The sequence below is a fragment of the Gigantopelta aegis genome, chromosome 12 (genome assembly GCF_016097555.1).
Source record: "Gigantopelta aegis isolate Gae_Host chromosome 12, Gae_host_genome, whole genome shotgun sequence".
NCBI lineage: Eukaryota > Metazoa > Mollusca > Gastropoda > Neomphalida > Peltospiridae > Gigantopelta > Gigantopelta aegis.
In genome coordinates, this window is record NC_054710.1 from 47,115,657 (window position 1) to 47,259,835 (window position 144,179).

Genomic DNA, 144,179 nt, shown 5'->3' on the forward strand with positions numbered 1-144,179 from the left:
GCTTGGAATTGACTACTGCATTCTATGTGCTTTGACTGGCCTCGGTGGCGTCGTGGTTAGGCCATCGGTCTACAGGCTGGTAGGTACTGTGTTCAGATCCCAGTCGAGGCATGGGATTTTTAATCCAGATACCGACTCCAAACCCCGAGTGAGTGCTCCGCAAGGCTCAGTGGGTAGGTGTAAACTACTTGCACCGACCAGTGTTCCATAACTGGTTCAACAAAGGCCATGGTTTGTGCTATCCTGCCTGTGGGAAGCGCAAATAAAAGATCCCTTTGCTAATCGGAAAGAGTAGCCCATGTAGTGGCGACAGCAGGTTTCCTCTCAAACTCTGTGTGGTCCTTAACCATATGTCCGACGCCATATAACCGTAAATAAAATGTGTTGAGTGCATCGTTAAATAAAACATTTCTTTCTTGCTATGTGCTTTGACACATTTCAAACAGCAGTTCTCTTACTAGATCATTTATCTGAAAATTATAAAATATATATCCATTAACTTTTAAGATTTAAGGGTACATAATTTTACCCTCCATACCCTTTGGCAGAAACCCTGCGATTATCACACAGAATATCGGTCCCACTATAACTGAAAGAACTGATCGATGTCTCCTTTGGTGATTTAGGTATGCTTCAGCAAAAGTTCAAACTTCCCTCTTCGGATATGCACCCCTTTCATTTTGACATCCTCTCAGAAATCACAGTATATCGTGGAAATAACATTTTTTCTCATACAGAACAGCGTTTTGAAGTGGTTACATTTTCCCCTCTAGTGGTTGACAGTAAGAGAGATAAAATAATGTTGGAAAAGAGATAGATAGAGATAGAGAGAGAGAGAGAGAGAGAGAGAGAGAGAGAGAGAGAGAGAGAGAGAGAGAGAGAGAGAGAGAGAGAGAGAGAGAGAGAGAGAGAGAGAGAGAGAGAGAGAGAGAGACAGACAGACAGACAGACACACACAATCCCAGGCAGAGAAAGACAGGACAGACAGACACTGCAGGTTCCATGTACACAAGTGTTGGATGATAAGAAGACAACTCAACTGACAGCAAGCGTGGAGCACGGCCCTGGCAAGTAGTCTCATACCAATATGAAAATACTGCAGCTTCACCATTCTTCTCATCATCAATGTTTGCGATGTTGTGACAAATAATGTTTTTGTCCATGTGGTATAATAATGATAGATATACAGCAAAGTTAACAAGAGCCAATAACAACTTACTTTAATCTGAAGATAAAATTCACTAACTGCCAGTGCAAAGATTTTTTATCCCAAAGTTGCATAAAGGCAGCAATTTTTAAATTATATTTTTATTAACTTTATAACAAAAAGCATTATGCTGTACCTTCTTCCTTCCAATTTGTTATTTGTTTCAATATGACTGCTTTTATTTACAACCATTTTTGTGTAAACTGAAGTTAACTGAATGCTTAGTTTTATTATGGACACCCACAGTATCTCTCCCTAGGTTGGCAAGCTAAATAATAAAACATGCAATAAATAATAAACACTGTTATGGAGATGTTAAAATCACATTTTAATATACACATATATAAAAATGTACGATAAAATATTGATTAAAAATTATTCAATTAAAAAATAAAATAAAAACCCTAAGAATTAGTAATAGCAACATTCTAAGTTATAACAAGTTTCATTAAAATCATTTAACCCGTCAACAGGTCTGTCAGAGAGTATGTGAGAGGTGGGGGATAGCTATCACAATCTTCTTACTTATACATGTAGCTATCACAATCTTCTTACTTATAGCTATCACAATCTTCTTACTTATAGCTATTACAATCTTCTTACTTATAGCTATCACAATATTCTTACTTATAGCTATCACAATCTTCTTATAGCTATCACAATCTTCTTACTTATAGTTATCATAATCTTCTTACTTATAGCTATCACAACATGCTTACTTATAGCTATCACAATCTTCTTACTTATAGCTACCACAATATTCTTATTTATAGCTATCACAATACTTATGTTTTTAATAAATCTGGGTCAAAAAGATGACAAAGATGTATGAACTTGCAAACATGTCTTGGGAATGAAACCTACCGGAATTCTCTAGCATTTAAAATGTCAACGAAGTTATTATGTTATTATACAACATTTACTCAAAGCATAAATCAGTGTATTTTCATTACTTAACCAAACATTTTGGGTCTAATTTAAAAAACCTGTTTTTGTCATGTGTGTAACCAAATATATACTGAACAGCATTGAAAATACACCACCAGATGATGACAACAAATGTGAATGGGGTGTATATCAGCATTAAAAATATCAATGAATAAGTAAAGTACTACCGTATAGACCATGCATGATGACAAATAACTTACAAAAACAATTGCCTGAACACTCCATGAAACACAACACCAAAACACAACATATTGCATGCATAGTATGAAAAACGTAAATTTAATGTGCAAATCATGCTGACTGGGGCTATAAAAGATGGTCTCTGAAAAGCCACTTTCATTTATGAAGTAATATTTGAGGGAACGTTGACAAGTGATGGCAAGGTTGACAGCTGAGAAATGTGAACGTGCCTTAGGCATGCTTCAAGTCGGCATTTCGAGTAGTCATCGCACAGTGGTTTGGATGCCACCATTCAGCAATCACTAGACTCCACAGACCAGCAGACAGGAACTACCAGGGACTGTCCACGTCCAGGCTAATGCTGTGTTACGAAACCACGACAGGATCGCCATATTGTTCACCTCCATATTCGTGATCGAACGCTGCTAGCTGCCAGGACTGCACCAACTGTTCACGGTCAACAAGGAATTATCAGCGCAGACACTGTGTGTCGCCGTCATCGCTCTGCTGAGCTGCGTGCTCAACGACCATATGTTGGACCTATCTTGACTGATCGACATCAAAATGAGCGCCGATGTTTGGCAGGAAGGTATCGTCATTGGAGATTACAACGTTGGCATGGCGTGCTATTCTCTTACGAATCCCGTTTCCATTTAAGGAATACTGATGGTCGTTTGTGGGTGTGGCCTAAACGTGGAGAATGTTACCACAATGACTGCCTTGTCCAGACAGGTCGATGGGGTGGAGGAAGTGTCATGGTGTGGGGCGGGATCAGTTATTATCACTGAACAGCACTCCATGTTTGCCGTGGCAGAATGAATGCCATTTACTACCGGGATAACCTCTTGCAAAATCACATCATTCCCTTTCATCAGCATTGGGATATGCACACATTTCAGCGCGACAACGCCCACGCGCACACAAGAAAAACATTTATTGCTCAGGTATTCTTTTCGAACCCAAACATTTCTTGGTGGTGCGTTTTCAATGCTGTTCAGTATATTTACAATGCTTAAAAACCAGCATTTAAGAAAAACATTAGCTGAATTTCTGAAGCTTGTTTTTCTTAAATGAAGGTGTTTAAGCATTGAAAATGTCTGTAGATACACAAGTGTAAGAAAGAAAAAAACGGGATTTGTAAATTAGGCCCCTATTTTCTACATAATATTGTCTTTAAAATGAAATTTAAACATACTTTTCAACTAAAAGATATTTACGACGCTAGAGCTTGTAGATAAATCAATTTCTGGGGCCTAATTCACCAAACTCTCGCAATTTTGTGATCTCGCAGTGCAATGCTAAAAGACTTACAAAGAGGATGCTTTGTTGTCTAGCAGAGCCTAAGAGACCTTTGTGAATTAGGCCCCAGGTTAACTTATAGGTCACATAGTAATTGATTTAATAATATGTGATTTCTGTCGATAAAAATATCTGCCACTTGGAAACATCTAAACAAAGCCAGCTAACTGAAGACAGTCTCTTAAAGGTGTGAACATTTTGCACCGAGTATAAACACTGAAATGTTTAATGACATTCCAGCATAGTACAGGCCTAGAGGAAAGGACATTTTAAGTAGCTGAAGGAGGGATATTTAAGTCTTGGGGGCAAAACATTTAAGGGAGGATAGAGCAAGAGATATTTAGGTGGCAAGAAATATCATTTCCTAGTATCTAAAGAAGAAAACAGTAGCACTAAAGAAAACGTGTGTGTATGGGGGTGGGGATGGAGGTGAGAGCTGAGGGGTCTGTTGCACCTGTCACTCTAGTTCCTCCAGGCCTGTACTCTTTAATCAGCAGCTATAACATGAACAAATGCTAAATGTAATACATGATCCAGAGAAAGAAGAAAACAGTAGGACTAAAGAAAACGTGTGTGTATGGGAGGGGGGTGGAGGTGAGAGCTGAGGGGTCTGTTGCACCTGTCCCTCTAGTTCCTCTAGGCCTGTACTCTTTAATCAGCAGCTATAACATGAACAAATGCTAAATGTAATACATGATCCAGAGAAAAAAAAATGTAGGAAAATTAAAGAAAAAAGGTTACGGTTTGTTTTGTTTAATAACACCACTAGTGCATACTCATTTACTGATCACCGGCTATTGGACATCAAACATGAATTTTCAACTCGTAGTCTTTGTGGAAATCTTTGTGGTAAAGCACTATGCTTGATGCGCAGTCGGTCTAGGATCAATCCCTGTCATTCCTGCCAAAACATCACGACTGGTATATTAAAGGACATGGTATGTGCTATCCTGTCTGTGGGAGGGTTTATATAAAAGACCCCTTGCTCCTAATAGAAAAATGTAGCGGGTTTCCTCTCTAAGACAATATGTCAAAATTATCAAATGTTTGACATGCAACAGCCGATGATTAATAAATCAATCAATGTGCTCTAGTGATGTCGTTAAACAAAACAAACTTTAACTCTAAAGATTAAATGTCAGAATTACCAAATGACATCCAACAGCCGATGATTAATAAATCTATCAATGTGCTCTAGTGGTGTCGTTAAACAAAACAAACTTTAACTCTAAGACTAAATGTGAAAATTACAAAATGATTGACATCCAACAGCCGATGATTAATAAATCAATCAATGTGCTCTAGTGGTGTCGTTAAACAAAACAAACTTTAACTCTAAAGATTAAATGTCAGAATTACCAAATGACATCCAACAGCCGATGATTAATAAATCAATCAATGTGCTCTAGTGGTGTCGTTAAACAAAACAAACTTTAAGACTAAATGTGAAAATTACAAAATGATTGACATCCAACAGCCGATGATGAATAAATCAATGTGCTCTAGTGGTGTCATTAAACAAAACAAACTTTTAAATGAAACCCTTGAGAAGTTCGGGTACATGTATATTCTAACCACTCGTATAACGGAAATATTGTGGAAGGAAGACAGGAAGGAAGAAATGTTTTATTTAACGACGCACTCAACACATTTTATTTATGGTTATATAGCGTCAGACATATGGGTAAGGACCACACAGATATTGAGAGAGGAAACCAGGTGTTGCCACTTCATGGGCTACTCTGTTCGATTATCAGCAAGGGATCTTTCATATGCACCATCCCACAGACAGGATAGTACATACCACAGCCTTTGTGTTGCAGAAGGGTTCATTTGCAGAAAACCAGTCATTACAGATGATTATTGATGAAACTCCAATATTACAAGAAGGTTGCCAATTGTTCAGTTACCTGAATTCTGAGATCAAAGTGCAAAACATAAATACTCGATTATTCACATAATCATGCTTTGCTAATCTGTTAACCAAATTCTTAAACAAATTTACTTCAACAGAATTCTTCCAAATATAAATATGCATAAATTAGTTGCACATAAAAATAACGACATCACAGAATTCCTCCAAATATAAACATAAAATAATGATTTCACAGACAGGAATGATTTATGACATCAATCAAAAACAGTTTTGTTTTTCCTGTGCTATGACGGTCAAGAATCCACTTCCTGTATGTCCAAAAAGCAGACATCTTTGACCTGTTAAAGTTAAAGAAGAAATCATTTAAAGTTTCATGTTGCCAAACTTCAAACTATCATTTATTACTGCAAAATATAAACACAACAGTTATTACACTAGTAATAAACTAACAATCTTGTTTATGATATCATATATTAAGGTCTAAAAAGAGAAGAAAAAACCAGTATGTTTCCGGGGAACTGGCTGGAACAAAAAATAGCCCAGTGGGCCTTTTTGAACAGTTAACCTGCAATAGCTATCTCACTTTCCAATGACATCACTAGATTTGTGGGTGTTATTGTTGATTTGGTTCCCACAAAACAATGTTTATTAACCAATCACATTACAGAACATATTCACCATCAGTTTTTCAATTATAGTTATACTTTTACCCATAATTTGCAATTTATATGCATCAAGAACGATAAATTCAGACACATGTGCAGGACATTGTGCAGGGAAGGGGTGTTAACTGTGGTAAGCAAAGGTTTTAGAGGGGTCAGGTCATACTTCCCTGCAAAAAAGTATTAAAAAAAGAAAATTTGCTTGAAGTGTACATGTGTGTCTCTGTGTGTGTGTGTGTGTCCGTCTCCGTCTGTCTGTGTGTCTCTGTGGGCGTGTGTCTGTCTGTCTGTGTGTGTCTGTCTGAGTGTGTGTGCGTGCGCGCATGTGTGTGTTTCAACCCCAAAATCTTTCTCCGCACATGCACCTGAAATCAGCGATGATGACCCCTCTTCAACTTACCTGTCATGGAATACTGCCCTGGGTCCCAGCAGTTGTTACTGTTTAATGCGGAGAATAACAGCAGCTAGAAGCAGTAGACCAGCACTCCAGCCGATAGTTATCAGATAACCGCGCCACACTAGGAAGGCCGTGATGTCCCAACCTGGAACAAATCATTTAGAGGCTTACTTTATAATAAAGTCAACACCAGCAGTTGTTACTGTTTAATGCGGAGAATAACAGCAGCTAGAAGCAGTAGACCAGTACTCCAGCCGATAGTTATCAGATAACCGCGCCACACTAGGAAGGCCGTGATGTCCCAACCTGGAACAAATCATTTAGAGGATAACTTTATAATAAAGTCAACACCAGCAGTTGTTACTGTTTAATGCGGAGAATAACAGCAGCTAGAAGCAGTAGACCAGTACTCCAGCCGATAGTTATCAGATAGCCGCGCCACACTAGGAAGGCCGTGATGTCCCAACCTGGAATAAATCATTTAGAGGATAACTTTATAATAAAGTCAACACCAGCAGTTGTTACTGTTTAATGCGGAGAATAACAGCAGCTAGAAGCAGTAGACCAGCACTCCAGCCGATAGTTATCAGATAACCGCGCCACACTAGGAAGGCCGTGATGTCCCAACCTGGAACAAATCATTTAGAGGATAACTTTATAATAAAGTCAACACCAGCAGTTGTTACTGTTTAATGCGGAGAATAACAGCAGCTAGAAGCAGTAGACCAGTACTCCAGCCGATAGTTATCAGATAACCGCGCCACACTAGGAAGGCCGTGATGTCCCAACCTGGAACAAATCATTTAGAGGATAACTTTATAATAAAGTCAACACCAGCAGTTGTTACTGTTTAATGCGGAGAATAACAGCAGCTAGAAGCAGTAGACCAGTACTCCAGCCGATAGTTATCAGATAACCGCGCCACACTAGGAAGGCCGTGATGTCCCAATAATAAAGTCAACACCAGCAGTTGTTACCTGGAACAAATCATTTAGAGGATAACTTTATAATAAAGTCAACACCAGCAGTTGTTACTGTTTAATGCGGAGAATAACAGCAGCTAGAAGCAGTAGACCAGTACTCCAGCCGATAGTTATCAGATAACCGCGCCACACTAGGAAGGCCGTGATGTCCCAACCTGGAATAAATCATTTAGAGGATAACTTTATAATAACGAAAGGAAATGGTTTTATTTAACGATGCACTCAACACGTTTTATTTATGGATATATGGCATCAGACATATGGTTAAGGAAATAGTGTCATATCTAGACAAGTGGGTGGGGGTGGGATGTTGCTCAGTAGGTAGAAAGAAATGTTTTACTTAATGACACACTCAACACATTTTATTTACGGATATATGGCATCAGACATATGGTTAAGTACCACACAGATATTGAGAGAGGAAACGCGCTGTCGCCACTTCATGGGCTACTCTTTTCGATTAGCAGCAAGGAACCTTTTATGCACCATCCCATAGACAACATAGCACATACCACGGCCTTTGATGTACCAGTTGTGGTGCACTGGCTGGTGCAAGAAATAGCCCAATGGGCCCACTGACGGGGATCGATCCCAAACCGACTGCGCATCAATTGAGCACTTTACCACTGGGCTACGTCTCACCCCCTAACTTGATAATAAAGTCAAATCAAAACAAGACACAAATCTTATTTTGTCAAGTTAAAGTCAAATATCAGGATTACGTATGATTTTATGAAGGTTCAAGCAAGCACGCCCCAGTGACTAAGTCTGGAACAAGAGTATTGCCAATAAAGGTTCAAGCACGCCCACCCCAGTGACTAAGTCTGGAACGAGAGTATTGCCAATAAAGGTTCAAGCACGCCCACCCCAGTGACTAAGTCTGGAACGAGAGTATTGCCAATAAAGGTTCAAGCACGCCCACCCCAGTGACTAAGTCTGGAACAAGAGTATTGCCAATAAAGGTTCAAGCACGCCCCAGTGACTAAGTCTGAAACAAGAGTATTGCCAATAAAGGTTCAAGCACGCCCACCCCAGTGACTAAGTCTGGAACAAGAGTATTGCCAATAAAGGTTCAAGCACGCACGCCCACCCCAGTGACTAAGTCTGGAACAAGAGTATTGCCAATAAAGGTTCAAGCACGCCCCAGTGACTAAGTCTGAAACAAGAGTATTGCCAATAAAGGTTCAAGCACGCCCACCCCAGTGACTAAGTCTGGAACGAGAGTATTGCCAATAAAGGTTCAAGCACGCCCACCCCAGTGACTAAGTCTGAAACAAGAGTATTGCCAATAAAGGTTCAAGCACGCCCACCCCAGTGACTAAGTCTGGAACAAGAGTATTGCCAATAAAGGTTCAAGCACGCACGCCCCAGTGACTAAGTCTGCAACAAGAGTATTGCCAATAAAGGTTCAAGCACGCCCACTAAGTCTGGAACAAGAGTATTGCCAATAAAGGTTCAAGCCGCCCACCCCAGTGACTAAGTCTGGAACAAGAGTATTGCCAATAAAGGTTCAAGCACGCCCACCCCAGTGACTAAGTCTGGAACAAGAGTATTGCCAATAAAGGTTCAAGCACGCACACCCCAGTGACTAAGTCTGGAACAAGAGTATTGCCAATAAAGGTTCAAGCACGCCCACCCCAGTGACTAAGTCTGGAACGAGAGTATTGCCAATAAAGGTTCAAGCACGCACGCCCCAGTGACTAAGTCTGGAACGAGAGTATTGCCAATAAAGGTTCAAGCACGCCCCAGTGACTAAGTCTGAAACAAGAGTATTGCCAATAAAGGTTCAAGCACGCCCACCCCAGTGACTAAGTCTGGAACAAGAGTATTGCCAATAAAGGTTCAAGCACGCCCACCCCAGTGACTAAGTCTGGAACGAGAGTATTGCCAATAAAGGTTCAAGCACGCACGCCCCAGTGACTAAGTCTGGAACGAGAGTATTGCCAATAAAGGTTCAAGCACGCCCGCCCCAGTGACTAAGTCTGAAACAAGAGTATTGCCAATAGAGGTTCAAGCACGCCCACCCCAGTGACTACGTCTGGAACAAGAGTATTGCCAATAAAGGTTCAAGCACGCCCACCCCAGTGACTAAGTCTGAAACAAGAGTATTGCCAATAAAGGTTCAAGCACGCCCGCCCCAGTGACTAAGTCTGGAACAAGAGTATTGCCAATAAAGGTTCAAGCACGCCCACCCCAGTGACTAAGTCTGGAACAAGAGTATTGCCAATAAAGGTTCAAGCACGCACGCCCCAGTGACTAAGTCTGGAACAAGAGTATTGCCAATAAAGGTTCAAGTACGCCCACCCCAGTGACTAAGTCTGGAACAAGAGTATTGCCAATAAAGGTTCAAGCACGCACGCCCCAGTGACTAAGTCTGGAACAAGAGTATTGCCAATAAAGGTTCAAGCATGCCCACCCCAGTGACTAAGTCTGGAACAAGAGTATTGCCAATAAAGGTTCAAGCACGCACGCCCCAGTGACTAAGTCTGGAACAAGAGTATTGCCAATAGAGGTTCAAGCACGCCCACCCCAGTGACTAAGTCTGGAACAAGAGTATTGCCAATAAAGGTTCAAGCACGCACGCCCCAGTGACTAAGTCTGGAACAAGAGTATTGCCAATAAAGGTTCAAGGACGCACGCCCCAGTGACTAAGTCTGGAACAAGAATATTGCCAATAAAGGTTCAAGCACGCCCACCCCAGTGACTAAGTCTGAAACAAGAGTATTGCCAATAAAGGTTCAAGCACGCACGCCCCAGTGACTAAGTCTGCAACAAGAGTATTGCTAATAAAGGTTCAAGCACGCACGCCCACCCCAGTGACTAAGTCTGGAACAAGAGTATTGCCAATAAAGGTTCAAGCACGCACGCCCCAGTGACTAAGTCTGGAACAAGAGTATTGCCAATAAAGGTTCAAGCACGGCCACCCCAGTGACTAAGTCTGGAACAAGAGTATTGCCAATAAAGGTTCAAGCACGCACGCCCCAGTGACTAAGTCTGGAACGAGAGTATTGCCAATAAAGGTTCAAGCACGCACGCCCCAGTGACTAAGTCTGGAACAAGAGTATTGCCAATAAAGGTTCAAGCACGGCCACCCCAGTGACTAAGTCTGGAACAAGAGTATTGCCAATAAAGGTTCAAGCACGCCCACCCCAGTGACTAAGTCTGGAACGAGAGTATTGCCAATAAAGGTTCAAGCACGCACGCCCCAGTGACTAAGTCTGGAACAAGAGTATTGCCAATAAAGGTTCAAGCACGCCCGCCCCAGTGACTAAGTCTGGAACAAGAGTATTGCCAATAAAGGTTCAAGCATGCCCACCCCAGTGACTAAGTCTGGAACAAGAGTATTGCCAATAAAGGTTCAAGCACGCCCGCCCCAGTGAATAAGTCTGGAACAAGAGTATTGCCAATAAAGGTTCAAGCACGCCCACCCCAGTGACTAAGTCTGGAACAAGAGTATTGCCAATAAAGGTTCAAGAACGCCCACCCCAGTGACTAAGTCTGGAACAAGAGTATTGCCAATAAAGGGTATTTCAATTTCATAAAAACTATTGAAAGATCCTGCATTAAAAATCATCTTTGGCTCAAAGGAATTTTTATATTTGCTTTACAATGAGTTACATTATGTAGCTCCCTTGAATAGTGACATAATTTGTGTGCAGCTGTGTAATGTACACAGAAAATGTGTTTTTCCCCTACTCGATATATATAAATTGAGAATCTGTCTAAAGTCCCTGCCCACTATAGACTATACCCTCCCCCACCCCCATCGCCACTTTAAACCTTATTCGTATAGGCATGCTTCTTGTTAATATTTCGAGAAATTCATGCTTAGTGAACAGTATTCTCGGGCTTTGAAATAAAAACCAACAAGAGACCTTACCTCTACCGGGGGGGGGGGGGGGGGGGAGAGAGAGATGATCTACACACACACACACCCATTTCAGACCTTGTTCCTATGGGCATGCTTTTAGGTAATATTTCAAGGAATTAATGTTTCGCGAGTAGTATTCTTGGGCTTTGAAACAAAAATCAACAAGAGACCTGACCTCTACTTGTGGGAAAGAAAGAAATGTTTTATTTAACGACACACTCAACACATTTTATTTACAGTTATATGGCGTCAGACATATGGTTAAGGACCACACAGATTTTGAGAGGAAACCCGCTGTCACCACTACATGGGCTACTCTTTCCTATTAGCAGCAAGGGATAGCACAAGCTATGGCCTTTGTTGAACCAGTTATGGATCACTGGTCGGTGCAAGTGGTTTACACCTACCCATTGAGCCTTGCGGAACACTCACTCAGGGTTTGGAGTCGGTATGTGGATTAAAAATCCCATGCCTTGACTGGGATCCGAACCCAGTACCTACCAGCCTGTAGACCGATGGCCTAACCACTACGCCAACAAGAGACCTGACCTCTACTTGTGTGTGTGTGTGTGTGTGTGGGGGGGGGGGGGAAGAAGAGAGATGATCTAGCTCAGTCGGTAGAGCACTCGCCTGACATGCTTGCATCGTGGGATCAAACCACCTCAGTGGGTGGACCCTTTCTTTAATTGTTTTTTTCCCATCCCAACCAGTGCGACACAACTGGTATATTAAAGTCTGTGGAATGTGCTGTCCTGTCTGTGGGATGATGCATATAATAGACCCCTTGATGCTAATGGAAAAATGTAGCAAGTTTCCTCTGAAGACTACGAGTCGAAATTACCAAATGTTTGACATACAACAGCTGATGATTAATAAATCAGTGTGCTCTAGTGGTGTCGTTAAACAAAGCAAACTGCAACTTTACCTCTACTGAGCACGGATCTCATGGCCTCGGAAGCGTAGGTCATCGGTAAACAAACACTGATATATCGCAGCCATTCGGGGATGGCCTCTATAGGCCAGATGACGCCTGCAAAATAAAACCATAAACGCTATAAATCTACGATCCAATAAACAGTGATTTTCATGTCACAAATAGAAAAACAAATCTTACCATATGTTTGACATCCAATAAACAGTGATTTTCATGTCACAAACAGTAAAACAAATCTTACCATATGTTTGACATCCAATAAACAGTGATTTTCAAGTCACAAATAGAAAAACAAATCTTACCATAAGTTTGACATCCAATAGCAGATGATTAATAAATCAATGTGGTCTAATGTGTTGTTAAAACAAACTTACTGTATTCAATCAATATTTAAAAAGACCCATATAATACTACAATCCAGAGCAAAAGAAACAACAGAAAGAGAAAAGAAACAAATAAAAGAATCCATGTGTGACTATTGTATTTGAAATTGCAGACACCAATCAGACTGATGCAATGCGTTACAAGTCACCAAGTTCTTAGCAGTAGTGAGAAGTCAAAGTGACCATAATATAATATTTACTTTCATTGTAATACAAAAAAAAATGTGGGTTAAATTTTATCACTGAAAGTAGTATTTAACAAGCATTCTGAGAGTTGCTTAGCTACCTGTCCCCCCCCCCCCCCCCAAGTCAAGGGCTGTAACTATGTCAAACATGGTCAAGTTCCATTTTTCATTATTATGGTGCTTGAATAAATTGTCATGAAAATCAAATTTGATCTGGCTATAACTCAAGTGAAAATAGGGTAAATCCCCATGCAAGTCAAACTTGATCTACATGTATAAATATGTTCATGATAAAACTACACATGATATTTCACATCATTAGTTTGAGACATTATGTTTCATTTCAACTTATTTCGTGCTTATATCCAATTAAGGTTCAAGCAAACTGTCCTGGGCACACACCTCAGCTATCTGAGCTGTCTGTCCAGGACAGTGGGTTAGTTGTTAGTGGTTAGTGAGAGAGAAGATGGTGTAGTGGTCTTACACCTACCCACTGAGTCGTTAAAACTCGCACTGGGTGGGAGCCGGTACCGGGCAGTGAACCACTGTACCTACCATCCTTATGTCCGATGGCTTAAACCACGACACCACTGAGGCCAGTGAGACATTACAACACAAAAGTCCACAAAGCTATACGTGCAAAGTGCATATGAAAGATACCGTACTGCTAAATTAAATGTAATAATGTGCAGAATTATTAAATGTTTGACATTCAAGAGCCACTGATTTATTATAATAAAACTTTTCTAGTAGTGTCGTTAAACAAAACAATCTTTTATTCATCAGCAACGTCTATATATGTTCATGAAAATATTTTTAAAATGTCTTTGTCTCTATGTTACATTTTTTTAACTCTGCATGAACAGTAAAGTACACTTAGAATGAACACGCTTACTACTAACTACTGCATACAACAAACTTGTTGTAATGTCCTGTTTTCTCATGCTATATATCATTAATAAATTTTAATATATATAGAACGAATTATGTATAATGAATTAACTTTTCTTTTAAAATGAACAAAATATTTGGTCCCAAATTGTGAATTTCAGTGTAAATTAGTGTTTATACAATGAACCAAACATAAATAAAATGTTACTTAAGGCAAAAACTGCAGTGCAGCAAACATGACCATACTGAACATATTAAAGTGTTTATTGTTGACAATAAATTGTGTTAAAATTTGTGTAAGCTATATTAAGATGTTTTAAATGAGAAAAAATCCAATATGGATGACTTTGGAAATAAAAACGGCCAACGTTTTCAAATGTGTACAGCAAACTACTGCTATAACGAACTAATTATCATTGTTCCTTGCAGTTCGTTATAAGAGTACTTTGCTGTACTTGAATACTTCCTGGACCTACCACTGAGTAGCAACATCGGGTAAACCGAGCCGAGAGCTAGCTGAATGGCCGATTCTTCCTTGTCACACACAACGGAAAACACCATCCCTGTCATGTATAGAAATAACCACTTATTAAAAACACCATCCCTGTCAGGTATAGAAATAATCACTTATTAAAAACACCATCCCTGTCCAGACCTGTCAACCCTCCCGGATTCCGCAGGAGTCTCCCGGTATTTGATCAAATCTCCTTTCACCTGTGCGGGAGACAGTTTCTCCTGTTAAATGACATTTTTGTAAGCATAAAAAAAAAAATCGATCCTCTTTTGTCAAAATAACAGAAGGGAAGTAACTCTGCCTTTTTTTTCTCATTCGGAAAATGTCGACTACTTTCGGTTTCCGAGAATGTAACAGGCCGAATTGTCCCGACTGTTTAACCTTTGCCGAAGTGAGAATTGTGGGATAGCCTATTTATATTGTTAAAAAAGCACATAAGTTTATAAAATGACGTGTTATTATAATGTTTGTTGTCATCGTAATGGCTACGAAGCGTGTGTCGCTAATTCAACAGGCTGTGTATTGACATTCAGTGTTGCCATATAATAAAAAAAACCTATCCAATTTAGTTCTAATAACACCTCTGAATTGTAAAATGTCTTCCCACTGGATTACATAATGATAATGCAACTATGACGAATCTGAACTGCCAGACTCCCGAGTTGACAGCGATACACATGTATGTTAAAATCACGTCACAGCAAGACAACGAAAAGACCAATTAGCTGTATAAACCAACTTGTGTCAGTTAATTTTGTATGTTTGTGCGGTAAAATGTTGGTTATAAGGGTACACTTCAAGAAATAATTTTTGTACAATTAAAAAATGTTGTATTTGACTTTGACATAAAGTTACTCACGGAAATGGGTATAATTCCGGTATATTTCACATGATGTCCGTAATGAGGTTTTACTTATGATTAATGAAAATACAATGTTTATTGCATCATTATAATGATTTTAAATAAGTACCACGCCACCATTCCTCATTATAGTAAAAACTGAATATTAATTTATAAGATTTATATAAATTTGTCTTTGGTACTTAGGTACACTAACCACAAATGATAATGTAACGCAACCTGTAAGGCTGTAAGTGTAATACCGTAAATGTACTAATTAAATGTTTTATTTCTTGTTCATGTTCTTAACATTTTTGGATAATTTTTTTTAAAATATGTATTAAATCATAATAATATTTAAATCTCCTGCTTTTTCAACACACACCTCCTGCTTTCTCTTCACTAAAGGTTGACAGGTCTGTCCCTGTCATGTATAGAAATAACCACTTATTAAAAAACCCATCCCTGTCATGTATAGAAATAACCACTTATTAAAAACACCATCCCTGTCATGTATAGAAATAACCACTTATTAAAAACACCATCCCTGTCATGTACAGAAATAACCACTTGTTAAAAACACAATCCCTGTCATGTACAAAATTAACCACTTATTAAAAACACCATCCCTGTCATGTATAGAAATAACCACTTGTTAAAAACACCATCCCTGTCATGTATAGAAATAACCACTTGTTAAAAACACAATCCCTGTCATGTACAAAATTAACCACTTATTAAAAACACCATCTCTGTCATGTACAAAAATAACCAAAAATAATTTGAGGGTACCTAGTTAAAAAGAAAACAGATCATAAGTCCGGTACTTCTACTTGGTGGTTATGGGTCTGAAACGTTTTCAAATTTAACACTGCATTTCATGTTCTTTGACAGATTTTAAACAGCAGTTCTCTTGCTACAATGTATCTAAAAATTATAAATATATATCCATTGATTTCCACGATTTTAGGGCACATAATTTTACGCTCCATACCCTGATTATACAAGATTAAAAAGATGATGACATCCCTGAAATGTATAGAAATAAACATTTATTCTACAAGATTATACCTACCAGCCTTAAGTCTGATGGCTTAACCACTGTGCCACCAGGACCGGTAGACAGAACAGCACATACCATGGCATTTATTTTACCAGTTTATTTACACTAGTTGGGATAGGAAAAAGACCAGTCACAGAATGGGTCCACCAAGGTGGTTTGATCCTTTGACTAAAGCGCCTCAGGTGAACGCTCTATCGATTGAGCTAAATCCCAGTGATTAAATGTTAAAATAATAACACTACAGCCGAGACTCAAGATTTAAACAGTTTGAAAATGTCACCTAATGTCATCCCACAGAATCCTTGTAAAAGAGCCAGGATGATCACCCATATTAGAGGACCAAGGTACGGAACCTAAAAGACAGAAACACAAAAAAACTCATGAACTAGCAAGGAGAGAGAGAGAGAGAGAGAGAGAGAGAGAGAGAGAGAGAGAGAGAGAGAGAGAGAGAGAGAGAGAGAGAGAGAGAGAGAGAGAGAGAGAGAGAGAGAGAGAGAGGTTTGTTGGTTTCTTTTTTTCTAATTGAAGACTGTCAGAATTACTAAATGTTTGACATCCAACAGTCGATGATTAATGAATCAAATGTATTCTAGTGGTGTCATTAAAAACAAACTTTAACTGATGATTGTGTCAGAATTACCAATTTGGAATGTTTAACTTTAAGGATATCTGAAGTGGGGGAGGGGCAAATCTATAGTGATGGGGGTGGTGGACAAAATATGCTTTGTTTTAAGGGCGTGTACTCACCTTAAAGACGACAATAGCAAACACTAGTAGCAGGGCCACTTGAACAATAAGAACTAGAAACTGTGTAGATATGTGAGCGATCATGCTTTCAATGGTCTTTAAACCTGAAAACACAAACAAAAAAACCAATTGTTTCGTTTAACGACACCACTAGAGCACATTGAATTATTAATTATCGGCTATTGGATGTCAAACATATGGTCATTTTGACACAGTCATAGAAATGAAAACCGCTACATTTTTCCATTAGTAGCAAGGGATCTTTTATATGCACCATCCCACAGACAGGATAGCACATACCACAGCCTTTGATATACCAGTCGTGGTGAACTGGCTGTGACGAGAAATAGCCCAATGGGCCCACCAACGGGGATCGATCCCAGACCGACAGCGTATCAAATGAGCGCTTTACCACTGGGCTACGTCCTACCCCAAAAACACAAACAAGGCATTGAAAATGCTGATAATCCCCCTCAGTTTGGCAATAGTCATTAATCCTGGATATTATATGTATGATGATAATTCAAGGCATTGAAAACGCTGATTATCCCCCTCAGTTTGGCAATAGTCGTTAATCCTGGATATTATATGTATGATGATAATTCAAGGCATTGAAAACGCTGATAATCCCCCTCAGTTTGGCAATAGTCGTTAATCCTGGATATTATATGTATGATGATAATTCAAGGCATTGAAAACGCTGATAATCCCCCTCAGTTTGGCAATAGTCGTTAATCCTGGATATTATATGTATGATGATAATTCAAGGCATTGAAAACGCTGATAATCCCCCTCAGTTTGGCAATAGTCGTTAATCCTGGATGATATTATATGTATGATGATAATTCAAGGCATTGAAAACGCTGATAATCCCCCTCAGTTTGGCAATAGTTGTTAATCCTGGATATTATATGTATGATGATAATTCAAGGCATTGAAAACGCTGATAATCACCCTCAGTTTGGCAATAGTCGTTAATCCTGGATGATATTATATGTATGATGATAATTCAAGGCATTGGAAACGCTGATAATCCCCCTCAGTTTGGCAATAGTCGTTAATCCTGGATATTATATGTACAATGATAATTCAAGGCATTGAAAACGCTGATAAATCCCCTCAGTTTGGCAATAGTAATTAATCCTGGATGATATTATATGTATGATGATAATTCAAGGCATTGAAAACGCTGATAATCCCCCTCAGTTTAGCAATAGTCATTAATCCTGGATATTATATGTATGATGATAATTCAAGACGATAAATATGAAGATCATGATTTTTGTGACAGCATGAATAAACACAATCATTCATAATTTCTGTTTTTAGCAACAGCGACCTTCACCTTTGAAGCAGAGAGGGGAAACGTGAACTTGTTCAAAATAACATGATCCTATCCCTATATGTAAAGTGAGAAGTGAAGTCAGTAAAGCAATGATGATGTAAAAAAAAAAAAAATTGTAACAGTGACCTTGACCTTTGGTGAAGAGAGGTGAAATTGTTCAAGATATTATGATCCTATTCCTATATGCAGTTTTATAAAATCAAATGAGAAATGAGCTGGTAGAGCGGTGACATGGTAATTTCTATTCACTGACCTTGACCTTTGATGCAGGGAGGCGAAGCATGAACTTATTCAAGATATCATTATCCTATTCCTATATGTAAAGTTTTATAAAAATCAGATGAGATATGCCTGATGCTATTATAACCGTAAATAAAATGTGTTGAGTGCGTCATTAAATAAAACATTTCCTTCCTTCCTTCCGATAAGAAATGAAGTTGGTAGAATGGTGACATGTTAATATATAATTTTAGTAACAGTTACCTTGACCGTTGACATAAGAGTGAAAAGAAATTCATTCAATATATGATTATCCTATTCCAAAAGTTTCATGAAAATCGGATGAGAAACAGGTTCGGGCCCTACTCCTGGTGTTGTCAAACTGAAATAATATAATTAGGGGGTCACAGAACTGGGGCTATGCAGTGCCCACTTTTCCCTATTACTGTGATCAGAAGGCTGAGAATGCCATACTTTAACACTTAAAATAACACATTTTTATCAGGCAGCATATCCCCCAACCCACAACAGGTTTGGACACTAAAATACATGTATGTTCACCCCCACCCCCAACCCCCATCAGGTTTGGACACTCAAATACATGTATGTTCACCCCCACCCCCAACCCCCATCAGGTTTGGACACTCAAATACATGTATGTTCACCCCCACCCCCAACCCCCATCAGGTTTGGACACTCAAATACATGTATGTTCACCCCCACCCCCAACAGGTTTGGACACTCAAATACATGTATGTTCACCCCCACCCCCAACCCCCATCAGGTTTGGACACTCAAATACATGTATGTTCACCCCCACCCCCAACAGGTTTGGACACTCAAATACATGTATGTTCACCCCCACCCCCATCAGGTTTGGACACTCAAATACATGTATGTTCACCCCCCCCCCAACCTCCATCAGGTTTGGACACTCAAATACATGTATGTTCACCCCCACCCCCAACCCCCCATCAGGTTTGGACACTCAAATACATGTATGTTCACCCCCCACCCCCAACCCCCATCAGGTTTGGACACTCAAATACATGTATGTTCACCCCCACCCCCAGCCCCAACAGGTTTGGACACTAAAATACATGTATTTTCAACCCCACCCCCAACAGGTTTGGACACTCAAATACATGTATTTTAACCCCCACCCCACAACAGGTTTGGACACTCAAATACATGTATTTTCACCCCACCCCCAACCCACAACAGGTTTGGACACTCAAAGACATGTATTTTCACCCCCACCCCCATACCTGACCATCACACCAACAGCGCTTTCCCCATTCTTAAATACCATGTTACCTGCCACTTGACTTCTGTCAAGAAGACCCTCTCGCTTTTCAGTTATAAACACCATCGTTGTCAAGCCTGTAGCCATGAAAAACGTTATGCTGCAACACAGAAAGCAAAGAGAACAAAGTAGGCTTAGTCCAGAGATTTTTTATTTATGTTTTACAGGCCAATTCTTACACAAACAAATGTCAGGAATTGGAATAAAAATAAAATTATAACACCAGGAAATTGCAATGTCACATAATAATTTATACTCCCTATGTAATAAATAATTTATACTCCTCATGTAATAAATAATTTATACTCCCTATGTAATTAATAATTTATACTCCTCATGTAATAAATAATTTATACTCCCTATGCAATAAAAATAATATTAATTGTTTTACACATTTAACACTGCATTCATCTAGTGAAAACAGTGTCAAAAGAATGCAAACTTGTTACTATTATAATTTAACATGAACAGTTAATACATTGATGGCATGTGTGGTAAGTGTACTTTGGAATATTGTAGGTGTCTCTTTGTATTATGCAAACACTCCCTATACATCATTTACCTTATAATAATCCCAGGTGCCATGAAATTAGTGAAACTTGGACTAATATTTCCATATATTGGTTGTTCAATCTGGAAAAAAAACAAAAATCTTCTTATTTCAACTAAATTACTCATGGCCTGAAAATGCATGACTATTACCCTGTATCAGGAACTCATACAGTAAACACAATAACTCCTCCATATCTTTTGTATTTCAATTGCATCATTTGAGGTCTGGGAATATTTTTACACTGGATGTAACCTGTGGTTAGCATGGGACTCACTGGCGTAGGAAGCGTGGGGGGGGGGGGGGGAGAGGGGGGAGGGGCACCCCACTTTGTAGCAGCAGCAATGGTTTGTATATATTTATACACACATATATACTCTGTCAAAAAAGAAACGCATAGGTGAAATATTCATGAAATTATCTACCATAATACAAAGTGGCATAATTTTGTTATTTATGGTCGTATCACATGAGTATGTGACAATGTTCTTGCTATGGACTGACGGCAGTGGAGACGTTTTCATCACCAAACAGCGTCGCACGAGGGCGCTGAAATCAGTACCTTGTATGGCCACCAGCAGCAACAATCACTGTGCGACATCTCCTTGGCATAGACTGAATGAGTCTCTGAATCCGGACATGTGGAATCCTAGCGGAAGCATCTGAGGCTCTGGGTCACGCTGGCATACATGTCTGTCAGTTCGTCCCATAGATGTTCAATGGGGTTGAGATCTGGTGATCTTGATGGCCATGGCAGCACATTAATGTTCTCATTCTGTAGGAAATCCATTGTTACACGTGCCGTATGCGGCCTGGCATTGTCCTGCTGAAAGAGTTCTCTCTGTCAATCCAAAATGGGAAGCATGTGATGGCGAGGAATTTTATCCCGGTAGAGTACAGCTGTCAGGTTGCCTTGTACGAACACAAGTTGTATGAGATGGCTGCCCACATCATGACACTCCCTCCACTGAATCTGTCAACTTGGGCGATTCAGTTGTTGGCAAAACGTTCATTGCGGCGTCTGTAAACATGTTGTCATCCATCATGTCGCTATAGAAGGAAACGTGACTCGTTGCTGAACCATACTCGCCGCCAGTTTCCCCAAGTTCCACCCCTGTACATTCATACACCAGCGAACACGTAAATGTCGATGTTGACGTCGCAGGATGGGGCCAACATATGGTCTCCTAGCCCGTAAACCAGCTTCTCGAAGTCGGTTCCGAATGGTTTGTGCAGAAACCCTTCTTAAACCAGGTATGCTTCCAGTAGTGTTCGTTGCTGTGGCAGTTCCGTGACGCAAGTGCAGAGCCCGGATGTAGCTATCTTGTGCTGCAGTTGTTATGCGGGGTCTTCCACTTCTGGGCCGGTCTTCAGCTGATTTAAACTGCTGGTACCTGTCCCAGAGACGTAAAATGGTGCTCTGGTGAACATTTATGTGGCGTGCTACTGCTGACTGCGATTCACCTAACTGGAGGCGGCCTATTGCAATGTTTCGATTCGGCAGGCTTAGTCTTGGCATCTTGTAACTCATCTACGTCAAAATGGAAATGAGGCATCATTGCGAGCATTGCAGCTTTAAATACCCATCACTACCCCAATCTTTTCCCCGAGTTTCACGTACATTCGTCAAAATCTGACCATTTCACGCCGATTTATTGCAATTGTTGCACAACGTGCGTTAAATTTGTTTTAGGGTGCATTTGGGCATGCTGTCCCATTCCAGGAACATTAACAAACATGGTCATTCAGCAACATTGTAAAACCCCCGATATTTTGTAAAATCAAACACTTTTCTTCTTTCCCTATCACCTATGCGTTTCTTTTTTGACAGAGTATATATGTGTGTGTGTGCCCTCCCCCCTTTTGGCACCTTCCTATGCCGTGGTACTTACACAGGGAAGTTCAGATGGGGTGTGGTGACCGTACACTGGACTCCCCCAAATAATATGACCATCGTGTAGACAGCCAGCCCTCATCAGTTGAGGCTGTACAACTGGCCGATGTGTGTATATATATATATATATATAGTCGCTTCTGTGTAAGTAACAAAGATGGCAGCCTTCACAATAACTGGCCAATGTGTATATATGTATATATATATGTATATATATATATATATATATATATGTGTATATATATATATATATATATATATGTGTGTATATATATATATATATATATATATATATATATATATATATATATATATATATATATATATATATATATATATATATATATATATATATATAATTATATATACTCTTCAAAAGAAGAAACGCAAAACCACATTGTCGTAACATTTGGAGAATTGATTTAATTATTGAATGGTGAGTCCGATAATTACCAAATGTTGCAGGATTGTTCACAATTCACTCTAGTCCATTGTGGGTAAGTGATAGGACACACCACCAAGGTCAAGGTCATCTGGAGTCAATACCGGGTGTGGCCTCCGCGTGTGTTGACAACTGCCTGGCACCGCCTGCCCATTGAAGCAACCAGAGTACGGATGACATCCCGGGGGATGGTGGCCCACTCGGCCTGCAAGGCTGCTGCCAGCTCGGGCAGGGTCTGGGGCTGTGGTTGTCGCTGTCGGAGGCGTCGGTCCAACTCGTCCCATAGATGCTCAATTGGGTTCAAATCCGGTGATATCGATGGCCAAGGAAGGACATTAATGTTGTTGTTCTGTAGGAAAGCCGTTGTGAGACGTGCTGTGTGAGGCCTGGCGTTGTCATGTTGGAACACTGCGTTGGCGTTGGCCATAACTGGAACGATGTGTGGCCGGAGGATCTGGTCAATGTAGCCCTGTGCATTCAGGTTGCCCTGCACGTGGACCAGGTCAGTTCTGCCAGTGTGTGAGATGGCTGCCCACACCATGACACTACCCCCGCCGAATCTGTCCACTTCCTGCACGCAGTTTGCCGCATAACGTTCACCACGACGCCTATACACGCGACATCTTCCATCATGACTTCGGAGCAGAAATCGGGACTCGTCACTGAACCACACCTGTCTCCATCGCAGTTGAGGCCATTGTCGATGAATCTGGCACCACTGCAGTCGGGAGTCGACGGTGTTGTGGTGTTAAGATGACACCTCGAACTGGACGTCTGGCACGAATTCCTACCTCACGTAGGCGGTTCCGTACGGTCTGGTCGGATATCCTGCGCAAACCTGGTATTGCTGCGGCTGTGGAGGTGGCAGTAGTCAATCGTTCCCGAAGGTGGCGTACCCGGATGTAGCGGTCCTGCCCGGGGGTAGTGACCCGTGGTCGACCGGATCTAGGGAGGTCACGTGTTGATCCATGTTGCTGGTAACGGTCCCACAGTCTGGAGATGGTGCTTGGGGACACATGGAATGCCCTGGCAACGGCCGTTCTGGATTCGCCTGCGTCTAGTCGGCCGATGGCATTGTTTCTCTGCGGTTCACTGAGACGTGGCATGTCCTGGATTGTCAACTGTCGGCCAGATACAGAGGCCAGGCAAGTGAACACCCTGCACTTTTATACTGTCGGTGTTCATGTTGCACGTGCAGACAACGCACGTGCAGTGGTGACATGGTTTGCACGTGGCTGCGTTTTTGCGAATATTCACATTTTGGAACTTTATTGTACAGTAGCTGCGTTTTATCGAATGTAACCGTGGGAATGTGTTTGGGACATGCAATGACCTTATATTCACAAAGCATGAACCGGTAGGAAACATAAAATCGGAGTTATAACCCATTTGTACCCTTTTGCGTTTCTTTTTTTGAAGAGTATATATATATATATCTATAGTCACTTCTGTGTAAGTAACAAAGATGGCAGCCTCCACTATGGTTGTATTTATGGAATTCATCTTCGTACACAATATATATTGCACGATGTGTGTGTATAGCAGTTGACTGCATACTCAGTCTAGGATTGATTCCTGTTGGTGAGTCCAGTGGGCTATTTTTCGTTTCTGCCAGTGCTCCGTAAATGGTGTAACAACAGTCTTGGTATGTACGATCTTATCTGTGGGGTGAGTTTCTGCCAGTGCTCCGTAAATGGTGTAAGAACAGTCTTGGTATGTATGATCTTATCTGTGGGGTGAGTTTCTGCCAGTGCTCCGTAAATGGTGTAACAACAGTCTTGGTATGTACGATCTTATCTGTGGGGTGAGTTTCTGCCAGTGCTCCGTAAATGGTGTAACAACAGTCTTGGTATGTATGATCTTATCTGTGGGGTGAGTTTCTGCCAGTGCTCCGTAAATGGTGTAAGAACAGTCTTGGTATGTATGATCTTATCTGTGGGGTGAGTTTCTGCCAGTGCTCCGTAAATGGTGTAACAACAGTCTTGGTATGTATGATCTTATCTGTGGGGTGAGTTTCTGCCAGTGCTCCGTAAATGGTGTAACAACAGTCTTGGTATGTATGATCTTATCTGTGGGGTGAGTTTCAGTCAGTGCCTCGTAAATGGTGTAACAACAGTCTTGGTATGTAGGATCTTATCTGTGGGGTGAGTTTCAGTCAGTGCCTCGTAAATGGTGTAACAACAGTCTTGGTATGTAGGATCTTATCTGTGGGGTGAGTTTCAGTCAGTGCTCCGTAAATGGTGTAACAACAGTCTTGGTATGTATGATCTTATCTGTGGGGTGAGTTTCAGTCAGTGCTCCGTAAATGGTGTAACAACAGTCTTGGTATGTATGATCTTATCTGTGGGGTGAGTTTCAGTCAGTGCCTCGTAAATGGTGTAACAACAGTCTTGGTATGTATGATCTTATCTGTGGGGTGAGTTTCTGCCAGTAAATAATGTTAGTAATAGTTACAGTTTGTTTTGTTTTATTACACCACTAGAGCACATTGATTTGTAAATTATTTGAGGGTACATAATAAAAAAGAAAACAGACCATGTTTCATGCCCTTTGACAGATTTTAAACAGCAGTTCTCTTACTATCATGGGGCAGGACGTAGCCCAGTGGTAAAGTGCTCGCTTGATGCGTGGTCGGTTTGAGATCAATCCCTGTCAGTGGGCCCACTGGGCTATTTCTTATTCCAGCCAGTGCACCATGACTGGTACATCAAAGGCTGTTGTATGTGTTATCCTGTCTGTGGGGTGGTGCATATAAAAGATCCCTTGCTATTCATGAAAACATGTAGCAGATTTTCTCTCTATAACTGTCAAAATGACCATATGTTTGACATCCAATAGCCGATGATTAATAAGTCAATGTGCTCTAGTTGTGTCATTAAACAAACCCCCCCCCCCCCCCCCCCCCCACCATCTTTAGGGCAAGCCTTGTCCCAGGTCAAAATTCACACCACCTTGGGTTGGTAGGTAGGTAGGTAGGTAGGTAGGTAACTAGTTTAACGAGCTCATATACCACTAGTGTTTCGAACACGCCAATACTGTTAGGTAGGTAGGTAACTAGTTTAACGAGCTCATATAACACTAGGGTTTCGAACACGCCAATACTGTTAGGTAGGTAGGTAACTAGTTTAACGTGCTCATATACCACTAGTGTTTCGAACACGCCAATACTGTTAGATAGGTAGGTAACTAGTTTAATGTGCTCATATACCACTAGTGTTTCGAACACGCCAATACTATTAGGTAGGTAGGTAACTAGTTTAATGTGCTCATATACCACTAGTGTTTCGAACACGCCAATACTATTAGGTAGGTAGGTAACTAGTTTAATGTGCTCATATACCACTAGTGTTTCGAACACGCCAATACTATTAGGTAGGTAGGTAACTAGTTTAACGTGCTCATATACCACTAGGGTTTCGAACACGCCAAATACTGTTAGGTAGGTAGGTAACTAGTTTAACGTGCTCATATACCACTAGGGTTTCAAAGACGCCCATCTCTAGTGTGACCTCTGATATGATCTACCTTGGGTGTACTTTTTCTATCCCACATGACCACATATGATGGGAGTCTTTTCGCCAATACTTCACCAGAGTTTGACCGTAACAGTAGCGCAGGGTGTTATCTAACTCAGGCTGCCAGATTCTCAAAGTCCGTGTAGTTAGGATTATCTGTCATTAGTGAAATGAGGGATGGGACGCAGCCCAGTGGTAAAACCCTCATTTGATGCATAGAATCGATCCCCGTCGGTGGGCCTATTGGGCTGTTTTCCGTTCCAGTTAGTGCACCATGACTGGTGTATAAAAGTCCGTGATATATGCTCTTTTGTCTGGTGGTGCATATAAAACATCCCTTGCTACAAATGGAAAAATGTAGCGGGTTTCCTCTCTAAGACTTAATGTCAAAATTACCAAATATCTGACATCCTATATCTGATGATTAATAAATCAATGTTCTCTAGTGGTGTCGTTAAACAAAAGAAACAAACTTTTAGTAAAACTAAACCATTTGAAAAAACCTAACAATGTTTTGAGCATCTTGAAAATGCATGTGTTAATATCGGCTGTTGTGAAAAAACGACAGGAAAACTGTCAAGTGCCAAGTGGATGAGATGGTGGTGATAAAGTGAGTCTTGTTTTTGTAACCCTAGTTCTACACATACAGGGTCATGGCTCCACGATGAAAAGTTTGTTTTGTTTAACAACACAACTAGAGCACATTGATTAGTTAATCATTGGCTATTGGTAATTTTTACATTAGTCAGAGGAAACAAGCTACATTTGTTCATTAGGATAGCACATACCACAGCCTTTGATATACCAGTCGTGGTGCACTGATTGGAATGAGAAATCAAGCAAGTGCTTTTCCACTGGGTTATGTCTTACCCCTGTCTAGGTATATGGTAAATAAAAATTAATTCCCATGGAAAGCATTTTCTGGTTGATCATGGAAGTGTTTACAAAAGCCAAACCCACCTTTATGGGTAAGCTTGCGATTTGTGGATTTAAGCCAGCTCCTTCTAGCATTGTGTGTGCAAACTTCTGAAAAGCAGCATCAATTTTCTGCTGAAGCATTATAGAGATCTGCTGATCTGCAAACAGAAAAGAAATGAAAGAAAGGAATGTTTGTTGAGTGACACCTCAGCACATATTAACAACCTAATGATGTTAATAAATGTACTATAGTTTTAATATTTTAAAGAAAAAAATTGTTTCAAACACTTCTTAGAAACATGATTGCTCTTCTACGTAATTATATTTTAATATCTTTTATGGATGTATATATTGTACATACATGTATGGTTTTGTTAGTGGATTATAATAATAATTATTATTATTATTATTGTTATAATTAGTAAGAAGGCCTCAGGGGAGAATAGTCTAGTAATAACTGAGCTACAGTCTATAAATAAAGATTTTATTATTATTATTATTATTATTGTTGTTATAATTAGTAAGAAGGCCTCAGGGGAGAATAGTCTAGAACTAACTGAGCTACCTTCTATAAATGAAGATTGTATTATTATTATTATTATTATTATTGTTATAATTAGTAAGAAGGCCTCAGGGGAGAATAGTCTAGAACTAACTGAGCTACCTTCTATAAATAAAGATTGTATTATTATCATGATTATCATGATTATTATTATTATTATTATATTAACTTCTGGTTGTTTGGTGTCTGACATATAATTACATTTTTCCATTAGTAGCAAGGAATCTTTTATATGCACTTTCCCACAGTCAGGACAGCACATACCACACCTTTAATATACCAGTCGTGGTGCACTGGCTGGAATGGGACAAACACAATCAGAGAATGGGTCCACTGAGGTGATTTGATCCTACGACGCAAGCACCTCGAGGGAGCGTTCTACCGACTGAGTTAGATGCCACCCCACTAGGCCAGAGAAGAAGAAGAAGAAGTTTGTTTTGTTTAACGACACCACTAGAGAACAATGATAGAACATACCATGGCCTTTGATATACCAGTCGTGGTGCACTGGCTGGAATGAGAAATACACACCAGGCCTGAGAGGCCGGTCACTTACTGGTCATGTCCAAGTACACCTGGATGGAGCTGCCATTCAGTGTAGCATTGTCCACCCGGGGGCCATCCGAGAATCTGTCAAAAAATCATCACACAATTATAAAAGGTGTAGCGATACGGGTAGGTTGTCACACGATAACTTATCCCAACACGTGGGTTGTGATACGACACATATTGCTATATTCAAAGACACTGACCCTAATTCTTAGGCAATGTAAATTAAGTTTTGGACATACCTGGGGGCAATCCGAGAATCTGTCAAAAAATCATCACACAATTACAAAAGGTGTAGCAATACGGGTAGGTTGTCATCCGATAACTTATCCCAACACGTGGGTTGTGATACGACACATATTGCTATATTCAAAGACACTGACCCTAATTCTTAGGCAATGTAAATTAGTTTTGGATAATTACAGCTTACATACCCGAATGACATCATGTCCCTAGCCAACAATGATGTCATGTCCCTAGCCAACAATGACATCATGTCCCTAGCCAACAATGATGTCATGTTCCTTGCCAGGATGCTCAGCATTCTGTTAATTCCATAAAATTCAACCAACTTTCCAGACTAAGTAATTTGTGTTATTTAATTAAACTTTTTTTATTCATAATAAAGAAAGGTGGTATGTAATAAATACAGAACCATATACCAGTTGTTTTGCCATGTTATTTATTACACTCGTTTATAGTGTGGAAGATTTATACTAAGGTACAATATTCTTACCCACTATAAACTTGTGCAATAAATAACATGGCAAAACAACTGGTATATGGTCCTGTCTATTTGTCGTATCGTACACTTAGTATGGCGATACGATACTACATCGTGGTATTGTTACACCTCTACACAATTCACAGTCTTTGCCAGGGACAAGTAATCACTCCTGCTCTCCTCCAGTTCTAGGACAGTGGCAAATTAATTGATCACCTTGCAATAAAAACTTTAATGCATTTTATATGGAACTTCATGTGATTGCTCGCCTAGCAGCATTTCAGGAGAGTGATCTTCAGCTCGCCTAGCAGCATTTCAGGAGAGTGATCTTCAGCTAACCAGGCATCATTTCAGGAGAGTGATCTTCAGCTCACCTAGCACCATTTCAGGAGAGAGATATTCAACTGGCCTGGCACCATTTCAGGACAGTGATATTCAACTGGCATGGCACCATTTCAGGAGAGAGATATTCAACTGGCCTGGCACCATTTCAGGAGAGTGATATTCAACTGGCCTGGCACCATTTCAGGAGAGAGATATTCAACTGGCCTGGCACCATTTCAGGAGAGTGATATTCAACTGGCCTGGCACCATTTCAGGAGAGTGATATTCAGCTGGCCTGGCACCATTTCAGGAGAGAGATATTCAGCTCACCAGGCACCATTTCAGGAGAGAGATATTCAGCTGGCCTGGCACCATTTCAGGAGAGTGATATTCAGCTCGCCAAGCACCATTTCAGGAGAGTGATATTCAGCTCGCCAAGCACCATTTCAGGAGAGTGATATTCAGCTGGCCAAGCACCATTTCAGGAGAGTGATATTCAGCTGGCCTTGTTTTTACTCAAAGCGAAGACTGTAACTGAACATTGATTAGCAACTACTCTTAACCCTTCTTTACCATTTAGGGATGGGATTTAGCTCAGTAGGTTGAGTGCTCGTTTGAGGTGTTTGCATCGCAGGATCAAACCACCTCGGTGGACCCATTCAACTGATTGGGTTTTTTTCTCCAATGCACCACAAGTGGACAAAGGTGGTGGTATGTGCTTTCCTGTCTGTAGGAAAGTGCATATAAAAGATCCCTTTCTGCATTAGAAAAGTGATCTTCAGCTCGCACTGATTTTGCTCATGGCAAGGACTGGACAATGATGTTCTAAACAAGAATATATCAGAGCAAGCAGAGTGAAAATTTAGGGATTACTTTATTGTGGGCTAAAGAATGATTATTGCCCGAATTAAACGAGAATGTCCGAGTCTTGATAACAATGTCCATGCTTATTAGCAATACTACTAAATAGCTATATATAGGGTTTCAAAAGAATCTCTACACATTGTTACATGGATCATAACAAATGTTGTGAATAAAATGATAGAAATACCTGGTGAAAGGTTTCAGGCCAACTGTTTTTGCCTGAATTTGAGGATTTCCAGTAGCCCTCCCTGACCCCCCCTCCCCCGACCTGTCCTGTATGCTTATGCTTAAGAAAGGCTAACAGAGTTTTGTCAATTAGCCCGCTGATCTTATTATGCACAATTTACAGTGAATTAAAACAGAAACAATCTTCTTACCGGAGTAGAATATCTGTAGAGAAGTTTTGTCCCATTGCTAGGACACCCCAGCTGTTTCCCTGGCGTACGGTGTCGAGAGCTGCTGACAGATTTTCATAAGGAATCTGCAGAGGAAAAACAAGAGACTACAGTGCATTCGCATCAAATTCTGCGTTTGTTTAACGACACCACTAGATCACATTGATTACTTAATCATTGGCTATTCGATGTCAAATATTTGGTAATTTGTGACTCGTAGTCTACTCTGTCTTCGCGATGAGCAAAATCAAGGCAAGCAATTGCATGAAGTTTCAAATAAAATGTATTAAAAAAGTTATTGCAAGGCAATCAGTTTATCACTCTCCTAAACCACTTCAGACAGGTGTCTACATAAACATGCTTTCTGTTGCTGCCCAGTTTGCAGTAGCTCAAATCAAATGTTACCTCCATATAATTTTGTAAAATGAAAAATGACTGCTACAAACATTAGCCGACAATCTCAAACACACATGATATACAGAGGCTGGTATTGAAAACAAGAAAATGTATTAAATATGTAGTTATAGACAACAAAAAGACTGTAAGTTGGAACAATCTTAAAATGGCTGAAAACTCAAGACTGTCCCTTTACGTTTTGAACCCAGAACAATCTTAAAATGGCTGAAAACTCAGGACTGTCCCTTTACATTTTGAACCCAGAACAATCTTAAAATGGCTGAAAACTCAAGACTGTCCATTTATGTTTTAAACCCATATCAACTCTGACAATCTTTTTTTACAAACTAACAAAAATAATACTGATATGAAAAAACAAGATGCCAAAGTCCGTCAATATTTCCCGTGTCCAACCCCCCCCCTAATAATGAAATGGTAACCATACATTTAAGTGGAAACAGAAAAACATTGAAAATGAAAACTTTCTGAAAGCAAAAGGCATTACTAGACCATTAGATTGATATGTGTACAATTTTAATGAAGTTATCTTGAAGGGTTTTGGAGTTGAGCTTGTTAAATGGTGAATTTGGTAATTTTAGCTATTTGTTTTCATGGTAACAGAAAAAACCCTCGAAAATTAAAACTCCCTCATGTACTAGATTAATCTGTGTATAAAGTTTAATAAAGTTTCTTAAATGGTTTTGGAGAAAACTATGCTCTGGAAACTATTAATATGGTCATGCTGGATATGTTTTCATGGCAACAGAAAAATAAATAAAAAATCATAACTCGTTCATAGCAAAAAGGCAATACTTGACCACTAGATTAATATGTTGAAAGGTTTCGAGTTGTGCTCTGGAAACATTCACAGATAGACAGTTTTTTTTTTAATATACGCCGCATATTGCATTGTGAGGGATAACAATTCTTTACAAATTACCATCAAATTGCAGACCTCCCCATTACTCAGCTCTCCAGAGACGGAGTTCAAAGAGAGTAAAATTTACCTCTGCTACTACTACTATTGCTACTGCTACTACTACTACCACCACCATCACCACTACTACTACCACCACTATTACTATTACTATCACTATCACTACTACTACTACTCAGACCTTTTGACATCAATTGACAAGCTGTTATATAGCAACACCTGAGTACTGAAGACTTTTCTTGTTCCATTTTTGGTATTGGTACTGAAAGATTTCCCTCACTGAAGCACGTCAGGCGAGCACTCTAACAACTGAGCCACAGGCCTATAATTATTGAATATTTACGTAGCACTCTAACAAATGAGCCACAGGCCTCTGATAACTATTGAATATTTACGTAGCACTCTAACAACTGAGCCACAGGCCTCTGATAACTATTGGATATTTACGTAGCACTCTAACAACTGAGCCACAGGCCTCTGATAACTATTGGATATTTACGTAGCACTCTAACAACTGAGCCACAGGCCTCTGACAACTATTGGATATTTACGTAGCACTCTAACAACTGAGCCACAGGCCTCTGACAACTATTGGATATTTACGTAGCACTCTAACAACTGAGCCACAGGCCTCTGACAACTATTGGATATTTACGTAGCACTCTAACAACTGAGCCACAGGCCACTGACAACTATTGGATATTTACGTAGCACTCTAACAACTGAGCCACAGGCCTCTGATAACTATTGGATATTTACGTAGCACTCTAACAACTGAGCCACAGGCCTCTGATAACTATTGGATATTTACGTAGCACTCTAACAACTGAGCCACAGGCCTCTGATAACTATTGGATATTTACGTAGCACTCTAACAACTGAGCCACAGGCCTCTGATAACTATTGGATATTTACGTAGCACTCTAACAACTGAGCCACAGGCCTCTGATAACTATTGGATATTTACGTAGCACTCTAACAACTGAGCCACAGGCCTCTGACAACTATTGACTATTTACGTAGCACTCTAACAACTGAGCCACAGGCCTCTGACAACTATTGACTATTTACGTAGCACTCTTAACAACTGAGCCACAGGCCTCTGACAACTATTGCATATTTACGTAGCACTCTAACAACTGAGCCACAGGCCTCTGATAACTATTGGATATTTACGTAGCACTCTAACAACTGAGCCACAGGCCACTGATAACTATTGACTATTTACGTAGCACTCTAACAACTGAGCCACAGGCCTCTGACAACTATTGACTATTTACGTAGCACTCTTAACAACTGAGCCACAGGCCTCTGATAACTATTGCATATTTACGTAGCACTCTAACAACTGAGCCACAGGCCTCTGATAACTATTGGATATTTACGTAGCACTCTAACAACTGAGCCACAGGCCTCTGATAACTATTGGATATTTACGTAGCACTCTAACAACTGAGCCACAGGCCTCTGATAACTATTGACTATTTACGTAGCACTCTAACAACTGAGCCACAGGCCTCTGATAACTATTGACTATTTACGTAGCACTCTAACAACTGAGCCACAGGCCTCTGATAACTATTGCATATTTACGTAGCACTCTAACAACTGAGCCACAGGCCTCTGATAACTATTGGATATTTACGTAGCACTCTAACAACTGAGCCACAGGCCTCTGATAACTATTGGATATTTACGTAGCACTCTAACAACTGAGCCACAGGCCTCTGATAACTATTGGATATTTACGTAGCACTCTAACAACTGAGCCACAGGCCACTGATAACTATTGACTATTTACGTAGCACTCTAACAACTGAGCCACAGGCCACTGATAACTATTGACTATTTACGTAGCACTCTAACAACTGAGCCACAGGCCACTGATAACTATTGACTATTTACGTAGCACTCTAACAACTGAGCCACAGGCCTCTGACAACTATTGACTATTTACGTAGCACTCTAACAACTGAGCCACAGGCCTCTGACAACTATTGGATATTTACGTAGCACTCTAACAACTGAGCCACAGGCCTCTGACAACTATTGACTATTTACGTAGCACTCTAACAACTGAGCCACAGGCCTCTGACAACTATTGACTATTTACGTAGCACTCTTAACAACTGAGCCACAGGCCTCTGATAACTATTGCATATTTACGTAGCACTCTAACAACTGAGCCACAGGCCTCTGATAACTATTGGATATTTACGTAGCACTCTAACAACTGAGCCACAGGCCACTGATAACTATTGACTATTTACGTAGCACTCTAACAACTGAGCCACAGGCCTCTGACAACTATTGCATATTTACGTAGCACTCTAACAACTGGGCCACAGGCCTCTGACAACTATTGGATATTTACGTAGCACTCTAACAACTGGGCCACAGGCCTCTGATAACTATTGGATATTTACGTAGCACTCTAACAACTGGGCCACAGGCCTCTGATAACTATTGGATATTTACGTAGCACTCTAACAACTGAGCCACAGGCCTCTGATAACTATTGGATATTTACGTAGCACTCTAACAACTGAGCCACAGGCCACTGATAACTATTGGATATTTACGTAGCACTCTAACAACTGAGCCACAGGCCACTGATAACTATTGGATATTTACGTAGCACTCTAACAACTGAGCCACAGGCCTCTGATAACTATTGACTATTTACGTAGCACTCTAACAACTGAGCCACAGGCCTCTGATAACTATTGGATATTTACGTAGCACTCTAACAACTGAGCCACAGGCCTCTGATAACTATTGGATATTTACGTAGCACTCTAACAACTGAGCCACAGGCCTCCGATAATTATTGGATATTTACGTAGCACTCTAACAACTGAGCCACAGGCCTCCGATAACTATTGACTATTTACGTAGCACTCTAACAACTGAGCCACAGGCCTCCGATAACTATTGGATATTTACGTAGCACTCTAACAACTGAGCCACAGGCCTCCGATAACTATTGACTATTTACGTAGCACTCTAACAACTGGGCCACAGGCCTCCGATAACTATTGGATATTTACGTAGCACTCTAACAACTGGGCCACAGGCCTCTGATAACTATTGACTATTTACGTAGCACTCTAACAACTGAGCCACAGGCCTCTGATAACTATTGGATATTTACGTAGCACTCTAACAACTGAGCCACAGGCCACTGATAACTATTGGATATTTACGTAGCACTCTAACAACTGAGCCACAGGCCACTGATAACTATTGGATATTTACGTAGCACTCTAACAACTGAGCCACAGGCCTCTGATAACTATTGGATATTTACGTAGCACTCTAACAACTGAGCCACAGGCCTCTGATAACTATTGACTATTTACGTAGCACTCTAACAACTGAGCCACAGGCCTCTGATAACTATTGGATATTTACGTAGCACTCTAACAACTGAGCCACAGGCCTCTGATAACTATTGACTATTTACGTAGCACTCTAACAACTGAGCCACAGGCCTCCGATAACTATTGGATATTTACGTAGCACTCTAACAACTGAGCCACAGGCCTCCGATAACTATTGGATATTTACGTAGCACTCTAACAACTGAGCCACAGGCCTCCGATAACTATTGGATATTTACGTAGCACTCTAACAACTGGGCCACAGGCCTCCGATAACTATTGGATATTTACGTAGCACTCTAACAACTGAGCCACAGGCCTCCGATAACTATTGGATATTTACGTAGCACTCTAACAACTGAGCCACAGGCCTCTGATAACTATTGGATATTTACGTAGCACTCTAACAACTGAGCCACAGGCCTCTGATAACTATTGACTATTTACGTAGCACTCTAACAACTGAGCCACAGGCCTCTGATAACTATTGCATATTTACGTAGCACTCTAACAACTGAGCCACAGGCCACTGATAACTATTGAATATTTACGTAGCACTCTAACAACTGAGCCACAGGCCTCTGATAACTATTGACTATTTACGTAGCACTCTAACAACTGAGCCACAGGCCACTGATAACTATTGGATATTTACGTAGCACTCTAACAACTGAGCCACAGGCCTCTGATAACTATTGGAATATTTACGTAAGCCATTTATGAGTTATGCAAAAATAAATTCAGGTAACCCTTTTTTTTTCGCATGTAACCCGCTATATCCATCTAAATAATGTGCTAAATTTAATGTATGAACGGAAAATAGGTTACGCTAAATTAGATTTGCGTGAATGACACACAAACAAAACGATTGTTCTCATAATTTTCAGAGGCCTGAAGCTAGACCCCCACCCCCACACCCCAAAATCCCCCTGAAATGTCATCTGTGTAATATATACCTGATGAACCGAATCATTGTCGAGGTTTGACAGAAACATCTTTCCCAACACCCCGGTGTCGTGGTTGACAATACCCACATGCAAATTGAAGGGGTCGCGACCTATACACAAGCAAAACAGCACAATCTGAATGGATGGTAAGATGAACTCGAAAAGTAAAAATCTGAAAAACAATAAAGAGGCTATGTACAGTTGTATTTTTGGTCAAATATAAGTTTTATGACAACAAATGAAAATGTTTTGAGTGGTGGATATATAACATTATGTATTTTTCCACATGAGTTTAACAGCAATTCAAAATCAATTATGAATAATACATAATACATTATAATAGATTCGTTAATCATGGCAAACAAAATTAAAAAGTGTGTCATGTTTAACAACACTACTAGAGCACATTGACTTATTAATAATCATCTATTGGGATATCAACCATTTCGTAATTCTGACATGTAGTCTTTCCATTAGTAGCAAGGGATCTTTTATATGCACCATCCCACAGACAGGATAGAACATACCATGGCCTTTGATATACTAGCTGTGGTGCACTGGCTGGAACGAGAAATAGGCCAATAGGCTCACTGATGGGCATCGATCCTTGATCCACCCGGTAAACAAAATAGGCTTGTTTACAATAAATATATAGAAGATGCTCCCCTCATGTCTTGTGATATCATAATTTATCAGCACAAGTTAACAAAAGTATGAAATCCGAGGCTTGCCGAGTGCTGATAAATTATGATATCACAAGACACAATGGAGGTATTCTTTTTATCATCCATTATCATTCTTTTCATTTGGCAGTGGTAGACTCGTTAACTAGCAGAACGACAGTGGCGTGACATCACTAATGATAGATTTAGCGCTGAAACATACACAGTGATTTAAAAAAAGAAGAAGCGATATCTCCTAGGAGAATGTCGCAGGAGATTCGCAAATTATAGTGCCAGAGATATCTCCTACAAAAGCTTTTAATGGATGATAAATAGAGAATACTGCACTTGAGTCTAGTGGTCATTAAAAACCAATTGCAGAGATGAACATGGCCCCTATTCAGAACAGAAGGAAGGAAATGTTTTATTTAATGACGCACTCAACACATTTTATTTATGGTTATATGGCATCAGACATATGGATAAGGACCACACAAATATTGAGAGAGGAAATATGTATGCACCATCCCATAGACAGGATAGCACATACCACAGCCTTTGATGTACCAGCTTTGATGTACCAGTTGTGGTGCACTGGTTGGAGCAAGAAATAGCCCACTAGTGGAGATCGCGCATCAAGAGAGCACTGGGCTGCGTCTTGCCCCTATTCAGAATAGATTCAAAGCAACACGTTTTGGATGGAGACTATAGAGAAATTTGGACAAACAACAGAAAATCCAGAAACATTGTGTTATAATACGCATTTACTGTGTTATGAGGGGTGGGATGTAACCCAGTGGTAAAGCGCTCGCTTGATGCCCGGTCGGTTTGGCATCGATCCCCGTCGGTGGGCCCATTGGGCTATTTCTCGTTCTAGCCAGTGCTCCACAACTGGTACATCAAAGGCTGTGGTATGTGCTATCCTGTCTATGGGATGGTGCATATAAAAGATTCCTTGCTGCTAATCGAAGAGTAGCCCATGAAGTGGCGACAGCGGGTTTCCTCCCTCAATATCTGTGTGGTCCTTAACCATATGTCCAACGCCATATAACCATAAATACAATGTGTTGAGTGCGTCGTTAAATAAAACATTTCCTTCTTACTGTGTTACGAGCATAGTTTTTGACTGAACTCTTGTTAAGATATTTCCCATTCCAACCAGTGCACCATGACTGGTATATCAAAGGCCGTGGTATGTGCTATCATGTCTGTGGGATGATGCATATGAAAGATCCCTTACTACTAATGGAAAAATAACAGGTTTCCTTTCTAACACTTTATGTCAGAATTACCAAATGTTTGATATCAAATAGCTGATGATTAATAAATCAGTGTGCCTTAGTGGTGTTGTTGAACAAAACGAACATTAACTTTACTTTTTCATTAAGGCTGGGCATGTTGACAGTGCATATATGCCAACTGTAACAAACCTTTAAGTTAGGTGGACTGGTCGATGAAATATGTCTCCGTTATTTCGTTTGATTTTCCCCCATCTACCTTTCTTCAATAAATTACAGTATACAAACAAGTGTAATATTAAGTTTTATTTGTGTCATAACTTTATTGTTTTTTTGCATCTTTTATGTTTTTTTTGTTTTTTTTACATTTTTTATATACCAAATAACTGAATAGTTGCTAAAAATAGTGTTAGTCGGGGATCAAATTGGGGTAGATGTGGTGAGGGCGTGGCTTAATGTTTTTCCATTTATTGAAATACGAATGCAAAAAGGGGCGCAGTGGTCAACCCATCAGATTCCAGTAAAGCGTATGGGCAATTTTAATTTTTTTTTATGTAGACATGAATGTAAAACATTAAGCAGCGTTTGACCAATCAGACTGCATTAAAGTGTATACGCAAAACAAAATTTAATTATTTAGATAGGAACCTAAAACGTAAGCAGCGTTTGACCAATCAGATTGCAATAAACTGTATGGAATGAATGTATGAATGTTTAACGACACCCTCACAAAAATAGATATTCCAGCTATTGAGTGTCAAACAAGGTAAGTACATCAATAGGATTATTTCCATTTAAAATACAAATTGTATAATTATGTAAACCACAGTGTAAAGCGCTGTGGGAAATATACAATAGAATACATTACAAATATCAAGGTAAGTATATTTTAAAATTTTATACAATACAAATATTTCAATATGAACCAACCCTATATTTCGCTTGAGTATTGTGACGTTCTTCACAAAGACTGCTGCAATATTCCGACAGCGGGGAAGACAGGTACAAAGAGACAAACTGACCACATCAACCGCAGGATCTGTAAAAACAGGAATTAAATATATAGTCTACCACACGATTCACTGAAACTCACCTCAATGTATTTTAAAACAGGAATTAAATATATAGTCTACCACACACAGATTCACTGAAACTCACCTCAATGTATTTTAAAACAGGAATTCAATATATAGTCTACCACAAACAGATTCACTGAAACTCACCTCAATGTATTTTAAAACAGGAATTAAATATATAGTCTACCACAAACAGATTCACTGAAACTCACCTCAATGTATTTTAAAACAGGAATTCAATATATAGTCTACCACAAACAGATTCACTGAAACTTACCTCAATGTATTTTAAAACAGGAATTCAATATATAGTCTACCACACACAGATTCACTGAAACTCACCTCAATGTATTTTAAAACAGGAATTAAATATATAGTCTACCACACATAGATTCACTGAAACTCACCTCAATGTATTTTAAAACAGGAATTCAATATATTGTCTACCACAAACAGATTCGCTGAAACTCACAGTTGAATCTATCAATGTTCAGCTCAATACATATTAAAACAGGAATTCAATATAGTCTACCACACACAGATTTGCTGAAACTCACAGCTGAATCCATCAATGTTCAGCTCAATGTATTTTAAAACAGGAATTCTGTGGAATTAAGTATATCGCCTACGATAAACTAATTATTTAAGGATTGTCTGTTATTTCTTTTACGTCATCAGGGTATGAACAAAACAAAACAAAATCATACACAAACTGTTGTTCTCACATAAGTTTGTGGATGATTTTTTTTGTTCCTACCCCGATGAACGTAAAAGAAATAAAAGATAATACTTATAATAAAATTTGAATCATACAGGCTAATAATAATACTAAAACATCATACTTTATTTTGAATTATGTTTTATCCGTAAACAATAACACTCAGTAAGACAACTTGCCCATATAAGATGACATCATCAGATATGACGTTCCCTGATGACATAATTTTTACATTCATCGAAAAATTAACAAACTCTCGTTGTTACGTCTGGACCAATGGGATGACGTTATGTTGTAATGAATGTAACAGAAATTTACATTATTTGCACGTAAAACATTTTGCTGTAAGATCTTAAAGAGATTTTAAAAAATCATCGCATCACTATCTTAAAAATATTTCAGAATGGAACTGAAACGATTCCATCACATTTCGTATACCAAATACAGTGACACCCCTCTAAACCAGACACTAGACGGGACCAAGTAAAATGTCCACTTTTAAGGGGTGTCTGGTTTACAGAGGTATTTTTTTTCTTTATTGATATTTAAAAAGGGATGCTGAAAAACTTGTGGTTTTGAGTGAATTCCGGTTAACAGTGTGTCCAGTCTAGAGGGGTTTCACTGTAGATCTGTCATTGTTAATAATGCTGTGTTCATTTGGTGCTTGTGAATATTGTGAATTTACAATTTCCAAATTGTGAAGACGACCTCACCAAGTGGAGAGCGTTCAGGCGATTTATAGACAAATTGTGAAGACGACTTCACCAAGTGGAGAGCGTTCAGGCGATTTATAGACAAATTATGAACACGACTTCACCAAGTGGAGAGTGTTCAGGCGATTTATAGACAAGATGCATGAGCACTCCAATCCCGAATGATTTATGTTTCTTCTTCTTTTTCCACGAGTTACAGAGATTGAGACAGAAAATGCTACCCCAGTTTACAAGTTATGTTCACAAGTTATTTCACCAAACTAATGCTCTTCACAACTTGTGAATTGTGAAATACGAGATTCACTACTTCTAAAATATAGAATGTATACGTTTAACAACATCCCAGCACAGAAATAGAGATCGGTTATTGGGTGTCAAAAAAACTATGAAAATTTAAATTAAAAATATATTTATATAAATTAATAATTATGTAAAACCCAGTGTAAAGAGATGTGGGAAACGTACAATAGAATACAATACAAAAATCAAGGTAAGTATATTTTAAACTTTGTATAAAAATAAAAATGTTTTAAAAACTTCAAAATTAATTCTGGGTGGAATTTAAATGATTCCAAAATATTTCTGTTGCCAATTCCAACTTCTAAAGAATGCATCACGATTCTGGGCATCCACACACCTACAAACTTGACGTTGTTCTGTTGCTGCTGGTAACTGGCTTCCTGCGCTGAATGACTAAGGAGTGGAGTTTTTTCCGTCGGAGACATTAGAGAGCTCTGAAAGATAAAAAATGGCAGGATTTAGTTCAGTGGGTTGAGCACTCGGCTGAGGTGCTTGCGTCGCAGGATCCATGCAACCACCTAGGTGAATTCATTCAGCTGACTGGGTTTTTCTCCTTCCAACCAGTACATCACAACTGGTCAAAGGCCGTGGTAAGTGCTATCCTGTCTGTGGGAAAGTGCATATAAAAGATCCCTTGCTGCTAATGAAAAAATGTAACATGTTTGACATCCAATAGTGGATGATTAATAAATTAATGTGCTCTAGTGGTGTTGTTAAACAAAACACACTTCTTCTTCTAAAAGATAAAACACCACCAGATCTACAATATCAGACCTTGCCGTTTATGGTGAGCTATTACTACGGCTCACCATCACTCACCTCAGTCTCATTTAAGGAGAGTAATTTTTAGCTCCCCTGGGAAAATATTGCTCAATATCGCATCAAAATTTGCTAGAAAATTTCTATTTTAAAACATGGATCACTACACAATTTTAAAACATTAAACAGTAGTTGCTAATCAATTTTCAACTGATGAAAAATGCTGCTAATGAAAATGTGGACAACAAAATGTTTCCTGCTCCTTTTAGCATGTGAATTTCTATGGTATCAATATGGTAATATCTTAAATGGCTCCCCATTATCTTAGTTAGGGGAGCAATTAATCACTACCCTCAATTTTTATTTCATGGAAAGATCTGCAACATCTGTATTCTTATCATTTGTCCTTATATGTTAGAAAATTTGTTTCTAATTTTCATTATTATTGATACTTACCTAGTACTAGCACAACAACAATGCTATACGACCCTGAATTATAACCTCCACTGCAGAATTATCTTCCCTTGCCAGATGTATAACCTACACCCGCACATGGGTAGACCATATATCCTCGTTATTCAGAATGACTGAATCAAAAAAGACCTCCCTCGGGGCGGGTGGGAGGTAACGGTTGTTGTGCTAGTACTAGGTAAGTATGAATAATAATGAAAATTAGAAACAAATTTTTTAATAGTCTTATTCAACTTACCGTACTAGCACAACAACAATGCTATAACAGACGTGATATAACACCGTGAAAGCACGAGAATTTAACATTAAAGGGAGGAGGTAAGAAAACAAGGAGGACTTACCCATTCAACCAGTAGTGTTCGTCTCAAGTAATGATACAGTGAAAAAGCAACCCACATCATACGACGTATAAAATGTCAAAGTGACTTTTAAATTGAAGAACTACAACCCCAATTAAAAGTAAACCAAGTTAACAAGGTGAGGAAACCTGCACACCAAGTAATGGTAAAAGACACTCGACTGCCCCAGATAGTCAACCATCCACCCCCCACTCTCCAAACAGGAGGTGGAGAACTATCTCCCAGAAAGACTGCTGCTAGCGACCAGACGAAATAAGGGTCGCCCCCTACTCGTGGCCCTGCACACTGAAATGACTTGCTGCCCTGCAATGACTGATTGAATCCGCCGAGTTCCGTCCGGACCAACAGCCATATCACGGAAATAAAACCGGTCAAACGAGTGTCGACCTTTCCAAAACCCCGCATTCATGACCTTGTAAATGTCCAAAGAATCATGGTAATTAAGGGAAGCCGAAATCGCCCGAATCTCATGAGGTCGAACGGAGAAATTCCGCAGAACATGATCACCCGCCTTCTCATATGCCAGTTTGATGGTTGCAGCAATCCATCTCGACAAAGCATTCTTCGTAATGTCTCCTGGTTGGCGTGTGGAAGAGATAAACAGTCTCTTAGTGTTTTGCCGGAGATTTCTAGTACGCTCCAGATAGAAGTTCAAAGCCCGCACCGGACAAAGAAGTCTATCAGAATTATCCGCAGAAAGTGTACGAGATAAACACTGAATGATGGCCGGAAGAAACTCTTCCCCTGGCACCTGGTTCTTAGCCACGAAAACAGGATCAGTACATAACGTAACTGACCCGTCCGTATTGTAATCCACCAAATCATGCAAAAAAGCATGAATCTCACTAATACGACGGCAAGCCGCTAGTGAGACCAGAAACAAAGTTTTCCACATCAAATGACGAAGACTGGCGAATTTCAAAGGCTCGTAGGGCTTGCCTTTGAGTGCATGCAGAACCAGAAAAACATTCCATTTAGGCAAAATGGAAGGCTTCTCAACCGTGTTTTGCAACAACTTAAGCAAGTCATGCAACAAAAGATTTGTTGAGAAATCTTGACGTCCACACTGCCTCAGAGTAGTGAAAATGGACGACTGGTGACTTCTCACTGTTTGAACCTTCAGCTGTCATTCTTGGACAAGAGCCAGAAAGTACTCAGCTAAGTCATTAACAGTAGGCGACAAGGGATCCACGTCCCTCTCAGTCGCCCAACGAATCCAAGCGTGCCAGTGACACTGGTAGACCCTCTCTGTAGACTGGCGCTTCGAAGAGGAGACGAGCTCAGCAACCCGTTTAGAAAAGCCTCGGTTTCGGAGGGAAACCCCGACAACTGCCATGCGTGAAGTCGGGAAAACCGCCGATTCGGATGCCACTCTGTCCGACGCAGTCTCTGACTGAGCAGATCGGGTATCAACGGCAACCGCACCAGCTCCTGCACTAAAAGTGACAGGAGCGGAGGAAACCAGGCTTGAGCTGCCCAACTCGGGGCTACGAGCGTGACACGACAAGGTTGCTGTCTGATCTTTGCCAGAACCTTGCCAAGCAGAACTGGAGGGGGAAAGGCGTAAAAATCCAGTCCCGTCCAGTCCATGCTCAACACATCGTACTCCAGTGCCATTCCAGAATCTCCAAAGCCACAAGACTCAATGACAGGGATTTGGTGCCTCCCCACCGATTGAGGTACGCAACAACCGACGTGTTGTCCGACCTCAACAAAATTCGACGATGTCGATTAACAGTCCTGAAATGGAGACAAGCGCGACACACTGCTTCCATCTCCAACTGGTTGATGTGACGACTCCTCTCTGAAGGAGTCCACACCCCTGACAGATGTTGATCCAAAAGGTGTGCACCGAACCCCTCGAGGGAAGCATCGGTAAACAGGACCAACTCTGGAGAAAGTGGGTGTAAAGGAACGGCCTGGGACATACACTTGTCCACTAGACACTCTTGGATCGGAAGAATGAACCAAGGCCCAAATGGTATCATCAAATCCCAGCTGAGACCATCCCACACTCGGGTCAAATGCCATTGAAGCGGTCTCTTGAACCGTCTGAACCGCACATTCAGCACCGCCAGCGATTCGAGATGGCCTATCAACACATGGAGCGTGCACTCTGACGCACTTTGCTCCACCAGAAGACATTGCACCAATGTCGTGAAATTGTGAAGTCGGAAGAACGGACGCCTCCAAGGTTGAAAAGCACCCCGAGATAAGTGAAATCCTGCGTTGGCACTAATTCCGACTTGAACCAATTGGGAATAAACCCCAATCGGAGAATCATGTTGATCACGAACTCCACGCCCACGAGACATGCCGTCTGTGACGCCGCCAGAATTAACCAATCGTCCAGGTAATTGTGCATCCGTATACCCAACAGATGTACATGCCCCACCACTGCCTTTACTACCCGAGTAAAGACGTGAGGGCTTGTGGCCAATCCGAACAGCAGAACTTGAAACTCGTAAGCTCTGCCGTCGTAGAGGAACCGCAAGTACTTCCAAAAATCCCGATGGATTGGAAGATGCAGGTAAGAGTCCTTCAAATCGATGGACGCTGCCCATTCCCCCACCTGAAGCAAAGCGCGAACAGACTGAACCGTCTCCATCTTCATAGATGGAATAACGACGTAAGAATTCAGCGGCTTCAGGTTTAGAATTGGTCGCCATTCGCCATTCTTCTTCTGGGTGAAACCGGCCTCGGTGGTGTCATGGCAGGCCATCGGTCTACAGGCTGGTAGGTACTGGGTTCGAATCCCAGTCGAGGCATGGAATTTTTAATCCAGATACTGACTCCAAACCCTGAGTGAGTGCTCCGCAAGGCTCAATGGGTAGGTGTAAACCACTTGCACCGACCAGTGATCCATAACTGGTTCAACAAAGGCCATGGTTTGTGCTATCCTGCCTGTGGGAAGCGCAAATAAAAGATCCCTTGCTGCCTGTCGTAAAAGAGTAGCCTATGTGGCGACAGAGGGTTTCTTCTAAAAAAAAAATCTGTGTGGTCCTTAACCATATGTCTGACGCCATATAACCGTAAATAAAATGTGTTGAGTGCGTCGTTAAATAAAACACTTCTTTCTTTCTGGGTGAAGAACAGATGGGAATAAAATCCCAGAGTGCCCAAATCTACCCCCTGGATGGCTTTCTTGTCGAGAAACTCGACAACCATCTTCTCCACCAGTACTCGTTTGTCGACAGACAGTACTGCAGGTAACTAGGGGGAGGATGTCAATGGAGGGGGTGATGAAAATGGAATTCGGTATCCGTTGCGGACAACCGACAAAACCCATGGGTCCAGATCTGGCAGTTCGCACCAACTTTGAACAAAATGGCGCAATCTGCCCCCCACAGGAAGATCTGCTAACGGAACCTCCGTAAGCAGATGTCGATTGTCTACGCACCCTCATCCCGGCTGCTTCCCACCCCTGGGCGCCTTGCCCCGAGCGGAACCACGAAAACGTGCCGGCTTCCCCCAAAAACGTCCCTATTTCGATGAACCACGGGCATTACCCGACTGCACGCCCGAATCAGACACCACAGGGATCTGATAACTGTCAAGAAAAGTCGATTTCTTAACAGGTGGAGGCTTAAAAGTAGACGCCGCCTGGCGCTTACGACCAGTTCGGGACTGAGCAGCAGGGATGAATTTCGCCGCTTCTTGGTCCATGACCAAGTTAAAATTGGTCCCAAAAAGTAAGGTTTCCCTTACTGAGCGACTACGAAAGTAGGTTTTAACCACACCCGTCGCTCTCAATCCCGTCAGGTAGTGATCCCGATGCAGAAGTAGACTGTTGGCAAAAACACGCCCAGCAAGCTGAGCGACGTGATGAGAGGCTTTAGAAGCTGCCAACAAACAACCCTTAGCCATCGGCGGAAGACCCGTGACTGCTTTATCTAACCCAAATAGGAACGTACCTAAATGGTTATTGACTTGAAAAAGAAGTTTAGATAACCTCTCCAGAGTCTCTAAATCCATGAGTGGCACACTGACATTAGGAGATGGGTGGCAGTCTGCCTTCACCCTAGCAGAAACGACCGCTGGATGTGAAAGGAAGGAAGCTCCCAATGTCTTATACAAAGACGTGGACAAAACCTTCGCCGCAGACAACAGTTTCTCGGTAGCTAACGCTGCCGGAAACTCTTCCACCACCGCCCCCAAAATACGATCGCTACCCGCAATCAAAGCATCAATCTCCGCAAGAGATTCATGCGCCTCGTGCGCTAATGGCAAGCCGAAATCCTGTCGCGGAGCGTCCGTCGCTAAAGGCCGGTTTCCAAACGAAACACCCATGTAAGACTGAACAGCCTCCTCCGACGGAATTGCATCCGCGCACACCAGTCGGACCTGTTCCCGTACAAAACCAAGAACCGCCTGGTAATCATAATCGCCGTCTGACGTACCATCGCCCAAATTGGGAATCTCATCAAGCACCGAACCTGGCGCCGACCCTTCCCCCGAACCACACAATGATTCGGAGGGAAAATCCTCTTCCGAAGAAGAATTTTTTTCAAACGACGCGCCATGCGCTGACCGTAACGGAAATGAAACTGCATGGGCAGGACGATGCGGACCGGCCGAATCTGCAAACTGGTCCAACCCCAGTCTCGCTGGAAACCCCAGCGGTGGAGGGAATGGTGGAGGCGATTCCCCTAGCCAGGCCATGAAATTCTCAAAAAAAGAAACAAAGTCCCCCCGAGTCCGCCCCTGAGGGCGACCCGAAACCATCGGACCCTGAACGAAAGGTTCCGCCCACGCAGTCGAGGGATAATGCCTGGAACCTCTACCCCGATCTGACAGGTCCGGATTGACCATCGGTGTAGACACAGGCGCACCCAAGAAAGCTGCAGTTTCCCTGATCCCTGCCGAAGCAGACAATGGGACTGGTGGTGTCGGTTGAACCGGACCGTCAGGAAATTCGTACACGTACAAATCCTGCACCGAATTCTGAACCCAACGTACCACGTGTGGATTAGCCAACCCAGTTGACGTAGCCACATGCGAACGATCTAAATGTTGATGGCGCTGTACAGGCGCCCCAACAACAGACGCGACGACCACTGGCGTCGCACCCAAAACAACGCCACCCGGCTCCGTGACCGAGACAACGTTGTGAGACTTCACGATTTCGCCAAGTGGCTCGATCACCGAAAGACGCGTTGGCCGAAACAGCGCCCTCGAACGCCACGACCAACCCTGCACCAGAAATCTGGCGAGACTTTATTCTAGAGCTAATCGACCCCTCCACAGAAGGACCGATAACCCTGCCCCCAACAGCAAGATGGGAGTCAGAACTGAGAGACACAGTCATTCCTCCCTCCGACTGATGCCCCCGTTACAACCGTAACAGGCGCCGCCTCCACCGACGGACGCAAAAGCAAATCCCCAGGTGGAACGGAGCCTGACCTGGAAGAAACCTTCCCTGCTTCAGCCGAAGCAGGGAGCAACAGCGCCCCCTCCGCGCCAAGCAGCGCTTCGGGTTTACTGGTATCACCATGAAGATGGCGAAAACAGATGAGGAGGCGCCTTTTTGCCCACCACTTGTCCGCGAGCTCTTTGAACTGGACACCGACTTGCCGACCGACGGCAAATCGGTATGGAGCACGACCCCGGAGGTTGCCACTGTGCTCCGCCCGTCCCGCTCACATCTAATTATCCTCTTACGCTCGGCGTCTTTTGACAGCTTCTTAGCCTTCCCCCACATGGAGGGGGACCAATTTACACAGATATGACACTGGCGTTCAAAACAACAAGAACGACATAACAAATGCTGATCAAACTGGGGCAGTCGTTTAAGACAACCCCCCTTGGCACACACAACCAACCGGTTGGAGCCCGAGGAAGCCATGTCAGACATTAACCCCCTGTGTAAATCACCCAAAAGACCTCGTATGACAGAGTAAAACAAAATTACAAATTAATAAACAATTTAACAATTTGACAAAAATTTTACTACAGAACTCGAACACGACTGCAGAATCAAAAACGAGGATATATGGTCTACCCATGCGCGGGTGTAGGTTATACATCCGGCAAGGGGAGATAATTCTGCAGTGGAGGTTATAACTCAGGGTCGTATAGCATTGTTGTTGTGCTAGTATGGTAAGTTGAATAAGACTATTACCATGTCTATGAACATCAGTACATCATGGCAAACACACTGGATGTACAGATATTGCTATTCTAAACAAGAATAATTGGTAATTTTACCGTAAAATCACTTTTATTTGTAGTGGTCTAATATCCGTGTACAGTAATTCGTGGGTTTGTGGACCACGAGTTTAAGTACACAACAAATGAATGAATGTTTAACGACACCCCAGCACAAAAATACACACTGGCTATTGGGTGTCACAAATGGTAAGTATATGAAAATATTATTTATATAATTATGTAAAACCACAGTGTAAGCAGCTGTGGGGGAAAAGTATCATACAATACATAAATCAAGGTAAGTATATTTTAAAACTTTGCAGAGAACACAACGAAAACATATTATATGTGTACATAGAATACACATTTATCATACTACCTTTTGGTAATGAAGGATCAGGTCAGGTCAGGTCAGGTCAGAGGGTTTACGTGCACATTCAGAACAAGCCGTTGTAGCGCACCCCCGTCAGGACAGGAACAGGGTTGGGGTGGGTGGGAGAGGGGACCACCAGTGCTGGCAAGTACAAGGAAGCACCAGCAGCCCGACCCGAGTTGGTAGTGGGTTAGGGAATGAAGAATTTCACAGTAGTCATTAAAAAGGCTCTGTAGGTTGGAAAGATCTTACAATGGCTGCAAACCCAGGACAGTCGCTTTAACAGATCATATTCCGTCAGTCTCTTAGCTTAACTGCACAACTCATCGTTTAGTGCTCTTCACCTAAGTGGAAAAGATTTTATAACAAACTAAAATGATTAAAATCCTTAAAGATTATATAATTACTTGTACAAAAACAAGAACAACATTTGTTCTTCTTATTCTTTGTCAAGTAATCTTTAAACAATTCAAGCAGGGTTTCTGCCAGAGAGTAAAATGGGTATGGCGCCATACCCAAATATTGTTGCAGATTTGTGTTTTTTTAAATCACTTTTTGACACAATTAATTACTCTTATCATTATTCCATGGTTTTCTTAACTCTAACCCTAAACTTGACCCATTTTCTTTCTTGGGGAGGCCTCCCATACCCCCTGTTGACTGTGCTGGCATTCAATTCTATAGCGCCATACCTAAACATTTCTTTCTAGGGGAGGGCCCCGATACAGTTGACTGTGCTGGCATTCAATTCTATAGCGCCATACCTAAACATTTCTTTCTAGGGGAGGGCCCCGATACAGTTGACTGTGCTGGCATTCAATTCTATAGCGCCATACCTAAACATTTCTTTCTAGGGGAGGGCCCCCATACAGTTGACTGTGCTGGCATTCAATTCTATAGCGCCATACCTAAACATTTCTTTCTAGGGGAGGGCCCCCATACAGTTGACTGTGCTGGCATTCAATTCTATAGCGCCATACCTAAACATTTCTTTCTAGGGGAGGGCCCCCATACAGTTGACTGTGCTGCATTCAATTCTATAGCACCATACCTAAACATTTCTTTCTGGTAGAAACATCGTCAAGGGGTGGGACGTAGCCCAGTGATAAAAAAAAAAGAGAAAAAAAAGTTTGTTTTGTTTAACAACACCACTAGAGCACATTGATTTATTATATGCACCATCCCACAGACAGGATAGCACATACCACAACCTTTAATACACCAGTTGTGGTGTACTGGCTGCAACGAGAAATGGCTCAAATGGGCCCACAGACGAGGATCGATCCCAGACTGACCACACATCAGGCGGACGCTTTTGCCACTGAGCTACGTTCCGCTCCTTGACACCCAAAGAGGCTTGATGCGTGGTCGGTCTAGGATCGATCCCCGTCGGTAGATCCATTAGGCTATTTCTCGCTCCAGCCAGTGCTCCACAACTGGTGTAACAACGGCTGTGGTATGATGTACTATCCTGTCTGTGCGATGGTGCATATAAAAGATCCCTTGCTGCTAATCAAAAAGTGTAGCCCATGAAGTGGCGACAGTGAAATTTCTCTCTCAATATCTGTATGGTCGTTAACAATATATCTGATAAATAAAACCGTAAATAAAATGTGTTGAGTGCGTTGTTAAACAAAACATTTCTTTCCTTCCCAAAGAGTCTGGCAATGCGACAGCGTACTCACAGTGGGTTGAAAGGAAGAGTCCTGGACAGAGTCCTGAAACATGACGTCCTGCGAGTTCCGCTCGGTCTCACGCACCTGTTGGTCTCGGTGACACAGGTGTAAAAACACCAACTCCAGGCTCTGCAAGTTGACGTTACATCATCATCTACAGTTCGTCACACACGGAATGCCTTTTTAAATACTATGAAACTTACTACAAGTTATTTATTTGTGAGCCGACTGATCTGTAAATTGCACTCAAAAATATATAAAAAAATTCATTTCCAAAACACATTTACTTTTCTTCTTACGTCAAAGAAAACCAATTATTTACAAAAAACAATTTTGTAGGGTACGGACTATAAGTTCCTTTAGAACCAATGAACATTTTCTAAATCAAATAGCAATTTTTTTTTTAATCTCATAACTTACACATAATATCCATGTCATAAACCCATTTGATATTTACCATTATTAAAAACCAAAAATGATCAAATAATGTCATATCCCCATTTGATATTTATCATTATTAAAAACCAAAAATGAGTCATCAATGTCATAAACCCATCTGATGTTTACCATTATTAAAAACCAAAAATGAGCCATCACTGTCATAAACCCATGTGATGTTTACTATTATTAAAACCAAAAATGAGCCATCACTGTCATAAACCCATCTGATCTTTACCATTATTAAAACCAAAAATGAACCATCACTGTCATAAACCCATATGATGTTTACCATTATTAAAAACTAAAAATGAGTCATCACTGTCATAAACCCATGTGATGTTTACCATTATTAAAACCAAAAATGAGCCATCACTGTCATAAATCCATTTGATATTTACCATTATTAAAAACCCAAAATGAGCCATCACTGTCATAAACCCATTTGATGTTTATCATTATTAAAAACCCAAAATGAGCCATCACTGTCATAAACCCATCTGATATTTACCATTATTAAAACCAAAAATGAACCATCACTGTCATAAACCCATCTGATGTTTACCATTATTAAAAACCAAAAATGAGCCATCACTGTCATAAACCCATTTGATGTTTACCATTATTAAAAACCAAACCAAAAATGAGCCATCACTGTCATAAACCCATGTGATATTTACCATTATTAAAAACCAAAAATGAGCCATCACTGTCATAAACCCATCTGATGTTTACCATTATTAAAAACCAAAAATGAGCCATCACTGTCATAAACCCATCTGATATTTACCATTGTTAAAACCAAAATGAACCATCACTGTCATAAACCCATCTGTTTACCATTATTAAAAACCAAAAATAAGCCATCACTGTCATAAACCCATTTGATGTTTACCATTATTAAAAACCAAACCAAAAATAAGCCATCACTGTCATAAACCCATGTGATGTTTACCATTATTAAAAACCAAAAATGAGCCATCACTGTCATAAACCCATTTGATGTTTACCATTATTAAAAACAAAAAATGATTCCTACAACTGACGATCATAATTTTACCCATCAAAGGCAAAACAAACACCCAAAAATCAAATGACATTACATTTTTACCCTGAAAACTTATAGTACCCTCTGGTTGGACTGGTAGGGGACTAAAAAAAAGAGTAAACAACATCCATATCAGATGAGTGATCAAACCACAGAACCATATTGGGAAGATGTGTGATAAATTAGAAACAGAACTATATTGCAAAAAATTAGAAATAGTTGTATGCTTGTAAACCACAGAACAATATTGCGAAGACATGTGACAAATTAAAACCAGTCTTACGTTTATTTTTAACTTGTGCATCAAAGTCTCTGGTTTATCCTCAGCCAATAAACGACCGTCTCGCATCAAACCAACCTGTACAAAGCAAAATAAACACATTATCAGGGCTTTCAACAAACGACCGTCTCGCATCAAACCGACCTGTACAAAGCAAAATAAACACATTATCAGGGTTTTCAACAAACGACCGTCTCGCATCAAACCAACCTGTACAAAGCAAAATAAACACATTATCAGGGCTTTCAACAAACGACCGTCTCGCATCAAACCAACCTGTACAAAGCAAAATAAACACATTATCAGGGCTTTCAACAAACGACCGTCTCGCATCAAACCAACCTGTACAAAGCAAAATAAACACATTATCAGCAAAATAAACACATTATCAGGGCTTTCAACAAACGACCGTCTCGCATCAAACCAACCTGTACAAAGCAAAATAAACACATTATCAGGGCTTTCAACAAACGACCGTCTCGCATCAAACCGACCTGTACAAAGCAAAATAAACACATTATCAGGGCTTTCAACAAACGACCGTCTCGCATCAAACCAACCTGTACAAAGCAAAATAAACACATTATCAGGGCTTTGAACAAACGACCGTCTCGCATCAAACCAACCTGTACAAAGCAAAATAAACACATTATCAGGGCTTTCAACAAAACAAACAAAGGGGGCAGGACGTAACCCACTGGTTAAGCATTTTGCTTGATGTGCAGTCAGTCTAGGATCGATCCCTATTGACAGACACAGACAGACAGACAATCACACAGAAGAAACCTATAGTCACCCCCCGTTGGACTGGTAAGGAACTGAAAATGTCCTTGATATTCTCTTTAACATAGCCCAGTGGTAAAGTGTTCGCTGGATGTGCGGTCGGTTTGAAATCGATCGCCGTTGGTGGGTCTATGACTGGTATATAAAAGACTGTGGTATGTGCTGTCCTGTCTGTAGGATGGTGCATATAAAAGATCCATTGCTACTAATGGAAACATGTAGCAGGTTTTCTTTCTAAGACTATATTTCAAAATTACCAAATGTTACACATCCAACAGCCGATGATTAATAAATTACCAAATGTTACACATCCAACAGCCGAAGATTAATAAATTACCAAATGTTACACATCCAACAGCCGATGATTAATAAATCAGTGGTGTTGTTAAACAAAACAAACTTTACTGTTTTAAATTTAAAGGAGCTTAATGAGATTTAAAGGAGCTTAATGAGATTTAAAGGAGCTTAATGAGATTTAGAGGAGCTTAATGAGATTTAAAGGAGCTTAATGAGATTTTTAAAAATGAAACTGAGTAAGCACAATTTTGTGTAAAAAGATGTTAAAATCCTCAAAGTCAAAGCCATGGTCTTCAAGTCACATTTGAGAAAAGACAAGAAAAAGAGTCTAGTCTAGAGCCACTAGAACATATGGTCAAACATATGGTCATTCTGACACTGTTTTTATCTTATCATCGGCTATTGGACGTCAAACATATGGTCATTCTGACACTGTTTTTATCTTATCATCGGCTATTGGACGTCAAACATATGGTCATTCTGACACTGTTTTTATCTTATCATCGGCTATTGGACGTCAAACATATGGTCATTCTGACACTGTTTTTATCTTATCATCGGCTATTGGACGTCAAACATATGGTCATTCTGACACTGTTTTTATCTTATCATCGGCTATTGGACGTCAAACATATGGTCATTCTGACACTGTTTTTAGAGGAAACCCGCTGTCGCCACATAGGCTACTCTTTTATGACAGGCAGCAAGGGATCTTTTATTTGCGCTTCCCACAGGCAGGATAGCACAAACCATGGCCAGTGCAAGTGGATTACACCTACCCATTGAGCCTTGTGGAGCACTCACTCAGGGTTTGGAGTCGGTATCTGGATTAAAAATCCCATGCCTCGACTGGGATCCGAACCCAGTACCTACCAGCCTGTAGACTGATGCCTAACCATAACCATTTGAGAAATAAAACCCTGGATATAGACTTCAAAACAAATGTTGATGGAAAAATGCCACACAGACAAAACACCAGACAAATCAGTATTAGAAATGCTCCACTGACGAATGTCAACGTAGAGGTAAAATTTATATTTAAATCTTTTAAATTTACAATTCTAGGATAAAACTTTCACATTTTCAATTTAAATTTTAAAAACATTTAATAAAAAATCAAAGTTTGTGAAAGGTGCCACAGAAGATCATTGCACCAAGTTTGAGAAGAATTAAATTAAAACTGTAGGAGAAGATGGATCTTCAAAAGAAAGCTTGACGGATGAACAGACAGAAGCTGGACCAATCGGTATTAGAAAAGCTTCGCTGATGAATGTCATAGTGGAGTAAAAAGATATTAAACAGTTATTAAATGTAAAATTAGCAATTTGTAGGGTCTATGCTAATGAACAAGAAACTGTGTGCACAGTGAATATAACTCAAATCCTTCTTTTACATCAAATCATAACCCAGTGTAACTGATTGTGTAACTGAAAGTTGATTGGTTGGTGCAAACAGATTATAACTGATTAATTGATGATGAAATTCAAATGAATTCCAAACACAAACAACTGATGAAAGCTGTGTTATTCTGCTGAAACAACAGGAAGGCAGGAAATGCTTTATTTAACGGCGTCAAACATTTGGTTAAGGACCACACAGATACTGAGAAAGGAAACCCACTGTCACCACTTCATGGGTTACTCTTTTCGATTAGCAGCAAGGGATCTTTTATATGCACCATCCCACACAGGATATTACATACGACAGCCTTTTTTACACCAGCTGTGGAGCACTGGCTGGAACGAGAAATAGCCCAATGGGTCCACCGACGGGGATCGATCCTAGACTGACCGTGCATCAAGCGAACACTTTACCACTGGGCTACGTCCCACCCCATTTGAATAACAATAAAATAGAGTGAAACAAGAATCTGTGACATTGAAAAAGGGAAATACACTTACAGAGTGGACTGGAGCTCGTATCCATTAACCATAACCTCTCATGTGTATGGGTTTTTAGAAATATACAAAAAATGCATTTTGTTGAATAAAAAACACCAAGGATGACCAAAAACACTTCTGACGTATGGGAATGGATAATGTAAACAATAAACTCTAAGTACTGTTGGATTTCAATTATGAAAAATACTTTAAAGTCATTGCAAGCAATCATGGTCCCAGACACTTATTCTCTCCAAAACAAAACGATGATAACACACACAATTGGCCTGCCGTGCTTCCTCTATGTAATGAGTAATGTCTGATTATATTATATGTGTGTGATATAACGGTGATGACTCACACAATTGGCCTGCCGTGCTTCCTCTATGTAATGAGTAATGTCTGATTATATTATATGTGTGTGATATAACAGTGATGACTCACACAATTGGCCTGCCGTGCTTCCTCTATGTAATGAGTAATGTCTGATTATATTATATGTGTGTGATATAACAGTGATGACTCACACAATTGGCCTGCCGTGCTTCCTCTATGTAATGAGTAATGTCTGATTATATTATACATGTGTGTGATATAACGGTGATGACTCACACAATTGGCCTGCCGTGCTTCCTCTGTGTAATGAGTAATGTCTGATTATATTACATGTGTGTGATATAACAGTGATGACTCACACAAGTGGCCTGCCGTGCTTCCTCTATGTAATGAGTAATGTCTGATTATATTATACATGTATGTGTGTGATATAACAGTGATGACTCACACAATTGGCCTGCCATGCTTCCTCTATGTAATGAGTAATGTCTGATTATATTATATGTGTGTGATATAACGGTGATGACTCACACAATTGGCCTGCCGTGCTTCCTCTATGTAATGAGTAATGTCTGATTATATTATATGTGTGTGATATAACAGTGATGACTCACACAATTGGCCTGCCGTGCTTCCTCTATGTAATGAGTAATGTCTGATTATATTATACATGTATGTGTGTGATATAACAGTGATGACTCACACAATTGGCCTGCTGTGCTTCCTCTATGTAATGAGTAATGTCTGATTATATTATATGTGTGTGATATAACGGTGATAACTCACACAATTGGTCTGCCGCACTTCCTCTGTGTAATGAGTAATGTCTGATTATATTATATGTGTGATATAACAGTGATGACTCACACAGCTGGTCTGCCGCACTTCCTCTGTGTAATGAGTAATGTCTGATTATATTATATGTGTGATATAACAGTGATGACTCACACAGCTGGCCTGCCGTGCTTCCTCTGTGTAATGAGTAATGTCTGATTATATTATATGTGTGATATAACAGTGATGACTCACACAGCTGGCCTGCCGCACTTCCTCTGTGTAATGAGTAATGTCTGATTTTATTATATGTGTGATATAACAGTGATGACTCACACAGCTGGCCTGCCGTGCTTCCTCTGTGTAATGAGTAATGTCTGATTATATTATATGTGTGTGATATAACAGTGATGACTCACACAGTTGGCCTGTCGCGCTTCCTCTATGTAATGAGTGATGTCTGATTATATTATATGTGTGTGATATAACAGTGATGACTCACACAGTTGGCCTGCTGTGCTTCCTCTATGTAATGAGTAATGTCTGATTATATTATATGTGTGATATAACGGTGATAACTCACACAATTGGTCTGCCGCGCTTCCTCTGTGTAATGAGTAATGTCTGATTATATTATATGTGTGTGATATAACAGTGATGACTCACACAGTTGGCCTGCTGTGCTTCCTCTATGTAATGAGTAATGTCTGATTATATGTCTGTGATGTAACGGTGATGACTCACACAATTGGTCTGTCGCGCTTCCTCTATGTAATGAGTAATGTCTGATTATATGTGTGATGTAACGGTGATGACTCACACAATTGGTCTGCCATGCTTCCTCTATGTAATGAGTAATGTCTGATTATATGTCTGTGATGTAACGGTGATGACTCACACAATTGGCCTGCCGTGCTTCCTCTATGTAATGAGTAATGTCTGATTATATTATATGTGTGTGATATAAAGGTGATGACTCACACAATTGGTCTGTCGCGCTTCCTCTATGTAATGAGTAATGTCAGATTATATGTCTATGATATAACGGTGATGACTCACACAATTGGCCTGCCATGCTTCCTCTATGTAATGAGTAATGTGTGAGTATATTTGATGTGTGTGATATAATGGTGATGACTCACACAATTGGCCTACCATGCTTCCTCTATATAATGAGTAATGTCTGATTATATTATATGTGTGTGATATAACAGTGATGACTCACACAACTGGCCTGCCGAGCTTCCTCTATGTAATGAGTGGTGATGATAATCGTCGTCCTCGTCATGTTCTGGGCAATTTGCAACAGATGCTCCCAAATCCTGAGAATAAACCCAAACAAACATCAGTGAACATGACAGTCAAGTGAAAATTAATTTGTTGATTTTTGTACGTGTATGTAGGTGCATGAACAAGAAATTGTGCAAGGGGCAAGGTCTGTACTGTGGCGAGTGAATATTTTAGTAGTGAGTAGGGGTTGAGTCATGTGAGTGGTGGGAGTATATGTGTGTGTGAGTGGTGAGAGTGTATGTATATGTGTGTGTGAGTGGTGAGTGTATGTGTGTGTGAGTGGTGAGTGTATGTGTATGTATGTGTGAGAGTGTATGTGTATGTGTGTGTGTGAGTGGTGAGAGTGTATGTGTATGTGTGAGTGGTGAGAGGGTATGTGTATATGTGTGTGAGAGTGGTGAGAGTGTATGTGTATGTGTGTGTGAGAGTGATGAGAATGTATATGTATGAGTGAGAGTGATGCGAGTGTATGTGTATGTGTGAGAGTGTATGTGTATGTGTGTGTGAGTGGTGAGTGTGAGTGTATGTGTGTGTGTGTATGTGTGTGTGAGTGGTGAGAGTATGTGTGTGTGAGATTGTATGTGTGCGAGTGGTGAGAGTATGTGTATGTGTGTGTGAGTGTATGTGTGTGTATGCGAGTGTATGTGTATGTGTGTGTGAGAGTGATGAGAATGTATGTGTATGTGTGTGTGAGAGTGATGCGAGTGTATGTGTATGTGTGAGGGTGTATGTGTGTGTGTGAGTGGTGAGAGTGTATGTGTATGTGAGTGTATGTGTGTGTGTGAGTGTATGTGTGTGTGAGTGGTGAGAGTATGTGTGTGTGAGATTGTATGTGTGTGCGAGTGGTGAGAGTATGTGTATGTGTGTGTGAGAGTGTATGTGTATGTGAGTGTATGTGTATGTGTGTGTGAGAGTGATGAGAATGTATGTGTATGTGTGTGTGAGAGTGTATGTGTATGTGTGTGTGAGAGTGTATGTGTATGTGTGTGTGAGAGTATGTGTGTGAGAGTGTATGTGTATGTGTATGTAAGAGTGGTGAGAGTCTGTATATGTGTATGTGTGTGTGAGAGTGGTGAATGTATGTGTATTTGTGTGTGAGAGTGTATGTGTATGTGTGTGAGAGTGTATGTGTATGTGTGTGAGAGTGGTGAGTGTATGTGTATGTGTGTGAGAGTGTATGTGTATGTGTGAGAGTGTATGTGTATGTGTGTGTGAGAGTGTATGTGTGTGTGTGTGAGAGTGTATGTGTATGTGTGTGTGTGAGAGTGTATGTGTATGTGTGTGTGTGAGAGTGTATGTGTGTGAGAGTGTATGTGCATGTGTGTGTGTGAGAGTGTATGTGTATGTGTGTGTGTGAGAGTGTATGTGTGTGTGAGAGTGTATGTGTATGTGTGTGTGAGAGTGGTGAGAGTATGTGTATGTGTGTGTGAGAGTGGTGAGAGTGTAGTATGTGTGTATGTGCGCGAGCATATATGTGCAGTGTTCTCGCTGGGTGAAAATTAAATGAAATACAAGCAGACTCGTCTTTTAATTGAACCGAAGCTATTATCGGTCTGACATTCACAGGCAATTCCGGTTTTGCTGAACTAATATTTTTATTCTGATCACTTGATAAATTTGGCACCCAATAAGTGAGGGTTTTTTCAATCGGAGATTGCCGAATTCATGAAAAATAAAAATGTTTTCATTGCTCAAATAAAATATAACTTGTATTGTGTGTATTAAACATACAAATGGATACAGGTATGGGACAAAATAGAGGCTATTAAAAATACTGTTAAATTACATTACTGTAACTTTCGTAAATATTTCGTCAATGGCTTTTTCGTACACAATGTGCCTTGTTTCCTTTGATGTCCAGTGTGCAGACTGATTGTTGTTTTTGTTTGTGTGTGGAAAAAAATGTGCATTTGGAAATAGCGGAGATAGGTGCTGTAAAATATAGTAGGGTGCTGGAAAATAAAGAGGGGTGCAGAAAAATGCAATAGTGGGATGGGCTGTCCCACTTAAATGGAGCAGTGAGAACACTGGTGTGTTTGTGTGGCGTCTGTGTGTGTTTGTGTGGCATCTGTGTGTGTTTGTGTGGCGTCTGTGTGTGTTTGTGTGTGTTTATGTGGTGTCTGTGTGTGTTGTGTGTGGTGTCTGTGTGTGTTTGTGTTGTCTGTGTGTGTTTGTGTGGTGTCTGTATGTGTTTATGTCTGTGTAACCCTCTACATTTGTCCATTAGCAGCACGGGATCGTTAACATGCACTTTCCTACAGACGACAGCACATACCACAGCCAGTGATGGGGTACTAATTGGGATGAGGAAACGACTCCAATATGTCTACTGAGTGTATGATCCCAGGACCCAAACACCCAAGGCGAGCACTCTACCGACTGAGCTAAATCTCCCCCCAACCCCTGTTTACTTTTCTCTCAGAACAGGATCCACGCCAATGGTTGGCTCATCGAGAATCAACAGTTCGACTGAGCTAAATCTCCCCCCCACCCCCCCGTTTACTTTTCTTTCAGAACAGGATCCACGCCAACGGTTGGCTCATCGAGAATCAACAGTTCGACTGAGCTAAATCTTCCCCCCACCCCCGTTTACTTTTCTCTCAGAACAGGATCCACGCCAACGGTTGGCTCATCAAGAATCAACAGTTCCGGCTCCTGCAGAAGAGCTGAAGCCAATGAAACGCGGCGTTTTTGACCTCCACTGCAAATAAATAAATAAAAACATATTAGGTATTCATTGCAAGGAAAAAAACAAAGAGGTGGAGAAAACTTGGTCTTTTTTAGATACATTATGTGTCCTCAAACAAGTGCATCCCCCACCCCCCATACGGTTAGTAGTCTGGTACGAACATCCCAAAAGCCAATTGGATGGACTAAATTCTTCTACTGTATGCTCCTTCTAGTTCTGGACACGTGACTGTAACTTCCTTCTTTTTTCCTTCGCTGTTTGGTTCGGACGTCTTTTTATTAGGCTTTTGGGATGTTCGGACCAAACTACTAGCTGTAGGTGGGGGAGGGGAGTGCACTTGCTTGAGGACAGGTAAAGTGGAAAATAAATTTGTTTTGTTTAATGACACCACTAGAACACATAGATTTATTAACCATCAGCTATTGGATGTTGAATATTTGGTAATTTTGACATATAGTCTTAGAGAGGAAACCAGCTACATTTTTCCATTAGTAGCAAGGGATCTTTTATGTGCACCATCCCAGCCCTTGAAATTCGGACAAGTTTGCTACGGCAGTTAAATGCTGTCGTAAATCAATTTTGCAACAGTACTATGGCTGCAATTTTAAAGAAAAGATTAATGCTGTCAAAATTATTCATCTATGATCCACTGCAGTAATAATATGCTAAAAAATGACATCTCAACATTACTTTAGTACGCTTCTATACCGGAATAAACCGATTTATCTTAATTGAGGAAAAATTGGGCCACACTAGATTATAAATGCTTTTTTCTGGGATCTGTAATTGGACAGAGTTCAGAGAAAAATGCCTACAGACTTTTCACCACTCTCAGATTTGCGAAGGCAATGAAATGCTGTCGAAAATCAATTTTGCGATAGCTTTTGTGACAGCATTGCTGATTGCTGTCGCAAATTTCGAGGACTGCCATCCCACAGACAGGATAGCACACACCATGGCATGATGCACTGGCTGGAACGAGACAGCCCAATTGGCCCACTGATGAAGACTGATCCCAAACTGACAGCACATCAAACGTGCGCTTTAATCCTGGGTTACGTCCCGCCCCCTCATTGCAAGGAAAAACCATTCAGCCACTACATGTATGTGCCCCATCTACCGTCACATCCCCAGAAAAACCATTCAGCCACTACATGTATGTGCCCCATCTACCGTCACATCCCCAGAAAAACCATTCAGCCACTACATGTATGTGCTCCATCTACCGTCACATCCCCAGAAAAACCATTCAGCCACTACGCGTATGTGCCCCATCTACCGTCACATCCCCAGAAAAACCATTCAGCCACTACGCGTATGTGCCCCATCTACCGTCACATCCCCAGAAAAACCATTCAGCCAGTACGCGTATGTGCCCCATCTACCGTCACATCCCCAGAAAAACCATTCAGCCAGTACGCGTATGTGCCCCATCTACCGTCACATCCCCAGAAAAACCATTCAGCCAGTACGCGTATGTGCCCCATCTACCGTCACATCCCCAGAAAAACCATTCAGCCAGTACGCGTATGTGCCCCATCTACCGTCACATCCCCAGAAAAACCATTCAGCCAGTACGCGTATGTGCCCCATCTACCGTCACATCCCCAGAAAAACCATTCAGCCAGTACGCGTATGTGCCCCATCTACCGTCACATCCCCAGAAAAACCATTCAGCCAGTACGCGTATGTGCCCCATCTACCGTCACATCCCCAGAAAAACCATTCAGCCAGTACATGTATGTGCCCCATCTACCGTCACATCCCCAGAAAAACCATTCAGCCAGTACGCGTATGTGCCCCATCTACCGTCACATCCCCAGAAAAACCATTCAGCCAGTACGCGTATGTGCCCCATCTACCGTCACATCCCCAGAAAAACCATTCAGCCACTACACGTATGTGCCCCATCTACCGTCACATTCAGCCAGTACACGTATGTGCCCCATCTACCGTCACATTCAGCCACTACATGTATGTGCCCCATCTACCGTCACATCCAGCCACTACATGTATGTGCCCCATCTACCGTCACATCCAGCCAGTACATGTATGTGCCCCATCTACCATCACATTTAGCCACAACATGTATGTGCCCCATCTACCGTCACATCCAGCCACTACATGTATGTGCCCCACCTACCGTCACATTCAGCCACTACATGTATGTGCCCCATCTACGGTCACATTCAGCCACTACATGTATGTGCCCCATCTACCGTCACATTCAGCCACTACATGTATGTGCCCCATCTACCGTCACATTCAGCCACTACATGTATGTGCCCCATCTACCGTCACATTCAGCCACTACATGTATGTGTCCCATCTACCGTCACATCCCCAGAAAAACCATTCAGCCACTACATGTATGTGTCCCATCTACCGTCACATTCAGCCAGTACACGTATGTGCCCCATCTACCGTCACATTCAGCCACTACATGTATGTGCCCCATCTACCGTCACATCCAGCCAGTACACGTATGTGCCCCATCTACCGTCACATTCAGCCACTACATGTATGTGCCCCATCTACCGTCACATCCAACCACTACATGTATGTGCCCCATCTACCGTCACATCCAGCCACTACATGTATGTGCCCCATCTACCGTCACATTCAGGTACTACATGTATGTGCCCCATCTACCGTCACATTCAGCCACTACATGTATGTGCCCCATCTACCGTCACATTCAGCCACTACATGTATGTGCCCCATCTACCGTCACATTCAGCCACTACATGTATGTGTCCCATCTACCGTCACATCCAGCCAGTACATGTATGTGCCCCATCTACCGTCACATCCAGCCAGTACATGTATGTGCCCCATCTACCGTCACATTCAGCCACTACATGTATGTGTCCCATCTACCGTCATATCCCCAGAAAAACCATTCAGCCACTACATGTATGTGTCCCATCTACCGTCACATTCAGCCAGTACACGTATGTGCCCCATCTACCGTCACATTCAGCCACTACATGTATGTGCCCCATCTACCGTCACATCCAGCCAGTACATGTATGTGCCCCATCTACCGTCACATTCAGCCACTACATGTATGTGCCCCATCTACCGTCACATTCAGCCACTACATGTATGTGCCCCATCTACCGTCACATTCAGCCACTACATGTATGTGTCCCATCTACCGTCACATCCCCAGAAAAACCATTCAGCCACTACATGTATGTGTCCCATCTACCGTCACATTCAGCCAGTACACGTATGTGCCCCATCTACATCCCCAGAAAAACATTCAGCCACTACATGTATGTGCCCCATCTACCGTCACATCCAGCCAGTACATGTATGTGCCCCATCTACCGTCACATTCAGCCACTACATGTATGTGCCCCATCTACCGTCACATTCCCAGCCACAACACATGTATGTGCCCCATCTACCGTCACATTCAGCCACTACATGTATGTGCCCCATCTACCGTCACATTCAGCCACTACATGTATGTGCCCCATCTACCGTCACATTCAGCCACTACATGTATGTGCCCCATCTACCGTCACATTCAGCCACTACATGTATGTGCCCCATCTACCGTCACATTCAGCCACTACATGTATGTGCCCCATCTACCGTCACATTCATTCAGCCACTACATGTATGTGCCCCATCTACCGTCACATTCAGCCACTACATGTATGTGCCCCATCTACCGTCACATTCAGCCACTACATGTATGTGCCCCATCTACCGTCACATCCCCAGAAAAACCATTCAGCCACTACATGTATGTGCCCCATCTACCGTCACATCCCCAGAAAAACCATTCAGCCACTACATGTATGTGCCCCATCTACCGTCACATTCAGCCACTACATGTATGTGCCCCATCTACCGTCACATCCCCAGAAAAACCATTCAGCCACTACATGTATGTGCCCCATCTACCGTCACATTCCCAGCCACTACACTACATGTATGTGCCCCATCTACCGTCACATCCCCAGAAAAACCATTCAGCCACTACATGTATGTGCCCCATCTACCGTCACATTCAGCCACTACATGTATGTGCCCCATCTACCGTCACATTCAGCCACTACATGTATGTGCCCCATCTACCGTCACATTCAGCCACTACACGTATGTGCCCCGTCTACCGTCACATTCAGCCACTACACGTATGTGCCCCATCTACCATCACATTCAGCCACTACACGTATGTGCCCCGTCTACCGTCACATTCAGCCACTACACATATGTGCCCCGTCTACCGTCACATTCAGCCACTACACGTATGTGCCCCGTCTACCGTCACATTCAGCCACTACACGTATGTGCCCCGTCTACCGTCATTCAGCCACTACACGTATGTGCCCCGTCTACCGTCACATTCAGCCACTACACGTATGTGCCCCGTCTACCGTCACATTCAGCCACTACACGTATGTGCCCCGTCTACCGTCACATTCAGCCACTACACGTATGTGCCCCGTCTACCGTCACATTCAGCCACTACACGTATGTGCCCCGTCTACCGTCACATTCAGCCACTACACGTATGTGCCCCATCTACCATCACATTCAGCCACTACACGTATGTGCCCCGTCTACCGTCACATTCAGCCACTACACGTATGTGCCCCGTCTACCGTCACATTCAGCCACTACACGTATGTGCCCCGTCTACCGTCACATTCAGCCACTACACGTATGTGCCCCGTCTACGTCACATTCAGCCACTACACGTATGTGCCCCGTCTACCGTCACATCCAGCCACTACACGTATGTGCCCCGTCTACCGTCACATCCAGCCACTACACGTATGTGCCCCGTCTACCGTCACATCCAGCCACTACACGTATGTGCCCCGTCTACCGTCACATCCAGCCACTACACGTATGTGCCCCGTCTACCGTCACATCCAGCCACTACACGTATGTGCCCCGTCTACCGTCACATCCAGCCACTACACGTATGTGCCCCGTCTACCGTCACATCCAGCCACTACACATATGTGCCCCATCTACCGTCACATTCAGAAAAACAGATATAAGGAAAGTGGTATAAGATTATATGGCATCGGACACGTGGTTAAGGACCACACAGATAATAAGAGAGGAAACCTGATGCAGAACTGCAATGAACATCTTTTATATGCAGGATCCCGTAGACAGGATATTCTTGCCCACTGGACAGGGTTATCCAGCTTTTGCATGGTGCTACAAAAATCTGTCTGACCCTAGGGCTAGATAAATCTGTCCGACCCGAAGGCTACATGATTTCTACATACGATAATTCATGTTTTACGACTATTGACGTCATAACTCGTGTTTTTCAGAATTCTGTTTGCCATTTGACATTGTATCATTGTTTTAAAAATATTTAAACAAATTAATATTTTCAACTTTATATTTATTGGAAAGTTGTCAGATATTTGTCGCTGCATAATGTGGACTATATTTTCGAATGATTAAAGGAGTTTGTAGGTGAAATGTTTATGAATCATTCTACAATAAACAAATTGTAGCTTACAAAATTAATGTTTTTTTACTGGGATCATATGGGCAAGAAAAAAAATCAATCACCGTTGTGACGTATAGATAAGGCAATTCCAACCCTTGGGGCAAAATATTTTGTCCCTCGGGTTGGAATTGCCTCATTTGTACCTCACAACGGTGATCGATTCTATTAATCTGTACCTCACAACGGTGATAGATTCTATTAACCTGTACCTCACAACGGTGATAGATTCTATTAACCTGTACCTCACAAAGATGATCGATTCTATTAACCTGTACCTCACAACGGTGATAGATTCTATTAACCTGTACCTCACAAAGATGATCGATTCTATTAACCTGTACCTCACAAAGATGATCGATTCTATTAACCTGTACCTCACAACGGCGATAGATTCTATTAACCTGTACCTCACAACGGCGATAGATTCTATTAACCTGTACCTCACAACGGTGATAGGTTCTATTAACCTGTACCTCACAACGGTGATAGATTCTATTAACCTGTACCTCACAACGGTGATACATTCTATTAACCTGTACCTCACAACGGTGATAGATTCTATTAATCTATACCTCACAACAGTGATAGATTCTATTAGTATGTGTAGTGGAGCCTCAATAATGAGAAGTGAGAACTAGTGATGGGTATTGGCAACATGCTCGTATTGCGATATACTGCGATACAGGAACCTGAATTGTGATACATACTTAAATATTGCGAAGACCAATTCTCAATTATCAGAAATTATAAAGTGCTCTAATTCCATATACATTTTAATATACATAATAAAATGATACACCAAGATTCGTTCTGAACGAGTGAAGCTATTGTTTCTTTTCTTAAACTAATGGAGTCCAAGACCTCAACATCAAAGTTAAAGTTTGTTTTATTTAACGATACCACTAGAGCACATTTATTTATCAATCATCAGATATTGGATATCAAACATTTGGTAATATTGACATTTAGTCTTAGAGGAAACCCTCTACATTTTTCAGTTAGCAGCAAGGGATCTTTTATGTGCACAGACAGAATAGCACATACCACGGCTGTTGATATACTAGTCATGGTACAGTGGCTGGAACGACACATAGCCCAATGGGCGCACCGACGAAGCTAGACCTCAGATCGACAGCGAGTGTTTTATCACTGGGCTATGCCTGCAATGACTGGACTCACTTAAAGCCTAGACTGAAAGTTTCGTCAGCACGGTGCATGGATTGTGCTGAATGCACTAAATGCAGTAAAAAGAAAAAGTGAATTCCCCATTTAAAAGTTCCAGTCCAGATTGCACATATGTGCGATACAGGATAAATTTATTACATGGTTTCAAAAGGCCTTTATCACTATAGTAAGATTGAATAGGTATGTAATAAAAAGCTGGACGGAGGAACCGGCCGAGGTCGACACCTGTGCCCAGGACACAATAAACACTCTGACCTGACCTGATTAGGAAAAATGAAGCGGATTTTTCTGATGACTACGTCAGAATGACCAAATGTTTGACATCTAATAGCCTTCACTGATCACTGAACCCGCGGTCATGTGTTTGCAAACAGAGGTGCGGTCATTTACAAACACCTGTCAACCTCCTGATAATTTTTTATTTGTTTATTTTTTTTTTTTAAAGATTTATTGTCCACAGATCATAGGCAGTGAATAGGTTGGGGAGCCATATTCACTGCCCTACAACATACACACCTCACAGTAACGAGACCTATTAACAGGCCTTGACCTTAACGTTTTTCAGTGGTAGCCCACTGGGCTACTAAGTTATGAAATCTGGTAGCCCTCAGTAAAAATCGATAGCCCCATAATTTTAATAAATTAAAAAAAGAGACAGCAAAAAGCAAAATCATTTATTTTTATTGAAACATGTTGCTTTAGTTTTTTGTTTTTTTTAGGTTTTAAGCATCTTGTTAATTGCAGAGTAACTGGATGTGCAAAAAAAGTTGAGTAGCCCGGCAGACTATCGGTTTTAGATATCTGGAAGCCCGAGAGAGAAATTGGTAGCCAAAACAGCCCGGGCAACTGCTAAGGTAGAGCTCTGCTATAATATATATATAAATTAATGACATTAATACGGTATAATGTCAAGTATAATATATGGTGGTAGGGATAGTAGTGATGGTGATGGTTGAGCCCTGCTGTAACGTATATAAATAATTAATGACATTAATACGGTATAATGTCATGTATAATATAGGGTGGTAGGGATGGTGGTGATGGTGGTGGTCGAGCCCTGCTATAATGTATATAAATAATTAATGACATTAATACGGTATAATGTCATGTATAATATAGGGTGGTAGGGATGGTGGTGATGGTGGTGGTGGTGATGGTCGAGCCCTGCTATAATGTATATAAATAATTAATGACATTAATACGGTATAATGTCATGTATAATATATGGTGGTGGGGATGGTGGTGATGGTGATGATCGAGCTCTGCTATAATGTATATAAATAATTAATGACATTAATACGGTATAATGTCATGTATAATACATGGTGGTGGGGACGGTGGTGATGGTGGTGGTTGAGCCCTGCTATAATGTATATAAATAATTAATCACATTAATACGGTATAATGTCATGTATAATATATAGGGTGGTAGGGATGGTAGTGATGGTGATGGTCGAGCCCTGCTATAATGTATATAATAATTAATAATGTCAGGTATACTATAGGGTGGTAGGGATGTAGTGATGGTGATGGTCGAGCCCTGCTATAATGTATATAAATAATTAATGACGACATTAATACGGTATAATGTCATGTATAATATAGGGTGGTAGGGATGGTGGTGGTGGTGATGGTCGAGCCCTGCTATAATGTATATAAATAATTAATGACATTAATACGGTATAATGTCATGTATAATATAGGGTGGTAGGGATGGTGGTGATGGTGATGGTCGAGCCCTGCTATAATGTATATAAATAATTAATGACATTAATACGGTATAATGTCATGTATAATATAGGGTGGTGGGGATGGTGGTGATGGTGATGGTTGAGCCCTGCTATAATGTATATAAATAATTAATGACATTAATACGGTATAATGTCAGGTATACTATAGGGTGGTAGGGATAGTAGTGATGGTGATGGTCGAGCCCTGCTATAATGTATATAAATAATTAATGACATTAATACGGTATAATGTCATGTATAATATAGGGTGGTAGGGATGGTGGTGATGGTGATGGTTGAGCCCTGCTATAATGTATATAAATAATTAATGACATTAATACGGTATAATGTCATGTATAATATAGGGTGGTGGGGATGGTAGTGATGGTGTTGGTCGAGCCCTGCTGTAACATATATAAATAATTAATGACATTAATACTGTATAATGTCATGTACAATATAGGGTGGTGGGGATGGTAGTGATGGTGTTGGTCGAGCCCTGCTAAATGTATATAAATAATTAATGACATTAATAAGGTATAATGTCATGTATAATATAGGGTGGTAGGGATGGTAGTGATGGTGTTGGTGAGCCCTGCTGTAACATATATAAAATAATTAATGACATAATACGGTATAATGTCATGTATAATATAGGGTGGTACCTGGTAGTGATGGTGTGTGGTCGAGCCCTGCTATAATGTATATAAATAATATAATGTCATGTACATTTAGGGATAGTATGATGGTGATGGTTGAGCCATGTATATAAATAATTAATAATTAATACGGTATAATGTCATGTATAATAGGTGGTAGGGATGGTAGTGATGGTGATGAGAGCCCTGCTGTATATGTATAAATAAATAATGACATTATACGGTATAATGTCATGTATAATATAGGGTGGTAGGGATGGTAGTGATGGTGATGGTCGAGCCCTGCTATAATGTATATAAATAATTAATGACATTAATACGGTATAATGTCATGTATAATATAGGGTGGTAGGGATGGTGGTGATGGTGTTGGTCGAGCTCTGCTATAATGTATATAAATAATTAATGACATTAATACGGTATAATGTCATGTATAATATATGGTGGTAGGGATGGTGGTGATGGTGATGGTCGAGCCCTGCTATAATGTATATAAATAATTAACGACATTAATACGGTATAATGTCATGTATAATATAGGGTGGTAGGGATGGTGGTGATGGTGATGGTTGAGCCCTGCTATAATGTATATAAATAATTAATGACATTAATACGGTATAATGTCAGGTATACTATAGGGTGGTAGGGATAGTAGTGATGGTGATGGTCGAGCCCTGCTATAATGTATATAAATAATTAATGACATTAATACGGTATAATGTCATGTATAATATAGGGTGGTAGGGATGGTGGTGATGGTGATGGTTGAGCCCTGCTATAATGTATATAAATAATTAATGACATTAATACGGTATAATGTCATGTATAATATAGGGTGGTAGGGATGGTGGTTGTGGTGATGGTGATGGTTGAGCCCTGCTATAATGTATATAAATAATTAATGACATTAATACGGTATAATGTCATGTACAATATAGGGTGGTGGGGATGGTAGTGATGGTGTTGGTCGAGCCCTGCTATAATGTATATAAATAATTAATGACATTAATACGGTATAATGTCATGTATAATATAGGGTGGTAGGGATGGTAGTGATGGTGATGGTCGAGCCCTGCTATAATGTATATAAATAATTAATGACATTAATACGGTATAATGTCATGTATAATATAGGGTGGTAGGGATGGTGGTGATGGTGAGTGGTCGAGCCCTGCTATAATGTATATAAATAATTAATGACATTAATACGGTATAATGTCATGTATAATATAGGGTGGTGGGGATGGTAGTGATGGTGATGGTTGAGCCCTGCTGTAACGTATATAAATAATTAATGACATTAATACGGTATAATGTCATGTATAATATAGGGTGGTAGGGATGGTAGTGATGGTGATGGTCGAGCCCTGCTATAATGTATATAAATAATTAACGACATTAATACGGTATAATGTCATGTATAATATAGGGTGGTAGGGATGGTGGTGATGGTGATGGTTGAGCCCTGCTATAATGTATATAAATAATTAATGACATTAATACGGTATAATGTCAGGTATACTATAGGGTGGTAGGGATAGTAGTGATGGTGATGGTCGAGCCCTGCTATAATGTATATAAAAATTAATGACATTAATACGGTATAATGTCATGTATACTATAGGGTGGTAGGGATGGTGGTGATGGTGATGGTTGAGCCCTGCTATAATGTATATAAATAATTAATGACATTAATACGGTATAATGTCATGTATAATATAGGGTGGTAGGGATGGTGGTGATGGTGATGGTCGAGCCCTGCTATAATGTATATAAATAATTAAAGACATTAATACGGTATAATGTCATGTATAATATAGGGTGGTAGGGATGGTGGTGATGGTGATGGTTGAGCCCTGCTATAATGTATATAAATAATTAATGACATTAATACGGTATAATGTCATGTATAATATATGGTGGTAGGGATGGTGGTTGTGGTGATGGTGATGGTTGAGCCCTGCTATAATGTATATAAATAATTAATGACATTAATACGGTATAATGTCATGTATAATATAGGGTGGTAGGGATGGTAGTGGTGGTGGTGGTCGAGCCCTGCTGTAACGTATATAAATAATTAATGACATTAATACGGTATAATGTCATGTATAATATAGGGTGGTAGGGATGGTAGTGATGGTGATGGTCGAGCCCTGCTATAATGTATATAAATAATTAACGACATTAATACGGTATAATGTCATGTATAATATAGGGTGGTAGGGATGGTGGTGATGGTGATGGTTGAGCCCTGCTATAATGTATATAAATAATTAATGACATTAATACGGTATAATGTCAGGTATACTATAGGGTGGTAGGGATAGTAGTGATGGTGATGGTCGAGCCCTGCTATAATGTATATAAATAATTAATGACATTAATACGGTATAATGTCATGTATAATATAGGGTGGTAGGGATGGTGGTGATGGTGATGGTTGAGCCCTGCTATAATGTATATAAATAATTAAAGACATTAATACGGTATAATGTTATGTATAATATAGGGTGGTAGGGATGGTGGTGATGGTGATGGTCGAGCCCTGCTATAATGTATATAAATAATTAAAGACATTAATACGGTATAATGTTATGTATAATATAGGGTGGTAGGGATGGTGGTGATGGTGATGGTTGAGCCCTGCTATAATGTATATAAATAATTAATGACATTAATACGGTATAATGTCATGTATAATATAGGGTGGTAGGGATGGGTGATGGTGATGGTTGAGCCCTGCTATAATGTATATAAATAATTAATGACATTAATACGGTATAATGTCATGTATAATATAGGGTGGTAGGGATGGGTGGTTGTGGTGATGGTGATGGTTGAGCCCTGCTATAATGTATATAAATAATTAATGACATTAATACGGTATAATGTCATGTATAATATAGGGTGGTAGGGATGGTAGTGATGGTGATGATCGAGCCCTGCTATAATGTATATAAATAATTAATGACATTAATACGGTATAACTTCATGTATAATATAGGGTGGTAGGGATGGTAGTGATGGTGATGGTCGAGCCCTGCTATAACGTATATAAATAATTAATGACATTAATACGGTATAATGTCATGTATAATATAGGGTGGTAGGGATGGTAGTGATGGTGATGATCGAGACCTGCTATAATGTATATAAATAATTAATGACATTAATACGGTATAATGTCATGTATAATATAGGGTGGTAGGGATGGTAGTGATGGTGATGGTCGAGCCCTGCTATAATGTATATAAATAATTAATGACATTAATACGGTATAATGTCATGTATAATATAGGGTGGTAGGGATGGTAGTGATGGTGATGGTCGAGCCCTGCTATAATGTATATAAATAATTAATGACATTAATACGGTATAATGTCATGTATAATATATGGTGGTGGAGATGGTGGTGATGGTGATGGTCGAGCTCTGCTATAATGTATATAAATAATTAATGACATTAATAAGGTATAATGTCAGGTATAATATAGGGTGGTAGGGATGGTAGTGATGGCGATGGTGATGATGATGACATTTAAAAAAGTATATGTCTGTCTGAGAGAAAATAAAGGGAAAAGAGATAGGAGCATAAGTCACATTTATATCAATGCGAATTTGTAGTTACAATTCGATGCATAGTTTTATATTGAATGTGTTTGATTTTATATTAGTAGTTGTTTTCCTAATAAGTTCAAATCGATGTGATAGCATTTCTTCTGTTATCATAATATTAAGTTTTCATGTCCATTTTTTGGACAGGCAGACATATAAAGAAACAAACAAATTGACCCACCGATGGGGTTCAATCTTAGACCGACCGCACATCAGGCGTTCACTTTACCAATGGGCTACGTTTCCCCTACCCCTCACTTTAACAAGGGCTTCACTCAGTGAACCCGCGGTTGTGTGTTTGCAAAAAGAGGAGCGGTCGTTTACAAACATCTGTCAACCTCCTGGTCATTTACATCAGTAGTCCCCTTGTAACAGCACTCGGTATTATAAACGTAACACACTCATTTGACCTGGCTACAAGTACAAACCTCAGCTGCTCGACCATCTGGTGTTTGTCTGGAAGTGTTAAGAAGTCCAGAAGAAAATCAATCCGTTTTCCGATCTGAGTCCTGGTCATCCCGTGCAAGTGACCGAAATATGTCATCGTGTCACTGATCGTAAACTTCTGGTACAGGGCCATCTCCTGAAATTATTTTCGACTTAGTTTGTTTAAGTCTCCTGATGATGTCAGCTTTTATATCTATTGAAGACAGATCAAATATTTTAAATATTTTAATAATAATTTAATTTTAAGATGATTTCAGTGGAAATAATTAAATCTCTCGGCTACTTCTGGTAGATGGCTTTTTTCCTGAAATTATTTTTGAGAAGAATTCGATCTCGGCTACTGTACACTTCTAGTAGAGGGCCTTTTCCTGAAATTATTTTATGAAGAATTCGATCTCTCGGCTACCGGACATTTCTGGTAAAGGGCCATTTCCTGAAATTATTTTTGAGAAGAATTCTATCAGAAAACAAGAATGCTTTATACATGTATTGAAGTCATTTTAATGTTTTCAGTACATACACTATACACAAGTCATAAAATTGCATCACCATTCAAGAGAAAAATCATACAAACTATGCCACTATTTAAGGGAGTTTACTTTTGGTCTTTTCCCCTTTTAGTCAAAGAGCAATTTTAAGGCAGGATTTTCAACAATTTGTATAATATTGAAATGACCTTTAATGGAAATGAAACAATATGTATTGTCATCTCAAGGTATCTGGCAACAACTTGGCCAAAAAGTGGCATGTGCCCCCCTCCACTAGACTGAGCAGAGATAGTCCCCCCATCCCAACTCCTACAGGCCTGACTTAGTTCTGGATTCTGTTACATTTTAATTCAATAAAGTTCCTATTTTATCACAAACCCTTTCCTCGTCCAATGTACATATAGTCAGGGTTTCTGCCAGAGGGTAAAACGGGTATGGCGCCATACCCAAATTTTTGGCAAATTTAATTTTTTTAAGTTAACCTTTTGACAAAATTAATTATTCTTATCATCACTGTACCCTAACCCTAAACGTAACCCATTTTTTTTATGGGGGAGGCATCCCATACCCCCTTATGACTGTGGTTGCATTCAATTCCATAGCGCCATACCCAAAAATTTCTTTCTGGCAGAAACAGTGATAGTCTTATTTTAAAAACATAACAGCAGGTCATAGTGTACTTCCTATTCAGAGCCCCGAAGGGGATTCATTCATTTCAACTTATTTTCGTACTTATATCAAATTAAGGTTCAAGCATGCTGTCCTGGGCACACACCTCAGCTATCTGTCCAGGACACCTAGGACAGCGGGTTAGTTGTTTAGTGAGAGAGAAAAGAGTGTAGTGGCCTTACACCTACCCATCTGGTTTGGAGCCGGTACTGGGCTGCGAACCCTGTACCTACCAGTCTGCAGTCCAGTGGCTTAACCACTGCGGCCAATCCAAATGATATGATTTGGCAGGATGACTGTTTAAGTTTATAAATTTCCAGATCTACTACAGTTAGGCCAGACATTTTTTATTCTATGCTTTAAGGGCCCACCAACAAAAACATTTTCAATTTAGAATAAAAATAACTTTTAGAAAGGTGCCCTTTTTTGTTGCTGCCAAAACCAATATTGATCAAATACGTAATTATGTATGCTAAATAAATTGTTTAACAAGTTAGTAGTTTTGGAAACTGTTTTTATTACATGAAAACCGTGTTGTACATGTATATGTAAAATAGATAACATGTTATAATACATACAGGGAACATTTTGTTCAGTATCACGTTGCAATTTGCTATGTCAGGCTCCTAAAAATTGTGGAGACGATCGTTTCGTTTGCACGTCTTTCACGCAAATCTTAATTTAGCGTAACCTATTTACCGTTCACACATTAAATTTAGGACATTCTTTACATGGACATAACAGGTTACGCAAAAAAGAAGAAGAGTTACCTGAATTTATTTTTGCGCAATCGATAGTTTATAGAAATATTTAATTCTCAGAGGCATGTGTGTAAGTTTCAGAGATCACTACACAATCTCACAATTTTAAATCATTAAAGGGAGGTTCCTGAGTTTCAGAGATCACTACACAATCTCACAATTTTAAATCATTAAAGGAACGTTCCTCAGTTTCAGAGATCGCTACACAATCTCACAATTTTAAATCATTAAAGGAACATTCCTCAGTTTCAGAGATCGCTACACAATCTCACAATTTTAAATCATTAAAGGAACGTTCCTCAGTTTCAGAGATCGCTACACAATCTCACAATTTTAAATCATTAAAGGAACGTTCCTCAGTTTCAGAGATCGCTACACAATCTCACAATTTTAAATCATTAAAGGGATGTTCCTCAGTTTCAGAGATCGCTACACAATCTCACAATTTTAAATCATTAAAGGGATGTTCCTCAGTTTCAGAGATCGCTACACAATCTCACAATTTTAAATCATTAAAGGGATGTTCCTCAGTTTCAGAGATCGCTACACAATCTCACAATTTTAAATCATTAAAGGGATGTTCCTCAGTTTCAGAGATCGCTACACAATCTCACAATTTCAAAACATTAAAGGGATGTTCCTCAGTTTCAGAGATCACTACACAACCTCACAATTTTAAAACATTAAAGGGACGTTCCTCAGTTTCAGAGATCACTACACAACCTCACAATTTTAAAACATTAAAGGGACGTTCCTCAGTTTCAGAGATCACTACACAACCTCACAATTTTAAAACATTAAAGGGACGTTCCTCAGTTTCAGAGATCACTACACAACCTCACAATTTTAAAACATTAAAGGGACGTTCCTCAGTTTCAGAGATCACTACACAACCTCACAATTTTAAAACATTAAAGGGACGTTCCTCAGTTTCAGAGATCACTACACAATCTCACAATTTTAAATCATTAAAGGGACGTTCCTCAGTTTCAGAGATCACTACACAATCTCACAATTTTAAAACATTAAACGGACATTCCTCAGTTTCAGAGATCACTACACAATCTCACAATTTTAAAACATTAAAGGGACATTCCTGAGTTTCAGAGATCACTACACAATCTCACAATTTTAAAACATTAAAGGGACATTCCTGAGTTTGCTGCAATTTTTAAGATGCTATCGATTAACAGACTTTTTAACTATTATAATTACATATCAAATATATTTTTCTGCATCAAATAATTGTGGCTGTATATTAAACATGTTTCTGATCGTTAGAATATTTGTACTAGGTTAAATTAAAAAAATGTTTCCTAAATTATAATTTTTTCGTACACTTGTATGAAATTATTTGAAGACAAAATCTAGTTTGGGCTTCTTACAAATATTAAGACGACCAAAAACACATTGAATATACAGATACTGATATTTTAAACAAGAAAATATATTTAAGTTTAATCGTAGAAATATTTTAATAGTCGAAAACATCTTACAATGCAGAAAACTCAGGAATGTCCCTGTAAACAGAAGTTGCTAATCAATTTTGCAATTAACTATAAATATTGCTAATCATGATTGTTTTGAAAACCAAATGTTTCCTGACATTGCAATTTTCGGGGTGTGTGTGTGTGTGTGTGTGTATAATTCCCATTCCCGATATTGTTTTGTGTAAGAACTGGAAAATGTTTTATTTAACGACGCACTCAACACATTTTATTTATGGTTATATGGCGTCGGATTGTATAAGAATCAGCCCATATAAAATGTTAAATAAGAAATGTCAGGCCTTAGTGGTGGTGACCTGTGTGATACCTGCGGCATGTAACCCACTTGTCGGCCGGGAATCCCATGACCACGGGCACCAGGAACATTACCCAGAACAACAACACGCCCTTCGTCCACGCCCAGTCTTCCCACAATGCACCGCAACAGGGTGGTCTTTCCACACCCACTGGGACCTAGCAATCCATAACTGTTCAAAAAACAGAAGAAGAAAAATTTAATAAGATAAAGCCAATAATATACATTCTCTATTTTGCCAGACGTAATGTATAATATGTTTAGAAGATTATGACAAATTATCACTGCCATATAATCCTGAGTTTTCTGCTATTGTTAAAGGGACATTCCTGAGTTTGTTGCATTGTAAGATGTTTCCGACTAATAAAATATTTTTACAATTAAACTTATATATTAAATATATTTTCTGGTTTAGAATATCAGTGTCTGTATATTTGTAAAAAGCCCAAACTCGATTTTGTCTTCAAATAATTTCATACGTACGAAAAAATTATACTTTTAGAAATAAAATGAAATTTAAGCTAGTACAAATAGTATAACGATCAGAAAAACTTTTAATATACAGCCACTAACATTTTATGCAGAAAAATATATTTGATATGTAATTACAACTGTTAAAAAGTCTTTGTTAGTCGATAATGTCAAAATGTCCCTTTAAGATGTTGCCCACTAACAGAGACTACAGTATTTCCTCTATAATTATGACCACATTTCAATTCAATTATTTTAAAAATACTTAGTGGTTGTAATGGTTTTCCCAGCCAAATAAAAATTTGCTAGTGGGTCGTAAATTTGAATTTGACCGAAACCAAACGATCAAGGGCAATCAAAACGATTCCGTTATTTACAAACTGTTGTGTAGGCATTCTCTATTTACATTACTCACGGTTTCTAGAATTTTTATAAAATCCACTAGCCATGGGATCAGTGATTTAAAATATTTACTAGCCACAATTAAACATTCACTAGCCCTACTTTACTTTAAGTTAATACAATATTACAAAATAATAGTAATAATCAGATGTGTCACCTAAAGAGGGAGATAGAGCTTAAAAACACTAACATTGGGAGTTGGGTGTGGGGGCAGGATATTCATATTTACAAAATAAGACTCAACTGCAACATCTGACAAAGAAAAATTCACTAGCCATTGGGCATGGCAATAGTAGTTATTTACTAGCCCAACATTGAATATCACTAGCCATTGGGCATGGCAATATTAGTTATTTACTAGCCCAACATTGAATATCACTAGCCATTGGGCATGGCAATATTAGTTAACTAGCCCTACATAGCCATTACAATTAATTACTAGTTAATATCAGCCATGGGAGTGGGACTATCATAATCTAGAAGCCCTGCATAATTACTTAATGTTAATTCAGGCTCGTTTTCTAAACTTTAATATAGGCCTAGTATTCACTTATATTTTATATTTATAGAAAAAACCAAGCTTTACCGTTAAGTAAACTGTCCCACATCCCATTTGTTAATCTCAGGCTACAGACCAGTGGGTGGTAGTAAACCAACGTATCGGTCTATTTATTTATCTAGATAGGGCAGCTAACACAATTGCAGCATAATTTACTTCTGAATCAATATTAATATGAAAAAAAGACCCATAATAAACATCAGAAATAAAACTGGTTTAGATGTTTGCCGGCTTAAATATTGTACAATTATCAATAAATTCTGAACACATTTGGAAAGTCTGTCCGTATTTGGGTTTTTAATGAGTGCACATGATATGCGCAAATACTAATAATTTTATTGTTAATTCCACAAGTATTCAGTCTTGAGTGCTTTTGACGCAATCATGCCCGTAGGAACCGCGAACTGGGGATGGGGGGTAGACTGGGCATGTGCCCCCACTGAAGACGAAAATGTATGTTTGTTTGATATCAGTATATAAATAATATAAAAATCTGGCTTGTGATCTGATCCATACCTCCATTAAAAATTGCCCTCTCAATTAGGTTTACCCCCACCCCCCCCCCCACCCCCCACTCATTTGGTAATTCTGACACTAGTCATCAGAGGAAAACCCAATACATTTTTCCAACCCTTGTTTTGCTGGGTTTTTCCCACGGCCGTTAGGCGTAGCGGCCCGACATGCCTTGGTCCGTAAAGTAAGTACTTTAACAGCGTGGAAGCACCTTAAATCAACTGCCGCTAAGCCTTGATTTGAAGTGCTTTAGAAAAACAATTACCACAAGTACTAGCGAAAATAAAAAGGTCAGAACAGTGTTATCCTACATATGAAGATCCTATTTACCCCCCCCCCCAGATATTTGAGATAACTTGAAATTTTAATTAAAATATAATATTAAAACTAATCGATTCACCAAAATGATTGCCTGTGAATGACAGACTGACATTATCTCCAGTTCAATTACATGATTTTACACAATTTTTGTACCAGATACTGAGGGGCTAAATAAGGGGTAGGCTATCCATAGTCAACTAACATGCAACAATATATGGTAACCAAGCTTTCAAATGTCTTTAGTGGATTTTTTTCTGATCTACTTGGAAGAGGGAGAATTGAGGGGTGGTGTGTGTGTTGGAGTCGCTCAGCCGCACACCTTTAATTTTCACCAAACGAGAACACTGCCGGGTTTTAACAGAATGCTGACATAATAAACATAAAATAATAATAATAATAAAATAAATAATATAAATTAAAAATAATTAAAGAAATATAAAATAAATAATATAATAATTTTAATTTAAAAATAAAATAAAACATGATTAGCTGGATTGAAGCAATTTTTTTCAACCAACTACTCCACTTATTTTGGCTTGATTTGCGTTACACTGATGCTAAAAATGTAAGCGCCTTAAAAAAATCTAAAAGTTTAAAATCCGATCGATATGTCCACGCGAGTGGCCTCGTTAAGGCCGTCTGGGTGCACAGCTTAAAGGGACGAGATGGGTTGCATCCCGTCAAGAAAACCCCTAGACTGACAGTCGATAGACGTTGAAGGTGTAGTGCTGTGCTGAAATACAGATCTTGAGAAGCCGAATCTGTCTGAACGAGAGAGAGTATCAGACTAGGGTATAGTCCAGTCGTCATGGGTTGGTATAGTGGTGCGGACAGGCCCGACTCTGGAGGATACGAGATGGTATCACTATAAAGCAAGGTAAAGTCTAGAAAAAGAGTAGTAGGGGCCGACCCCGCTTCCTATTTCTTCTTAGAGTGGGGCGGTCAATCTTCCAGTTCTGCTAGGACAGGCTCGGACATGTAGAGACTAAACGCGAACAATCGTGGCGTTCTGCAGAATGGCCGTCATACAAGTCACGAAAAAATCAAGTCGATAGTCAGACGGAGAAATGATTTGGAGGCAAGGAATCTCGCTAAAAAAGAATCCAACCTGGTGGTGCAGGCTGTCGAAACGAGAAGCGTTCCAGCGTTCAATCAGTTGGCCGCATACATCCCAGCAAAAAACTTCATTTCGCTGACAAAAACAATGAAATGAAGGACCCCCAAGTCGAGCACACGAAAGCATGTGCAGTGTGCACAAGCGAAACAAACACATCTTACCGCGTGGAGCTCTAAGACTGGGAATCTATAGTTTTGAAGTATTTTTTTTTTCTTCTGTTTATTCATTATTTATTATCTCCCTTGGCAATCCGCCGTCATTAAAGGAGAGGACAATTAAGGCATTTGGCCTGGTATGCATATTCAACGATATATAATGCACATTATTGCTTAATATCAACACGTATAATCGTATAGTTAATTAATAAAACGGTTAAATGTGACGGCTATAATATATAACGGGCGCAGCCATTTTGTACCATCTCAGTGAGTACGCCCTCTGGCGAGCTGGTGGTTACGTAATACTTAACGCGTCACGTCAGGAATGAGCCTTAAACTAGAGAAACACAATCTACCTGGTTTTTGCGGGATGATAAATAGTCATACATTGCAATGTTCTGTAATAATACACATCCCAGTAAGCTAGCAATAAGTATATCCAGCACTATATATATTTGTTTTTAATACAAAATAAAATACCATTGTTAAAGTGGCTACACAACAAGTCGAAACAATTAACAATGTTTTGCCCATGCCTTAACCTACGTACTGAAATGATACACGGAGTGTTTTCTTAGTTAATTGGTCTATGCTGTTAGTTGCTTCTACCTGTAATTCCTGATTGGCAGGTGTGTATTTGATTGGTAACCAGACGAGCCAATTAACTGACGCTGTCTATAGACACAAAAATACATACCGGTATTGTGGAATATTACCTGTCGCCCCTAAAATTGTAATGGACATGGTTTATTACTGTAAATAGTTCTGTAAAACTATTGATTAAGTAGACTTTTCCATCTAAAACCACAGAACTGACCAATTACGTAGTCCCACAGAAAAAAAAAAAATTATCACTTGCGTATCGTGGGTTGTCGTTTTTGCTCCAACGTAGCATATCAATAGGCCTAATAGTGTATATTTTTCCTTTGGATTATTAAACAGAGAAAAATACTATAACCACATTTTCTCCCGTTAATGCAACTTGAAATATATTTAGTTAAATAGTTTAATATATTATTACGTCATTTATGCTGTTTTACAAGTCAGGTTGATCAAAGAAAAGCCCCTTGTTGAAAATTACTGCTTTTGTTTACACTGTACATACAGGAGATGGTCAGGAGCTGACGTCACTTCGCCCCAAGCTATCCCACCAGACGTCACAAAAACGAAACAAAATGGCTGCCCCCAGTTAGCAGAAATAATCATGTTTTTTTATTAACTCTAAAATTACGCGTTTTTCATTTGCTAAAGTGTCAGTATGTGTTGGTGGTCCGGGTATGCATCTTTCCAACACATAAGGCTCTTGTTTGAGTTGACCCTACCTTTGAAGGGACATTCCTGAGTTTGCTGCATTGTAAGATGTTTTCGACTAATAAAATATTTCTACTATTAAACTTACATATTAAATATATTTTCTTGTTTAAAATATCAGTGTCTGTATATTCAATGTGTTTCTGGTCGTCTTAATATTTGTAAGACGCCCAAACTGGATTTTGTCTTCAATAATTTCTTATGTACGAAAAACTTATATTTGAAGAAATAAAATGAAATTGAACAAATATTAGAACGATCACAAACACGTTTAATATACAGCTGCTAATATTTTATGCACAAAAATATATTTAATATGTAATTACAATTGTTAAAAAGTCTCTGTTAGTCGATAACATCTTAAAAACTGCAGCAAACTCAGGAATATCCCTTGAAGGCTTAAAATTAATTCTTTTACTTCATTTTCCACTAAATATTTGATAAAATAGTACATTTTAATTAATTTTTACAAATATTTATGGAGTCTTGGGGCATCTTGGTGGTGTTTTGGTATATTGGGGTATCATGGGGTGTCTTGGGGTAAACAGTCAAACCGAAAAGTGAACGAAGAAGAAGAATACAAACATTGCTCCCTGTTGGACCGTCATACACAGGCCCTTTAGAACCCCGGTCTTCGAGTGCCCTCTGCCGTAACTCTTGTGGACATTGTCAACCCAAACGGCGGGTAACTGACCATTATCCTGCATGGCCATAGTCTTTATCAAGATAATGACATTGCAGTTAAAAAGTGTTCAGCGATCAAACTTCAAAGTCTGATGAAAGTCAAGGGGAAATAACTCTGTCACATTATCATATCAACAAAACCTGTTATTTAGAAGAGTTATTGTCCGAACCAAATTAACAACTACAAAAAATTACTCTCCTACCTTTAATTGCCGTTAGATTTCCTCCAAATTTTGTCCAGACACAAATCGCAAAAAAACCACTACAAATATACAGATTCCACACACTAGACTGCAACGATGTCGCCGATATTGTTTTGCTGAGATTGCATAGGGAAAAATACACGCAGTTTTCTGCCGTATGCCATGTAACAATGTTGCTTGTTTATGGAATACTCTTTAAGAGGGGTGAAAGCCTCCAAAATATGTGACACAATTAATATGAAATCGATGATCTTTAGTGGTATCATTAAAATAATAATAATAATAATAATTTAATTTTTTTACTAATATGACGTCATCACGTTTGCGTTTATATCATAACATGTTATGACGTTGTTAGATTTAAGTCCTATCCTTTCACCCCTCTTGAAGAATATTCCATAAAAAGTCAAAAATTTAATGGCAGCTGATACAAAATTACATGCTTTTTTCCCTATGCGCTCTCAGCGAAGTCGATATAGATGACATGGTTAGCATCTGGTATGTGGAATCTGTGTCATTGTAATGGGTTTTTTTAAGATTTGTGTCTGGACTAACTTTGGAGGAAATCTAACGGCAATTAAAGGTAGGAGAGTAATGTTTCGTAGCTGTTAACAATTTGGTTCGGACAATAGACTATACCAAATAAAATCTCATAGGCGACCAAGTCAACGTTTGTGTTTAAAAACACTATATGCAATATATCAACCAAACCATGACCCATAAATATCAGTACTACAACCCCTACCTCAAAGTATTAACTGCAGAAAAGTGTACCTTTCATGGCTCATTTTCTGTATAACCAGATGTTTTTTTTTTTACATGTACCCTATAGATGATAGATGTTTCAAGCACAAGGCTACTTGACACAGTGGTACTAGATCAGTAGATGCAATAAAATTGCATATATTTTTAGCCCAGAATAAACTTTTTTTTTTTTTTTACAACCAACACACTTACATTTATAACCAAACACAGGACTTATGGTGTTAACTTCTCTATCAAAAGTTCGGTGCACCTCGATCCAGCCGGAAGTTATTTGGTTTAGTGTTACCTACAGTCCGTCCGACAGGTTCCCTCAAACAGAAACCCCTAGTGACTAGTACGACAAAAAAACCCCACCCAAAGTTTGTTTTGTTTAACGACACCACTGGAGCATATTGATTAATTAATTATCAGTCAATGGATGTCAAACATTTGATAATTCTGACTCACAGTCATCAGAGGAAACCCGATACATTTTTTTAAAGCAGCAAGGAATCTTTTTATATGCACCTTCCCAAAGACACGAAAGCACACATCACGGCCTTTGTCCAGTTGTGGTGCACTGGTTGGAACGAGGAAAAACTCAATCAGCTGAATAGATCCACCGAGGTAGTTCGATCCTGCGAGGCAAGCATCTCAAACGAGCACTCAACCAGTACCAACAGAATTTCAAAAAAAATAATGGTCACATTGTGAACTGGTGGAAGACAACATTAAACAACCCACTGTAACGGATAATGAGAACATTGATTGAAAATGTCATAGCTGTAGAAGTGTATTCAGTGAATAAAGAAGATGATAACGATCAAGTAACTAAACTACAACAGCAACAGGCCCGTACGCAGAAATTTATAGTGTGTGTGTGTGTGTGTGTGTGTGTGTGCGTGCGTAATCGACGACCCAAAAGGGTCCGGAGGCATGCCCTCACCCCCCAATTGTTTTTAATCAAGAATGCAGGAGATGCATTTTCCTGCATTCTGGGAAATAAATTTGAAATGTTTCTTTGTCTCAAAATATGTCAAATATATTTTTTACACATCCACGGACGGACCTCGGCAGACCCCTCGCAACCCCCCCCCCCCCACGTACGAGCCTGAGCAACTATCAGATGAGATAGAAAAATCAAAGGCACTATGTAGAAGAAAATTTGAAAATAAAGAATGACTCACTATCACAGTCTCAGCTGTCACACTAAATCACCGATATAAAATTAGAAAATAGCATTTGCTTCAGGCTTCGCACTGAAATTGAAAAACTAAAACTCACTGTTAACAAGGCTACCATGGACAGTGAATATGAACATGCAGTCTCCCAGCTGAACAAGAAGTTAGACGAGGTACATACTTGACCTCACAAACCAGCGCTCAAAGAAAGCACAGGAAAAACATTGAAAAAATCAGTGGTGTTACTGACAAAATTAATGTCTGCAGTGAGTTAAGAATGTTTCCGCAACTGTTGATCAGTTAAAAGAAGGGCTACATGGCCAGGAGAGACAGCTTGACACCACAGACACTCCAACTCCCGAGAGGAGCAGCACAAGAACCTGAGCCTGAGCAGTAAAATAACATTATAATCATTGAAAGCTCAATGCTGAAACACATCAGTTTACAAGGTCTTAAACCTGAGGTATCGATACGCACAAACAGAAGTACAAGCTCAATGCTGAAACACATCAGTTTACAAGGTCTTAAACCTGAGGTATCGATACGCACAAACAGAAGTACAAGCTCAATGCTGAAACACATCAGTTTACAAGGTCTTAAACCTGAGGTACCGATACGCACAAACAGAAGTACAAGCATTAAACCACTATCCAATAAACTTGCAAAAATTAACCTAACAAGTTTCAGTGATGTCATCATTTATCTTGGTGGTAACGATACGGCAAAAGACAACTCTGTTGATCAGATGACACAAGATTACCAGGAACTTATTGATATGACCAAACAAAAATGTCTATCCTAAATCCATCTCTGTGGTTTGTGACCAAGAGCAGACATTGATATAGTTTCTTATGATGATACAATCGCACAGCTAGCTGAAAGAAACACAATAGGATTCATCAGTGTACAGTTTGTGTTTGGTACTGGTGCCACAGTGAAACACCTGCACGATCGTGATGGAATTCACTTGAATACGACAGGAACATCATTCCCCATACAGCGTGTGCATCAAGTGATAAAAATCACGAAGCATGATGATACAAATATGTCACAAATGGCTGATGAACGTCGATATCAAAGAAGAAGTCATTACAACATAACACAATCAACCAGAAAGGATCCACTTCCAGAAAGTTCCTTATAAGAAGTATAATATCGTGCAGACCAAAGCTAGCCCTTACAATCGAAACCAGCACGACCTGTTTATCAACGAATACAAAATCAGCCATTCGTTCTCAGGAAATAAGCATAGAAGACAAAGAGACACTTCCATTCAATGCTGGGACTGTGGTTTTTATGGACATTCATCTCGTGAAACCGGCCTCGGTGGCGTCGTGGTTAGGCCATCAGTCTACAGGCTGGTAGGTACTGGGTTCGGATCCCAGTCGAGGCATGGGATTTTTAATCCAGATACCGACTCCAAACCCTGAGTGAGTGCTCCGCAAGGCTCAATGGGTAGGTGTAAACCACTTGCACCGACCAGTGATCCATAACTGGTTCAACAAAGGCCATGGTTTGTGCTATCCTGCCTGTGGGAAGCGCAAATAAAAGATCCCTTGCTGCTAATCGGAAAGAGTAGCCCATGTAGTGCCGACAGCGGGTTTCCTCTCAAAATCTGTGTGGTCCTTAACCATATGTCTGACGCCATATAACCGTATACAAAATGTGTTGAGTGCGTCGTTAAATAAAACATTTCTTTCTTTCTTTTTTTTCCCATCTCGTCAATGTCATCAGTATGGTTGGTCTGATTAGGACATGCAGTACAGGCCCTGTATTAATGTTACAAATTCTGTTAAAAGTTATGATGACATTAACAACAGATATCTAGTTTTGTCTGATCTATATCATCAGTATAATATGATTATTTGTATGTGTGATAGCAAAATTAGTAGTAACATTTCTAGTCTTAATTTTAAAGGTATGCACAAAAATATGTTATACATATATGTCCACATAAAACTGATAGTCAGAGGAAAAATATAGTGAAACTAACATAGAACCTGTAATAACTAATGATATTAGTTGTAATAAATCTACACCCTCTACTAAGGGGAAATTTTATTGCACACTCGATATCTCTCAATGGGACATCGATATTAATTCCATCAATTTAGGCAAAAATAAGTTAAATTCTTCTTTTATGAAAGACACAAGTTGATCACATTTGTTCACACGTTTCATCTAAACTGGCTCTTTTGAGATGAATTAGCAATTTCTCACCCCAGAATCAAAATCTCTATTCTATAATGCATATATTCTGCCCATATTTGATTATGGGTCAGTAACATGGGCCGCTGCAATACAACATACGTTGACAGATTAATAAAGCTACAAAAACAGAGTGGCTAAGCTTGATAAACCACTGCTAACTCCTTCAGCAGATTTCTTTAAGGAATTACAGTGGTTGTCTGTTGATTATAGGTGCATATACCATACGGGTACATTAGTGTATAAGGCGATGGCATCTGCATATATAAGTGATTATTTCATACCATCATCAGGCTCAAATAAATATAACCTGAGATCAGCAACACATAATAATCTTGTATTGCCAAGACCCAACTCTGAATTGTATAAACTCCTTAAAGGAATGCTAAAGCAAGGCTTTTGGACCGGTGTGCATATTCAACGATACATAATGCACATTATTGCTTAATATCAACAAGTATGATCGTGTAGTTAATTAATAAAACGGTTAAATGTGACGGCTATTATATATAACGGGCGCAGCCATTTTGTACCATCCCAGTGAATACGTCCTCTGGCGAGCTGGTTACGTAATACCTGACGTGTCACGTCAGGAATCGGTCTTCGAACTGAAGAAACAAAACATACCTGATTTTTGCGGATGCATCGCAATGTTCTGTAATAATATTCATCTCAGCAACGTGTATATGACAATATGTGGTTTATTTTTCAATACAAAATAAACCACCATTGTCAAAGTGTTGAAATAACTATATTATATTTTGGATATAAATTAACCCACGTACTGAAATAATAGTCGGGAGTGTTTTCTTGCTTAATTGGTCTTTTCTTTCCGTGGCCTGTACCTGTGGTTCTTGATTGGCAGGTGTATCTTGTATTTAGTTAAATAGTTTATTATGCTATCAAGTCATTTATGTTGTTTTAAAAGTCAGGTTGATGAAAGCGAAGCACCTTGTCGTAAATTAGAGCATTTGTTTACACTGTGCATAATAGAGAAGTTGGACCTGAGCTGACGTCACTTCGCCCCAAGCTATACCACCGGACGTTACAAAAACGAAACAAAATGGCTGCCCCCAGTTAGCAGGAATAATCACGGTTTTTTTTTTTATTAATTCTGAAATTACGCGTTTTTCATTTGTTAAAGTGTCAGTATGTGTTGGTGGTCCGGGTATGCATCTTTCCAACACATAAGGCTCTTGTTGGAGTTTAGTCTACCTTTATGATATTCCGGTGTTCAAACAGGGAATACAATTCCAGATTCTATTAAAAAAGTATATCTTTACGTTCATTTAAAAGACAATTTAAACAATTCATAACAACATTGGCTTTTGAAAATGTTTAGTACAATCTTTACGCAGGAGACTGTACGTTTAAATGCTATTTATTTATGATTATATCAAGTTGTGATAACTTTTGTTTGTATGTAACATTTGTTTGTATTAATTATGTATGCACCATGGGTATTTACCATATAGTTTCCATGCATTTAATGAAGGATAGTTATGTTGAGGTTTGGTATTACATTGTTTATTTCATTATATGCAGAGTAATAATATTTAATGCTTAATAGACAGAAGGCCACAAGGGAGATTAGTGCACTACTATTTATGTAACCGTGTAATAATAAAGATTATTATTATTATTATTATTTACTGAGATAAATCCCACCCCTTACTAGTACGAATGCTATAGTTACATATATAAGAGTATTATACAACTAGTCCATGAGCCAACAGGGTTTATCGCTATAGTTACATATATAAGAGTATTATACAACTAGTCCATGAGTCAACAGGGTTTATCGCTATAGTTACATATATAAGAGTATTATACAACTAGTCCATGAGCCAACAGAGTTTATCGCTATAGTTACATATATAAGAGTATTATACAACTAGTCCATCAGCCAATAGGGTTTATCGGTATCATTCCGTGAGTATGGACTTGTCAGACTTTAAACTTTTGGTCGCCATTTCTAAAACTTTGTTTATTTTTTTATAAATAGTCTGACACACTTTATTTTAGGCAGTCCGTCTTAATTGCTCAAATCACCAGAAATGTTTTCGGCCGAGCACTCCAATTTTATTTTTGGACTTAATTGTATTTCCAGACATGCAGGTTATTCTACCTTTTGGTCTTAGGTCTTTGACCTTTTTCTAAATTCTATTGAAAATTCCGCCCACCTCCAACTTACCTCCCCCTCCTGTCCCGAACTCAGTCACTGGCGAAGTCAGAGGCTAAGGCCGGGATAGGTGCGCCTGAACGTCAGTGGTATACAGGCACGTACATACTGTTTTGAACTTGAACTGGCCCCGACCTACTTAGGCCGGCCCCAACCTACTTAGACCGGTCCCGACTTACTTAGACTAGTCCTGTCCTACTTAGCCCGGCTCCGATCCGTCCTACTTAGCAACGCCCGTGTTATCCTGTCTGTCGGAAGTGTAGGATCCCTTGTTACTAATGGGAAAGTGTAGCGGGTTTCCTATTTAAAACTGTCAAAATTATGTTTAAAATCCAATAGCCGATGATTAATAAATTAAGGTGCTCTAGTGGTGTCATTAAACAAAACCACTTCTAAGGACTCAGCCCAACGCCAGGTAGTGTGTTTAATTTTACTGTGCTGAATGTTGAATGGTTATAACTGCTTACATCTGACAAGTGATAGTATCATATTTTGTTGTCAGTCTAAATTACTTTGATTGTCCGTAATGGTGATTTTGACGATAATAGTAGTAATAATAATAATAATAATAATAGTAGTAGTAGTAGTAGTAGTAGTAGTAGTAGTACCAATAGTTGTAGTTGCTGCTGCTGCTGCCCATTTATTGTCAAAAAGGAGTAAAATATTTTTGATATATTGCGATAATACCGAACTTTGACTTGTTTAGACAATATTGCAAGGCCTCAGACAGAACCTTACCTGTTGATAAATATAAACATGTAACACGCAGAAATCGAATGTGAAACGGAATTTCCAGTTACGTATTTGATATTTAATAAGGAATGAAGAACGAGGAATAAGAAACCAACTTTACATAGGTTAAATGTTTGACATCCAATAGCTGATTATTGATATATCAGTGTGCTCTAATAGTGTCGTTAAACAGAACAAACTATTTACACAGTGTCCTCTAGCGCTTCCCTACATATCATTATCAATAAGGGAAGGGTTGGAGGTGACTCGAGCTACGAAAAGTGAATGAACAAGAATACAAACATTGCTCCTTGCTGGACCGTCATACACAGGCCCTTTAGAACCCCGGTCTTCGAGCGCCCTCTGCCGTAACTCTTGTGGACATTGTCAACCCAAACGGCAGGTAACTGACCATTATCCTGCATGACCGTAGTCTTTATCAAGGTAATGACATTGCAGTAAAAAGTGTTCAGCAATCAAACTTCAAAGCCCAATGGACGTCAAGGGTAAATAACTGTCACATTATCATATCAACTAACCTGTTAGTTAGAAGAGTTATCTCACCGGTACACACGACAGCTACAGGTAAGACTATACCAAATAAAATCCCATAGGCGACCATGTTAACACAACCAAACTATCACCCATAAATATCAGTACTACAACCCCTACCTCAAAGTATTAACTGCAGAAAATGGTACCTTTCATGGCTCATTTTCTGTATAACCAGATGTTTTTACAACATCCCTAGTCTCGCACAAAATTTGAGTACTTTTTTTTACAGGTACCCCATACATGTTCCAAGCACAAGGCTACTTGACACAGTGGTACTAGATAAAATAAAATTGCATACATTTTCAGCCCAGATGAAACTTTTTTTTTTTTACAATCAACACACATTTATAGTCAATCACAGAACTTATGGTGTTAACTTCTCTATCGAAAGTTCGTTGCACCTCGAACTTTGACCCAACCGGAAGTTATTTGGTTTACCAACAGTCCGTCCCACAGGTACCCTTAAACAGAAACCCTAGTGACTAGTACGACAAACGTTTCTTTTGTTTAACGACATTGATTAATTAATCATCGGCTATTGGATGTCAAATATTTGGTAATTCTGACTGGTAGTCATCAGACGAAACCCACTACGTTTTTTCTAATGCAGCAAGGGCTCTTTTATATGCACCTTCCCACAGACAGGAAAACACGTATTGGATAAAACGGCAATAATAAATGGTATACCGCAAGGTTCGGTCCTCTCGCCAACCTTATTTAACATTTTTATTAACGACATAACTAAAGCACTTAATGCTAAAGGAAAAAGTAAATGAACCACTCCCTTAAATACAGCACTGTTTGCCGATGACTGCGCCATTTGGCGCACAGACAGAACTACCACTCATTTATTTAACCTAATGCAAGCGGATATGAACAAACTTAACAAATGGGCCCTGGACTGGGGCATCAAGCTATCAGAAACTAAAACTGTTTATATGTTTTTAATAAAGTCAATAAACCAGATAATCACCAACTAAAATCAGGCGACAAAATAATTCCAAGAGTCAAAAAATTTAAATTTTTAGGTGTAACCTTTGACTCTAAACTAACTTTTAATGATCATATCAATGACATAGTTAAAATCTCAAAAAGAACCCTAAACGTATTAAGAGCCATCTCAGGTACCAGCTGGGGAGCGCAAACAGAGGCAATGCTTATGGTTTACAAAGCATGCATAATCTCCAGAATAGATTATGGAGCCCAAGCCTACAGTTGCGCCGCCCCCAAACTGTTGCATAAATTAGATGTTATTTAAAACCAAGCTCTTAGAATCATAGCTAAAGTTCCTTCAAATACCAGCGGACAAAGCCTAGAAGTCGAGTTTAACATTATGCCACTAAAATATCGCGCAACCTTCAACATCTTAACTATCATCTAAAAATCCACTCTCTAAAAATAGATCACCCAGTTCAGGAACTCACTCCGATCATAGCTAAACCAGGACTAATATTTAAAACCAATCAACATCTTAACGATTCTTTCGCCACTAAAGCTAGTAAACTGGAAATAGAAGTAGGAATAGATAACACACCAGTGGCACTATACCATATCAACCGGCCAATCGAGTGCCACACACCATATCTAATAAAAAAAGCTACGGATTCAACTCCATTTCCACACTTTAAGAAAATCCAACGAAAATTACCCTGAGCACATCCATATCTACACGGATGACTCTAAAACCCCAGTAGTTGAAGAAAAACTATCTAGACATTCTAAACTAGTTAAATACTCTAGGCTGTCAGATAATTTATCAGTATATACAGCAGAAATGACAGCCATACATGAAGCTCTTATTTGGATTAAAACTCAAAACTACTCTAAAAGCGTTATTTTTTCAGACAGTCTCAGCTCTATCCAATCACTTCAAACAAATCAATCCACTAGATCTGATATTATGGCAGCTATCCACAGTATACTCCATGAACTAAACCAACTTAATCTAACAGTAGTCTTTGAATGGGTCCCAGCTCACGTAGGGATAATTGGCAATGAAGTAGCTGACTACGGAGCCAAAACCGCACTATCAATCACTAGCAAAATTACAACATTACCACTAGGAATCACAAGCAAGAAAACATTACATTAATAAATGGCAAGAAAGCTGGGACCAAGTATCTAATATATGGCACTACAATATCAAACCAAGAGTTAGCGCTATAAGACCTAAGCATTCAAACTCTCATGTGGATAAAACTATCACAAAACTTCGTATAGGTAAATCAATGCAACTAAACAGCTGTTCTTTCGTAATTAATAATCGGCTATTGGATATCAAACATTTGGTAATACTGACTCGTAGTCATCAGAGGAAACCCGCTACATGTTTTCTAATGCAGCAAGGGATCTTTTATACGCACTTTCTCACAGACAGAAAAGCGCATAGCACGGCCTTTGTCCATTTGTGGTGCACTGGTTAACTGGTTGGAACGAGACAAAAACCAATCATCAGAATGGATCCAACGAGGTGGTTCGACCTGCGATGCAAGCATCTCAACCGAGCACTCAACCGAATGAGCTAAATCCAGCCCCGGGAACTGTGCAGAGTCTGGAGAAACAATTGCAAATCTTATTAACAAAGCAAAAAAGGATTTCTTTAATAATGCAGTTTTTGACAGTAAAAATCCTGGTTATCTCTGGAAACACCTAAAAAGCATTACACCATTGTATCAACAGACATCCAGTACCAATAAAGCTGATATATAACAATAAAACTACCACAGACACATTGGAACTAATAGAAGATCTTAATCAACATTTTGTAAATATATCAAACTCATTCCCCAAAACAAATTCAAACACACTAGTATTTGATACTCTTGAGAAAGTAGTCCGGCAGAGATTACCTACTCACAGTTCCTTTAGCCTGCAATATATTACAGATATTCAGGTAATTGATATTGTCAATGAAATGAATTCCAATAAATCAACAGGTGTTGATGGTTTTGGCCCTAGATTACTAAAACTATGTAAGGAATATAATGCCCCCTCGGTAGCATACATTATAAATAAGAGTATTGATATATGTACCTTTCCATAGAATCTAAAGACAACAAGAGTAATGCGATATCACAAAGGCAGATGTAAAGAAGACCCTCATAATTACAGACCTATATCTATTTTACCCATAATTTCTAAACTATTTGAAAAACATGTCTCAAAACAATTAAAAGATTATCTTTATAAATATGAACTACTACACAATGCCAAGTCGGGTTTTAGAGACAAACACTTGTGTCAAACAACACTAACATCTCTAATAGACCAGTGATTAGAACAACTAGATAAAGGAAACATGATTGGCTCTGTATTTTTTTAGACTTGAGCAAAGCATTTGACTTGGTGGATCATCAAATCTTGCTACAAAAAGTTCAGGTATACCGACCGTCACCGAATACTCTTGAATGGTTTAAGTCGTTATTACCACCCCCCCCCCCCCCCCCCCAGAAAACAGCTTATATACAAATTAACGATATTAGCTCCAAAGAATTGGGTATAGTATCTGGTGTGTTTCAAGGCTCTGTTCTTGGGCCTATTTTATTTCTTATGTTTATAAATGATCTTCCATTATCTACCCAAAATGTCAGAGTAGATATGTATGCAGACGACACGACATTACACACATCTGGCAGACATCTGTCCGTAATAGATGCTACGTTACAAATAAACTTGGATGCTGTAAACTCTTTGTGCATCAATAATAATATGTCTATAGACCCATCTAAAACTACATGTATGTTAATTGGTACAGAGCCGAAATTGGGTCAAACTGGTCAGTTAAAACTAAGTATCAATAATAAACCTATATCACCTGCTCATTACCAAAAGACTGTGTTGATCAAAATCTTAGCTGGAACACACAAGTTGATCACATTTGCTCACAAGTTTCATCTAAACTGGCTCTTTTGAGACGAATTATCAAATTTCTCAACCCAGAATCAAAATCTCTATTCTATAATGCATATATTCTGCCCATATTTGATTATGGGTCAGTAACATGGGGCCGCTGCAATAAGACATACGTTGACAGATTAATAAAGCTACAAAAAAGAGCGGCTAGACTAATCCTTAATAAATCACTGCTAACTCCGTCAGTATATCACAGTGGTTGTCTTTTGATTATAGGTGCATATACCATATGGGTGCATTAGTATATAAGGCGATAACACCTGCATATATAAGTGATTATTTCATACCATCATCAGGCTCAAATAAATATAACCTGAGATCAGCAACACATAATAATCTTGTATTGTGAAGACCCAACAATGAATTGTATAAACACTTCTTCAGATATTCCGGTGTTGAATCATGGAATACAATCCCAGATTCTATTAAAAACAAGTGTATCCTTACCTTCAATTAAAAGACAATATTAAAAAAACCCATCATACCAACACTGGCTCTTGAAAATGTTTAGTACAATTTTTACTCAGAAGTCTGTACGTTTAAATGCTCTTTATTTTTGATTATATCAAGTTGTGATAACTTTTGTTTGTATGTAACATTTGTTTGTATTAATTATGTATGCACCATGGGTACTTATCTTATAGTTTCTATGCATTTAATGAAGGATAATTATGTTGTGTTTTGTCAGTACATTGTTTATTTCATTATATGCAGAGTAATCATGTTTAATGCTTAATAGACAGAAGGCTACAAGGGAGATTAGTGCACTACTATTTGTGTAACATTATTATTATTATTACTGAGCTAAAACCCGGCCCTTACTGGTACGAATGCTATATGTAAGAGTATTATACAACTAGTCCATGAGCCAATAGGGTTTATCGCTATCATTTTGGGAAATAAGGCTCATATTAATTTTAGCAATGGTATGCATATAGATCTAGGTTTGTAAAATAGGTGGTGTCATTGGAATAGTGGGAGCTGTTGAGAATTATCAACCTTTTCCTGACCCTACCCTAAAAGAATAATTTTTAAAATACTACGAACAGACGGTAAGATAACCTGTTTCAACCCAGTGCTACCTTAATTAATGACATTTGTCACACCTGTGGTAAATAGCATTTCAGAAAACATTTAATAAAATGTTGAAATTAAACATTTTAGCATTGCATGTAATTGCATCTAATTGCACGCCGTCGCAAACGTGTGCGCCTTCGATGCAACAAAACGTTGACGCAATAATTTAAACTGCCAATGAACGGATAGATAGTGATCACATGACTCAAAATGGCAGCCTCCAGCAGTTTGTGGTCTGCAGAAAAAGAGGATGAATTAGTGGTGATGTGGTAGACAATGCCATGTCTTTTTGACACAGCATCCCCTGAATATAGCAACACGGCTAAAAGGGAGATGTGTCTTGCAGGAATAGAATCTGTACTTGGAATACCACGTTATATTATGGGTTTTCTACACAAATTGTGTGGCTATATCTTAAAGGACCAAAAAGCGTGCGGGTCGAATTCAGTGCTACTTTACGTAAATCCAGTCTTCTTCGTCATAACAAACATGTTGTGTCTCGATGACCATCGTCGAAACAAATACGCGGAAAACCCCCGCCATTTTGACTGTCACGTGATCAATGCTAGACTAAAATTGCTGGTTGTCGCATGTGTGTGCGGATCAGTGCAACGAGAAAAAAAGTTGCTTGCAATCATGCAATTTCAATTGCATGCGACAAAGTTGCAAATGTCTGCCTAGATCACATTATACGACGCGACTCAACTGGACGGTCGCGTCGCGTCGTGGGCCACGATCGCTGACCAATCGGTCGTGTCTGAAATCCGTTCACACTATACGACGCGACTCAACTTAACTGAAAAAAGTAAGTCTTGTTAATTCCCCTCTTTTAAAAATCTAAGATGGGTCCAACAAGGCACTGGAGAGCTCGGACTGCCGTAGTTGACATGATGATGTTAAGACGACATCGCCTAAAATGACATGGTTCTTGTGAATGGTGTTTTGTTATACATTAATAATGCCTGTACCCAGCGACAATTCATTCACACACGTACCTGTATCTGTTTGAAATCGAAATAATGAAAGACACAGAGAGACACAGAGAGAGGCGAGAGAGTCGGTCACAGGCGCCTGAAATGAGTGGCAGGAATCTGAAAATAATAGGAGGGACAATTAATACATTACTGGCACATCCAATTGTTGGCATCTTCCGACAGGACTAATTTTCTTGTGATCATGCTGATATAATCGTCTCGCTCCAGCCAGTGCACCACGACTGGTACATCAAAGGCCGTGGTATGTGCTATCCTGTCTATGGGATGGTGCATATAAAAGATCCTTTGCTGCCAAGCGAAAAAAGTAGCCCATGAAGTGGCGACAGCGGGTTTCCTCCTTCAATATCTGTGTGGTCCTTAACCATATGTCTGACGCCCTATAACCGTAAATAAAATGTGTTGAGTGCGTCGCTAAATAAAACACTTCCTTCCTTCCCATAATCGTGTGACCTTCTGTAACGCATAGGCCACTACTCGAAAATTATGTAACATTCAATGCATAACTTCTCCCAAAAGACATATTGACTAATATTATAAGATTTTGTATTTATGTTTGTTTGGTAATAATATCACTCGATAGAAAATCATCAGTTAAAAAACACAACAGCAATGATTAGCTGCATTTTAATTTATAAATAAATATGATAAAATTAATTTTAAAACATGATATATAACTCTTGACAAACACCTCCTCTATTCCCAAGTTTCGTAACACCCCCATGTAATCCCTTCCCCTCCCCACTAGAATGTTACATTGCCTAATTCATGAACGGACCTTGTACGAGGGTCCACTTAATCTAAGAGATGAGACTGCGGAATAAGTAACGAGTTAGTATTTACCGGTAAGTATGACTGGGTGTTTGCCATATGCATACTTATCCACAAATAGGTTTAAACCCCCCCCCCCCCCCCCCACACACACACACACAACATTCCAAACAGAAGAATAACAAAAAAAGATAAGAAAAAAAAGACCAAACCAAACCTAAAACAAAAAACAAATTTAAAAAAACAACAACAAAAAAACCACCCCCACCACACTTACACACTGTAAATTGTCTAATATGACTTACGGTATTTAAAAAATATATATAATTCATATAAATTTATTACATGACCTGACATTTAATATCTGCCTTCTCCCTCAAATGCTTTCTGTTTATTAGCAATGGTCTGGAATAAGAAGGTTCCACCCAGGGTCCGAGGAGAGTATTTGAAGGGGGGGGGGGGGAGGAGGGGGAAGTTACATGGGATGGAAATCTGGGGACTACAGGGAATTTGAGGCATGCTCCCTTAACAACAGTTTGACTTTCAAGCGTTCTAGTACAGCATTCTCAGCCAGAGAACAATAACGGAGGAAATGCGGGCGAGAGGGCATGGGTCCCGCCCCCTCCCGCGTTCTGCACCTATAACATCTTCTTTTCAAATCTGATGGTTTCGAAAAATGACGACAACATGAACTATATATTTATCAGAATTCCTTTATGGTTTCCATGGACGCATAAAATAATGTTTTAATAATACTGATCAACACGGCGTAAATACCAGCTTCAATATGCCTAAAATGTTATATCTTTAGAAAATGTATAAAAAGCAGTACAGTTCACTCTACGACCACTCTGGTGACCACAATTAAAGACAGAACAAATGTTGCGAACCATTCTGAATTGTGTTCTTCATTTTAGAAACAAAATCTCACATCCCATAGTAATCAATGGCAAAAACCGTTTGTTTACAGCGCCCAGCCTCGTTTTCATAGTTATGCAGGTGGCGCTACAGACTGCGAAGGAGTCTATTCCTCTATCCAGACTAATTCCGTCATTGTAACTTTTATGTCACATAATGAAATGGTAGACATTCCATTGGATACCGGTAGACATCAGTTGTATAGCGTGGTGTAAACCGTTCACACTCACGACGCGACAGTCGTGTCGCGTCGTAGACCCTTTCACACTATATAGTGCAGCGGATTGGTGAAAATTATAGAAGAATTGTGCCTTTGATGATAAAAGCATGAAACTTGGAATGAAGTAAGAACATACCAAAATAGTTATTTCTGGATATAAGGACATTGCAGATTTTCCCTGTGTTGCCATGGTGGCCATTTTTCAAAATGGCCGCCATGGTCACAACATAACTTAATGCAGGGGTTTGAATTTAGCTTACTTTTTGTTCTTTACACAATTAATTACATTGATTTATAGATATGCCTTTTCACATCATGTAGGGGTGCTGATAGAAGCAAATTCAAAGGACAAATCTAGAGTATAAGCCAAACGGAATTATATTTATTAAAAACTATGGTGTCTATATGTTCTTTGTCAATATCTAGCGTATATAATTATAGTACAACTATTTACAGGGTTCATATTAAACTGATTCCATTCCACATATAGAGGTGTAGTTTGTTAAACATCCCAGGGCATATCCTGAATGAGAGAGAATTGTCTATGACAAAGGGTAGCGTTTCTCATCATTTACTATATTCTTTGTTCCTTAATTAATAATTTCTGAATTTTAATTATGAATTTATAGTATCACCAAAATCAAATAGAATTTTTTTTATTGTTTTTAATTGCGTTCATTAACAATATATATATATATGATTGGTTGTTTTATAAGTAGTACAGGACGTACAGTACCAATCAAAAAGACGATCATGACTGTGCCATAATTTTGCACTTTCTTACAATGTTTCCGAATGAATACCTGTCGGTGAGTCCATTGGTCTATTTCTCGTTCCAGCCAGTGCACCACGACTTGTATATTAAAAGTCGTGGTATGTGCTATCCTTTTTGTAGGAGTGTGTATGTAAAAAGATAATTTGCTACTTACTGAAAACTGTAACAGGTATCCTCTCTAAGACTATTTAACATAATTACCATATGTTCTACACCCAAAAGCCTATCAATGCCCTCTAGTGGTGTTGTTAAACAAAAAACCTAACTTTTCTTACAATTTGTCCATGCATACATCTTAAATCCTGATTAGGTGACAATAATTACCCTGGATCGACCTCTGTATGCCGTTGGTAAATGAATTCGTAGGACATGGCCAGCAAGGTCACGATGAAGACAATTTTATTGTGTTCTTTGGTGGTCTTCATATTGATATGATAGTCCTTAAGGTGGTAGGGGATCTACTTGATGGTAGTGGTTGGGCAGATGCCCTTGTATAGGCGGCAGTTGCCTCTGCAGTTATAAGTTACAAACGTAACACACACTCGTAAAGCTCATCAAGTCACAGATTATAGCCTGCACATACTCCTACAAAAGGCATATGCATGGTGCAGCCGCAGCCTTGTAGAAGACAAGCATCTGATGTCAATCAGAGTGGTGAAGTATCAGAGCTGAAGCAAGTCCCCAGGTTTAGTTTTGGTTCATAATTCTTCAGCTGGAAGTGAAAGTGATGATGTTTGTTCGAGCAATCCAGATGACAAAGTTTCTTTTGTACATTGATACATTGACCCATTCATCTTTGCCTTACATCCCACACATTATGCCAGATGGATTCCAATCCATTTGAGAGATTTGGTAACAATTAAAGAATGCCATCTCCTTGTATATTCCGAATTTCTAGAAGGCAGATTCACAGTCAAGAAGAATTTCCCTGCCATTACCATTGATTAGATACAACACACATAACGCTGCTGGATGGTATGTGGACCAGAGATAATTCGACTAATAGTTTGAGTCATTCACAGTGGTGTAGCCATGTCCCCCCCCCCCCCCCCCCCCCCCCCCAAATCCCGGGAAATTTTTACCTTTTCGCTTATTAATAACATTAAAAAGGTTCCTGTGTCATATCCCACTACACATGAGATGAGTCAGAAGGCAGCAAATTCGGTGCATCATGAACAGACCAAACAAACAGAAATCATTTCTCTGAGATATCAAGTCGCTGACAAATATCATTGAAGGGATCCATTTTGTGAAAGTAGTGATAATCTACAGAAATTAGACAGCCGATACATTGCAGACCATGCTATTGTTTATACCATGCACAGACTTGAGACATTGGGACAGGATCAGTATGGAATATTTGTGAAAAAACAGCATGTTTTAGAGACAAAGTCCATCCAAGAACCAATCGAGAATTTCTGCCGTTCTTCAAATTCCTCCAGTTCGAAATAAGTCCAAAGTACAACAACAAATGTCTGCTCAGTTTTCCAGACTTGACGTTGCTTGTCAGGTACTGGTTGGCAACCTGGATGAGTTGTTTTAGCATGATAATCAAGCCATCATCACTGCCACATATGGGGAAACTGAGTCTGACCTTGTGTACTGCCTAGAGGAGCTTATTACATCAGATTGCAATTTTAACAGATCTCCTGTTGAGGTAAGCACCCTTGATGGTGAAGCTGTAAATACCATGTTGAAACCAGGAATTTCTCTGAATATGCATGTCAGATCTTCACATATCTGGCATCTCAACTACAACAGGCTATAAGAAATGATCTGGGATGTTTGCAACATAACTATGTCAAGCACTTGAAACATGAGAGGGAAAGGCACATGGAGCCATTGAGTAAAATTCCTGGAACTTGGCATGGATTACTAAGGCTTGTCGAAAACAAGACTGAACTGTTTTCCTTCCTTTCCAACAAATCAGTTCTATTGGAAACGGAGTGTTGGGTAATTTGGACACATGGCTAATTTTATTTTAATATAGCGAAATTATACTTATGTAATAATAATTGATATTATTTTTGAAAATATCTTAGTTTTTACTATGTTTGAAGTTTTATAGATAATTTTGTAAAACGTCCTGCACACCCAGCTCTAGCCCTGGCACACATTCTCAAAATGTCCTATGCAAACAGCCAAGAGATGTCACCAGTATAGCCCGATGCACCCAAGAGGAGGCAGACACACGGATATTGCTTTATGTAGCTGGTGCTGTCAATGAGAAGACACTGATATCTTGGCCATAGCAACTGGTCAATATTTCTGAACTCTGGGTGGCTTTTGGTACTGGACATTTTCGATACCTGGCTGCCCGTGAGGTATCTCTTGTTTTGAGTTCAGACAGTTGCTTTTCATTGCCCATGTTCCATGCCTTTACTGTCTTCATTCGGTAGTAGGGGCAAAGATGGAAGCTGGGCCATCTGGAAAGTAGCAAATGAAGTCACACTAGTTGTTGGTACCTTAACAACAACACCAAGTGCCACAGCGGACTGGTTTGAAACATTAGATATCTTTGTTGTATTGTTGTATGACCGCACCAGCAGCCTACACCATGTTAATGAGGCACGCGAAGTGCTTTACAACCCTCTAAAAAAGAGTACTCGATCAAATACCTCCTACAAAGGCAGCCCTTCTACAGCACGTGAAAAGGACAATGTACCAGCCATCACGCTGTTGGGGTCAGATCAAGGTAACACAAGCAGCTGGGACCCAATTTGGACAGCCTTGCCTGGGGCTACCAATGCATGCAGAGAACTTATTAGATATGGTTGTAGAAAAGGATGTGGAGCGCACTATCTATAAGTGTTTCAAGGCTGCCATCCCCCATCAGCTTTTAGCTGTTGGCCTAGTGTGACCTCTTCGGGGAGTGTTCAGTAGTTACTTCTGGCATTGTTAAGAGGCACTTGTAACCACCTACTATATACCCCTACTACCGGCAGCTGTACTTAAATGCACTGCTCTCTACCATTTTGGTAGACACACTGACCATGAATGACTGCACAAGTATGTATGAGGAAACCAAAAATAACGTCGTTTAGCTTATATTCTGGAACTGTCCCTGAAATTTGTATAAAATATCACCTCTACATCATGTACAATGGACATATCTATAAATCAGTGTAATTAGTTCTAAAAACGACACAAAATTTGGTAAATTCAGACACTCGCATTGGATCTTGTGTTAGTCATGGTGGCCATTTTGAAAAATGGCCACCATGACTCCCAAAGGACAAATCTGCAATGTCCTTATATCTAATTTTTGTCTCTTGGGTATGTCCTAGCATCATGCAAAGTTGCATGCTTTTATTATCAAAGGCACATTTTTGTCACATATCAGCTGGACGGCCGTTGTCTGCGACTGAACATGTTCGGTCGTGTCAAATGCAGTCGGGATGACTGAAAATCAGTCGCCGACGGCTGATTTTTCAATACACACTACACGACGCGACTCAACTGTTGAGTTGAGTTGCGTCGCGTCGTATAATGTGATATAGGCTTTAGGCGACTGCTCAACTGCAAGGTGTTTAATTTATTTTTTAAAGAACTGAATAAATCTTCATTTTTACATTATAAATTATTTATTTTATAAAATAAACCATGTTTTAATGCATTGTCGAGATCGGTCTGGTGAGATACAAGTTTGTTTTTGTTTTTTGTTTAACGAAACCACTAGAGCACATTGATTAATTAATCATCAGCTATTGGATTTCAAACATGTGGTAATTCTGACACGTAGTCATCAGAAGAAACCCGCTAAAAAAAGTTATAATGCAGCAAGGGATCTTTTATATATGCATTTATCCACAGACAGGAAAGCACATACCACGACCTTTAACCAGTTGTTGGACACTGATTAGGTGAGATGTAAAGCTACTGCAAAGATTATATAAGAATCTCAGTGGATCATTTTCTGAATGTTTTCCCCATCCTAACCAGTGTCCCATGACTAGTATATTACACGCCTATCAAAGTACATGTAAAAGAATCCTTGCTGCTACTGGAAACATTATCTCGAGCTATGTCGAGCGCTCAACATTTTAACTCTCATCATCAAGTATGTCTTCATCTTTTGCAAATTCTCTATTTTGGCTGGGCGTGAACGGGGTTTAGCTAGGTCGGTTGAGTGCTCGCCTGAGGTGCTTGCATCGCAGGATCGAACCACCTTGGTGGATCCATTCAATTGATTGTTTCTTTTCATTGTTCCAAACAGTGCACCACAACTGGGCAAAGGCCGTAGTATTTGTTTTTCTGTCTGTGACAGTGTGCATATAAAGAACCCTTGATACTACCGGTAATGGAAAAATGTAGCTTATGATCTTGAGCTCTCAACTTATTATCTTAAGCAATCTGATTAAAATTAGCTCTACTGGTCTCACCAGTAGATCTAACAGCATTGCGTGGACTCCCATGTCCAGGTGACATTTCATCTATAAATAACAATTTAAATATCGACCAATTATACTACGCCTTTTATAGCGTTATTTGGGAGCATTCAAATTCAAAAAATATCGAGCGAAACTATTTATGCAATAGGCGAACTTGCTGGTCTATTTCAACATTGAAAAAACAGGGGGAAAAGTGCAATAATAAACTCTGGATTGTATACTAGTATAAACAGATTTTATGGCTATACCAGCACGGTTTTGATTTTCGTCTTGAAACGAATTTTATATAAAATTTCATATTGAAATTAGTTTCCGGCATACTTCGTAATTCACCCGAATCATTTCGTATACCCTCGACACAATCCCGAATGTTTTCAAATTCTTTTCAAATCACTGGCGTGATTTTGCAAGTAAGGTTTTGATTGGCCGAATGAAAGATCATTTGGACATGAGCTCCAACGGGCTGCTGTTAGATCCACATGTAATAGTGGAGCTAATTTTAATTAGATTGTTATCTCAAGCTATCAATGTATTGCGCTCAACATATTAACTCTCGTCAACATGTATGTCGTTTTCTTTTGCAATTCTCTTTTTGGCTGTACAGTATTGATACAGAAGTCGACAGCTAAAGATAATAAGTCGTGCGATGGAGATAACAAATCGAGCACTAGAGATAATAAGTCAAGAGTTTAACATAATACGTTTAGCACTCGGTCAAAAGCTCGAGATAATATAAGTCGAGCACTCAAGATAATAAGTCGAGCGCTTGAGATAATCGGTAATGCGCTCAAGATAATAAGTCGAGAGCTCGAGATATTAAGACTGTTGTGCATTCAGCAAGCGCAGAAAAAAAAGGTCGATCGATGTTTACTTGTGGCTTAAAAGTACTTTGATGACGTCAAATATCGAAAATGTAGATATGAAAAAGCACGTTTCCGCGCGCAGATTACCTTAATGGAAAGTTGGCCTTATGTTGAGATCTCGACATATTATATTGATGTTGAGGGCTGAACCTATTATCTTGAGCTCTCCAATTATATTGTCAAATGCTATACTTATCTCTTGTCAATGCGTACGTACCTTCAGTGGCATATTATAGTCATAATAACAGGTCGAGAGCTTGACATTATAATTTAAAATCTTGAGATAATGTGCCGACATTTCAAAATAATAAGTTAAGCATTCGACAAAACAAGTTCAGTATCTTTAAACGTAAGAAAAAAATGTGTACCGGTATGTCCTAAATATACCACCATATTATTTATTTTATGGGCGTTTCTTTTAGATTATATGAAAAAAAAAGTTTGAGGCCTCAGCACATTTTAAATTACTGGTGTTTAACATAATGATAGTTATTTTAACACTATGGTCAAACGTTGATTCATTTCTATGGCAACGGAATTAAATAATAATCATAACCATTTTGCATTAAGGGGCCGTTCAAATATTACGTAACGCTATTTTTGTCAAAATTAGACACCCACCCACCCCCTTGTAACGCTAGACCATACACCCCCAAAATATTACGTAACGCTCGGAGATATCCCCCTCCCTCCCCCCCCCCCCAACACACAGACAAAGCAACGTGGCAATGTTTATTTATACCCATGTGTACTACGATGACGTCATTAATGTGACGTATTGCTGTACAGCGGGGGAACAAAATCCCGCGGGTTTTCACTTGCGCCATTTTAATTGATCACCATCAAGGTTGACAAAGAAAAATTATACCAGACCCTAATTGAATATTACTAATATATATTGTTGTCATGGCATGGCACGTTTAAAAGAAAACAAAATTGTGTTACGTAACGCTGTTCAATACACCCCCACCCCTTGTAACGCCACATAACGCTTGGACTTACACCCCCACCCCCCTAAGCGTTACGTAATATTTGAATGGTCCCTAACTTTACATACGCAGTCCTCGGCTGTTACGGCCGTGGTTCATATAGCCGAACTCAAATTCAATTAGATTGTCGCTTAAGCAATAGGCGAACTTGTTGGCCTATTTCAACATTTACAAAACGGGGCAAAAGTGCAGCAATAAACAAGGAGCGGAACATAGCCCAGTGGTAAAGCGCTCGTCTGATGCTCAGGAAACAGAGCTGTCGAAATACATTTGGGAACTAAAAAGAAAAAACGCCGAGTACACAATAACGTGGCGCGTAATAAGGAAAGTGAACACCTTCAAGAGAAGCACGGGGCAGTGCAGTCTATGCATTGAGGAAAAGCTGGAAGTACTGAAAGCTATAGGGACCAACTCGCTGAACAAGAGAAATGAACTTATATCCAAATGCCGACACCCACCCACATGGATTAACAGCCACCCAAGCTAAGCCGAAACATAATAGACCGTACCTATTGCACCTGTTGGTGTCATCAATGCCTCGTGACGTAACGACAGGGCAGTTACACGTTACCTGATGATCGCTTATAGCGTGAAACTTTAAGTTGTAACAAAAGGTGTAACGGTATATATATTTATACTGGCTCCCCAAGAGGTAGAGCACTATATCAGCCACACCAGGAAGAATACTGTATTGTATGTATGTATGTATGTATGTATGTATATGTATGTATATATGTATATATATATATATATATATATATATATATATATGAATGCAGAGTGTAGGTTGTATAGATAATACAAAAGTGTAAATTATGTGTATAAAAAAAGAAAGTGGAGTGTAGATTATATGTATTATAATAAATGTGAAGTGTATGACAATGCACCTGAAGTGCATATTACATGTATAATAATGAATGTGGAGTGTACAGTGTATATTACATGTACGTGTATACTAATGAATGGGAATGTATATTATAACAATAAATAATAATGAATGTGGAGTGTAGATTATATGTATAACAAGCATTCTGGAAGTAGGCCCTACTGCTAAAGCAATACATGTCACCTACAGAGCCAAACAATTTGTTTATATCTCCTAAGTTCAAGGGCTATAACTCTGTAAAACAAATAGGTAAATTGCCATAAGTCAAATTTGATATGTAATAGTACATTATAAATAACATTTCAGCTCAATATATTGAGGCATTGCAAAAACACAGATTGGAAAACTAATTTTCGTTTCGCCAAAATTCAAGGGTTATATCTCTGTCAAAAATAGGTAAATCGTCATGAAAGTCAAACTTGATCTGTAAAGCTATACACAAAATTTCAGCCGAATATGTTGAGGAATTGAAGAAAAAACAGAAGTCCGAAAAACCACGTTTTCATATCTCCTAAGTTCATGGGCAATAACTCTGTCAAAAATGGATATATTGTTATGAAAGTGAAACTTGATCTGTAATAGTATATGATAAAACTATATAGAAAATTACAGCTCAATAGCTTGAGGCATTGCAAAACACAAAGTCCGGAAAACACATTTCCGTATCTCCTAAATTTAAGGGCCATATAAATAGGTAAATCGTCAAGAAAGTCAAACGTGATCTGTAATGGTACACTATAAAGCTATACGAAAAATTTCAGCCCAGTACGGTATGTTGAGGCATCTCCTAAGTTCATGGGCAATAACTCTGTCAAAAATGGATATATTGTTATGAAAGTGAAACTTGATCTGTAATAGTATATGATAAAACTATATAGAAAATTACAGCTCAATAGCTTGAGGCATTGCAAAACACAAAGTCCGAAAAACAAATTTCCATAACCCCTATGTTCAAGGACCACAAAATGTGTAAATCGTCAAGAAAGTCAAACTTGATCTGTAATAGTATATGATAAAATTATATACCAAATTTCAGCTCAAAATCTCGAAGCATTGTGGGAAAAAAACTTCCAGAAAACTTTATGTGTGACAGACGGACGTACAGACGGACAGACAGAAGGACCGATAAGAAACCTATAATCTCGGTTGGGCCGATAGGCGACTAGTAATGCATGTTGATTGTATTCATTGAATAGCACTTAAATTAGTATCAATCCAAAGTTATTTTAAGAGACAATGAATGCATTCAGTACTTAAACATAGTAGTGGATAATGCACATTATATGTATAATAATAAATAGGGGGAGTGCAAATAATTCAAGGGGAGTGCGTATTATACGTATAATAATAACTGGGGGAGTGCAAATTATACGCAGAATTTCGACTGGGGAGTGCATATTCTTGGGGAGTGCAAATTAAATGCTACACCGGTGTTAAAAATGAAATTAAATAGTTAAAAAAAAAAAAATGGGGACCAAAATATTCGTTTGGAATGTCATCTACGCCCACAGCTTTGTTATTTTTGAAGTTTCTAATAGCAGAATTAATTTCATCTGTAGAAATATAATCATTGAAAATATTACTTTCAGAAATTATATCTAATTCATATATTCAGATTCATCATTAGGAACTTAATTCATTGAATGAAAAAAAAACCCCATAAAATAGAAATTGATAAATTATTAGAATTTTAAAAAGAAATTGACGAAATAGAAAACTAACAACTAACCCACTTTCATGGACAGACAGCCCAGATAGCTGAAGTGTGTAATTGTGAGTAAAAACAACGTCTGGTAATTTTGACATATGTAGTCTTAGAGAGGAAACCCGCTACAGTGCATATGAAAGACATTTTGCTACTAATAAAAACATGTTCAGTGTTTCCTCTGAAGATTTTTGTCTAAGAATTATCAATTCGTATTGCAAGTGTTTCACATCCTATAGCCAATGATTAATAAATCAGTGTGCTCTAGTGGTATTGGTAAACTTTTATATATTTAATGCACTCCCACACCAATTATTTTAGTCTAGTTACGACCCTGATACAGGATGATGAAGGACTTGCGACAGCTTTGCCTGTCATACTAGGCAAGTGGACTTTTCGGGGCGTCTGGAACCCTCTACTACAGTCGATGACAAAACATGTTAATTTAAAGTGCACTTACCGCTAATATACAACTTCTATTTAAGTAGTGCATGTAGACCCACCCTCCTACAAATATTACTGGATCCATACCTGCCTCTTAGCATCATTGCAGTGACTGCTTTGTGTTTTGTTTTTTTCTGCGACGCTTTCACGTCTGTCATATGACGTCAAAGATAAAGTTATAGGTTTGTTGTTGTTGTTTTTGTTTAACGACACCACTAGAACACATTAATTTATTAATCAATGGCTATTGGAGGTCAAACATTTGGTAATTTCGACAGAATCTAGTGTTACGGAAGAAACCCTCTACATTTTGGTATTAGTAGCAAGGGATCTACAGATAGGATTGCACAAAACACGGCCTTCGATATACCAGTTGTGGAGCATTGGCTGGAATAAGAAATAGCTCAATGAGCCCACAGACTAGGATCGATCACAGACTGATCACGCATCAGGCGAGCGCTTTACCACCGTGCTATGACCCGCCCCTATGACGCTTTCACGTCTGTCACATGACGTCAAACAATTATTGCGTGCAGCTACAAACATGTATCAGCTATCATTGATTTTTAGTATTTGGAGTCCTATGTTTGATGTTACACACTTCTTGCTTTCCTTGGTGTTTAACATGGGCTAAGGCATTCTTACAAGATGCGGCGGATTTAGATAGGAACACCTCTGTCTTTAAGTTATTAATTTTGTGTTTGTATAAGGTGAGAAGACTTGTTTATGAACACCGCTGAACTATATTTTTTCCCTTTCAATTAATTTATTTGCCAAACCAATTGCCTATAGGCATAAACATAATTCGATACCAGACAAACGTGTAAAAAAATATACACCTGGAATTGCGTCTATTACTACTTAGTAAAACATAGTAATAGGTTAGGAACAATTACAAACGTGAAAGAACAAATTCAGGATGGACACAGTATAAAATTAATTAGCATGTTTTTTGCGTCTGGTAGATTGGATCAAATATTTTCTAAGATTGCGTAATTAAGTTACATTTTGAAGACTTAAAAGTGTTATCGGTTTTAATGCAGAATTTGTTGTTTTCTTTCAGTGATGCTGTTTACTATATTATGTAGGACACAGATCAGAAAAGAATGGACACTGCAAAATAAGGTAAAATTCGTCTTCATTATCATTAGTGTCGCCGAGACTGCACGTCCTCGGTTCCATTAAATTAGTGTCACACCGCCTACTTAAAAAAGTGTTTTAAAATATTGTATTTGCTTTGTATTTATTTTATCGTCTGTTATTTGAATGTTATGTTCTTCAATATCATTAGTGTCGCCGAGACTGCACGTCCTCGGTTCCATTAAATTAGTGTCACACCGCCTACTTAAAAACGTGTTTTAAAATATTGTATTTGCTTTGTATTTATTTTATCGTCTGTTATTTGAATGTTATGTTCTTCAATATCATTAGTGTCGCCGAGACTGCACGTCCTCGGTTCCATTAAATTAGTGTCACACCGCCTACTTAAAAACGTGTTTTAAAATATTGTATTTGCTTTGTATTTATTTTATCGTCTGTTATTTGAATGTTATGTTCTTTTACATACATACATACATACATACATGGATGCCTCGATAGCTCAGAGCACATCGTGGTTAGCCTTGCAATTTGCGGGCGATTCGGTGCCACAGGTTCGAGTCCCAGCAACGGCATGTGACAATTTGTGAGGCCAGAAAGGATTTAGTTATCCCCTGCGCGAGTGCGTTAATATCTATGTATGTAACAGTCAACCTACATACATACATAAATATACGTATAATTCACAAGATTAGGATATTTAATGGTGCATTACACAAAAACGGCATACCTTTCAGTTTAAAAACACTAGGATTAGTTCTATATTTTCAATATTTTGATTTTTATAACTGAATAAATAATGGTATTCATCTCCAGTATTAGTATTACACAGTTAACATGGCATTTTAATTTAGGAATGTTAAACCTATGGTAGTGTCGGAAATATAATAAAATTTATTTTCGTCACTTATATCTATTTAATGATACTCTACCTAATTTAGCATTTACTTGTTTTGGCTCTCATTGATGTACAAGGTGGTGTTTACTCTTGAAATTCAAAGAAAGATGTTAGTAAACAGGTGATTTGCGAACTTTATTGGAACACACTATAACAAATTTTGATCGACATGTGTCAATTTCATTTACCCTTAAACAAACTCTTAATTTAAAACTAAGTTAACCGAGTATATTGAATTGCAGCATAAATTATTAATTATTACCAGCATATTTAGTGAATATAAATTCAATATAAGTACATTAGAAATATACACAATCTTGCAACCACTTAAAGGTGCTATATCATAGTTACATGTGAGCATCTGTTTTTGATAATGATTCTCCAATAAAAAATTATTTTCTACTAGTAGATTAAACTATTTCATTATAATCATTGTGGGCATATATATATATAGTTGAAGGTGTAATCTTAAATTTTAAAGAAAAATTTAATAAAAAATTATTTGCAATAGCTGTCATTATGTAACTTTGAGATAACACCTTTAATACCGGTATAATACTCAGAATGGTTATTGGCAATTTTGCTCAAATGTTACTTATAAATGTCTACAACTATTTTGTTTTGGAGAGGGATAGGGGTAAACCATGATCAGAGACGGTTCCTCACATATTGCAACAGCAATGAAATTGACAGAAATCGATCAAAATTTGTTATAGTGTCTTCCAATAAAGTGCACAAATCACTTTGAATTTCAAGAGTAAATACCAACTTGTACATCAATGAGAGCCCAAACGAGTAAATGCTAAATTAGGTAGAGTATCATTAAATAGATATTTACAACATATTTACATGTCAGTTTAATATGAAAGAAATAATCGACAAAACTAATTTTTATTCTATTTTCGACACCACTTTAGTCCATTTACCTGCTTCGAGCGGTAATCTTAAATTTAACATCCATAATTTGGTTATCCACTATCTATTTTGGTACGATAACACCATTAAATAGGTTTCGAAGCAAAATTTCGTTTTGAATAATGTATAAAATTGGCCACTAGAAGCATTTGCAATATCAGAAAAAAACACTGTTGTATAAACTGAGCGCAGAGATTTTGTTTTAAGTCTTGTTTATAGGATTTGAAATCGACATATTGATTGTTGTAGATGAACCCCATTCCTGTGTTATCGAAAATAGTTTATGAATTTCAGCCAACCGCATCAGACATCAGTACTATTACTATTCCAGGCGCGGATTCAGGCGGGGGCCCAAGGGTCCCGCTCCTTATTTTTGTTGAAACAATATATATTACTGAATTCACACAAATGCAAAGTTGTCCCGTCCATCTGTTAAGGACCTTTAAATTCTATTTTTGGTGAAACAATATATATTACTGAATTCACACAAATGCAAAGTTGTCCCGTCCACCTGTTAAGGACCTTTAAATTCTATTTTTGGTGAAACAATATATATTACTGAATTCACACAAATGCAAAGTTGTCCCGTCCACCTATTAAGGACCTTTAAATTCTATTTTCAAAAACTACAATGGGTTTTGGGCCCCCTCTATTAAAAAATCCTGGATCCGCGCCTGCATTCTATTATGAAACTCCAGACTTGTTTTTTTGTTGCCGACTGAATGCACGTGGCAAGCGGCATGCAGGACTCATCTTAGAATACAAAGAAACCGTGTGTGTGTGCAATGTTAATATTTCTATATTATTATTTCAGATATCAATCCACGGAGCGTTAAACATCTTATAGTAATCGCGCAGATTTGAAAAGAACAACATCATCAAAAATAAAACTGCAAGCGTTTCAAGTTCTACTAAAACAAAACACCATTTCAAGTCAGTCATGTGATCTACACGTGATTCCATCCATCAAACTGGAATCTACCTGTAATTTGGATGTCTGGAGGAAAGTACAAAAATCTATTACAATCTAGTTGAAGACCTGAAGAACATGCCAAGTACCCTACGTATTAAATTAGTAGAATAATACAGTAAATGAATGTGTGAATAAATTTATTTTTAACAGTATGTTGTGTGATTTGTGGTGTCGTTTAAGCTTCCTGATAAAATAAAGTAACACGATAAGTGTACGGTTTCCCATTTGGGGGAGGGGCGGCCCCGATCGGGGGTCTGATTTTATGCCCGAATTAAACAAAAATGCCCGTATCAGATCCCAGATTTTGTATGCTATCTAAGCACTACGATATCGTAAAACTACTAGGCGTCGTTGACGATGATTTTACGATATCGTAGCTCTGAGATAGCTTCGAAAATCTTTAGCCTGGATGCCAACGTTTCCAAGTCCCATGTACCAGCCGCTATTACTGGAGGTGCAAGAAGGATGTATTCTTTTGTAATGTGCCTCCTCGGGAGTGGCTGTCCTATAAACGAAAGTTAAAAGTTTGTTTTGTTTACTTGAGCACATTAATGTATTAATCATTAAATGCCAAACAGAATTATTTAGTAATTTTATCATACAGTCTTAAGAGAGGGAACCCGCTACATTTGTTTCCATTGGCAGCAAGGGAAATCATCTTATTTATTACCCCAGCAGGCACTCATAACGGGGAAAATAAAAATCATTATCATGCATTGGTTTAACGTACACTACACTACCTATTAGTGGAGTGGCTTAGCTCCAAATTTTGATGAAATCGTGACACGCTGGGCCAAAGCACCAAATTTGGTATACTTGTCAGTTAGGTCATACAAAAACATTATTCGATGAGGTGCCCGACCTACGATCGCCGGAACAGTATTTTTCAAGATGGCCGCCATCAACATTATCAGAAATAACCCTTTTCACCTAAAACTAAAACTTTGAAACTAAAGGTCTTAAAGAAGTGAAACCACGGTCTATATCTACTACTTGAATGGCGTTACTGGTTTTATAGTGATTAAAATCATATATGTCCATATTCCAAGATGGCCGCCACCGCCATTATAAAAATATCACCCTTTTCAACATAGCTTTGAAACTACAAGACAAAGAGAGGTAGAACCAGTGTCTATTCCTACTATTCCAGCCTCAAGGTGTTATGTGGTAATACTACAGTTATGTTGGCCAGTATCACACTTGCCCATATTCAAGATGGCCGCCACTGCCATTATAAAACATCACTCATTTCAGCATAGCTTTGAAACTACAAGACATAGAGCGGTAGAACCAGTGTATATACCTACTATTTCAGTATCAAGGTTTTATATGGTAACACTAGAGTTATGGTAGCCAGTATCATATTTGCCCATATTCAAGATGGCCGCCAACGCAATTATAAATTTTAAAAATAAACTCTTTTCATCTAAGTTTTGATTTATGTTCACTATTTATATCCATTATTTCAGGATCAATCTATGTGGTGATATTAGTTTTATACCTGTATTTAAATAGTTTATTACTCATTTGTGATTTATTTGTTTTGTAATAAATATAACATTACATAACGATAAAGATAGTTTATTCAACATAAAAACCCACTGCTAAAAGTAAAGCAAAGACCAAAGAACAAATGGAAGAGATTAAGAGTGACTATAGCCTCTTCAGCCAGTTGTTCATTTCCTGTCAAGTGCGTGTTGGAAACTTGGAAGAGGTCTTTATGCACGAAAACCATCCATGGCCTCCATCTCTAAGTGACCATGGCAAACTTCGATTACCAAGTTGCAAATCCAACCTACTGGATCTTTTGTACTCCAAAACGCAGGAAGCTCCATCTACCTTTGATGTCAAAGTATTTGACGGCCCAGCAGTGGTGCATTTACTTCCAGCTGGAGATGCTTCAACATTTGGCCAGAACAGCAAGGAGATCCTCAGACACTGGTCCTATCGTCAACTTCACAACTGTAAGCGTATTGATGTTGTATGGGATGTCTACAAGACCAATAGTCTAAAGGAGGCCACGCGTGAAAAAAAGAGGCAAGGGTGTCCGAAAAAAGGTTTCTGTACAGACAAAGCAACCAAAGGACGTTGGTGCTTTTCTACATGACTCAACCAATAAAGAAGAATTGTTTGCTCTACTCACTGAAGATATAGAAGCCACTGGTTTTCCACCAGACAAAGTAGTCTGTGTTACCTCTGGTCACTCAGTTGTGACAAAGGGCAACAGTGAGCCGATGCCAGAATCTGACCACGAAGAGGCAGATACCAGAATATGTCTACATGATGCGTTATTCTTATTGGCATTTATTTTCAACTGGCAAAGTTGCACCATGGTATTCAGCTTTGGGTAGCATTTGGCAAAGGCAAGAACTTCCGCTACTTTCATATGAATTCCATTTGCTCTGAGATCTTTTTTATTTCTTGTTTGTTTCCAGAAAATAATTTAACAGAAACTCCCTGAACTAATTTAAGGATAATATTTAATGCAAATATAAGATATTTTATGTATTGTATTAAATAACCGCTAAAACCGTCTTAATTGTATGTATTTCATCAAACAGTTGCAAACAATTTTTGAAAACCTGAAAATTAGAAAAAAATTGTATATTTTGATGACAGGACTTCTATTTATGTTGTTATTGTACAAGGATACTGAAATTGACTTTTAGCTAGGAATCTGGCAAATCTAAATGTTACTTGAATTATTAAAGGTCATGTTTAGGACACACACGTTCGGGACGCAACACGAAATAAGCTGTTATTGCATAATTATTATGTGGTTCATTTAAGAATTATGTTTTAGCCAGACTAAATGTTGTAGCCACTTAGTATAAAAATTAGCAATTGGCTAATTTGGCAATGGACAAGGTGAGCCCTGCATACATACATACATACATACATACATACATACATACATGTACAGACATACATACATACATACATGCACATACATACATACATACATATATACATACATGGATGCCCCAATAGCTCAGAACGTATCGTGGCAAGTCTGCAAGTTGCGGGCGATTCGATGCTATAGGTTCGAGTCCCAGCAACGGCATGGGACAATTTGTAAGGCTAGAAAGGATTTAATTATCGACTGCGCCAGTGCGTTAATATCTATGTATGTAATGTCAACCTCGACATACATACAATATATAGATATTCATACATCAATATGTACATACATACATTAAATATTAAAAATAATTTAAAAGAAATTAAATCAATATATGAACACCTTATGAAAATTTAAGAAGACATGCTATATGACTAACAGTGCTACTTTCTACATACCAAATAAACTGAAGCAATTTCTTTTCGGGCTCCTAACTGGACATCCTAACACCACGGTGCAACCAGACGGGATCACCACTTATGTCCATTCATTTAACCAGGAAATGACATTTGCTGTGACATTTCCACAACATAACCTCCATAAGATTTCGTAAACACACTTACTGGAAACACCGAGGTCATCCAGATACTGCACTAGCTTTAGTAAGCTGTGTACCTAAAACACACCTAGGCTGGGGCTGATAAGTATGGCCCCAGTTGAAAAAGAAACACACTGAATCGTATGTAACAAAACACAAGGCATCTGTTCTGGCGTGAACTATAGATCTGCAGCAGACGACAAAGAATATGATCTGACATAATTTGACAGCACCAGACTAACCAGACCCAGATCCAGCTTCGGTGTATGATGTAACTTAGGTTTTGAATGTGTTGAAGTTTAGCTCTAAGGGGATGTGGTCCATAAACCCTGTCATAACCTTCTATGTGATTGACTCGATGACTAAAGCAGATATTTGTCAACATTGAACACCAAGTGGTGGCCGTCTATATAGCCGGTGCCTTTACGAAGAAACTGATGTGGATCCTTGCGGGGCAAATATGTCCAGAGGATCAGCGAATCCCATGGTGATCTCATGGTGCTTTGCCTATGATAAGATCAACTATGCCAGGTACCTAGCCCCAAACTTTGCTCTGAAGACGAATTTCCCAGAGACGAATCGTGATAAGCATGACGCTTGAAACATGGGCTACGTTTCAGTGCAGATGTCTAGCAACAACCATTTTTGGGTGGATGTCTGTGAACTAGACCACTGGGGTCACAATAAAGATACTCAGACTTCTGGAGGCAGAACCTGATAGTTGTAGTTATCAAACAATATTATTAACAGCTGAACCCTGGGTCAATTAATAGGTAACAAACAAAAAGAAAATCCCATCATACTTACTGATCAAGAATAAAAAAGACCAGGAAGCTGTATCAGCAATTATTTTCGTCATCAAAGGATTCGTCCATTCACATGTCTTTGTTTGGTTGCATCCTGGTGGAGGCAGAAGGACACAAACTGCAAATGAATAGTATTTGTATCTCAATTCGTTGGACCCTTACCGTGAGCTCTGTACACACCAGATGTATTACTTAGAAAGCTACTTTAGCCACTAATTTGCCGCCAACAGTAGGACAAGTGCCTTCAAATCGCTGACCAACTTCAGGGAGACCCAAGAATTTTTTTTGTTGGGTCAGCAATGGATTCCCCTACAGAACTAAAAGCTCCAAAGTAAAGGCATTCACATGTCTCTTCTGTTTCCTCGGTGCATCATACACTAAGGTCAGTGATTTCGGGTACAACCTGTTTTGTGTGAATAAAGTTGAGGTAGACAGTCATCAGCCTCCAGCTTATAGATACTGCTTCCGACTTTGATGAGAAACATATTGAAAGGAGTGACTGGAGCCAGAACAGAATGTGCCAAGCCTGGCTCTGTTGGTAGAGGGTGCATGATTGAAAATGAAGAAGGAGCTGAGGTTATTCTGGATCTGCTGGATTGAAACTGTCCACAGACAAGTACACTGCCAAATTGCGTATGTGTGGCAAATAGAATGCCACTAAAGTACACTGATATGTAGACTACTAGACTATGGGATCAGTACAAATGAGGATGAGGAAAATGAATATGATTATCATATTTCTCCTTAACACTTTGCATAGTCTAGTAGTCTATATATCAGTTCAATCATTGATTCATTTATACTTATTTTCGTGATTCTGCTCAATTAAGATTCAAGAACACCGTCCTGTGCATACACTTTAACTATCTGGGCTGTCGATCTAGGACAGTGGGTTAGTAGTCAGTCAGAGATAATTCAGTGTAGTGACCTCACACCTAACCCACTGAGTTGTCAAACGCACGCTAACTTGGAGTCAGTAAAGGGATTCGAACTCAATACCTACCAGACATAAGTCCGATGGCTTAACCACTACACCAACTGAGGTCTGTTTACAATAATTACAACATGTTACTATACACGTTTATCTGATGCCAGAAGAGTATGCTTCAACAGCAACAGGGAAATGAAATACAATTTCTAAAAATAATCAAAAAGAAGTATTGTTTTCGTTTGGGGGATGGGTAAAAAAAAAAATTCTACAGATTGTAATATACAAATTATATAAATATATATTCAGTTATTTGGATTCCTCTATAAAGTAGCTACAAACATGTGTAATTGTATATATTCCAAAACTTTTATTGATTTTTTAAAACTAAATGATAGATAAATGTTTTTCTGAAACTGAAATATTGTATTATTCAAAAGTTAGACACCGCAATGTATACATGTATTACCAATGCTAAAATGTTTAATTTCAACATTTTATTAAATATTTTCTGAAATGCTATTTACCACAGGTGTGACAAATGTCATTAATTAAGGTAGCACTGGGTTGAAATAGGTTATCTTACCGTCTGTTCGTAGTATTTTTAAAATTATTCTTTTAGGGTAGGTTCAGGAAAAGGTGGATAATTCTCAACAGCTCCCACTATTCCAATGATACCACCTATTTTACAAACCTAGATCTATATGCATACCTTGCTAAAATTAATATGAGCCTTATTTCCCAAAATGATAGCGATAAACCCTATTGGCTCATGGACTAGTTGTATAATACTCTTACATATAGCATTCGTACCAGTAAGGGCCGGGTTTTAGCTCAGTAATAATAATAATAATGTTACACAAATAGTAGTGCACTAATCTCCCTTGTAGCCTTCTGTCTATTAAGCATTAAACATTATTACTCTGCATATTATGAAATAAACAATGTACTGACAAAACACAACATAATTATCCTTCATTAAATGCATAGAAACTATAAGATAAGTACCCATGGTGCATACATAATTAATACAAACAAATGTTACATACAAACAAACGTTATCACAACTTGATATAATCATAAATAAATAGCATTTAAACGTACAGACTCCTGCGTAAAGATTTTACTAAACATTTTCAAGAGCCAGTGTTAATATTGTCTTTTAATTGAAGGTAAGGATACACTTGTTTTTAATAGAATCTGGGATTGTATTCCATGTTTCAACACCGGAATATCTGAAGGAGTGTTTATACAATTCAGTGTTGGGTCTTGGCAATACAAGATTATTATGTGTTGCTGATCTAAGGTTATATTTATTTGAGCCTGATGATGGTATGAAATAATCACTTATACATGCAGGTGTTATCGCCTTATATACTAATGCACCCATATGGTATATGCACCTATAATCAAAAGACAACCACTGTGATATACTGACGGAGTTAGCAGTGATTTATCAAGGATTAGCCTAGCTGCTCTTTTTTTTGTAGCTTTATTAATCTGTCAACGTATGTCGTATTGCAGCGGCCCCATGTTACTGACCCATAATCAAATATGGGCAGAATATATGCATTATAGAATAGAGATTTGAATTCTGGGTTGAGAAATTTGATAATTCGTCTCAAAAGAGCCAGTTTAGATGAAACTTGTGAGCAAATGTGATCAACTTGTGTGTTCCAGCTAAGATTTTGATCAACAGTCTTTTGGTAATGAGCAGGTGATATAGGTTTATTACTGATACTTAGTTTTAACTGACCCGTTTGACCCAATTTCGGCTCTGTACCAATTAACATACATGTAGTTTTAGATGGGTCTATAGACATATTATTATTGATGCACAAAGAGTTTACAGCATCCAAGTTTATTTGTAACGTAGCATCTATTACGGACAGATGTCTGCCAGATGTGTGTAATGTCGTGTCGTCTGCATACATATCTACTCTGACATTTTGGGTAGATAATGGAAGATCATTTATACACATAAGAAATAAAATAGGCCCAAGAACAGAGCCTTGAAACACACCAGATACTATACCCAATTCTTTGGAGCTAATATCGTTAATTTGTATATAAGCTGTTTTCTGGGGGAGGGGGGGGGGGGGGGGGGAGGGTAATAACGACTTAAACCATTCAAGAGTATTCGGTGACGGTCGGTATACCTGAAGTTTTTGTAGCAAGATTTGATGATCCACCAAGTCAAATGCTTTGCTCAAGTCTAAAAAGAAATACAGAGCCAATCATGTTTCCTTTATCTAGTTGTTCTAATCACTGGTCTCTTAGAGATGTTAGTGTTGTTTGACACGAGTGTTTGTCTATTAGAGATGTTAGTGTTGTTTGACACGAGTGTTTGTCTATCAGAGATGTTAGTGTTGTTTGACACGAGTGTTTGTCTATCAGAGATGTTAGTGTTGTTTGACACGAGTGTTTGTCTATCAGAGATGTTAGTGTTGTCTGACACGAGTGTTTGTCTATCAGAGATGTTAGTGTTGTTTTACACAAGTGTTTGTCTCTCTGAGATGTTAGTGTTGTTTGACACGAGTGTATGTCTATCAGAGATGTTAGTGTTGTTTGACACGAGTGTTTGTCTATCAGAGATGTTAGTGTTGTTTGACACGAGTGTTTGTCTATCAGAGATGTTAGTGTTGTTTGACACGAGTGTTTGTCTATCAGAGATGTTAGTGCTGTCTGACACGAGTGTTTGTCTATCAGAGATGTTAGTGTTGTGTGACATGCGTGTTTGTCTATTAGAGATGTTAGTGTTGTTTGACACGAGTGTTTGTCTATTAGAGATGTTAGTGTTGTCTGACACGAGTGTTTGTCTCTAAAACCCGACTTGGCGTTGTGTAGTAGTTCATATTTATAAAGATAATCTTTTAATTGTTTTGAGACATGTTTTTCAAATAGTTTAGAAAATATGGGTAAAATAGATATAGGTCTGTAATTATGAGGGTCTTCTTTACATCCGCCTTTGTGATATCGCATTACTCTTGTTGTCTTTAGCTTCTGTGGAAAGGTACATATATCAATACTCTTATTTATAATGTATGCTACCGAGGGGGCATTATATTCCTTACATAGTTTTAGTAATCTAGGGCCAAAACCATCAACACTTGTTGATTTATTGGAATTCATTTCATTGACAATATCAATTACCTGAATATCTGTAATATATTGCAGGCTAAAGGAACTGTGAGTAGGTAATCTCTGCCGGACTACTTTCTCAAGAGTATCAAATACTAGCGTATTTGAATTTGTTTTGGGGAATGAGTTTGATACATTTACAAAATGTTGATTAAGATCTTCTATTAGTTCCAATGTGTCTGTGGTAGTTTTATTGTTACATATCAGCTTTATTGGTACTGGATGTCTGTTGATACAATGGTGTAATGCTTTTTAGGTGTTTCCAGAGATAACCAGGATTTTTACTGTCAAAAACTGCATTATTAAAGAAATCCTTTTTTGCTTTGTTAATAAGATTTGCAATTGTTTCTCCAGACTCTGCACAGTTCCCGGGGCTGGATTTAGCTCAGTCGGTTGAGTGCTCGCTTGAGATGCTTGCATCACAGGATCGAACCACCTCGGTGGATCCATTCTGATGATTGGTTTTTGTCTCGTTCCAACCAGTGAACCAGTGCACCACAAATGGACAAAGGCCGTGCGATGCGCTTTTCTGTCTGTGAGAAAGTGCATATAAAATATCCCTTACTGCATTAGAAAACATGTAGCGGGTTTCCTCTGATGACTACGAGTCAGAATTACCAAATGTTTGACATCCAATAGCCTATTATTAATTACGAAAGAACAGCTGTTTAGTTGCATTGATTTACCTATACGAAGGTTTGTGATAGTTTTATCCACATGAGAGTTTGAATGCTTAGGTCTTATAGAGTTGACTCTTGGTTTGATATTGTAGTGCCATATATTAGATGCTTGGTTGATATGGTATAGTGCCACTGGTGTGTTATCTATTCCTACTTCTATTTCTAGTTTACTAGCTTTAGTGGCGAAAGAATCGTTAAGATGTTGATTGGTTTTAAATATTAGTCCTGGTTTAGCTATGATCGGAGTGAGTTCCTGAACTGGGTGATCTATTTTTAGAGAGTGGATTTTTAGATGATAGTTAAGATGTTGAATGTTACGGCGACATTTTAGTGGCATAATGTTAAACTCGACTTCTAGACTTTGTCCGCTGGTATTTGAAGGAACTTTAGCTATGATTCTAAGAGCTTGGTTTTGAATAACATCTAATTTATGCAACAGTTTGGGGGCGGCGCAACTGTAGGCTTGGGCTCCATAATCTATTCTGGAGGGTATGCATGCTTTGTAAACCATAAGCATTGCCTCTGTTTGCGCTCCCCAACTAGTACCTGAGATGGCTCTTAATAAGTTTATGGTTCTTTTTGAGCTTTTAACTATGTCATTGATATGATCATTAAAAGTTAATTTAGAGTCAAAGGTTATACCTAAAAAATTAAATTAAAAGTAATTTTGATTATGTGGTTTATTGACTTTATTAAAAAATATATAGACAGTTTTAGTTTCTGAGGGCTTGATGCCCAGTCCAGGGCCCATTTGTTAAGTTTATTCATATCCGCTTGCATTAGGTTAAATAAATGAGTGGTAGTTCTGTCTGTGCGCCAGATGGCGCAGTCATCGGCAAACAGTGCTGTATTTAAGGGAGTGGTTCATTTACTTTTTCCTTTAGCATTAAGTGCTTTAGTTATGTCGTTAATAAAAATGTTAAATAAGGTTGGCGAGAGGACCGAACCTTGCGGTATACCATTTATTATTGCCGTTTTATCCAATACGTGTTTTCCTGTCTGTGGGAAGGTGCATATAAAAGATCCCTTGCTGCATTAGAAAAAACGTAGTGGGTTTCGTCTGATGACTACCAGTCAGAATTACCAAATATTTGACATCCAATAGCCGATGATTAATTAATCAATGTCGTTAAACAAAAGAAACGTTTGTCGTACTAGTCACTAGGGGTTTCTGTTTAAGGGTACCTGTGGGACGGACTGTTGGCAAACCAAATAACTTCCGGTTGGGTCAAAGTTCGAGGTGCAACGAACTTTCGATAGAGAAGTTAACACCACAAGTTCTGTGATTGGCTATAAATGTGTGTTAAAGGTAAAAAAAAAGTTTCATCTGGGCTGAAAATGTATGCAATTTTATTTTATCTAGTACCACTGTGTCAAGTAGCCTTGTGCTTGAAACATGTATGGGGTACCTGTGAAAAAAAGTACTCAAATTTTGTGCGGGACTAGGGATGTTGTAAAAACATCTGGTTATACAGAAAATGAGCCATGAAAGGTACCATTTTCTGCAGTTAATACTTTGAGGTAGGGGTTGTAGTACTGATATTTATGGGTGATAGTTTGGTTGTGTTAACATGGTCGCCTATGGGATTTTATTTGGTATAGTCTTACCTGTAGCTGTCGTGTGTACCGGTGAGATAACTCTTCTAACTAACAGGTTAGTTGACATAATAATGTGACAGTTATTTACCCTTGACGTCCATTGGGCTTTTAAGTTTGATTGCTGAACACTTTTTACTGCAATGTCATTACCTTGATAAAGACTACGGCCATGCAGGATAATGGTCAGTTACCTGCCGTTTGGGTTGACAATGTCCACAAGAGTTACGGCAGAGGGCGCTCGAAGACCGGGGTTCTAAAGGGCCTGTGTATGACGGTCCAGCAAGGAGCAATGTTTGTATTCTTGTTCATTCACTTTTCGTAGCTCGAGTCACCTCCAACCCTTCCCTTATTGATATTAATATGTAGGGAAGCGCTAGAGGACACTGTGTAAATAGTTTGTTCTGTTTAATGACACTATTAGAGCACATTGATATATCAATAATCGGCTATTGGATGTCAAACATTTGACCTATGTAAAGTTGGTTTCTTATTCCTCGTTCTTCATTCAATATCGAATACGTAACTGGAAATTCCGTCTCACATTCGATTTCCGCGTGTTACATGTTTATATTTATCAACACGTCTCCAGTCACGTGCTGTCCATCGCAGGTGTTGTCTGCACCACTGGAGACGTCGACGTCGATGTTCTGGCGTCAGGATTGACCTTCTGGCTGGGCGTCTTGCACGGATGCTGTAGATGCGTAGACGTCGTCGGACTGTCCTCGCTGATACACCTCTGTTGCCAGGGATGGTACGGGCTGTGAGGGTTGCTGGCAGATGCGTGGTTCGGATCCATGTGTCTTGACGATGGGTTGTCACGGGTGGTTGGCCGCTACGGGGACAGTCCCTGACCTGGTTGTTTTGTTGATATCGTTGCCATAAGTGCCATATGGAAAGAAAGAAAGAAATGTTTTATTTAACGAGGAAACCCCGCTGTCGCCACTTCATACGCTACTCTTTCCGATTAGCAGCAAGGGATCTTTTATATGCACCATCCCACAGACAGGATAGCACATACCACGGCCTTTGATATACCAGTCGTGGTGCACTGGCTGTGACGAGAAATAGCCCAATGGGCCCACCGACGGGGATCGATCGCGCATCGAGCGAGCGCTGTACCACTGAGCTACGTCCCGCCCCTCCTGCCATATGGTGTTTCTGTGAACGTTGAATTGACGTGCGACGTCACGCTGCGAGGTCCCAGATCCAAGCATCCCTATGACTCGCCATCTGTCATTTTCACTGAGGCATGGCATGACGAAATTGCATCAAACAGTTCACTAATGGTGTTTTTCTGACTTCTGGACTTCTGAAGGCTGCACAGAGTGGCAATGATTTGCAACTGAATGTCTGGCCGTTTATGGTGAACATTGGGCAAGATTTCTCCCGAATATATCACGTTTCTTGCACAAAGCATGCAATCTCTGCAACAACTGCTTGGTTGCATTTCTTCGAGCTGTTTCGTGCACATTTTCTCTGTTTTACATCCATAAATCCATTCACAAATGTATTACTCCAAACATTCCATGTCACAATAACTTTTGCCTTTTAGTATAAATTGTAGACATACTAAATAATTTGACAAAACCGTATTCCGTGATCAAAATCCTATCACTGCACAAGGCAGGGTCGAAAATATGTTTTAGACAAAGCATACACAGCGTAAATTATGTAAACTCTGCATATATATCAAATGTACATCATGTATTGAAATTAATTATACACTTCGTCTATCAAATGAACACTAAACACGTCATATATACACTACATATATCAAATACAAACTACTAATGTATATTATACACTATCAATATTTAGTATACGCTAAACAAGAGCTGTACATTAGCTACATGCCATATGTAATACGTACTCAAGATATACAGTAATTACATTAATTTAACACTATTTTTGAAGTAAACACTACGCACTTCAGGTATACATTGCGTACATAGTGTATATACTTGGTGTACGTAGTGAATACTTGATGCACATAGTGTATACTTAATATAAGTACAGTACATTATGTGTACACAGGTTATTCTTCATTTAAGTTGTGCACATTTGACCTACATAGTGAATACGTAATACATGTGATATAATCTTTATACATGTGCGTGATTTGTACTATGTGTATTTCATGTATATCTTATACACGTAGTATTTCCCGTATTTGCGTAGTGTTTACTTGATGTACATAGAGCATACTCTATACATGTTTACTTCATATACTTAGTGTATACTTATACGTGGTATATACGTATGTGTGTAGTGTATGTTTATAGTATATGATTAGCGTATGTAGTGCATGCGCGTGTTTACACAGTATGCTAAACATTGTATGATAAACATTCTATGTTTATTTTCAGAATTTTGGTTTGATTGATTTTATACTGTGTATCTATATGGATGGGGCGTTAAGTGAGAAGTTGCGCCTTAGCCACCATAAGCTTGATATTTATGGGTTGGATGTGCACTGTTGAACACGTGTTTATCATATCATAAAAAAAAATTGTTCAGTTTCTGAATTGTAGGTACATTGATTTTAAATTGAGTACCATATACATAGATGGGGCGTTACAAAGAAATTGCTCCTGAGCCACCTTGTGTTTGGTATTTGTGGGTTGGATGGGCACTGCTGAACACTTGTTTAGCATATGATAAACATTCTATGTTTAGTTTCAGAATTGTGGGTATATTGATTTTACACTGTGTACCTTATATATGGATGAGGCGTTACGTGGGATGTTGCCCCCGAGCCACTCTGTGTTAGTTATTTCTGGGTTGAATGTGCACCACTGAACACTTGTTTATCATATGATAAACATTCTATATTTAGTTTCAGAATTGTGAGTATACTGATTTTACACTGTGTACCTTATATATGGATGATGCGTTACGTGGGAAGTTGCCCCGAGCCACTCTGTGTTTGTTATTTCTGGGTTGAATGTGCACCACTGAACACTTGTTTATCATATGATAAACATTCTGTTTAGTTTCAGAACTGTGGGTCTAATCTGAATATTGAGCTATTATCGAATGTCGACTTTTAACGAAGAGTCACGTTCAGGTAGAGCCCTGAACCACTCTAGACTCTTCACATTTCCATATAACATGCACTAAAAGGTTTATCTGTAGAATTTCATAAACTTTTTATGTTTTAGTTTCAGAATTGTGTACCTGTAAACGAGTGTGGTGTAGTTACACTATGTACCATATATTTTGACGGAGCGTTACTGTGAAAGTTACCCATGAGCCACTCTGTATTTGTTATATATCGTTGGAATATGCACTAGTGAACACCTGCTTATCATATCATAATCATTCTATGTTTAGTTTCAGATATGTGCGTATGTTGATTATTTTTCCATATAATCATTGTGTTTGGATTTCGGCGAGGCTAGCTCTATGCTTTATTTCCGAGTCACACCATATACTATCTTATATTCCTAAGCCACCCTAGATTCATCGTGTTATCATAGGACACACACTTAAATTTGTATCGTAGATTTGATCGAATATCGCATAATTAAAAAAACAAAAAACTGAATGTTGAATATTGTTCTGTCAGAGCAATATTGAATATTGAATGTTGAACGTTGAATATCGAACCAACTTCAGCTTCCCTGGTATTCTTTGATGCAGTTAATATGTCAGTTTGCATGCATACTATTACCTTATACAACGAGATTACACCGAAATCCTATTCTATTAGGTGTTATAAATATGATTATTATGACTATTATTATTATTATAAATTTTAACATGATTTTTACTTTTTAGACATATAAAACTGGGTGGATGGACGAAAAAGAGATCCCCTCCCTTTTCCCTCCCCTGTTCTTCCTACGCCTATGGTATGCACTGTAAGATTAGGGGGTTTGGGACGTTGCCCATTGGTAAGGCGCTCGCTTGATGCGCAGTTGGACTGGGATCGATTCCCGTCGGTGAGCCCATTGGGCTATTTCTACCATGTCTGTGGGATGATACATATAAAAGATTCCTTGCTGCTAATGGAAAAATGTAGGGGGTTTCTTCTCTAAGACTATATGTCAAAATTACCAAATGTTTGAAATCCAATACCCGATGATTAATAAATCAATGTGCTCTAGTGGTGTCGTTAAACAAAACAGACAAACTTCTGTAATTCTGTTATTTTAACATAGTAATAGTTATCCTGGACAAGTCTTCGATACGCCGACAAAGGGTCACTGATAAAAAGAGGTGCTGAATATTGGTGAAGCGCTTATGCTTTGAAAAATTTACTACTTTGTCACCGAGTAATTAAAAATTACCCCCCCCCCCCCCAAAAAAAAAAAAAAAAAAAAAAAAAAAAAAAAAAAAAAAAAAAAAAACAGAACAAGCAAACAAACAAAAAACCATCTTTGAAACGCCGACAAAAGAATTGGATTGGATAACATATAAACGTGCCTATATCCAATTAAGGTTCAAGCACGTCTCTCCCGGGCACAATCTCTGCCTTAGCCAGTGACTAGGTCCGGGACAGAAGAAGGGCGGGGAGAATTGGAAATGAACAGAATTTTGGAATAGCAATTAGTAAAAAGGATTTTTTTTTTTATTAAAAAGTTAACTAGCCAAAAATAAAAAGGAATTGACTGCGCGGTCGAATATTTATATAATTTGGAGCATTTTAGAAGGACAGTCCAAAAATAAATAAGAGAAAGAAGAGAGGATCGGACTGTTTAATAATATAGAAAAAAAAGGTAATTTTGATATAAAATTTTGAACGAAGGTCTAAAAGTTTAAAGTCCGATCTATATGTCGACGTGAGTGGCCTAGTTAAGGCTGTTAAGGTGCACAGCTTGTAGGGACGAGATGGATAGCATCCCACCAAGAAAACCCCTAGATTGAATGTCATTAGATGTGGAAGGTGTAGTTCTGTGCGAAAATACAGTTCTTGAGAAGCCGGATCCGTCTGAACAAGGAAATATCAGACTAGGGTGTAGTCCAGTCGTCATGGTTGGTATAGTGGTGCGGACGGGTCCGGTTCCGGAGGATACGAGATGGTACCAATATGAAACAAAGTCCAGAAAAGAGTAGTAGGGGAAGACCCCACTTACTATTTCTTCTTATAGTGTGGCGTTCAATCTTTCAGTGCTGCTAGGACATACTCGGACAGGTAGAGACTAAACTCGAACGACCGTGGCGTTCTACAGAATGGCCGTCATACGAGTCGCAGAAAAACTCAAAAGTCAGCCTAAAAAAATAACGTGGGGGCAAGGAATCTCGCTAAAAAGAATCCAACCTGGTGGTGCAGGATGTCGAAACGAGAAGCGTTCTAGCTTTCAAACAGTTCTGGACAGCGGCCGCATTCATCCCAGTAGAAAACTCCATATCATTGACAAAACCAATACCAATGGAGGATTCTCAACTCGAGCAAGCGAAAGCACGTGCAGTGTGCACAGGCGAAACAATCACGTCTTACCGCACGAGCTCCAGACAAAAGAAGCCCCGAATGTCAGCATCTTTCATCTTCTTAGAACAACATAATTATTCAAAATAAGAAATCAAACAACAGCAATGTCATTCATTAACCTATTGGAGGCGTGACGAAGCCCAGTGGTAAAGCTCTCGCTTGATGCGCGGTCGGTTTGGGATCCCCGTCGGTGGACTCATTGGGCTATCTCTCGTTCCAGCCAGTGCACTAAAATTGTTATATCAAAGACTGTGGTATGTGCTTTCCTGTCTGTCTGAAAGTGCATATAAAAGATCCTTTACTGCATTAGGAAACATGGTGCGGGTTGTCTCTGATGACTACGAATAAGAATTATCAAATGTTTGACATCCAACAGACGATGATTAATTAATCAATGTGCTTTAGTGGTGTCGTTAAACAAAACAAACTTCATTAACCTATTGTTAAACTGCTTCATTTTCAAAGTTTCCTTCTTGGTGATAAGGTCGGATAAAATATTATAATTGAGAATGCCCATACCCAGCCTTTGATATACCAGTCGTCGTGTACTGGTCGGAACGACAAATAACGCAATGGGCTCACCGACGGGGATCGATCACAAGTCGAGCGATCTACCAATGGGCTACATCCCGCCCTATTAAAAACAAGTGTAACATATGTGGCGGTACCGGGTTCCTCTAACCTACTAACAATAATGTTATCACCAGACTAGGCAGCTGGCTTGAGTCCCATGGAGACTCTTTAAAACACTTGACATTAATTTTCAAAGTTTAATGAAAAAACCCCACACTGGTAGACATGATACAAGCAACTATAGATCAAAACGCCATGGGAAAGGGATTACTCTATACATGTCCGAAACAATATATCTGTGAATCCACATGAAACATGCACACAGGCATATGTGTGACATAGTGGTGGGCAAAATGTCAATATCGGTTATGACTACCACGAGCCCTGACGACAGCTTGACAACGGCGATGTTGTGGAATGTTCTTCCACTCATGCTGTAGTGCCGTAGAAATTGCGGAAGTGTCTGGGGTGTTGGATTCCTCCAGCGCACAAGCTGATCCAGTGCATCCCATAGATATTCTATTGGGTTTAAATCCGGCGAACGGGCAGGCCAAGGTAATGTCTGGACGTTGTGGCGCTGCAGAAACTCCTGACTAACACGTGCAACATGTGGTCTGGCATTGTCATGCTGAAACATTCCACCGTTGATGTTCATGTGCGGAAATGACGCGATGCTGTAGGATCTCGTCTCGATATCTGATGCCCGTCAGATCACCTGCCACATGCACACGAGCAGTCCTACCACAATGATGAATTCCTGCCCACACCATGACACTGCCACCACCAAAACGGTCGACTTGTTGCACACAGTTTGGAGCATAATGTTTCCCTCGACGTCTATAGACAAATGTGCGTCCATCAGCACGTGACAGGAGAAAACGAGACTCATCTGAGAACAAAAACAGTCCTCCACCTGGCACGTGTCAGTCTCACCCTCTGCTGGCATCACTGCAGGTAGCAGCGAAGTAAATCATAACACACTGTCCACCATATTAACATAAATTAAAAAAAAAAAAAAAAAGAGAAAAAGAGAATTTTCCCAGGTGAATCACACATGTAGTGATGATAGCCAGTCCTTGTTTTGTGCAGCAAGTATGTCTGAACTGGGTGATGTCAACCTAAATCTGGAAATAATCTTTCATTTGGAGGCACTCCCCAATTTGCCATTGCACGGCTGCTAGGAAGTCACTCCACCCCGATCATGTATTCATACTCGGTATGTACAAATAACTCATGGAAAGTGAGATCTCATTCAACACAACTGTGAACTATAAATGTAGGTGAAAGTTCTGTCAAAGATCCAATTTCTTACCTATTTGCAAACTCATACATTATTTTATTAAAAAACTGGGTGTATTTTAAAAGCACTATCTTTGTGGGCAATACGACGCTGATTGGTCAATTTACTTCTCTGCAACATGCAGACGCTCCACTAAATGACGTGGGGTCATAAACGTTACGTCGCACTGGTCTTCTAGGGAAATTCCTGCCACCCTCAGCCGATTACGAACTGTCTGGTCAGGAATTCTGCGTAGTCCAGGGATTTGTGTCGCTGTGGTTGTTGCTGTTGTGGTTTGATTTCGAAGATAAACGCGCTCTGTCACGGATGGTTGACCTAATTACTGACCCAACAAAATATTATATGACAATATATACATTTGATTTGTACCTAAAAGTACTTTATTGAACCATCTACATAATCACCATATCACACTTATTATTGATATTTTATAAAAATAATTTAATTATGGGTACGGTCCATAATTCTGAGAAAAATAACGGCTATTCGAAGAGCAGATGTGTGACGTATTATTTTGAGTCACGTGACGGGCATTCCCCGAATAACCGCAGTGCCAAAACGACTTACCAAGCTCGTGTAACGAGAACGCTTGACCGTCCTCTGCGACGTAGGGTAAATGGAAAAAAAAAACCCCATAAAAATAAGTTATTAAAAATTAATAAAAACATGTACTGAATGATATTAAGCTTATACATTAATTTGTTTTAGTAACAGAAGCATGTTAAACGTCGACAATCCCGACTAGTTAGGCCTTTGCATCTATAGGTAAATATATCGTTAGTCGTACGCGAAAAACTCTAAACATCTGGATCACAAACACCGTCATTTTCCACCTTGTCAAATTCATTATTATACAAAATATGCCATAACAGCTGACTTGGGATAGGAATTGTTACATTTTTAAAGAATACTCTGAACTAGACGGTGTTTATATACGATGTGACTATATATACGAAGGCCGTGTCTATAGCCTCCACAAATGAGGGCTGGCTATATTCACAGCAAAAATGTATATAGGCGGTAAATAAGTACATGTATTTGTTTGATCCATATTACCGAACCATCTGGAACAGGAGGAATACAAACTAAGTACTGTACGAACAGTACATTTTCTGAACAGGGGACGGGGTGGGGGAGTATATGAATTTAGCGGACCCTTTTGTGTACGTTTTCCATAGATATATGAATAGCGTCATATTGTCCCTACAGTACTAACAAAAAATTAATTATAAGAAATAAATAAATAATAAATACTAATAATAATAATGATAATGATGATGATGATAATGGTAATGATAAATAAATAAATAACAATTACAAATTATCAGCGGTTGAGGTAGATTAACTGAAAGAGAAACTAACTACGGACAGTACACAAACTAACAACAGGGCTTGAACTTAATAATTTTTCACTGATTGCAGTTCTGAGGTTGCTTACGTAAATTTTGTAAAAAAAAGAGTTAATTTTACCGTAAATAAATATGACTAAAAGGATATTTTACTGTATTTAGTCACATTTCAAATGCTCAAAATTGCAAGGGCCAATAAAACTCAAAATACATTTTTTATAGGCTACTAGTAAAGCTTAGACCACTCCCGGGTCCCCCTCTAAATTTATGTAACGTTTCTGTAACAACCGCCCCCACCCACCCCACCCCACCACGACGTAATTTTACCAACATCATAATACATGTAATAATAATAATAATAATACACAATAGTAGAGCGACACAGTACCGGATAACTTTTTGCAGTCGAGTCACTCTCCTAGTGACTCCTCACTAAATATACTATTTCTTATATAACTGGTTGCCATGACTGGATCGAGCTACGGTTGGACACGGTGGGGGTAGGGGTGGGGGTGGAGGGTTGTGATGCCGGTGGTTAGGTTTCTTTGGGGCCATAGGGCGTAGGCGGTTTGGCCTTAGGATTAGCGAAAGTTCCGGCCTCCCTTCTCGCCCTCTCCCCCCCCCCCCTCCCCCCTTCCTGGTCACATCAATGCCCGAAATACGATTGGTAATCTTTTTCATTAATTAATCCTAAATTTAATATAACTTTTCTGTGGGCTGGGCCTACCCCGCTACCCTTCCTCCTTACCTCTGGGGACTAAATACTTTTATTATATAGGTAAATTATATATTTTTAGACCTCCACATCTAAAATTGCGTCAAATTAAATTTTTATTATTAATATAGTATAGGGTTATATATGTATTAAGAACGCAGTCAAAAATTATTAATGTTGGCATATTTTTATTTATTATTTTGGCGTTAAATTTCAAAATTTCATTTTTTTTTTTTATAGTAGTTAGCTTTTTCCTGCCCCGAGTCAGACCACCGATCTTATCGAAGGCCGGACTCGGGGTAGGCGTGCTCGAAACCATAGAGGTATATGAGCACGTTAAAACCGTATCTAAGTCTAAGCAAGCAGGGGTAACTCAACAAGCTGTGGCACGGCACTTTGGCGTCTCTGCTTTATGCACGGTACAACACCACTCAAAGTGTTAATGGCAGGCTAAGGTCAGACTGTCCCCGAGTAACCACCGCCGCTCAAGATCGATACATCCAGGTGTGTTAAAGGAGCTCAATCACGGATTTAGTGGGCCTTGTTTCTCTAAATATGCATTATAAATGGAACTTACATTCATTTGGAATACCAAACCTAGTTACTGTATGATCCAAAACATTTTAATTGAACTACGATCGAGGGAATTCCACGACACGCTTCATTTTTAAAATTTGGAAGTCTTCTTGTAAAAAATCATAAAAATACGGAAAAACAGACTCGTAGTGATGAGGCTGTATATACGAAAACCGTATAATGCATTTGTGGATTTTATATAAACGATCGCCATGTATAGAGACTTGGCAAATGAGGGCCGGCTATATACATGGCAAATAATAAAAAATATATTATTTCATGACGAAAATAACCGCGAATACACTAAAATAAAACAATAAACAGTCGGAACATGAACTCACCATTTATCATTATTATTATTATTATTATTATTATTATTAGGCGCGTGTGCAAATTATTTTGACTGGTTCGCAAAGTGGTATTTCGGTTTTAATGTATAGCGTAAAAAACCCAGTGTACTGTTGCATGTTTTGTCGTCCAAAGGATGGCTAATTATTACTTAACCCAGTTGAATCCAGTTCTACGTGCAGGAACAAGTTCAGGCTGCCGTTTGTGTGTGTGTGCACGCACGTTAATCTTGCATTTTTATAGCCAAAACTCCTCCAGATAAAAAAACCTCCCCTCCACCCCAAAAAGGTAGTAGTAGGATAATAATAATAATAATAATAATAATAATAATATTATTATTATTATTATTATTATTATTACATGTATTATAATGTTGGTAAAATCAGGTCGCGGTGGGGTGGGGTTGGTGGGGGCGGTTGTTACAGAAACGTTACATAAATTTAGAGGGGGACCTGGGAGTGGTGAGTTTTAAAACTGACACCGTAAACTTTAAACTTTACAGCCGTTCCACAAAGCAACCTTAGTCGTAAGTGCCCCTTTAATATTAATATATTATTTGCAGTGAAGTGCGAATTAGTTAAATAATAAATTGGTTACCGACTTCTCGGAACATCTTGGATGTATTCATTGGTATGAGGTAACTTTGTCAGTTTGTGTGCTAAGGTCTCACTACACAGATCACTTCCGGGTGAGCGTTCATTGATGACGGTCCACTATAGTTCCTAATTGTGACACGTTATGGTTCACATATTCACTTCTAGGAAATGATGAAGAATTAAAACAATATGTATGTTTAATGGTAAGCCTTCTAGCTGTATTTTGCCCATGTTATTTTGTAATATTGTGCATCGACCTTTTGGGGTGACGTCGTGGTTAGGCCATCGGTCAACAGGCTAGTAGGTACTGGGTTCGGATCCCAGTCGAGGCATGGGCTTTTTAATCCAGATACCGACTCCAAACCCTGAGTGAGTGCTCCGCAAGGCTCAATGGGTAGGTGTAAACCACTTCCACCGACCAGTGATCCATAACTGGTTCAACAAAGGCCATGGTTTGTGCTATCCTGCATGTGGGAAGCGCAAATAAAAGATCCCTTGCTGCTAATCGGAAAGAGTAGCCCATGAAGTGGCGACAGCGGGTTTCCTCTCAAAATCTGTGTGGTCCTTAACCATATGTCTGACGCCATATAACCGTAAATAAAATGTGTCGAGTGCGTCGTTAAATAAAACATTTCTTTCTTTCTTTCGACCTTTTGGGACATGGGTATATAGCGCAAGAGACAGCCGGAGTGAATCGGTTAATGAACCACCTCTTCGGACCGGTACTACAGCCAGATGCGGTCATATACTATGATATAGCAAAAAACTGAGACACAAATGTTCCCAATTTTAGAGTGAAAATAAATGCTTCGCCAGTTAAGAGAAAAGTTGCCACCCTAATAGTTACTGATCAGAAACACAAACTTAGAAAGTAAAACACAACTTTACTTGACAAATACAAAAGGAGAAGGAAGAGTGAAAAACAAGGGCGATTACTTTCACTCAATACACCTAGGGAGATAACTCCAACCAAGGTTGCCAACATAATATCTGGCGTAACCACTTTTTTTCTTCTTTTTGTTTTTGTACTGTTAATGTTAAGGTTAGAACTTACTGTCTGTAAGTATAATAAATGTATGGTTACTATTAAAACAAAACACAAAATCGTCAAAATCGACGCGGTAGATGTTCTTGTCATTGGGGTCTGGAATAAAACATGGTAAACGATAGTTAAATGCAGATTCATGACACTGACACAGTATATTTCTATGTCGTGGTTAGAACAAAAACATGGTGAATGTTAGTTCAACACAAAATCCTTAAATCGACCTGGTAGATTTATCCGTCGTCGTGGTCTGGAGGGGAGTAGCGAGTCCTCCGTTGTTGTGTCCAGGATGTTGTCCAGTGATTGTGAAGATATGTCTGGTAGAGGCGAGGCGATCTCAGTTGGAATTGGAGGAAGATCATAACTTGTGTCAACGTCAGGATCTGGGGGTGTTTCATCATCATTATCTGTGTCACCGGAAGTACACTGTGGAATTTGACATGTCTTGTTTGGTACTAGGTAACACTCAGAATGTTTAACACGATAACAGTTATTTCTAAGTTGTGATCCAACAAATTTGCGGATGTCGCACCATGGCCCGTCAATGTTCACAACAAGATATCGATTACGCGCACATGTCTTATTTCTGTCACAATACAGATACACTAAATCTCCAATGTGTACTGAAGGCATGGTTGATTGGATTCCTTTAGGAGTTTTGGATAATTCACTGTGTGGGTGGTTTGATAATCTGGCGGAGTGTTGGTCTGTAATAAGTTGTTGGTCAGAAAGGGGTAATTGGCTGCTTGTGAATTGGTCTCTCTGAGTCCACATTTCACGAGATGATACGCCACGGTTTCGAATGCAGGAATTGAGACTAGCGACTGCTATGGCTAACTCGGTAGGAGTAACAGGACCACGAGTAGGATCTTGATGACGGAGTTCATTTTCCAATTCTTGTATTGCTCTTTCAGCAACTGGGTTTTTGTTTATGTTCTTGACCCTACCGATTTTAAGAGTGATTCTGTGTTTGTGTAGGAAACTGTCACAGAAAGCCTGGAGCAGGATCTGTGCGGATGACTGCTGGGGGTCCGTCAAGAGGGCGTAATTCTATGCACAAACGAATCAATGCCTGTCGGATGACATCACTACGTTCATTATCAATCAGACAGGCGACTGTAAAGGCTGTAACACATTCCCTCACAACTATGATGACTTGGCGTTCTCGTTTAAGTATATCCGCAGCAAAGAGACTGCCTACAGTCTCAGGTGGATTACTTGAACTTTGTTCGACAATGGTAGATGGAGTCTTGCGCAGAGCAGCACACTGATGGCAGTTGTTGGATACAGAGTCAATGGAACGATCCATGTCAAGCGCAAAGAAGTATCTTTGAACTACCTTCTTTAGTTGAAATGCTGATGGGTGATTCAACTGAATATGTAAAGCATTGAGGAGACCTTCTAGAACTTGTCGGGGAACAACAATACATTCTCGTGTGGGGAATAGTGGATCAGTTCGCTTTACAACGAGGAGACCATCTTTGGCAATGGTTACCGTATTGATGTAACGTTTAAACATCTTTGATGTTGGTGAGCTTCTTCGAAGGGCGAGTACCTTGAATCAGGTGAGAATGGGTACGCCGTAAATCCTTGCACTCTTCTTGTAGTGAGTGCCAAGTTGATCTTGTGGTGAAGGGTATCCGAGTCTTACCTGATAGTATGTCATCTATGAGAATGTGTCGAACCACAGAATTTTCAGTTTCTTGGATGAAAGTACATATTTGACACGATTCATTGTGACACTCTGGAGCATTTCGGCTAGCAAAGTCTGATGGGATATTTGCATTACCAGCTAGATGACGGACGGAGGCTTGAAATCTGCTGACTGTAGATAGAAAAGTTGAAACCCGAGGACTTGCTGAAAATTCGCCACGGCATAACTTCTCAAAAGCAAGGACGCAAGGTTTGTTGTCAGTGAGGATGATAGGTTTCAGACTGGACTGGATGATATAAGGACTGAAGTGTTGTGTGGCAGCAGCAATCGACAGCGCTTCAATTTCACATGGTAACCATGTGACTTGACGTGGTCTGAGTTTTGCGCTGAAGAATCCTGCAACGCGAGGTTGATTGTGGCGAGTTACATACAAGGTTGCTCCTATGCCTGGATCCATAACAGCTCCATCTGTAACAATCCAAAGTTGGTCTTTTGGGTTTGGGAGAACGATTGCTTTGTTTGACGAGAGCATTGTCTGGGCATGAGAAAAGGCATCATGAAGGTCATTACTCCAAACTATTTCATCTTTTGACTGACGACCTGCGACAATATCATCAAAAGGGGCAAGGATCTTCGAACAGCCGGGTATAACGCGGGCGAGAATTTTGTATGCACCAATGAATGAGCGCAAACCATAGACTGTGTTGGGAGGCAAACACGACGCTAAAGTAGCGATGCGGTGAGGACTAGCCTGAATACAGCCTTGTTGCCAATTCCATCCTAAGATTGTGGTTGATTGTGGAGTGATTATTGTTTTGTGTGCTGACAGTCTTAAGTTGTTGTGTCGAAGGGCTGTCAACAACCGACGCCAAGTGTTGATTAATTCTTCAGGGGTATTTCCGCCACAATACAAGTCATCAGCGAGTTTAGTGACAACCCCTTCCGTCAATAAATCTCCCAGAACTCTACACATAAGTTCCTCTAGTGCAGTTTCTGAACCTGGCATACCCATTGCCGATCGGGTGTATACACGGATACCGCGAAACGGAGTAGCGACGCCACAATACTTCATGGAATTCTTGTCAAGTGGTATTTGATAGAAAGCGCTGGACAGATCAGAGGTAATAATATATTTCCATTGACCGATTTGTCTCAATGTTGAATCTACATCGGGTAACAGGGACGGCTGAGGTTTGGTGTAACGACCAACATCACCGAATGATGTGACCAGGCGATGGCCGCCTGATGGCTTTCTGACAAGGAAGGAAGGGTTAACGTATTCAACCTTGATACCTGCATCTTCAGGACGTTTGAAAACTCCCTTGTCCTCGAGGTCGTCGAACATCTGTTGAAGTTCTCCGAGTTGCTTTCTGGAGTACTGGGGTACTCTTCCCTTCCTCTGAGGAGGTTGTACTGGACCCATGTTAACTACTGCTTGAATGGACCACTGGCACCATTATAGCATTCTATGGAAGGGTCAAATACATCATCATATTCCTGAACTAGAGCACTGAATTCCTTTCTGATTTCTGGAGAGAGAATACGGTGAGGGTCTATTTGAATTTGGTCTGAGAACTTGCCATATGACTGTGATTTGATATTTGTTCTGGGGAGATGTGGTTTGTCACTGACATTGTCAACTTCTGGGATGAATACTGGTCGAATCTGGCAAAAATGTTCATTTTTCCTCAGGAGTTGTGGACTGTCGGTTGTGTTTGGTATGCGAATTCTCCCCGAAACACTTTGGAGCAGACTGTGTGGAGGCCATGTTTTGGCTTGTGTAGCATGAATGTTATCGGTTCGTGGTTCTACAGCATATAAATCATTTTGAAGTGCATAGTCATCAGGCACTGGTATTTCAACATATTCACCGGGCCACACTGTGGTAGTAGTGGGTAGTGCTCTGAGTACACAAGCTCGGCGAATGGTGTGTTGATCCTTTGTTTCGGATATAGAGCCATAGTGAACAAGTGTACCATCTTTAAGACTTATCTGACGCCTTGCAGGTCGAATGCCGATGTCGTTACTTTCCATAAATGGTGTCCCAGCAAGTATGTCTACGTCTAGTTGTTCCACGATCAAGCCTTCAAAATGGAATTCCTTATCTCCCCGAGAGAAAGTGGCAGTAGTTTCTCCAATCACATGCAAGGGAGATGAGCCATCTGCTTGATGAGCTGATTGTGATGTTTTCTTGATGTGAAATCCCAATGCTTGTGCAGTTGATAACCTGACCATGTTTCCAGTGGCGCCGGTGTCAAGAGTTACTCGAACATTGTTATGTTTGTAAAACACATTTATGTAGGGTGACTGTCTGAACTGTACTCTCAGTGTAGAAGCACTAGAAGACTGGTGAGATTCAGATGGCGATTCATTTTGTTCGTCGTCATCAGTGTCTGCAGAGTCCTGGTTGTCAGCTATGTTGATTATTTGTCGAGCTTTTAGAAGGAATTTGCGATCACTTTCAGGAAGGTGTTTGCAACGGCTCAGGAAATGATCATAGGAACGGTCTGCTGCTTTGCATATGGGGCATATTTTGGATGGCATCCGAGAGGTAAAATGCCTAGCCTGTTGGTGTCTGGGTATTTGTTGCGACCGCCATGCTGAAGAGCGCATGACCTTTGCATCTTCAGATGTGCGTAATTCATCGATTAATGACGGCAAAGCTTGTGATATTTCTGACTTGATTGATGCTAAAGTTCTTGATCTAAGTTCTGTGCCATACCTTTGTTTGATAAGTCTAGGTAGGTCTTTATTGATAAGTCTCAGCCACTGAAGAACAATGAAGTTCTCAAGAGATGGAGACATTTCCTCATCTTCAGCAATCTGGTCACCATGGTGACTGATGCCACTGTCATGTGTGAGTAGATTGTCTTCTACAAATGCAGTTAGGCGCTGAAAGAGATCTTCCGGTCTTTCCTCTGGCTGTAGTTGAATTTCATCAAAATCCAGAAAATGACCCCCGGTGGATTGGAAGCCAAAATGTAGGCGTATTGACTGCCAGATGCAAGGCAGAGATGTGGATGTTTTGATTATGGTGTTGCGAGATATGATGGGGCAATAATTTGCAATTTGTCCCAACATCAAGTCTAAGTAGTTGCTTTTTTGTTCAGCTGTAAGACGTTGTCTTGCTGGGATATGTTCACCATCGTCAGCGAAACCTCTTGTGGGTTCTGCACGGGACTTCTTATCCCACGTATATCCATCGGCCAGGAAACGGCTGAAGTTGGGATCGAGTGACAACGTGTACACTATATTTTGACGCCAGTTTTCGAATGAATTTACTGTTGCTACTTTTGTTAGAGACCATTGTTTTGGAGCGCGGTGTGTCTGTGCCATGGTGTGTTGGTGTTGTAGAACTACGATGAAAGAATGTGTGTTACAGGCGAGCTAAACGTCGAACCGATCAGCTACGTGACGTAGTAAAACTATACAGGACAGCTTACGAGAAAGTCTGCTTGTGTTCAGACGCGTGGTTTCGATACCTGCTGCCACCACGCCAGTTAAGAGAAAAGTTGCCACCCTAATAGTTACTGATCAGAAACACAAACTTAGAAAGTAAAACACAACTTTACTTGACAAATACAAAAGGAGAAGGAAGAGTGAAAAACAAGGGCGATTACTTTCACTCAATACACCTAGGGAGATAACTCCAACCAAGGTTGCCAACATAATATCTGGCGCTTATATAATGTTCGCAATGGTGTATGTTGTTAGTGCCAACGAGAACCCGTTCTATGGGCAATCTTCGTTTGACGTTGGGCAATTTACCATGGGTTTCAATGGCAGAAAACATCTGTGTAGTGAGACCTAAGCGAAAATTGCCGAATGCATAAGACATGAGAGTTATCTCCCGTATTTTCGTGTGAAGGTCGTATGGCCTAGACTGTTTTTCATGGAACGCTGAATTTCATAAAAGGTATTTGGTACATATTAGATCAATTTTTACACAATAATTAGTATCTTTCTTAGAAAATTATCAAATCATCATCTAACGTTAGTGGCTTACAACTGCCTCGTACCTAGGCTATTGTAAATTTTCACAGTAATGTACGACGGTAGGAACGGGCTGGCAATCGTAAACAAAAATTAAGGTCTCACTACACAGATCACTTCCGGGTGAGAGTTCATTCATCATGGTCCATTATAGTTCCTAATTGTGACACATGTTATGGTTCACATATTCACTTCTAGGAAATGGTGAAGAATTAAAACAATATGTATCGTACCGTCATACAATTTCGATCGACATGTTTTCGATACTTTGTTTGTAACTGCATGTATCGCGACATTATACGAGATATTACGTCACTATCAGCTTAAACATAAACAACGAAGTGTCTTTTACCTCACAATATTAAAAATGCTTCAAGTCAAGCTGCCAACTTTATGTTTTAATTATAATACCATAAATAGTGTGCATGTTATCAGTTTTTCGTAATGCAATATTTTGGTACGAATGAAATGCCTCACATAGCGAAATCCAGGTATCACAAATCCCTGCAAAGTTATCGTCTGCAACACTGACATCTGACCTGCTAAAGTTCAACGATATACCACGTGATCATTACACTGAACAATAAAATTTATGGAAGGCTGGTTGGGTTACCTCTTATGTCATTCACAGCAAAGATCTTTTCGGTAATTTCTGGTGGGGGCATGTTTACATGTGCATTTATATTTACTACAAATAAAGGTGGTTTGGTGGAATTAGATTTTTTGAAAATATATAGTTCTGTATCTCTGTCAGAGTACTTAAGGTGACAGTCTGAATTTAGGTGCCGTTGATACGTATAACAAGAGGATTAGACATTAGCCTATGACAAAAACATAATGTAAATATGTTTTAAGTGAACACTGTCTATTGGTCTGCAGATTATTCAATATTTTTTACAAGTTACAAACATTATATGATTTTATTTTCAAAAGAAGATTTTGATGTAAATTATTGCACGAAGTATAGACCCTTCACTGCCATAAAAAGGACAAAAATAGACAGCCAATGAAACTATCGAAAACATATGACGTTTGTGAAAATATAGCGGAAACACCTGTATGACTTAGCAGCTAGTGTTTTTGGAGGAATATTTGGTGTTCATGGGAAATTATCAATGTTTTTCACAATAAACTAATGTGACTTGAGAAAGGTAAAGTAGTATTGTATGTACGAAGTATTGTTTTTATTATATTTTAATTTTTTGCTTATCGTATCGAAAACATATGACGCCAGGATATGTTTAATGGTAAGCCTTCTGGCTGTATTTTGCCCATGTTATTTTGTAATATTGTGCATCGACCTTTTGGGACATGGGTATATAGCGCAAGTGACAGCCGGAGTGAATCGGTTAATGAACCACCTGTTCGGACCGGTACTACAGCCAGATGCGGTCATATAGCAAAAAACTGAGACGGAAATGTTCTCAATTTTGGAGTGAAAATAAATGCTTATATAATGTATGTTCGCAATGGTGTATGTTGTTTGTGCCAACGAGAACCCGTTCTATGGGCAATCTTCGCTTGAAGTTGGGCAGTTTAACATGGGTTTCAATGGCAGATGACATCTGTGTAGTGAGACCTAAGATAGCGACGAGCAAGCAAAGGGCCGATACTCTAAAACGCATTTTTCCGTTTTGACAAAATCGCGTCTCAGATTACATGCATTTTTCTCCAGCCTTACGTACAATAACAACTGGGAATTGTGCCGAATATGTAAACTAGGGTGATGAATGCATTAAATCATGTGACTGCCATTTTAGTGAGAAGTAGATATTTTTTACAAATATTGATAAACACTTTAAAGGCATTTAAACATCCAGACGCAACTTCATATGTTTATAATATGATGGGAAATACTTTTAACAAATGATATTCGCCAGTGACATATTTTAAAACAACCGTATTCATAGTTTGTTTATTTATGAAATGTTGGTACTGAGTTACAGTGAGTAGTTATGGTGACTGGAAAAATACCTTGCAAGGGACATAATTCCTCTGGAATACCTTGCAAGGGACATAACTTATCTGGACGTACACACCACTAATGGTAGTTGTATTTTGTGATAATAGTGCGCATACTTCGTAAATGATATATAAATAACGTGGTAGACGTTCAATAAAGCTTTTATAGGTTTAATTAATACCAAATTAGTTTGTTTTTGAAGAATAAATCACATTGAAAATGTATTGAGCCACTGAGGACCAAAACGTTTTTGTATAGTGTTCAACAGAAATAAAAATAATATAATATACAGCCATTAGCCAAAAGTTTTCAGTGATGCAGTTGTAGAACACAATTGCACACGTTGGTTCAAAGTTTACTCGGAGAACCTTTCTCTCTCTCTCCTTTTTTGGGGGGGTGGGGGGGCTTCTTTGGAACATATTTAGTCACCCAGTGTGAATAAAAGAAATTGTAGATTTTTTTTTACATAAATTAAAATACAATAAAGTAATTAGCCAAAAATTTCAGTGTTACAGCCATTTTTGTTGCATTTGTATACACTGACAAATTATTGAGTGACAGTCACTATGTGGCAAAAACATGTTGTATAGTGTTTCAGAAATTGATATGTAATACACCAACATGGTCAAATGTATGTCTTTTATCATACCGTACTCTATGATTGTGAGATACTCGTACGAGTTTTGGTTGTAACAGACTGATATGAACATTTTGTTATTGATCATGAGGGATTCACTGCAAATGTCTCAAGCAACTAATAATTAAACAAAATATTTCTATATTCAAGATTACCTTGTATTATTTTGTTTGTCATTGTTGTACCCGTACTTGTATGTATTTTGCAAAATACAAATTGGTGCTTTTCAAACAAACTATTTAAGTTATGAACATCAGGAATATAATCATCATATTTAAAATGACCAATCAAAACCAATTGCTCATACATAATGTTAGCCAATACTAATAAAACTTTGATTCCAACTGACATCTGCATTTTAACAACACCAATCATGTTTTTTGTTTTTGTTTCATTTGTGTTTATTACTGAAAACATGCGTGTTTTATTTAGGTGTTGAAATTATTTCCTCGTTCCAGCAAGTGCACCATGACTGGTATATTAAAGGCTGTGTATGTGCTATCCTGTCTGTTGGAAAGTGCATATAAAAGATCTCTTGCTGCTTATGGAAACACGTAGCGGGTTTCCTCTCTAAAACTATATGATAAATTACCACATGTCTGAAATCTAATAGCCGATCATTAATAAATCAGTGTGCTCTAGTGGTGTCATTAACCAAAACAAACTTTAAATTTTGAAACCATTTTTCTTTGTTCATCCAGTAATGTTGTCTTAAGTCATAATAACTTGGACTTTAAAATAATTCTTATATCAAAACTCGATTCATAATCTTGTAACAAGATGCTTTCACAATCAACTGCTGCTTGTAATCTG

General features: G+C 39.2%; 1 protein-coding gene and 1 long non-coding RNA gene across 4 annotated transcripts; one reads left to right on the forward strand and one right to left on the reverse strand.

Moving 5' to 3' along the window:
* Positions 1-5,046: 5,046 nt before the first annotated feature.
* On the reverse strand, positions 5,047-90,765 carry LOC121386772 (ABC transporter G family member 20-like). 3 transcript variants are annotated; one of them, XM_041517782.1, is made up of 21 exons: positions 82,859-83,008; positions 77,434-77,593; positions 73,682-73,836; positions 60,466-60,573; positions 57,808-57,904; positions 52,516-52,590; positions 50,756-50,875; positions 41,296-41,392; positions 39,082-39,190; positions 36,261-36,423; positions 30,571-30,674; positions 28,289-28,362; positions 27,213-27,328; positions 20,414-20,484; positions 19,863-19,951; positions 16,982-17,085; positions 16,515-16,587; positions 14,293-14,379; positions 12,349-12,453; positions 6,573-7,197; positions 5,047-5,848 (listed from the first exon to the last, which is right to left on the reverse strand). In XM_041517782.1, exons 1-20 carry the CDS (start codon positions 82,984-82,986, stop codon positions 7,091-7,093), a joined length of 2,142 nt encoding a protein of 713 aa, XP_041373716.1. In that variant the 5' UTR covers positions 82,987-83,008; the 3' UTR covers positions 5,047-5,848; positions 6,573-7,090. The 3 variants fall into 3 exon arrangements, with proteins under 3 accessions (XP_041373716.1, XP_041373717.1, XP_041373715.1); XM_041517783.1 differs by lacking the exons at positions 5,047-5,848; positions 82,859-83,008 and adding exons at positions 7,547-7,707; positions 90,511-90,765 and having other exon boundaries at positions 7,061-7,358; XM_041517781.1 differs by lacking the exon at positions 5,047-5,848 and adding an exon at positions 7,547-7,707 and having other exon boundaries at positions 7,061-7,358.
* Positions 90,766-109,209: 18,444 nt separating this feature from the next.
* Positions 109,210-112,741, forward strand: LOC121386775. The gene is made up of 3 exons (XR_005959702.1): positions 109,210-109,415; positions 109,769-109,830; positions 112,431-112,741. It is a non-coding gene; the product is annotated as an uncharacterized LOC121386775 (long non-coding RNA).
* Positions 112,742-144,179: the final 31,438 nt, after the last annotated feature.

What these genes read in the sequence shown, in the direction of transcription:
- LOC121386772 (XM_041517782.1), bottom strand. Translation starts at nt 82,986, where the DNA reads ATGGCCATGCAGGATAATGGTCAGTTACCCGCCGTTTGGGTTGACAAT. An exon ending in AAGCTCGGCAGGCCAGTTGT is followed by an intron (nt 52,591 to 57,807) that starts GTGAGTCATCAC and finishes TGCTTTGTACAG; the next exon opens with GTTGGTTTGATGCGAGACGG. An exon ending in GAGATCCGTGCTCAGTAGAG is followed by an intron (nt 7,198 to 12,348) that starts GTAAAGTTGCAG and finishes GATTTGTTCCAG; the next exon opens with GTTGGGACATCACGGCCTTC.